The sequence below is a fragment of the Hemitrygon akajei genome, chromosome 15 (genome assembly GCF_048418815.1).
Source record: "Hemitrygon akajei chromosome 15, sHemAka1.3, whole genome shotgun sequence".
NCBI classification, from domain to species: Eukaryota; Metazoa; Chordata; class Chondrichthyes; order Myliobatiformes; family Dasyatidae; genus Hemitrygon; species Hemitrygon akajei.
Window position 1 is genome coordinate 510,965 of NC_133138.1, and position 121,896 is coordinate 632,860.

The 121,896-nt window shown below is 43.6% G+C and overlaps 1 protein-coding gene across 1 annotated transcript; it reads right to left on the reverse strand.

Annotated features, from left to right (window-relative positions):
* Positions 1 to 59,871: 59,871 nt before the first annotated feature.
* On the reverse strand, positions 59,872 to 120,262 carry LOC140739093 (15-hydroxyprostaglandin dehydrogenase [NAD(+)]-like). The gene is made up of 7 exons (XM_073067039.1): positions 119,938 to 120,262; positions 109,408 to 109,531; positions 97,520 to 97,626; positions 93,331 to 93,427; positions 65,472 to 65,548; positions 61,298 to 61,437; positions 59,872 to 60,085 (listed from the first exon to the last, which is right to left on the reverse strand). The coding sequence occupies exons 1-7, from the start codon at positions 120,028 to 120,030 to the stop codon at positions 59,944 to 59,946; spliced, it is 780 nt and encodes a 259-aa protein (XP_072923140.1). The 5' UTR covers positions 120,031 to 120,262; the 3' UTR covers positions 59,872 to 59,943.
* Positions 120,263 to 121,896: the final 1,634 nt, after the last annotated feature.

The window sequence follows — 121,896 nt, forward strand, 5'->3', positions numbered from 1 at the left end:
GCATATAGATGAGGGTAGTGCAGTGGATGTGATCTACATGGATTTTAGTAAGGCATTTGACAAGGTACCACATGGTAGGCTTATTCAAAAAGTCAGAAGGCATGGGATCCAGGGAAGTTTGGCCAGGTGGCTTCAGAATTGGCTTGCCTGCAGAAGGTAGAGGGTCGTGGTGGAGGGAGTACATTCAGATTGGAGGGTTGTGACTAGTAGTGTCCTACAAGGATCTGTTCTGGGATCTCTACTTTTCGTGATTTTTATTAACGACCTGGATGTGGTGGTAGAAGGGTGGGTTGGCAAGTTTGCAGATGACATAAAGGTTGGTGGTGTTGTAGATAGTGTAGAGGATTGTCGAAGATTGCAGAGAGACATTGATAGGATGCTGTAGAACTAGGCTGAGAAGTGGCAGATGGAGTTCAACCTGGAGAAGTGTGAGGTGGTACACTTTGGAAGGACAAACTCCAAGGCAGAGTAGAAAGTAAATGGCAGGATACTTGGTAGTGTGGAGGAGCAGAAGGATCTGGGTGTACATGTCCACAGATCCCTGAAAGTTGCCTCACAGGTAGATAGGGTAGTCAAGAAAGCTTATGGGGTGTTAGCTTACATAAGTTGAGGGATCGAGTTTAAGAGACACAATGTAATGATGCAGCTCTATAAAACTCTAGTTAGGCCACACTTGGAGTACTGTGTCCAGTTCTGGTCTCCTCACTATAGGAAGGATGTGGAAGCATTGGAAAGGGTACAGCGGAGATTTACCAGGATGCTGCCTGGTTTAGAGAGTATGGATTATGATTAAGGGAGCTAGGGCTTTACTCTTTGGAGAGAAGGAGGATGAGAGGAGACATGATAGAGGTGTACAAGATATTAAGAGGAATAGACAGAATGGACAGCCAGCACCTCTTCTCCAGGGCACCACTGCGCAGTACAAGAGGATATGGCTTCAAAGTAAGGGGTGGGAAGTTCAAGGGGGATATTAGAGGAAGGTTTGGGGGGTTATATGGAAGGCAGTGTTTGAGGGTCGGTACAACATTGTGGGCCGAAGGGCCTGTAATGTGCTGTACTATTCTATGTTCTATGTTCTATGAATCTGCTCTGCCATTTCATCACCAGTCTTCTGCCTTCTCCCTGATCAATCAAGAATCTATCAACCTCTGCTTTAAATATACATAAAGACACGGCCTCCACAGTCTACACTTTCCATCATCTGCAAACCTGCTAACCCATCCTTTGACTTCTTCATCCAAATTATGTATAAAAATCACAAAGAGAGCCCAGAACATATCCTTGTGGAACGCCAATGGTTACCTACATCCAGGCAGAATATGCTTCATCTGCTACTACTCTCTGGCTTCTGTGGGTCTGCACCAGACTTCTCTGGATCCCATACAACTTGACTTTCTGAATGAGCATACCATGGGGAACTATATCCATATATACCATATCAGGCTCAAGAAGTACGACTTGCCTGTCACAAAGCCATGCTGACTATCCTTAATCAGACTATGCTTCTCCAAACACTCATAAATTCTGTCTTTCAGAATCATCTCCAACAGTTTGCCTATCAGTGACATTAGACTCACTGGTCCATAATTCCTAGGATTATCCCTCTAATCTTCCTTGAACAAAGGAATAACATTTTCCACTCTCCAGTCCTCTAGTATCAGGAACCAATCCTCTCCTGAAACATATTTAAGGGACTGAAAGAGCTTTAACAAGGAACAGTGAGCTTGGACTATGAGGGTGAGTCACTGGGATGCATATTTTGGGCCGGTGGTGGGTCGCTAGGACACATGGTTGGTTGTAACTTTGTTTGCTTTCATTACCATCAGAGACTACATTAATCGTGACTTACAGCAAAGGTTTGCAGGCTTCAATCACGTAAATAGTTTGTTTTTGGCTTTTTAATGAGTGATTGTTGCTTGCCCTCGCTATGAATTAACTTTTTATTGTATAATGAGAAGAATCTGAGGGTTTGTTTGGGAACCCAGTTCTCACTAGTCCCACTCTCACCATGCCTCATTTACATTGAATGACACTTTTGTTTAGCTACAGAGGTCTCGTTCATTTTAAAGCCTGTTCTCTGAAAACTTATTAAAATCTGAGTTCCATAGTGATTTTACAGAAAGCTGCATATTACTTTTGGTAAGTTGCTTACTAAATCACCCTTTATGGATTATACTGACGCGTATCAGCCCTCCCTGCAGTAACATGGTCAGAAACTTACCTTAGATTTTGACTTCAAGGATCTACTTCTTCCTGAGAGAATGTCAGGGGGTGGATAGAATTGGAAGCTGGAATGGAACACAGAGGCTTGTATCCATTTGGTTTTTATTTGGAGAAAATTTCTGTTCTTCCAACACTGAATGTTGGCTATATGGTCTGATGGTTTGGATATAGATGTTTAGGCAATTGGGGTTTATCAGCCGTGGTTGTCAGCTCATCTAGGAGAAAGGAAGCTCTGATCTCAAACCTCTGCTGCTATGTGGGTATACACACACATGGGGAAGGCTTTTGGAGTAAATCCCAAGGAAAAACCTGGAGCTGGAGTCCCTAAGGCAGTCCTGTGTTGAGTTCAGCATTGACTGGTAACTCCTGTGATTCTGTTAGTGCCAATCTGTATTGGTCTCTGACAGTCCTTTGGATTAATCAACTGTATGGAGAGGGGAGCCTGCTGCATAGACAGCAGCTTGCTCTCCATATCATACTGCTCTGGCCAGAGTACTGGCTTGCATAGTGACTAAGTAGCTAGCTAGGATGCAACATCCATGTTCAACCCCTACCAACAGAAACCTCACCGTTGTGGTTCACATGGGTGCCAGTATGGTAGCAAAACCTGAAGGGCTGTCAGGCAAGAACTGGCTCACTGAAAATCAGGATAATATTTGCCATTCAATACACAAAGGATGCTTCAGGTACTCTGAAACACTCCGAAGCAGTACATGGAGAGCTGTGTAAGCCCACTGATTTAGAACTCTAACTGCCACTGGTTAAAGGTTTAAATTACTACTGACATCAATAAAACTGAAACATTTGCAGCTTTAGTATTCTTAGACAGACAACAACTTCTTACAAACACACCCAACATTTCGCACAGTCAAAGAACATGACAGATATCAAAAGTTCCTTCAGATATATAACGTGTGAAACAGAGGCAAGAGTGGATATCGGACTGCTGGAAACAATGCTGGAGAAGTAGTAATGGGGGACAAGAAAACAGCAAACGGAATAAATATTTAGCATTGGCCTTCAAAATGGAAGGCACTAGCTGTATGGTGGAACTTCCAGAGTGTCAGAGGTCAGAAGTGTGTGAAGTTGCCATTACTAGGGAGAAGGGTCTTGGGTAACTGAAAGGTCTGCAGGCAGATAGGTCACCTTCGACCAGATAAAGTACACCCCAGGGTTCTGAAACAGATGGTTGAAGAGATTGTGAAGGCATTGATAATGATCTTTCAAGTGTTATGTGCTATCCAATGTGCACTGTGTGCAGTTAATCAACCCAATCCTTTGAGCATGGGAAAGTATCAGACATTACCCATTGTTGCAGCAAGCTCCTGCCAGCAGCTTGCAGTCCGAAACTTCCACTCTCTCCCTCCTCCTCTCCGAAAGTCCCAGCGGTCTGTCACAGTTCATTATACTGATGTTATAGTCCTGCCTCATCCAGGCATTTTAAATTGACACCCACAGTAAACAAAACCATGGCAATGTAACACCTCCCCCAAAAAAGGGAAAATATTGATCTGTAAGAGCAAAATTTTAACTACAAACTACAATAGATCCCGGATGAGCCCTCAATTTATGTTACGTACCAGCAGCAATAGATCACAAATGTTTTAGTGTTAAAACCACTAAATTTATTAGTATCTACTCAAAAATATAGAAAATTAAATGAAATAAACAGAAGTTAACAGTGGTATGTGTGTGGCTCCTAAACCATCAAGCTTAAGAACTGTTCTTAAGGTCTTAAGATGGCAAACTACAAACAGAAAGGTGCAGTAATCCATGGAATAAGTGAGGGGAGGGACTGGTAATTCCACGGTAAAATGTAGAGAGGAGGTGACCATGAAGAATTCCACAGGTTCTACGCTGGGAAAATGAAGATCAATCGCCGAAGATCTTATCCATCGAGTCGTCCTGAAATTCACGTAAAAATATCACAAGGTGACAGTCACAGAATATACCCTAGCACAAGTGGTTACCACATAACATACCCAAAACCAGGAAAGGGTTAACAAAAGTGGTCGCCACAGGATGCTCCAACAACATCCATGTATGGATCATACGAAGTGACAGTCACACATCCAATGTGCACTGTGTGTCATTAATCTACCCAATCCTTTGGGCATGGGTAAGTATCAGACTTTACCCATTGTTGCAGCAAGCTCCTGCCAGCAGCTTGTGGTCCAAAACTTCCACTCTGTCTCTCTCTCTCCTTCTCTCTGAAAATCCCAGTGAATGGCAGACAAACTGAATAAGTATTTTGCATCACCCTTCGTTATGGAAGACACTAGCTGTATGGAGGAAGTTCCAGAGTGTCAGAGGTCAGAATTGTGTGAAGTTGCCATTACTAAGGAAAAGAGTCTTGGGTAACTGAAAGGTCTGAAGGTAGATAAGTCATCTGTACCAGATAAAATACACTCCAGGGTTCTGAAAGAGATGATTTAAGAGATTGTGCACTCATTGGTAATGAATTTTCAAGAATCACTAAAATCTGAATTGGTTCTGGAAGGCTGGAAAATTAAAAATGAAAGGAGAGAGGCAGAATAAAGGAAATCATAAGCCAGTTAATTTGACCTCAGTGGTTGGGAAGATGCTGGAGTAAATTGTTAAGAATGTGTTTTGGTGGTACTTGGAAGCGCATGATAAAATAGGTTGTAGTCAGCATGATTTCCTCAAGGAAAACTCATGCCTGACAAATCTATTGAAATTCTATGATTAAATAACAAGCTGGATAGACAAAGGAGAAGGCTTTTGTAAAGGTGCCAGACATGAGGCATCTTAACAAGTTAAGAGCCCATGGTATTCCAGGAAAGATTGTAGCATGGATAAAGCAGTAGCTGATTGGCAAGAGGCAAAGAGTGGGAATAAAGGAAAGCTTTACTGGTATGGCTGCCGGTGACTAGTGGTATTCCACAGGGATCTGTATTGGGACTACTTTTTTTTTAACATGATATGTCAGTGACTTGGATGACAGGATTGATGTCTTTGTTGCAAAGTTTGTGGATAATATGAAGGTAGGTGGAGGTGCAAACAGTTTTGAGGAAGTAGAGAGGCTACAGAAGGACAGACAGATTAAGAGAAGGGGCAAAGAAGTGGCAGATGGAATGCAGTGTCGGGATGTGTATGGTCATGTATTTCAGTAGAATAAATAAAATGCTAGATTATTTTCAAAAATTTGATGCACAAAGGGACTTGGGAATCTTTCTGCAAGATTCCCTAAAGGTTAATTTGCAGATTGAGTCTGTGATGAGGAAGTCAAATGCAATGCTAGCATTCATTTCAAGAGGACTAGAATATAAAAGCAAGGATGTAATGTTGAAACTTTGTAAAACACTGAATACGCCTCTCTTGAAGAATTATGAGTGGTTTTGGGCCCCTTAGCTTAGAAAGGATGTGCTGAAATTGGAGAATCTTCAAAGGAGGGTCACAAAAATGATCCCAGGATTAAATATTTTGTCATATCAAGAATGTTTGACTAGAATTCACTAGAATTCAGAAGATTGAGGAATGACCTAATTGAAACCTATTGAATGTTGAAAGGACTCAATAGTGTGGATATGGAGAGGATGGTACCTGAAGTGGGAGAGTCTAGGACTAGAGGAAACAGCCTCAAAGGGGTGTCCTCTTCGAATGTAGATGAGAAGGAATTTCTTTAGCCAGAGAATGGTGAATATGTGGAATTTATTGCCACAGATGGCTGTGGAGGCCAAGTCTTTACATATATTTAAGGCAGTGGTTGATAGATTCTTGATTGGTTAGGGCATAAAGGAAAACGGGGAGAAGGCTGGAAACAGGGGCAGTGAGGAAAAATGGATCAGCCATGATGAAATGGCAGAGCAGACTTGATGGGTCAAATGGCCAAATTCTGCTCCTACGCCTTATGGTCTTATGGTCTGATATCATTGCAGAGTCAGACCCTTAATCAGCACTTGAATTATTTTTAATTCTGTTTGCAGTTACTGAGCATTCATATTTCTACAAATAAAAAGATATTTGTTTCTAAGTCCTTAGAGTCCTAACACTGATAGAACTCCAACCGCATTTCATGTGCAGGCAGTCAAACACTCAGAATGTCAGATTTTGATAAAAGAATTTTGAGGGAGCGGGTGATGAGTGGTGATGGAGAGGAAGAGGAAGATGGTGTCACAGTCCTGACTGTTAATTCCCCATTTTCTCTGAATTTCCTTTGATGGCGACACACCTGGTTTTCATCAAGACCTGCAATATAAGAACCTCAGCTTTGCACCCACTAGTTGGCAGATCATTGGTTTTGCCAGTGTGGTAATTAATATTTCCCGGCCACTTAGGATCGTGTGTTCTAAATTTTGCTTCAGTACCGATAGTTACCTGTGCAACTCTGTCTTTCCGTGTCAAGGTAAGTTCTGACTACCTCCCGCTTTCCTGCACTCCCTCTTGTTTGCTGTTCAACACTCAAGTCCACATCTGCATCCTAACTTAATCTCTGTGCCTATGTCCTGTGTTTGGGTTTGCCTCGTTTGTTGCAACAGAACGATCTGGCCACTATGGACCCAGCGGACATGAATACACTTCAACAAGCCCTCGCCAGCCAGTGTTCCTTACTAGGACAGCACGGCCAACTCCCCCGGAGGTCATGGAGAACTCCGTTCCCTGTCTGCTTACGTCACGCAGATTGGTGACCAGGTGGACTGGGTATCCACTCATTTTACTCAACTCACTCCTGGAACCCTGTCTAACCAGCCCAGACAGCCTTAAACGGCAACCCCCTATGTGTCAGCAACACCCCCGCCAAGAGAGCCTCACGTACCTGAACTGGAGCATTATGCTGGGGATTTGGGGAAGTGCTGGGCCTTCCTTCTTCAGTGTTCCTTGGTGCTCGAACAACAGTCGCCCACATGTTCCATGGATAAGTCACAGATTGCTTATATCATGGGGTTGTTGTGGGGAAATGCCTTAGTGTGGGCCACAGCTGTTTGGCATAACCAACTGGATATCTGTTCTTATTTTGCCACCTTTATCGCGGAAATGAGAAATATCTTTGACCACCCCGTCCGTGGTAAAGACACCGCCAAGCATCTACTCACTTTCTGCCAGGGCTCACACAGTGTTGCCGAATATTCCATGGAATTCCGGAGGTTAGCGGCAGACTCGGGATGGAACGATGAGGCAATCCAAGGGGTAATCTATTGCATCCAGTACTCCTGGTGCGGCCTCCTCTACATTGGCAAGACCCAACGCAGATTGGGGGACAGCTTCATCGAGCACCTTCGCTCCGTCTGCCACAACAGATAGGATCTCCCGGTTGCCACCCACTTCAACTCTGCTTCACATTCCCATTCGGATATGTCCATACATGGCCTCCTCTACTGCCACGATGAGGCCAAACTCAGGTTGAAGGAGCAACACCTCATATACCATCTGGGTAGCCTCCAGCCCCTTGGTATGAACATCAAATTCTCCAACTGGTAATTCCCTCCTTCTCTCTTCCACCATCCCACTTTCACTCTGCCTCCTCTTTTAGCTGTCTATCACCTCTCTCATGATTTTGCCTTCTTCTACTACCCATAGTGCTTTCCCTTTTCATTCCTTCTTTACCTCTCCAGCCTATCCCCTCCCTGCTTCCCCTCCCCCACCCCTTTGATCTTTCCTCTGATTGGTTTTTCACCTGGCACCTTCCACCCTTCTCCCACCTTCTTTATAGGGCCCCTGCCCCCTCCTTCTTCAGTCCTGATGAAGGGTCTCAGCCCAGAACATTGACTGCTCATTTCAACGGATGCTGCCCGACCTGCTGAGTTGATCCAGCTTGTTTGTACGTCTTGATTTGACCACAGCATCTGCAGTGTACTTTGGATTTGGAGAGGATGTTTCTTATGGTGGGAGAGACTAATACCAGAGGACACAGTCTCAGAATAGAGGGCGTCCTTTTAAAATGGAGATGAGGAGGAATTTCTTTAGCCGGAGAGTGGTGAATCTGTGGAATTCTATTCATGAGCAGCTGTGGAGGTCAAGTCTTTATTTATAAAGGAAGAGATTGATAGATTCTTGAATGGTCAGTACATGAAAGGATATGGGAAAAAGACAGGAAGGAAAATTGGATCAGCCTTAATGAAATGGGGGAGCAGACTCAATGGGCTAAATAGCCTATTGCCTAATGAAACAATGGAGGTTACTTCAGTCAATATATTTAAGGCAAGGTTGGGTAAATTTTTGTATAGTAGGAGAATTAATGGTTATGGGGAAAAGGCAAGTAGGAGGAGATGAGTCCATGGCCAAATCAGCCATAATCTTATTGAATGGTGGAGCAGGCTCGATGGGCCAGATGGCTGACTCCTGCTCCTACTTCTTATGTTCTTATATCTTATGGTCTTCTGTTCTAAGATAGCACTGTGGTCAGCATGGACAAGGAGGGAATGTGGGATCAGTGGAGGTGGTACCATGGTCATCATGGACAAGGAGGGTGATGAAGGCTCATTTCTGTGTTGAACATTTCTGTAATTCTGTGAGATGGACAAAACAATGGCAAATGGAACTTAACATTGACAAATGTGAGGTAGTCCATTTTGAGAAGTCATAGAGTGTGAAGCAAAGTCTTTGGCCCATTGTGTCTGTGCTGATCATCACATCTATTGATATGAATTCCACCGATCTGCATTTATCCCATATCCCTTTGTGTCCTGCTCATTTAGTACCTGCCCAACTGCACTGTTCCTTTCTATATCCTCTGGCAGTTCATTCTCAGATATTAACTACTTTGAAAATTTCACCCCTTGGATCCGCTTTAAACTTCCTTCCTCTTTACCATATAACCATATAACAATTACAGCACGGAAACAGGCCATCTCGGCCCTTCTAGTCTGCGCCAAATGCTTACTCTCACCTAGTCCCACTGACCCACACTCAGCCCATAACCCTCCATTCCATTCCTGTCCATATACCTATCCAATTTTACTTTAAATGACAATACCAAACCTGTCTCTACCACTTCTATTGGAAGCTCATTCCACACAGCTACCACTCTCTGAGTAAAGAAATTCCCCCTCGTGTTACCCTTAAACTTTTGCCCCCTAACTCTCAACTCATGTCCTCTTGTTTGAATCTCCCCTACTCTCAATGGAAAAAGCCTATCCACATCAACTCTATCTATCCTCTTCATAATTTTAAATACCTCTATCAAGTCCCCCCTCAACCTTCTACACTCCAAAGAATAAAGACCTAACTTGTTCAATCTTTCCCTGTAACTTAGGTGCTGAAACCCAGGTAACATTCTAGTAAATCTTCTCTGTACTCTCTCTATTTTGTTGACACCTTTCCTATAATTCGGTGACCAGAACTGTATACAATACTCCAAATTTGGCCTTACCAATGCCTTGTACAATTTTAACATTACATCCCAACTCCTATACTCAATGCTCTGATTTATAAAGGCCAGCATACCAAAAGCTTTCTTCACCACTCTATCCACATGAGATTCCACCTTCAGGGAACTATGCACCATTATTCCTAGATTACTCTGTTCTACTGCATTCTTCAATGCCCTACCATTTACCATGTATGTCCTATTTGGATTATTCCTACCAAAATGCAGCACCTCACACTCATCAGCATTAAACTCCATCTGCCATCGCTCAGCCCACTCTTCTAACTGGCCTAAATCTCTCTGCAAACTTTGAAACCTATTTCATTATCCACAACACCACCTACCTTTGTATCATCTGCATACTTACTAATCCAATTTACCACCCCATCATCCAGATCATTAATGTATATGACAAACAACATTGGACCCAGTACAGATCCCTGAGGCAAACCACTAGTCACCGGCCTCCAACCTGACAAACAGTTATCCACCACTACTCTCTGGCATCTCCCATCCAGCCACCGTTGAATCCATTTTACTACTTCAATATTAATACCTAACGATTGAACCTTCCTAACTAACCTTCCATGCGGAACCTTGTCAAAGGCCTTACTGAAGTCCATATAGACAACATCCACTGCTTTACCCTTGTCAACTTTCTTCGTAACCTCTTCAAAAAATTCAATAAGATTTGTCAAACATGACCTCCCACACACAAATCTATGTTGACTGTTCCTAATCAGACCCTGTCTATCCAGATAATTATATATACCATCTCTAAGAATAATTTCCATTAATTTACCCTCCACTGACATCAAACTGACAGACCTATAATTGCTAGGTTTACTCTTAGAACCCTTTTTAAACAATGGAACCACATGAGCAATACGCCAATCCTCTGGCACCATCCCCATTTCTAATGACATTTGAAATATTTCTGTCAGAGCCCTTGCTATTTCTACACTAACTTCCCTCAAGGTCCTAGGGAAAATCCTGTCAGGACCTGGAGATTTATCCACTTTTATATTCCTTTATAGCACCAGTACTTCTTCCTCTTTAATCGTCATAGTTTCTATAACTTCCCTACTTGTTTCCCTTACCTTACACAATTCAATATCCTTCTCCTTAAACCTATGTCCTGTAGTTTAGATACTCCAACCATGGGTACAGATACTTTCCACTCTATTTATGCCTCTCAGAATTTTGTATACCTCTATTATGTCACCTCTCAGCTTTCCTCACTACAGGGAAAACAGATTCACCCTATCCAATCTCTCCCAATAATTCTAGCCCTCCAATTCCAGGCAACATTATCATGAAACTCTTTCACACCTTCACACAGGGGCAAGTCTTTAAGAAATAAGCACACACTGCTAGAGCTCTCCAATGAATATTGATGAATAGAGGGCTGAGGGAATGAATGTTCTAGCATAAGCAGGGAAGATGGAGGTAGGTGGGGATGGATTGAAAGAGCATGAATTTAGGATAGGATTGGGTGGTTAGGAGTTCAAGAGGGGTATCAGGCTTCTCAGTGGTCATTGTCAGTAGAATTGTGCTCTTAGCAAATGACAACTGGATGCCAGGTCCTGTTCTCATGATAGGCAAAAATACAGAAACTGTTACCATATATAAACAATAGATTGAAAGATAGAGAGGAAAAGGCGAGACAGACAGAGAGCATTGAGTCACTAACTGATGGCTGCAGTTCTCGCAACAGCAGCTTTGACCCTGGTTCATTTGTTGCATTGTATGTCCCACCCCATAATGAGCCTGCTTAGAATCTGTTCAATATTAAATTTCTCTACAGCAACAAATAAGAAGGAAGACAAACTGAATTTTTGCAGGATTTGCACAATGTCCAGTGCAAAATTCCTCTGGAACTGTGTGTTTTATTTGTTTTTCATTCATAAATCCATGCAATTTATCCAACAGAATGACTAATGATTCCTATATAAACACAACCCAGGAAGCCAGATTGATTCTAGCAAGGAGAATTTCCCTCTAACTAACATTTATTGGAGCCCTGGTCTCCTAGCGCAAACAACCTTAAATTATGGATTTAAAAGGAGTGCTTCATGCTGCTGTAGATTGGCCACATCTTCAGCCAATTAACATTCCTTTAAGGGTTTACAGCCACCGCAGGCTCAGCTTCAACAACACCTCATAAAAAACGCAGACATCAATTCAGGCAAACCATTACTGTCATTATAATCGCATTAAAGCAACATGTCTAGCAGATATTGTGCTGCTCTAAGACAAAACAGATGAAATGTGCACATATCCTCCAGTCCCTCTACACCTCCCCTCACTCTAAATACATTGCCTTGCTGCAGTACTTTCTCACCAAACTGACTGTTATCTCTGATGTTCTGCTGCAGAAATTTAGAATACCAGTACCTGGCTTTCCAACACTCTCCAAACTCTTATCTCCAAGCTGGGGCCCTGATCACCATTGAAAAAGAAGGGAAGCCTGTTGAAACAGATTTAATAATGTGTGTGGGTCATAGGTCAAGGCCTAATAGCTAACATCTTTACTTTGTCAGTGCCTCTGAACTATTTGCAGAAAGGAAAATGATTGGAAATGTTGGAGCAGGCAAACTCAGCTTTGCTGCATAAGCAAGTCCCAATGGCAGATGGACATCAGAAATCCTGATAATACTGTCATAGAGCACTACAGCACAGATACACGCCCCTCGGCCCATCTAGTCTGGGCTGATCCAATTTTTGCCTAATTCCATCTACCTGGACCCAGATAATAGCCCTACATACCCTTAACATTCATACAGCTATCTAAACTTCCCTTAAATGTTGCAATTGAACCTTAATCCACTGGCAGCTTGCTGTACATTCTCACCACCCACTGAGTGAGGAAGTTCCCCATCAGGTTCCCCTTGAATATTTCATCTTTCACCCCAAACCTAGTCTCACCAAACATGAAGGAGAAATGCCTGCAATACAAATAAAATGCTGGAGAAACTCAGCAGGCCAGGCAGCATCTATGGAAAAGAGTACAGTCAACATTTCCGGCTGAGACCCTTCAGCATGCCTGTTTGTATTTACCCCTGATAATTTTGTAAACCTCTATCAAATCTCACCTCACTCTCCTACACTGCAGGAAATAAAATCTTAACTTATTCAATATTTCCCTACAACTTTATTCTAAAAGCAGTCTAAACACAGAGAGTATTTTATGCTGATAAATTTCTGGTTCAGTGTTACCCTGTTTCAACACAGAGCCCTTTCCTCACCAAACGGGATATCTATCATGCTCTGCAATAACAACAAATAAAGTCAGGTGTTGCAACACCACATCTATGCCAACCATCAAAAAAGTCCTGTTTACCTGTATTACCATTACACTGTACTGACCCTGTTTACCTGTATTATCATTGCACTGTACTGACCCCGATTGCCTGTATTACTTACACTATACTAATCCTGTTTACCTGTATTACCATTACACTGTACTGACCCCGATTGCCTGTATTATCATTGCACTGTACTGACCCCGATTGCCTGTATTACTTACACTATACTAATCCTGTTTACCTGTATTACCATTACACTGTACAAAACCTGTTTAGCTGTACTACCATTATCCTGTACTGAACCGGTTTACCTATATTTCCATTGCTGGGGCAATGTAGGAGCAGGTCGAATCGCAAGTCGAGTTTCCCGTACCTGGGGGTGGAGACTTCAAAGATAGGGTTCTATCATTTCTGAGGAGTGAGGGGAAGGAATGGTCAGATTTGGAATGTCTAATTAGTCCCCGTCCCCCAGTGACGAGTGAGAGTTCTGAGCTAGTATCAGCCCTTACCTCTCTCGTGAATAACTGGCCCCATGCACAGGCAGAGGGTCCTAGTCATTTGATGCTAAGAATATTCTCTGGTATATCACCCATCCCCGAGGGGGAAGAGGAGTATAAGACTTGAGTGGAGTAGACCTCTCAGTTGTTAGATGAGTGGCAGTGGTCTGATAATGTAAAGTAGTGGTCACCAACCTTTTTAAGCCCAAGATCCCCTACCTCCGCCTTAATGACAGGCAAGATCGACTTACTAAATCGTTTAGAGAAAATACAGCTCAGATTGTACTTCCAACTTGAGGCCTTTTATTTGGGCTAATTATATTTGAATTATATAAAATGCTTTTGTCAAACTTTCAAATTAATTCAACCAAGAAAACGCTGTAACTAGCATATCAAACAGGCCATAGCTGTCTTTCTTTAAGAATATTACAATACTTCATACCTTTAATTCTAAGTTTCATTATTTAATTTTATTTCAACACGAAAAATAAATGAATAAAAATTGACTGATGCACTCAGTGTGATGACTGGGGCTGAATACTTCCTGCTAGTTCCCTGAAATTTGGCTCATAACTACAGACAGCCAGTCTGAGACAGTCTATGAAGTGTCTGTCAGTAAGACAGCTCCTGTACTTAGATTTAATAATTTTCATCTGTGAAAATGCAATTTCACCCGAAGTAGGCACTGACTTTTAGTGCACATGTGGTGAGATGAGGAAACTTCTCCCTGCTGATAAGCCCCCAAAAGTCACCGTCCCTTGATCTTGCTTTAAGCTTGATGTCATTTTGCAAATCAATTATTTCCATTTCAATATCACTTGGCACACCAAATACTTGCTGGACTTTGGTTGCTATCTGTTCTATATGGATTGGTAGAAATGGGTTTGAAATAAATGCAGCAATATCTTTCATGATGTTTAACTCACCAAAATGCCCATTGAACTCTATTGCCAGTTTGACTAGGTAAGCACAGTACTGCTCAGGGCGAAAAGCATTTTTTTCCTTGATGGCTTGTAACAATTTCTCCAAGTTAGGAAAGTGTGTCAGCCTCCCGTTCTTTAAATTTGAAATCCAAACACTGAGCTTGGCTTTTAACGCATTTACTGTGCTTATCATGTGGGGCAGGTGTTGGTCTTTTCTCATGAGCTCCTTGTTAAGTGCATTTAATTTAGCCGTTAGGTCTGTCAGAAACCCTAAATCCAGTAGCCATGCATCATCTCATGCTCCTCGTTTCTTGTTGACAGTAAAGTCTTTATCTCAGGCAGCAAGTCAACAAATCATTGCAGCACTTTGCCACAACTCAACCACCGAACATCAGCATGAAGAATTATGTCTCCGTAAGCAGCATCGAGCTCATCCAATAATGCCTTGAGTAAGTGGTGCTGAAGCGCTTTTGCTCGAATCAAGTTTATCAGTTTGACCACCAGTGTCATTACATGAGAAAAGTCCACAAAACTTCCCAGCCAAGGCCTGCTGATGAATCACACAGTGATAATGCAGGAAGTCGGGAAAATCAGGGTCATTACGGCACAGTGCTATAAAACCAATGTGCACACTGTGCATTGCTGGGGCCCCATCAGCAGTAATTGCCACAGTAAATGAATGGGGATGTAATTTTAGAACCATAGAACCATAGAACATTACAGCACAGAAACAGGCCTTTTGGCCCTTCTTGGCTGTGCTGAACCATTTTTCTGCCTAGTCCCACTGACCTACACCTGGGCTATATCCCTCCAAACCCCTCTCATCCATATACCTGTCCAAGTTTTCCAAAGTGAGCCCGCATTCACCACTTCATCTGGCAGCTCATTCCACACTCCCACCACTCTCTGCGTGAAGAAGCCCCCCCCCCCATGTTCCCTTTAAACTTTTCTCCCTTCACCCTTAACCCATGACCTCTGGTTTTTTTCTCCCCTAGCCTCAGTGGAAAAAGCCTGCTTGCATTCACTCTATCTATACCCATCATAATTTTATACACTTATATCAAATCACCCCTCATTCTCCTACACTCCAGGGAATAAAGTCCTAACCTATTCAACCTTTCTCTGTAACTCAGTTTCTCAAGTCCCGGCAACATCCTTGTAAACCTTCTCTGCACTCTTTCAACCTTATTATTATCCTTCCTGTAATTCGGTGACCAAAACTGCACACAATACTCCAAATTCGGTCTCACCAATGTCTTAATACAACCTCACTATTACATTCCAACTGTTACACTCAATACTTTGATTTATAACGGCCAATGTACCAAAAGCTTTCTTTACAACCCTATCTACTTGTGAAGACACTTTTACGGAATTATGTACCTGTACTCCCAGTTCCCTCTGTTCTACTGCACTCCTCAGTGTCCTACCATTTACCTTGTATGTTCTACCTTGGTTTGACCTTCTGAAGTGCAATACCTCACACTTGTCCGCATTAAACTCCATCTGCCATTTTTCTGCCCATTCCTCCAACTGGTCCAAATCCCTCTGCAAGCTTTGAAAGCCTTCCACACTGTCCACTACACCTCCAATCTTTGTATCATCAGCAAATTTGCTGATCTAATTTGTCACATTATCATCCAGATCATTGATATAGATGACAAATAACAATGGACCCAGCACTGATCCCTCTGGCACACCACTAGTCGCAGGCTTCCACTCAGAGTAGCAATCCTCCACTACCACTCTCTGGGGCTTCTTCCATTGAGCCCATGTCTAATCCAATTTACTACCTCTTCATGTATACCTAGTGACTGAATCTTCCTAACTAACCTCCCATGTGGGACCTTGTTAAAATCCTTACTAAAGTCCATGTACACAACATCCACTGCCTTCCCTTCATCCACTTTCCTGGTAACTTCCTCGAAAAACTCTAATAGATTGGTTAAACATGACCTACCACGCACAAAGCCATGCTGACTTTTTCGAATAAGTCCCTGTCTATCCAAATACTTGTAGATCCTATCTCTTAGTATTCCTTCCATTAATTTACCTACTACCGATGTCAAACTTACTGGTCTATAATTTCCCAGCTTACTTTTTGAGCCTTTTTTAAACAACGGAACTACATGAGCTATCCTCCAATCCTCTGGCACCTGACCTGTGGATATCAACATGTTAAATGTTTCTGCCAGGGCCCCTGCAATTTCAACACTAGTCTCCTTCAAGGTCCGAGGGAATACCCTGTCAGGTCCTGGGGATTTATCTACTCTGATTTGCCTCAAGACAGCAAGCACCTCCTCCTCTTTAATCTGTATAAGTTCCATGACCTCACTACTTGTTTGCCTTGTTTCCATAGACTCCATTCCAGTTTCCTTAGTAAATACAGATGCAAAAAACCCATTTAATATCTCTCTCATTTCTTTTGGCTCCATACATAGCTGACCACTCTGATCTTCAAGAGGACCAATTTTATCCCTTACTATCTTTTTGCTCTGAACATACCTGTAGAATTTTCATGGACATATTTTTTAAACTCATTGTAAATATCCTCACCTCTCATTCTCTCCTTTAAGTGCAAAAGATTGATTTTGTTGTAAAATCCTGGAAAGCCATTCTGACAAATACAACAAGCTGAACTGTTTGCATTACATCCAGGGATTCATCAAACCGTAGTGAAAAATATTCACAGAGACAAGTCCTTTAACACTTATCGATCCACGTCCTCTGACAGTGACTGCACCCTCCTTGTCACTGTTGCAGGTCCAAGTGACATATTATGCATTGCGGTTTTGATGTCGTTTTTGTTTTTAAAGTCATTAAAAACAGTCTCTGCGGTAATGGCCATTGCTTCCTTGAATAAATCGCCATTTGTAAAAGGCTTCTTGTGTTTAGCCAGAAGGTGACTTACACGAAATGATGCTTCAGTAGCAGCCTTATTCTGAGCAGCATGTTTTGTGAAAAATGATTGCTGGGCCTTCAACCTCTATTTCAGCTCCTCAACTTTCCTGCCACAGATTGCACTGTTTGAGGGGGTAGGTGTCCTTAAATTTCTGATGGTTGGTGTTGTGATGCCACTCCAGATTCCCTCTTTTAGTCAGTGCTAGAAATTCTTCTTCCCATTCTGGATGGAATTTATGCGTTTTTGCCTTCTTTCGTGGAGCCTCCGCCATGCTAGCTAGCTACCTTGCAGGATATCACCAGTGAGTGCTGTATATTGATGTTTGCAACAGTCTGTACTCTTACCTAATCTAATTGGTCACTTTGATGCAGCACAAGCTACGCTGAAAAAAAATACAACAGTCACATGATGTCAGCACACATGACACTGGGCAGTGGAAAAAGCGAAATACAATAACCAGGGAAAACAACTAAGAGTGGGTTAAAAACAACTCACATATGTGTTCTGGGGTAAAATTTGCTTTTGCATCAAAAGGTTTATCAGACATAATTTATTTGTAGTAACTTCTACTTTGAAAAAGGACCACTCGACAACTTCATGCCCAAAGGAACAATTTATCTGGGACGGCAAAACCAATATTTAACATACAGAGGTTTTCACTGAACTGCAGTGCGTGGCAGAGGGGCTATACACACATGCGCACTGGGCAGAAAGAACGGAAGTAAAACCCCACAACCCAGGAAACAACCTCTCTTTACAAACAGCTTTCCGTAGGAGTATTGCTATATTACCATTATCCTAATTAGTATTACATATTTTTATAATGCTCACATTACAACAGTATTTGTGCATTTAGTTTTCATTTTTTTCGGGACTACTGGGAAAGGCTCAAAGATCGAACAGTTGTCGACCACTAATGTAAAGTGACGGAGATTGGTTGAGAGTTTGAGGAGGTGGGCCACTGAGAGCCATGAAGTCCTGGTACTCCCTAGCCAACGCTGCCAATTACATGGGAGCACTGGAAAATGTATTTGGCACAGCAGGAAGCCCAATGGAGCTGACACAAGTGGTCCATGTGAGCTCGATTCCAATGTTTAAGAGAAGTTTGGATAGATACATGGATAGTAGGGATATGAGAGGCTATGGCCCCAGTGCAGATCGATGGGAGGCAGCAGTTTAAATGGTTTTGACATGGACTAGATGGACCAAAGGGCCTGTTTCTGTGCTGTCCTTCTCTATGATTCTCTATGACTTGTCTTCCACTGCCATCTGTGAAAATTATTTCCACAGATTCACTTCCCTCGGACTAAAGAAATTCCTGCTCATCTTTTTTTTCTATATGGTTGTCCCTCTATTCTGAGGCTGTGCCCTCTGGTCCTAGGCTCCCCCATCATTGGAGACATCCTCTCCACAACCTCCTATAGGTCCCCTCCAATGTCAGCACATCCTTTCTTAGATAATGTCACTCCACTCTTTAAGAAAGGAGAGAGGTAATTGAAAGGAAATTATAGGCCAATTACTCTGATCTCAGTTGTTGGGAAGATATTGAAGTCAATTGTTAAGGATGTGGTTAAGAAAGCACATGATACAATAGGTTACAGTCAGCATAGTTTCCTCAAGGGAAAATTTTGCCTGACAAATCTGTTGGAATTCTTTGAAGAAATAATAAGCAGGATTGACAAAGGAGACTTGGTGGATGTTGTATACTTGTATTTTCAGAAGGCCTTTCACAAGGTGCCACATATGAGGCTGCTTACCAAGCTACAAGCCCAGGGAATTATAGCAAAGATACTAGCATGAATAGAACTGGCTGATTGGCAGAAGACAAAGAGTGGGAGTAGAGGGAGCCTTTTCTGGTTGGTTACTGGTAACTAGTGGTATTCCATATGGATCTGCTTTTGGGACTGCTTCTTTTTATACTATATGTCAATGACTAGGATGATGGAACTGACGGCTTTGTTGCAAAGTTCGCAGACGATATGAAGCTAGGTGGAGGGACAGGGAGTGCTTAGGAAGTAGATAAGCTACAGAAAGACAGATTAGGAGAATGGGCAAATAAGTGGCAAATGGAATAGTGTCGGGAAGAATATAGTCATGCAATTTGGTCGAAGAAATAAAAGTGTAGACTATTTCCTAAATGGAGAGAAAATTGAAAAATGTGATGTGCAAAAGGACTTGGGAGTCCTCTTGTAGAATTCTCTAAAGGTTAATTTGCAGGTTGAGTTGGTGGTGAGGAAGGCAAATGCAATGTTAGCATTCATTTCAATAGGACTAGTATATAAAAGCAAAGATGTAATGTTGAGGCTTTATAAAGATCTAATGAGGAGTCACTTGGAGTTTTGAGATGGAAAATGATGTGGCGACGAGGAAGTCCACCCCTCCTACAAATGACCAGGTGCTGTGTCTCACCGTGGCTGATGTGAGAAGAACCCTGTGCAGGGTCAACTCACGGAAAGGCTGCTGGACCAGACAACGTTCCTGGTAGAGTGCTCAGAGGATGTGCAGACCAGCTAGCAGATGTTCTCACTGACATCTTCAACATCTCCCTGAGCAGCACTACCGTTCCAAAGTGCTTCAAGGCCGCCACCATCGTCCCCATGCCGAAGAGGTCTTCAGTGTCCTGCCTAAATAACTACAGTACTGTTGCATTCACCTCCGTCATCATGAACTGTTTCGAAAGGCTCGTCATGAGCATATCAAGACCCTGCTGACCCCCTCACTGGATCCCCTGCAGTTTGCGTACCGTCCCAACCGCTCAACAGACGACGCCATTGCCATCTTTTGCCATGCGAAGAAACCACAACCAAAGGAGTTGAATGACTTCAGACCTGTTGCCTTGACGTTGCACATGATGAAGACCATGGAGCGGCTGATAATACAGAATCTGAGGCCACAAACCAGGCACGCCCAGGATCCTCTTCAGTTTGCGTATAAGGAGAAGGTGGGAGTGGAGGATGCTATCACGTATTTGCTGCACAAATCACTCTCTCACCTAGATGGGGTCAGTTGTGCTGTGAGGATTACATTCCTTGACTTCTCTAGTGCCTTTAACACCATCCAGCCCAAGATCTTAAGGCACAAACTAACGGAGATGGGAGTAGACTCTCACATGGTGGATTGGATAGTGGACTACTTGACAGATAGACCTCAGTATGTGCGGTTGGGAGACTGTAGGTCTGACACGGTGGTCAGCAGCACAGGAGCGCCGCAGGGAACCGTACTCTCTCCGGTCCTGTTCACCCTGTACACATCAGACTTCCAATATAACTCGAAGTCCTGCCATGTGCAGAAGTTCGCTGATGACACGGCCATAGTGGGGTGTGTCAGGAATGGACAGGAGGAAGAGTATAGGAAACTGATACAGGACTTTGTGATATGGTGCAACTCAAACTACCTGCGTCTCAATATCACCAAGACCAAGGAGATGGTGGTGGACTTTAGGAGATCTAGGCCTCATATGGAGCCAGTGATCATTAATGGAGAATGTGTGGAGCAGGTTAAGACCTACAAGTATCTGGGAGTACAGTTAGACGAGAAGCTAGACTGGACTGCCAACACAGATGCCTTGTGCAGGAAGGCACAGAGTCGACTGTACTTCCTTAGAAGGTTGGCGTCATTCAATGTCTGTAGTGAGATGCTGAAGATGTTCTATAGGTCAGTTGTGGAAAGCGCCCTCTTCTTTGTGGTGGCGTGTTGGGGAGGAAGCATTAAGAAGAGGGATGCCTCACGTCTTAAGCTGGTAAGGAAGGCGGGCTCTGTCGTGGGCAAAGTACTGGAGAGTTTAACATCGGTAGCTGAGCGAAGGGTGCTGAGTAGGCTACGGTCAATTATGGAAAACTCTGAACATCCTCTACATAGCACCATCCAGAGACAGAGAAGCAGTTTCAGCGACAGGTTGCTATCGATGCAATGCTCCTCAGACAGGATGAAGAGGTCAATACTCCCCAATGCCATTAGGCTTTACAATTCTACCGCCAGGACTTGCAAGGGAAAAGACTGGTACATGCCGAGAATTTCCAGACGTTCTCCCTGGGTGAAGCTCAGTTGCCAGCCCCACACCTGGACTCCATCATGCTGTCAGACAACGAATTCACCAGAATCCTGGCGGACTTTCCATCGATTCTGGCACTGCAGTTCACGGCAGCCATGCTCAGACATGGGGTTCAGCACCACATCCCGACCCAGGGACCACCCCTCCACGCCCGCGCATGAAGGCTCCACCTGGCGAAGGAGGAGTTCAAGAGGATGGAGGAATTGGGGATCGTATGGAGGTCTGACAGCCCATGGGCCTCCCCCCGCACATGCTGCCCAAAGCAGCCGGGGGTTGGAGACCATGCGGCGACTACCGCAGACTGAACGAGGCTACCACTCCAGACCGCTCCCCCGTGCCGCACATACAGGACTTTGCAGCAAACCTGCATGGGGCAAGAATCTTTTCCAAAGTAGACCTCGTCCGGGGATACCACCAAATCCCAGTGCACCCTGAAGACATCCCCAAAACAGCTCTCATCACTCCGTTTGGCCTGTTTGAATTACCCCGAATGCCATTCCACCTGAAGAATGCTGCCCAGACGTTCCAGCGGCTAATGGATGCGGTGGGACGTGACCTGGACTTTGCGTTCATCTATTTGGACGACATCCTCATAACCAGCAGTAGTCGTCAGGAGCATCTGTCCCACCTCCGCCAGCTCTACTCCCACCTGAGTCATTTCTGCCTCACGATCAACCCGGCCAAATGCCAATTCAGTCTCAACACCATTGACTTCCTGGGCCACAGGATTACCAAAGACCGGGCAACACCTCTGCCCGCCAAGGTAGACGCGATCCACCACTTTGCCCGGCCCAACATGGTCAAAGGCCTGCAGGAGTTTATTGGTATGGTGAACTCCTACCACCGTTTCCTCCCCTCAGCAGCCCGTATCATGTGCCCTTTGTACACCCTGATGTTGGGTAAAGGCAAGGACATTACTTGGGACGAAGAGGCAGCGGCCGCTTTCGTTAAAGCCAAGGAAGCCTTGGCAGATGCCGCGATGCTGGTGCACCCCAGAAAGAACGTTCCAACTGCACTCACGGTGGATGCATCTGACACAGCAGATGGTGGGGTGCTGGAGCAACTTATCGAGGGGTGCTGGCAACCCCTGGCGTTCTTCAGCAAGCACCTACGACCACCCGAACTCAAGTACAGTGCCTTCGACCGGGAGCTGTTGGCACTGTATCTGGCAATCCGGCATTTCAGGTACTTCTTAGAAGGCAGGCCGTTCACCACATTCATGGACCACAAACCGTTGACCTTCGCGTTCCCGAAGGTGTCCGATCCCTGGTCGGCTCGCCAGCAGCGACATCTGTCCTACATCTCCGAGTACACGATGGACATCCAGCATGTCTCAGAAAAGGACAACGTCGTGGCGGACGCACTCTCCAGACCAGCTGTCCAGGCCCTGTCCCTGGGGCATGGCGGAGGCACAGCAGGCAGACGACGAGATGCCCAGCTACAGGACCGCAGTCTCGGGTTTGCAGCTTCAAGACTTCCTTGTAGGCCCAGGTGAGAGGACCCTCCTGTGCGACGTGGCTACCGGTTAACCTTGCCCCATCGTCCCGGCAGCCTGGCGGCAGCGAATTTTCAACTCCATACACAGTTTGGTGCACCCATCTATCAGGACAACTGTCCGGCTGGTCTCCAGCAAGTTTGCGTGGCACGGACTTCGCAAGCAGGTCAGTGAATGGGCCAGAACGTGCGCGCAGTGCCAAACAGCCAAGGTGCAGCGGCACACTAAAGCCCCGCCGCAGCAGTTCAAACCCACCTGCTGGAGGTTCGACCACACTCATGTGGATATCGTGGGCCCCCTACCAGTGTCACGAGGAGCGCGGTACCTCCTAACAGTGGTAGACCGGTTCACGAGGTGGCCAGAGGCGGTCCCACTCACCGACACATCTGCCAATTCCTGCGCCCAAACACTGATTGCAACCTGGGTAGCACGCTTCGGGGTACCGGCCCACATTACCTCCGACAGGGGCGCCTAGTTCACCTCCAGCCTGTGGTCAGCTGTGGCCAGCCTGTTGGGAACGCAGCTACACCACACAACTGCCTACCACCCACAGTCAAACGGACTAGTGGAACGCTTCCACCGTCACTTGAAGTCGGCTCTCATGGCCCGCCTGAGAGGACCTAACTGGGTGGACGAGCTTCCCTGGGTCCTGCTTGGAATCCGCACAATGCCCAAAGAGGATCTGCACACCTCGTCGGCCGAGTTGGTGTATGGCACATCCCTGGTCATCCCAGGTGAGTTCATACCAGCCCCAAGGGGGCAAGAGGAAGAACCTGCAGCAGTCCTGGACAGACTACACGAAAGGCTCGGCAACCTGGCCCCCATGCCGACTTCACAGCACAGACGGACCCTGACCCATGTACCCAAAGACCTGCAGGACTGTAAGTTTGTGTTTGTACGAAGGGGCGCACACCGGGCACTGCTACAGTGGCCGTACGAGGGGCCTTTCAAGGTGATCAATAACAACGGGTCCACGTACGTTCTGGACATTGGGGGGAAAGAGGAGGTTTTCACGGTGGACTGACTCAAACCAGCCCATGTGGACTTGGCGCAGCCGGTCGAGGTTCAGGCACCGTGGCGCAGAGGCAGACCGCCCAGACAGAGACTGATCCAGATTGTGGACATTGGGGGATGTATTGCCGGTTCCGGTGTGGGGGGGAGGGGGGGGGGTTATGTGGCGACCCACTTTCTGTGCAGGAGAAACCAGCTCACAAATAGCCCACACGCGGGGAGAGACTTTGGTAATGCACCTCTGGTGTCATTTCCGCCCGGAGAGGGCGGGAACTAGGGATTAAAAGCCAGCACCGCGAAGTTTGAATGAACTAGTCTCAAAACGACTTACCGACTGCGTGTTGTTGTTTCTAGCTCTGTATGTAGTGCATCGCTACACCTTATCCATTAGTCCCTCCTCACTGATCTTGCAAGTGGAACAAGTGCTACACCTGCCCCTACACCTCCTCCCTCACTACTATTCAGGGCCCCAAACAGTCTTTCCAGATAAGGTGACACTTCTCCTATGAATCTGTTGGGATCACAAACTGTGTTCGGTGCTGCAGGTGTGGTCTCTTGTATATTAGTGAGAGCTGACGTAGATTGGGAGACGCCAAGCATCTGTGCTCCATCAGCCAAAACAAGCGGGATCTCCCAGTGGCCACCCATTTTAATTCCACTTCCCATTCCCAATCCGGTATGTCCCTCCATGGCTTCCTCCACTGTCGGGATAAGGTAAACTTAGGTTGGAGGAACAACATCTCATATTCCCTTTGGGTAGTCTCCAACTGATGGAATGAACATCAGTTTCTCAAACTTCCAGTAATGCCTCCTTCCCCCACTTCACCATTTCCCCTTGTCCCTCTCTCATGTCATCTCCTTGTCAGCCCATTTCCTCCCTCTGGTGCTCCTCCCTTTTTTCTTTCTTCCATGGCCTTCTGTCTCTTTCACCAATCAACTTCCTAGCTCTCTGCTTCATCCCTCCCCCTCCAAGTTTCACCTATCGCCTGGCATTTCTCTCTCCCCTCCCCCCACCTTTTAAATCTACTCCTCAGCTTTTTTTTCTCCAGTCCTGCTGAAGGATTTCAGCCCAAAATGTTGACTGTACTTTTTTCCATAGATGCTGTCTTGCCTGCTGAGTTCCTCCAGTATTTTGTGTGTGTTGTTCTGATTTCCAGCATCTGCAGATTTTCTCTTGTCAGCTATTGTTCTGTCCATATCTACAACTGATTTACATCCCTCAGAATCCTTTTACCAATACGAATAGACAATGAACCCATGCACACTACCTCACTTTTTTTTCTTCTTTTAGCTCACTTTTTGCACAACTTATTTAATTTATAAATGTATTTCTTATTATTTATAGTTTATTTATGATTATGTATTGCAATGTACTGCTGCCACAAAACAACAAATTTCATGACATATACCAGTGATATTGAACCTGATTCTGATTCTGAGTTCTAATCTGTGAATTTATTAACCCACCATCCATATCAAACAACAGAGGTCAGTGTAATGGATTGGTGTGTATTTGCTGCCATCAGCTGGTGAAGTGGTTATTTCCCACTGAGTCTCAGACGTCTATTCTGTAGCTTCAAGCACAGTCAGGACACATCCTGACACAAATTAAACTATAGGGTTCTGATAGAATAAGCTACCTTGCATCCACATCATAGAAACTGGACACTTGGACCAATTAATACCATCACCAGAGCAGCCTACCTCCCCTCCCCTCAAAGAGTTACTGTGTCTGTCTCAACCACAGTGCTCACTTGTACCAACCCCATTCACTAGCATTTGTGCCCTAGCTTTCAATGCTTTAGCATTTCATAGAACATAGAACACTACTGCATGGTATAGGCACTTTGGCTCACAATGTTGTCTTGCTTGAGACACAAGAGATTCTGCAGATGCTGGAGGAAAATGTGCAGTCCAGACTTAGTCCAGATGAAGGGTGTCAATCAGAAACATTGACTGATCACTTCCCTCAGTAGAAGATGCCTGATTGCTGAGGTCCTTCAGCACTGTATGGGTGTTCCTTTATATTCTTGCTTGACCCTTTCTTGTAACCTCTTACATTGGACACCTCTGTAAAGGGAAAACTTTCATACTATCCACCATATCCATGCCCTTGATAAATGTTGTTCCCCTCAGCCTCCTCTGGTCCAAGGAAATCTATTAAGTCACTCTATCATAGCCAACATCTGGGAATCTTATCTGCACCATGTCCATTACAATTCCATCCTTCCTACATGTAACAGCCAGAAATGTACACAATACTCCAGCTGCAGCCTAACCAATGCTTCACAATACCATCTTATGCTCCAGGTAATGAAAGGAAGCTTCCCTTATGCCTTCTTCAGCATCTTAACCACCTGCCACCTCCACATCAAGGCTCTCCCTATAGTTGAGTATTCATTGTGTATATCCTTGCCATATTCTTACTCCTAAAACCCATCAGCTCATCCTAGATAACATCCAGGCAAATCTTCTCTGCATCCCCTCCTGTTCAATCTCATCCTTTCTCTAGGGTGGTGGTTAAAACTGACTACAGTACTCCAGCAGTGGTCTGACCAATGCTTTATAAACATACACCATAAATCCTTAGATCCTATATCCCAGACAGTGAAGACAGCCACCCCCCTATGCCATCTTCAGCTTATAATCTACTTGTACTGCTACTTCCAGGAAACTGTAGAGTTGTACAGTTTGCTCCCTCTGTTGGCTCTCTTGTCTAGAAACGATGGACATGGAAGAGTACATCAAGGAGGCATTGGCATTGGGGTTTATCTATCTGTCAACCTCATCAGCAGGGGTAGGCAGGCTTCTTTTCTGTGAGCAAGAAGGATGGCAAGCTCCATCCCTGCATTGATTATTGGCACCTCAACAATATCACCATGAAGAAACGCTACCTGCTTCCCTTGCTTGCCTCTGCATTTGAACATCTTCAGGGGGCAATCATATTTACCAAGATAGATCTGTGCAATGCTTAGAATCTTGTTCGTATCAGAAACAGAGGCCAGTGGGAGACAGCTACCTTCACTAGCTACTATAAGTACCTTGTGTTGCCCTTTGGTCTGGCCAATACCCCACTATTTATTAGGCCTTAGCCAACGATTTGGAACAAGAAGACAGCAGGAGAGCACCTAAGGATTTCCAGTGGGAAGACATTTTGAGTTCTCGGGAGAAGAGAGAGGCCAGACTGCGCAGGCGCATGACGTCTGCCAGTTGAGCACGAACAGTTTAAAAAGAAGGCAGCCATATCCAGCGGGCAGCAGGGTAAAAGGGCTTTGGCTCCATGGGCTTCGGTGGTAGCGGGAAGAGGTGAGGCAGTTGTTGATTGCAAAAGGAGGTAGTATGTGTGTGAGGCCAGTTTTCTGTGGTCAGTGTCAGATGTGAGAGGTCCTGGAGTCTCCTGGCGTCCCAGACGGCCACATCTGCACCCAGTGCATCGAGGTGCATCTCCTAAGGGACCGTGTTAGGGAACTGCAGCTGCAGCTCAATGACCTTCGTCTGGTCAGGGAGAGTGAGGAGGTGATAGAGAGGAGTTACCGACAGGTGGTCACTCCGGGGCCACGGGGGACAGAGAAATGGGTCACAGTCAGGAGAGGGAAGGGGAAGAGTCAGGTACTAGAGAGTACCCCTGTGGGTGTAACCCTTGACAATAAGTACTCCTGTTTGAGTACTGTAGGGGAGGGGACAGCCTACCTGGGGGAAGCGACAGCGGCCGTGCCTCTGGCACAGTCTGGCCCTGTGGCTCAGAAGGGTAGGGAAAGGAAGAGGAAGACTCTATAGTCAGGGGTTCTGACAGGCGATTCTGTGGACACAGGAAAGAAACTCGGATGGTAGCTTGCCTCCCAGGTGCCAGGGTCTGGGATGTTTATGATAGCGTCCAAGATATCCTGCAGTGGGAGGGAGAACAGTCAGAGGTCATGGTACATATTGGTACTGTTACGTTCCCCAGTAACCGGGTGACTTACCAGCAAAGATAGATAGGTCCGCTGAAGCCTGGTGCTACTATTTTCAAACGTTTTATTTATAAAGGGGCACAAACGTATGGTTACTACAAAACATTCAGATCATATACATCATCAAAACTCAATCTAAAGCACAGGTGTAGTAATAATCAATCAAAAATGAGCTCTATCGTTGTCTAGGGGATACTGAGTCCAATTGGGTATAAGAGTCACTCAAAGTCTGCAGGCTTCCCCATTTCGGGAACCGCTGACATTTCATGTGTTGGATAGAGAGAGAAGGAACACTTGTCCGTCGTCTTTGCGAAGCAAATCCCTGTTGTTAGTTAAAACGGTTTGTCCTTTGGTTCCAGCCACAGACTCCCGATCCGGAATCTAACGCACGTGGCTTCCTTCACAATGGCTTCCCGCTCCGACGGGAAGCACTATCGTGTCTTCTTCGTGTGTCTCCTTGGTGCGTCTGAGGCCCCGCCTCGGCAGCCCACCTTTTATCTGGACTGGCAGGGTTGTCGATGTCCATCAGGGTCGGGGGGCGAGGCAATCTTTCCCCCATCACCCATCTCCTCTTGCCCTGAGGGTCTGCACGTAGGCCAGTTCCTTATTCCACAAAGGTGTCTCCCAAGACAATGGCTATGTCCAAGGCTTTTGTCTTGTTGAGCGACCAGCCCACATTCCAAACCGTAAGGCTCTCTCTCTCTCTCTCTCTCTTGCGATTCTCACAAAGGAGGGGGCTGAGGTCATAACAGTACCAACGACATAGGTAGGAGAAGGGAAGAGGTCCTGAAAGAAGACTACAGGGAGTTAGGAAGGAAGTTGAAAAGCAGGACCTCAAAGGCAGTAATCTCGGGATTACTGCCTGTGCCATGCGACAGTGAGAATAAGAATAGAATGAGGTGGAGGATAAATGCGTGACTGAGGGATTGAAGCAGGGGGCAGGGATTCAAATTTCTGGATCATTGAGACCACTTTTAGGGTGGGGGTGACCTGTACAAAAAGGACGGGTTGCACTTGAATCCCAGGGGGACCAATATTCTGGCGGGCAGGTTTAATAGAGCTGTTGGAGAGGGTTTAAACTAGTTTGGCAGGGGGGTGGGAATCAGAATGTGAGTGCAGGGATTAAGGTAGAAGGACAAGGGCATGATGCTAAGAGTTCTGAGTTGATGAGGAAGGACAGGCAGGGGACAGAACATAATTATAGCCAGTTAAAGGGGTTGAAATGTGTCTATTTCAATGCTAGGAGTATTAGGAACAAGGAGGATGAACTTAGAACATGGATTAGCACATAGAACTATGATGTGGCCGTTACTGAAACTTGGTTGGAGGAAGGGCAGGATTGGATGATGCAGGTCCCGGGGTTCAGGTATTTTAAAAGGAATAGGATGGGAGGTAGAAAAGGGTGGGGAGTGGCATTGCTAGTCAGGGATAGTATCATTGCTATAGAAAGGGAGGATGCTGCAGAAGGAGTGTCCACGGAGTCAGTCTGGGTGGAAATCAGAAATAGGAAGGATCAATCACTGTGCTGGGAGTAGTCTATAGGCCCCCAAATAGCCCTCAGGACACCGAGGAGCAGATAAGCAGGCAGATTTTAGAATGCAGCAGGAAATACAGGGTAGTAGTTATGGGTGATTTCAACTTCCCTCATATTGACTGGCACCTCCTGAGTGCAAGGGGGATAGATGGGGCTGAATTTGTCAGGTGTGTTCAAGAAGGATTTCTGACACAGTATGTGGACCGGCCGACGAGAGGAGAGGCTATACTGGATCTAGTTCTGGGTAATGAACCTGGTCAGGTGACAGACCACTTGGTGGGGGAGCATTTTGGTGAGAGTGACCACAACTCCTTTAGCTTCAGCATAGCTATGGAAAGGGATAAAATCAGACAAAATAGTCAAGTGCTTAACTGGGGAAGGGCTAACTTTGAAGGGATGAGGCAGGAACTAGCGAGAGTAAATTGGAAACAGATGTTCAAAGGGGAAAGCACAGAAGTAATGTGGGAGAAGTTTAGGGACCACTTGTGCTGGGTTCAGGATAGGTTTGTCCCACTGAGGCAAGGAAAAAATGGTAGGAAAAGGGAACTGTGGCTGATGAAACATGTGAGGCAACTTGTCAAGAGGAAAAAGGAAGCATATGTTAGATATAAGAAGCAGGAAGTAGGAGGGGCTTATGAGAAATATAGGGTAGCCAGGAAGGAGCTAAAGAAAGGACTTAGGAGGGCTCGAAGGGGGCATGAGAAGGCCTTGGCATGTAGGATTAAGGAGAACCCCAAGGCGTTCTATGTGTATGTGAAGAATAGGAGGATGACAAGAACGAAGGTGGGACCGCTAAAGGATAAAGAGGGCAACATGTGCCTGGAGGCAGAGGAGGTTGGGGAGGTCCTAAATGAATAATTTGCTTCAGTATTCACAAGTGAAAAGGATCTTGATCAGGATGAGGTTGAAGTAGAGCCGGCCTATGTACTGGACAATGTGAAGATTAAGGAAGAAGAAGTGCTGGATCTTCTTAAAAACATTAAGACTGATAAATCCCCAGGGCCGGATATGACACACCCCAGGTTGTTGTGGGAATTGAGAGAAGAGATCACAGGAGCATTCACCATGATCTTTGAATCCTCTTTGGCTGCAGGGGAAGTGCTGAAGAACTGGAGAATGGCAAATGTAGATCCCTTGTTTAAAAAAGGTAATAGGGAGAAACCTGGGAACTATAGACCGGTGAGTCTTACGTCAGTGTTATGCAAACTACTGGAAAGGATTCTTAAGGATAGGATCTATGAGCATTTGGAGAAGTACAGTCTACTCATGGATAGTCAACATGGCTTTGTGAAGGGAAGATCGTGCCTTATGAGCCTGATTAGTTTTCTGAAGAGTTATCAAAAGAAATTGATGAGAGTAGGGCAGTGGATGTGGTCTACATGGACCTTAGCAAAGCATTTGACAAGGTCCCTCATGAGAGACTCATCCAGTAAGTCATGAGGCATGGGATAAGTGGAACCTTGGCTGTTTGGATAAAAAATTGGCTTAAAGGAAGAAAGCAGAGGGTAGTTGTGGAAGGAAAGTATTCTGCCTGGAGGTCGGTGACTAGTGGAGTGCCGCAGGGATCTGTCCTGGGACCCCTGCTATTTGTGATTTTTATAAATAACCTGGATGAAGAGGTGGAAGGATGGGTGAGTAAGTTTGCGGATGACACGAAGATTGGAGGAATTATAGATGGAGCTATAGGTGGTCGAAGTTTACAAGAGGATATAGACAGGCTGCAGAGTTGGGCAGAAAAATGGCAGGTGGAGTTCAATCCGGATAAGTATGAGGTGATGCATTTTGGAAGGACAAACCAGAAGACTGAGTACGAGATTAATGGTCAGTTACTTAAGAGTGTGGATGAAGAAAGGGACCTTGGGGTTCAAATCCATACATCCCTCAAGGTTGCTGCACAGGTTGATAGGATAGTTAAGAAGGCCTATGGGTTGCTAGGCTTCATTAACAGGGGAATTGAGTTCAAGAGTAGAGAGGTCATGTTGCAACTCTACAAATCTCTGGTGAGACCGCACTTAGAGTATTGTGTTCAGTTCTGGTCACCTCATTATAGGAAGGATGTGGAAGCTATGGAGAGGGTGCAGAGGAGATTTACCAGGATGTTGCCTGGATTAGAGAACAAGTCATACGAAGCAAGGTTAGCAGAGCTGGGACTTTTCTCTTTGGAGTGTAGAAGAATGAGAGGGGACTTGATAGAGGTCTACAAGATTATGAGAGGCATAGATAGGGTGGATAGTCAGTACCTGTTTCCCAGGGCACCAATAACAAACACCAGAGGGCATATGTACAAAATTAAGGGAGGGAAGTTTAGGGGAGACATCAGGGGTAAGTTTTTTACACAGAGGGTTGTGAGTGCCTGGAATGACTTGCCAGGGATGGTGGTGGAGGCTAAAACAGGGGCATTTAAGAGCCCCTTGGACAGGCACATGAATGAAAGAAAAATGGAGGGTTATGGGTAGTGTGGGTTTAGTACTTTTTTTAAGGATTATATGGGTCAGCACAACATGGAGGGCTGAAGGGCCTGTACTGTGCTGTAGTGTTCTATGGTTCTATGATGTTTCAGGAATGCATTGAATCAATTTATCTTTTTGTATTTGGACGACATTCTCATCTACTCCCAGTCTCACCTGGAACTTGTTTAGAATGTCTTGAGGGTTCTTGAACAACTCCTCGAAAATAACCTGAATGCCAAACCACAGAAGTGTGAGTTCCATAAAGACTAGGTGGTGTTTTTGGGCAAAGATACTTTCTCCGTCCAGTATTCAAATGGATCTGAGTAAAGTTCAAGCGGCCCAAAACATCTACGGTGAAACAGTTGTAGTGCTTTATGGGGTTTGCAAACTTTTATTGCTACTTTATCCAAACTTACAGCTCTATTGCGGACCCCATAAATGCACTCACCAAGAAGACCTCTGCAGGATTCCATTGGACAAACAAAGCAGATCATATATTCTTGGAGTTAAAGCAACACTTTACCACTGCTTCAATGCTGCAACACCCAGACCCATCCCAGACCTTCAATGTCAAGATGAATGCACTAGATGTTGGCATTGGAACTGTACTCTCTCAACGATCTTCTGCAGATAGCTTGTTAACCTTGTGCCTTTCCCTTCACTTGACTCTGGCTGAGAGTAACTATGATGTTGAGAGCTAAGAACTTCAGGCTGTCAAGGAAGACCTGGAAGAATGGTTATACTGGCTGGAGTGGAGGAGTATCCTTTTTGCTTGGACAGATCACAAGAACCTCTCCTACATTCAGGACGCTAGGAGTCTCAACTACCGTTAAGCCCAGTGTACTCTGTTCTTCAGCTGGTTTAATTTCATCCTTAACTATCGTCCCGGCAGCAAGAATAACAGGGCCTACACTCTGTCCTGGCAGTTCAACGGATCAGAACTGTCTATTATCACCAGCACGAGATGTGAAATTTGTTAACTTAGCAGCAGCAGTTCAATGCAATACATAATATAGAAGGGAGGAGACCACCTCTGTCTGTAGCTGGAGTAGCAGTAATTTTGTGCTGCTCTTAGTTTTCTCTCTCTCCCCCTAGTTTAAATTTTGAATTTAAAATTTTTACTTGCTGATTCTTGAAGGGGAGTAATATGTCTATGTCTACGAGCAGTGGGAAGAATCTGTCTGAACCTAGTGACAAAGGTAATGGAAAAGGAAAGATGCTGAAGAAAAGATCTGATGAAATGCCATCATAGGCTGAAGATATCGTTCAGACACTGAATTCAATTCAAGATCAGAATAGGTCAATTAAAGCCCAACTGGAAAAGAATAATAATGAAATGAAGTCATTTCTGGGAAAACTTAAAGACGTGGAAACTCAAGTTATTACACATGAAGAGGAACTGAAGTTACTTGGCAAGAAAACAGAGAGTGTTTAGATTCAAGGAGTCTGAGCTCTGTTTTTATGAAGATTATCCGAAAGAAGTAATGGAACAAAGTTCAAGATTTGCTTTGGTAATGAAACAAGCATATGATAAGAAACTGTTTCCCTCTTTGCATTACCCGACAAGAGTTAAAGTTTTTCCTCCTAATTCTCCTCCTCGCACATTCTTTGATCCAAAAGTCGCACTGGACTTTGTTCAGACTATACCTGCCGCCGCTACCGAATGAACTATCTAAAGAGTTGTTTGATTATCTGTATTATTCACATTTCGAAAAGAAGATATATGAAGGTTATTTGGATATTTCATTGAGAGATTAATAAAAGATGATAAGAAGATGTGTTCATTATTGCATATTATTGGATTTTTTTTGGAAAGAAGATTTATGGTTCAAGTTTGACTGTTTAAGTGGCTATTTAGATATTTGATTGAGAAAAGAGGATAAAGGGATTTGTTCCTTTCATCTAATATTTGGTTTGATTTTTTTTGTTGTTTCTTAATTAACTAATTGGTAGTTTTCTCCTATTAATGGGGTTTCTTTTTATATATATATATCTGGGAGGGTTTAATTACTTATATTATTAATTAATATTTTTGTAAATTTAGTTCGGTTAACTATACTATTAGCCTTTTTTTCTCTGTTTTATTATAGTGTCTTATAACTGAATTTAAAGTTTTTTTTAGAGATTTAAGGTTAAACTTAAGATGGCGCTGGTTTTTCTCTCTAAGAGATTATATTGTTTTGGTTCTTTTTCGTTTAATAGATGATGGAATGTAAATACTTTCCTTTGCTGAGACTTTACTGTCTTTCTTGCAAGGTCATTTTATTTTTTTGTGCTGGCTGGGGGGAGGGAGAGAGGAGACCAATAGAGCAGTCCTTGGCTTTGTGTTCTATCTTAGTTCGCTTGCCTTTTTCTCGGGCTTTTGGGAGGGTGGGTGGGAGTTTTTTTCCCATTGGGTGGTTCCGGAGCATGCGTGTTTTCTATGTGGTTGTATTCTTCATCAACGCCATTTTTGATCATCCCATATTGGTATGTGTTCTGCGCATGTGTAAAGTAAATTAGAATAAAATTATAGTATGGCATTTAAACGGATTAATGTAATAAGTTGGAATGTACGTGATTAGAATCATCCTATCAAATGAAAAAAGACTTTTAAAATTATTAAAACAACAACACACACAAAATGCTGGTGGAACACAGCAGGCCAGGCAGCATCTATAGGGAGAAGCGCTGTCGATGTTTCGGGCCGAGACCCTTCGTCAGGACTAACCGAAAGGAAAGATGGTAAGAGATTTTAAAATTATTAATTGATTCCAACCTGATATAATTTTTGCTCAGGAGACGCATATCAGGGCGGGAGATCAAAATAGGTTTTTTAGATAGTGGAATGGTTGCAGTTCCACTTTACTTCTCAGAGTAAAACTAAAGGCATGTCTATCTTTATTAAATCCAATATATTTATTCAAGAGGATATTAAATCAAAATCTAATGGTAGATTTCTAATTGTTAAAGGAGTGATGTGTAATAGAAAAGTTGTTTTGGCTAATTTGTTTGGTCCTAATTTAGATGATCCTTTTTTAGAAAAGGTATTTGCTTTATTGCCTGATTTAAATGAATATATGTTGATAATGGGTGGGGATTTTAACTGTTGTTTAAATCCTATGATTGACAAGAGCTCAACTAATCAGCGACCTCCAAATTGTTCTGCGTCACTTATTAATTCCTTTTTGATCAATTTTGGGTTGATCGAATTATGGAGGCATTTGCACCCGGATAACAGAGAATATTCCTTTTTTTCGCATGTCTATGAAAAATATTCGAGGATTGATTATATTATAATTGATCCCCGCTTTTTGCCTAGTGTTAAAAACTGTGAATATGATGCTATTGTTATATCTGATCATGCACCTTTGAGTTTGTCCTTTGAATTTGATGATGTCATTCTTGCCCATCCACCATGGCGCATGTCTCAGACTTTATTGCAAAACTCTGATTTTGTCAGTTTTATTGAAAACCAAATGAAAGAATTTTTTCTTTTTAATGATATAGGGGGTACGTCCAAATTAATTATATGGGATACATTTAAAGCATTTTTACGTGGTTAGATTATTTCTTATTCAACTAAACTTAAAAAAGAGACTAAATTAGAATTAGATAAAATTTCAAAACAAATTAAAGATTTAGATAATATCTATGCGACTTCCCGTAATATTGATTTATTTAAACAAAGGGTGGAACTTCAATCACAATATAACCTTTTATTAGACCATTTTATTTGCCACGGGAATTCACTTCTGTTTTTATATTCGGTGTCTATATTCCCCACCAGCGCTACTGCTAAGGAGGCACTCTGTGAACTGTACGGGGCTATTAGCGAACTGCAGAACGCACACCCTGATGGACTGTTTATTGTCGCCCAGTGATTTTAACCACGTGAACCTTAAGTCAGTGCTCCCCAAATTCCATCAGTATGTGGACTTTGCAATGAGGGGGGGAAAACGTGTTGGACCTTGCTTATACAAACATCCCTGATGCGTACCGGGCAGAGCCCCGCCCCCCACCTCAGATACTCAGACCACATCTCTGTTATGCTAATGCTTATGCTAATGCTCTGTTATTATTATTTAATTATTTATGGGTTTTTATATTTATTTATGGTATTTTTTAATATTGCTATATTTCTACACTATTCTTGGTTTTTGCGACTGTAACGAAACCCAATTTCCCTCGGGATCAATAAGGTGTGTCTATCTGTCTGTAATCCCAGCATACAGACTACTCATCAGGCACTCCAGACCAGTTCAGAAGCAGGTGAAAACCTGGCCAGCAGGAGCCATCTCTGCTCTTCAAGACTGCTTTGAGCACACTGACTGGCACATGTTCAGGGAGGCTGCAACCGATGGCGATTCCACCAGCTTAGAGGAGTACACAGCATCAGTGACCAGCTACATCAGCAAGTGCATTGATGATGTTACTCTGTCCAAGACCATCACTATACGTGCCAACCAGAAGCCATGGATGACCGCAGAGGTGCGTGCGCTGCTGAGGTCCCATGACTCTGCCTTCAGAGCAGGTGACAAAGCAGCTTTAACAACAACGAGGGCCAAACTGTCCCGAGCCATCAAAGGGGCAAAGCGTGCACACTCCCAGCGAATCCACAGCCACTTCCAGGACAGCGACGACACGCAGCGCATGTGGAAGGGCATTCAGGACATCACCAATTGCAGGACAACATCATCTGACTGTGCAGGTGATGCCTCCCTCCCAAATGTGCTGAATAACTTCTACGCCCGGTTTGAGGTGGAAAATGACGTGACGGCGAGGAAGTCCACCCCTCCTACAAATGACCAGGTGCTGTGTCTTACCGTGGCCGATGTGAGGAGAACCCTGTGCAGGGTCAACCCACGGAAGGCTGCTGGACCAGACAACATTCCTGGTAGAGTGCTCAGAAGATGTGCAGACGAGCTAGCGGATGTTCTCACTGACATCTTCAACATCTCCCTGAGCAGCGCCACCATTCCAACGTGCTTCAAGGCCGCCACCATCGTCCCCGTGCCGAAAAAGTCTTCAGTGTCCTGCCTAAATGACTACCGTCTCATTGCACTTACATCCGTCATCATGAAGTGTTTCGAGAGGCTCGTCATGAGGCATATCAAGACCTTGCTGCCCCCCTCTCTGGACCCACTGCAGTTTGTGTATCATCCCAACCACTCAACAGATGACACCATTGCCACCATCCTCCACCTGGTCCTAACCCACCTGGACAAAAAAGACACATATGTTCGGATGCTGTTCATAGATTTCAGTTCAACATTCAACACAATCATCCCCCAGAAACTGATTGGAAAGCTGAGCCTACTGAGCCTGAACACCTCCCTCTGCAACTGGATCCTAGATTTCCTGACTGGGAGACCTCAGTGTGGTAAACCATGTATATCTGTCTGGACATGCCCCTCCGCTGACTGCTCCTGTGGCTCCTCCCACAGACCCCTGGATAAAGGCGATTATGTCACTGCTCCTCCCACAGTCCAGGGCGGTCATCCAGCATGGACATGGTCCATTTTACTGCTAATAAAAGCCTTTCAGTATTTACTCTATTTCCAGTCTTTTGGAGTTAGTGATAGTGCATCACTCAGTCAGTCTGGATCGGGAACAGCATCTCCAACACCATCACACTGAGCACGTGGGCCCCCCCAGGGTTGCGTGCTCAGTCCACTGCTGTTCACTCTGCTGACCCATGACTGTGCTGCAACACACAGCTCGAACCATATCATCAAGTTCGCCGATGACACGACTGTGGTGGGTCTCATCAGCAAGAATGACGAGTCAGCTTACAGAGAGGAGGTGCAGCGGCTAATGGACTGGTGCAGAGCCAACAACCTTAATGTGAACAAAACAAAAGAGATGGTTGTTGACTTCAGGAGGGCATGGAGCGACCTCTCCCCACTGAACATCGACGGCTCCTCGGTAGAAATCGTAAAGAGCACCAAATTTCTTGGGGTTCACCTGGTGGAGAATCTCACCTGGTCCCTCAACACCAGCTCCATAGCAAAGAAAGCCCAGCAGTGTCTCTACTTTCTGCGAAGGCTGAGGAAAGTCCATCTCCCACCTCCCATCCTCATCACATTCTACAGGGGCTGTATTGAGAACATCCTGAGAAGCTGCTTCACTGCCTGGTTCGGAAACTGCACCATCTCAGATCGCAAGACCCTACAGCAGATAGTGAGGTCAGCTGAGAAGCTCATCGGAGTCTTTCTTCCCACCATCATGGCCATTTACACTACATGCTGCATCCGCAAAGGAAACAGCATTATGAAGGACCCCATTCACCCCTCAGACAATCTCTTCTCCCTCCTGCCGTCTGGAAAAGGCTCCGAAGCATTTGGGCTCTCATAACCAGACTATGGTCTGTCACGACACTGACACGAACAGTTTCTTCCCCCAAGCTATCAGACTCCTCAATACCCAGAGCCTGGACTGACACCTTGCCCTATTGTCCTGTTTATTATTTATTGTAATGCCTGCACTGTTTTGTGCACTTTAAACAGTCCTGTGTAGGTCTGTAGTCTTGTGTAGTTTTTTTTCTCTGTTGTTTTTACATAGTTCAGTGTAGTTTTTGTACTGTTTCATGTAGCACCATGGTCCTGAAAAACATTGTTTTGTTTTTACTGTGTACTGTACCAGCAGTTATGGTCAAAATGACAATAAAAAGTGACTTGACTTGACTTGACTTTATCCAATTGAAGGCTATTTGCTTAAGTTAAAGAACCAATTTTATATGTTTGGAGATAAAAATAACAAACTTCTTGCATCTCAATTAAAAACGGCTGGAGCCAAAAGGCAAATTTTGAAAATCCGTAGAAAGGATGATACCCTGGCTCGGGAATATGAAGAAATTATTAAGATTTTTCAAGATTTTTATACTGAACTTTATAAATCTCAATGTCCAGTAGATTCTTCTGAAATGAATGCTTTTTTTTTTACAAAAGATTGCTTTTCCTAAAATTTCTACTGAGGATCAAAAAACTCTTGATGCCCAAATTACTGAATCCGAAATTCATAAAGCTATTTTCTCAATGCAATCTGGTAAGGCCCCTGGACTTGATGGTTATCCTGTAGAATTTTATAAAAAAATTGGAAAATTACTTTTTCTATATATGTTGGAGATGTTCAAAGATTCTTTTGTGAAAGGTGATTTACCCTCTACTTTTTATGAGGCTTCTATTTCTTTAATTCTTAAAAAGGATAAAGATCCTACTGATTGTGCCTCATACAGACCTATTTCATTATTGAATGTTGATGCTAAGTTTCTGTCAAAGATAATGGCCAATCGGTTGGAGAGTATTTTGGGTTAAATTATTTTTAAAGATCAAGCAGGCTTTATAAAGGGTCGCGATTCTTTTTCAAATGTTCGGAGACTATTTAACATTATATATTCGCCCTCTTAGAAAACTTCACAATGCGTTGTATCTTTGGATGCTGAAAATGCGTTTGATCAAGTCAAATGGAAATATTTATTTAATGTTTTAGAAAAATTTGGTTTTGGTGCTAATTTTAATAATTGGATTAAAATGATATATAAAGCTCCTATTGCTACTGTTGTCACTAACAACTGTACGTCTCCTCTTTTTCAGCTATCACGGGGGACAAGACAAGGTTGTCCATTAAGTCCTTTGTTATTTAATTTAATATTAGAACCCCTTGCTATTGCTTTTTGTGAAGCCAAAAATATTCCTGGGATTTTTGTGAATGAGACCATGCACAAGATCTCTCTTTACACTGATGATTTATTGGTTTATATATCTAAGCCTGACAAATCTATTCCTGCTTTGCTAAAATTATTTAACAAATTTGGAAATTTTTCAGGATATAAAATAAGTTTTAGTAAAAGTGAATTGCTTCCTTTAAATGAATCTGTCTCTATATATGATAATATTCCCTTTAAAGTTATGGATTCTTTTAGATATTTAGGTGTTATAATTACTAAAAAATATAAGGATCTTTTTAAAGCCAATTTTGTTCCCTTAGTGGACTTTATGAAGTATTTATTTAGTAGATGGAGTCCACTTACATTTTCACTTGTTGGTCATATTCATATAGTTAAAATGATGATTTTCCAAAATTTTTATATTTACATATTTCAGAATATTTCTGTTTTTTTGACTAAGAAGTTTTTTGATCAGATTGATTCTATTATTCTATCTTTTATTTGGAATAATAAAAGACCAAGAATTAGTAAATGTCATTTACAAAAGTTGAAAAAGGATGGAGGTCTTGCTTTGCCTAATCTAAGAATGTATTACTCGGCTGTTAATTTGCGATACATGTCCTTTTGGTTATATTGGGTTGATGGGAATGATCGGCCTATTTAGGTAGACCTGGAACTGAGAGCTGTGAAATAGTTTTATTTAACCTCGTTATTGGGAGTTGCTTTACCTATATAATTAGCTAAAGTTGCTAATTTAAACCTATATCCTGTGATTAAGCACTCTTTACAAATTTGGCTCCAGTTCCGCAATTTTTTTAATCTTAAAAAATTTAAACTTTGTAGTTTAATTTATCGTAATTACTTTTTTAAACCTTCTTTAAGTGATCCAATCTTTTTACTTTGGAAAAGTAAAGGTATTAATTCTTTTTTGGATTTATTTAAAGAAGGCAGATTGATGTCTTTTGAACAATTAGTCGATAAATATTCTCTCTCATATTCACACTTTTTACAATACCTTCAAGCTAGACATTTTTTACAAAAATATTTAAGTAATTTTCCTTACATAATGGAGGCTGACCTGTTAGATACTATTATGAGTATGAACCCTTCGATGATGGGTTCTATTGGAAGAATTTATAATTTATTATTACAATGGGATAAGTGTCTTTTATTTAAGATTAAACAGGATTGGGAAAAGGAACTCAACTTGACTTTTATGTGGGAGGATTGGACACGGATTCTGAAGCTGGTTAACTCTTCTTTGATCTGTGCTAGTCATTCACTGATTTAATTTAAAATTGTACAATCATTACCATCTGACGAAGGAGAAGCTCCCTAAAATATTTCCCAATGTTGATAGTTATTGTGATAGATGTAAAACTGAGATAGCTACATTGACACATATGTTCTGGTCATGTTCTATACTGAAACAGTTCTGGAAGTCAGTCTTTTCGACAATTTCTAAAGCACTCAGAATTAACCTACAACCTAATGTGCTTTTTTGAATAATTCCTCAAAATATCCATGGTATTTCTGTGTCTGACCAACATGTTATTGCATTTGTTACATTGATAGCTAGGAGGGCCATTTTGTTGAAGTGGAAGGATATATCAGCTCCTACTTTGTCACAATGTTTCTCTCAAGTGATGCTATGTCTTAGTTTGGAGAAAATTAGAAGTCGAACCTTTGAACCTTTATTTGATTTTGAAAAAAGATGGGGCTCATTTGCTCGCTATTATCATTTGAGCTAATTGATAGATCTTCTCCACGATCTAATTGTAAACTTTTTGATATATTTTTCTTTCTTGCTGGTGGTTTGATGTTTATTTCTAGAAGCTTTTTGTATGACGCATGGCTCCGGGGTTGTACCCCTAATGGGATTTTTCCCACTTTTTTGCTTAGTAGGGTTTTATTTTTATTCACAAAATTTTCAATCTTTAACATAATTTTTTTTCCTTGAGGCATTGTAAGTGTTGTTACTTCGATGTACTTGTGTTATTTTTGAATAATATAATAAATAGATTTGAAAAGAAAGAACATAGAAGGGAAAAAATAATAATAAAAAAATTTAAAAATATAAGGAAAGAAAGAAATCAATTACAGTATATGTATATTGAATAGATTTTTAAAATGTGCAAAAAAGAGATACTGTATATTAAAAAGTGAGTTAGTGTCCAAGGGTTCAATTTCCATTTAGGAAATGGATGGTGGAGGGGAAGAAGCTGTTCCTGAATCACTGAGTGTGTGCCTTCAGGCTTCTGTACCTCCTACCTGATGGTAACAGTGAGAAAAGGGCATGCCCTGTGTGCTAGAGGTCCTTAATAACTGACGCTGCCTTTCTGAGACACCACTTCCTGAAGATGTACCTGGGTACTTTATAGGCTAGTGTCCAAGATAGAGCTGACTAGATTTACAATCCTCTGCAGCTTCTTTTGCTCCTGTGCAGTAGCCCCCACCCGCCCCCACCCACCATACCAGACAGTGATGCAGCCTGTCAAAATGCTCTCCATGGTACATCTATAGAAGTTTTTGAGTGTATTTGTTGACATACCAAATCTCTTCAAACTCCTAATGAAGTACAGCCATTGTCTTGCCTTCTTTAAGACTACATCGATATGTTAGGAACAAGTTAGATCCTCAAAGAGCTTGACACCCAGGAACTTGAAACTGCTCACTCTCTCCACTTCTGATCCCTCCATGAGCATTGGTATGTGTTCCTTTGTCTTACCCTTCCTGAAGTCCACAATCAGTTCTTTTGTTTTTTTGTTGTTGTGTGCCAGATTGTTGCTGCGGCACCATTCCATTAGTTGGCATATCTCATTCCTGTACACCCTCTCATCACCACCTAAGATTCTACCAACAATGGTTGTATCATCAGCAAATTTATATATGTTACTTGAGCTATGTCTAGCTACACAGTCATGTGTATACAGAGAGCAGAGCAATTGGGTAAGCACACACCCGTGAGGTGTGCCACTGTTGATCATCAGCAAGGAGGGGATGTAAAAACATAGAACATAGAACATAGAATAGTACAGCACATTACAGGCTCTTTGGCGCACAATGTTGTGCCGACCCTCAGACTCTGCCTCCCATATAACCCCCCACCTTAAATTCCTCCATAAACCTGTCTAGTAGTCTCTTAAACTTCACTAGTGTATCTGCCTCCACCACTGACTCAGGCAGTGCATTCCACACACCAACCACTCTCTGAGTGAAAAACCTTCCTCTAATATCCCCCTTGAACTTCCCTCCCCTTACCTTAAAGCCATGTCCTCTTGTACTGAGCAGTGGTGCCCTGGGGAAGAGGTGCTGGCTGTCCACTCTGTCTATTCCTCTTAATATCTTGTACACCTCTATCATGTCTCCTCTCATCCTCTTTCTCTCCAAAGAGTAAAGCCCTAGCTCCCTTAATCTCTGATCATAATCCATACTCTCTTAACCAGGCAGCATCCTGGTAAATCTCCGCTGTACCCTTTCCAATGCTTCCACATCCTTCCTATAGTGAGGAGACCAGAACTGGACACAGTACTCCAAGTGTGGCCTAACTAGAGTTTTATACAGCTGCATCATTACATCGCGACTCTTAAACTCTATCCCTCGACTTATGAAAGCTAACACCCCATAAGCTTTCTTAACTACCCTATCTAACTGTGAGGCAACTTTCAGGGATCTGTGGACATGTACCCCCAGATTCCTCTGCTCCTCCACACTACCAAGTATCCTGCCATTTACTTTCTACTCTGCCTTGGAGTTTGTCCTTCCAGAGTGTACCACCTCACACTTCTCCGGGTTGAACTCCATCTGCCACTTCTCAGCCCACTTCTGCATCCTATCAATGTCTCTCTGCAATCTTCGACAATCCTCTACACTATCTACAGCACCACCAACCTTTGTGTCATCTGCAAACTTGCCAACCCACCCTTCTACCCCCACATCCAGGTCGTTAATAAAAATAACAAGAAGTAGAGGTCCCAGTACAGATCCTTGTGGGACACCACTAGTCACAACCCTCCAATCTGAATGTACTCCCTCCACCAATACCCTCTACCTTCTGCAGGCAAGCCAGTTCTGAATCCACCTGACCAAACTTCCCTGGATTCCATGCCTTCTGACTTTCTGAATAAGCCTACCATGTGGAACCTTGTCAAATGCCTTACTAAAATCCATGTAGATGACATCCACTGCACTACCCTAATCTATATGCCTGATCACCTCCTCAAACCTATCAGGCTTGTTAGACACAATCTGCCCTTCACAAAGCTGTGCTGACTGTCCCTGATCAGACCATGATTCTTTAAATGCCCATAGATCCTTTCTCTAAGAATCTTTTCCAACAGCTTTCCCACCACAGACGTAAGGCTCACTGGTCTATAATTACCTGGACTATCCCTACTACCTTTTTTGAACAAGGGGACAACATTTGCCTCCCTCCAATCTTCCGGTATCATTCCCGTGGACAACGAGGACATAAAGATCCTAGCCAGAGAAACATAGAAACAGAGAAAACCTACGGCACAATACAGGCTCTTCGGCCCACAAAGCTGTGCCCAACATGTCCTTATCTTAGAAATTACCTAAGGTTACTCATAGCCCTCTATTTTCTGAGCTCCGTGTACCTGTCCAGGAATCTCTGAAAAGACCTTATCATATATGCCTCCACCACCGTCGCCGGCAGCCCATTCCACGCCCTCACCACTCCCTGCTTAAAAAACTTAGCCCTAACTTCTCCTCTGTCCCACTTGGTGGCGCAATAATATCAGCACTGGACTCTGGAGCGAAGGTCCCCGAGTTTGAATCCAAGTCGGGTTGAGTGTCGAGCTAGCAACTCGGCCTCATAAAAACAAGAATAGCTTGCTACGAAAACACCATCATGACAGTGCCCCAATAACTCCACTGCCAAGTTAAGGACTATTCTTCTTCTTCTTCTTTGACATTTCCTCTGTACCTACTTACAAGCACCTTAAAACTATGCCCTCTCGAGCTAGCCATTTCAGCCTTGGAAAAAAACCTTTGACTATCCACATGATCAATGGCTCTCATTATCTTGTATGCCTCTATCAGGTCACCTCTCATCCTCATTCGCTCCAAGCAGAAAAGGCCGAGTTCACTCAACCCATTCTCATAAGGCATGCTCCCCAATCCAGGCAACATCCTTGTAAATCTCCTTTGCACCTTTTCTATACTTTTCACATCCTTCCTGTAGTGAGGTGACCAGAATTGAGCATAGTACTCCAAGTGGGGTCAGACCAGAGTCCTAAATAACTGCAACATTACCTCTCAGCTCTTAAACTCAATCCCACGATTGATGAAGGCCAAAGCACCGTATGGTTTCTTAACCACAGAGTCAACCTGTGCAGCAGCTTTGAGTGTCTGATGGACTTGGACCCCAAAATCCCTCTAATCCTCCACACTGCCAAGAGTCTTACCATTAATACTATATCCTGCCATCATATTTCACCTACCAAATTGAACCACCTCACACTTATCTGGGTTGATCTCCATCTGCCACTTCTCAGCCCAGTTTTGCATCCTATCAATGTCTCACTGTAACTTCTGACAGCCTTCCACACTATCCACAGCACCCACAACCTTTGTGTCATCAGCAAATTCACTAACCCATCCCTCCACTTCCTCATCCAGGTCATTTATAAAAATCACGAAGAGTAGGGATCCCAGAACAGATCCCTGAGGCACTCCACTGGTGACCAACCTCCATGCATCTACAATCACTATTTGCCTTCTGTGGGCAAGGCAGTTCTGGATCCACAAAGCAATGTCTCCTTGGATCCCATGCCTCCTTACTTTCTCAATAAACCTTGTCAAATACCTTGCTGAAATCTATATACACTACACCTACTGCTCTATACCTTCATCAATGTGTTTAGTCACATCCTCAAAAAATTCAGTTAGGCTCATAAGGCACGACCTGCCCTTCAAAAGCCATGCTTACTATTCCTAATAATGGCTCCTTCTAGCTCTGCTAATTTCATTCTTAAGCTCCTTCCTGCTAGCCTCATAATCTTCTAGATCTCTATCATTACCTAGTTTTTTGAACCTTTCATAAGCTCTTCTCTTCTATAAAATTCTAAAGGGATTGGACAGGCTAGATGCAGGAAGATTGTTTCTAATGTTGGGGAAGTCCAGAATGAGGGGTCACAGTTTAAGGATAAAGGGGAAGCTTTTTTAGGACTGAGATGAGGAAAAACTTCTTCACACAGAGAGTGGTGAATCTGTGGAATTCTCTGTCACAGGAAACAGTTGAGGCCAGTTCATTGGCTATATTTAAGAGGAAGTTAGATATGGCCCTTGTGGCTAAAGGGATCAGGGGGTATGGAGAGAAAGCAGGTACAGGGTTCTGAGTTGGATGATCAGCCATGATCATACTGAATGGCGGTGGAGGCTCAAAGGGCCGAATGGCCTACTCCTGCACCTATTTTCTATGTTTCTATGTTTCTTCTTGACTAGATTTACTACAGCCTTTGTACAACATGGTTCCTGTACCCTACCATCCTTTCCCTGTCTCAATGGAATATACCTATGCAGAACTCCACATAAATATGGTCTGAACATTTGCCACATTTCTTCTGTACATTTCCCTGAGAACATCTGTTCCCAATTTATGCTTCCAAGTTCCTGCCTGATAGCCTCATATTTCCTCTTACTCCAATTAAACGCCTTCCTAACTTGTCTGTTCCTATCTCTCTCCAATGCTATGGGAAAGGATATAGAATTGTAATCACTATCTCCAAAATGCTCTCCCACTAAGAGATCTCACCTTTGTCCAGGTTCATTTCCCAATACCAGATCAAGTACAGCCTCTTCTCTTGTAGGCTTATCTGCATATTGTGTCAAGAAACCTTCCTGAACACTCCTAACAAACTCCACTCCATCTAAACCCTTCGCACTAGAGAGATGCCAATCAATACTTGGGAAGTTAAAATCTCTCACCACGACAACGCTGTTATTGTTACATTTTTCCAGAATCTGTCTCCCTATCTGATCCTCAATGTCCCTGTTATAATTGGGTGGTCTATAAAAAACACCCAGTAGAGTTATTGACCCCTTCCTGTTCCTAATTTCCACTCACAGAGACTCCGTAGACGATCCATCCATGTCTTCCTCCTTTTCTACAGCTGTGACACTATCTCTGATCAACAGTGCCATGCAATAGACAATAGACAGTAGGTACAGGAGTAGGCCATTTGGCCCTTCTAGCCAGCGCCACCATTCACTGTGATCATGGCTGATCATACACAATCAGTACCCCGTTCCTGCCCTCTCCCCATATCCCTTGACCTCACTATCTGTAAGAGCTCTATCTAACTCTCTCTTGAATGCATCCAGAGACTTGGCCTCCACTGCCTTCTGGGGCAGAGCATTCCACATATCCACCACTCTCTGGGTGAAAAAGTTTTTCCGCATCTCTGTTCTAAATGGCCTACCCCTTATTCTTAAACTGTGGCCTCTAGTTCTGGACTCACCCATCAGCGGGAACATGCTTTCTGCCTCCAGCGTGTCCAATCCCTTAATAATCTTATATGTTTCAATCAGATCCCCTCTCATCCTTCTAAATTCCAGTGTATACAAGTCCAGTCGCTCCAATCTTTCAACATATGACAGTTCCGCCATTCCAGAAATTAACCTTGTGAACCTACGCGGCACTCCCTCAATAGCAAGAATGTCCTTCCTCAAATTTGAAGACCAAAACTGCACACAATACTCCAGGTGGGGTCTCACCAGGGCCCTGTACAGCTGCAGAAGGACCTCTTTACTCCTATACTCAATTCCTCTTGTTATAAAGGCCAGCATGCCATTAGCTTTCTTCACTGCCTGCTGTACCTGCATGCTTGCTTTCATTAACTGATGTACAAGAACACCTAGATCTCATTGTACTTCCCCTTTTCCTAACTTGACTCCATTTAGATAGTAATCTGCCTTCCTGTTCTTGCCACCAAAGTGGATAACCTCACACTTATCCACATTAAACTGCATCTGCCATACATTTGCCCACTCACCCAACCGGTCCAAGTCACCCTGCATTCTCATAACATCCTCCTGACATTTTACACTGCCACCCAGCTTTGTGTCATCAGCAAATTTGCTAATGTTACTTTTAATCCCTTCATCTAAATCATTAATGTATATTATAAACAGCTGCGGTCCCAGCACTGAACGTTGCGGTACCCCACTGGTCACAGCCTGCCATTCCGAAAGGGACCCGTTAATCGCTACTCTTTGTTTCCTGTCAGCCAGCCAATTTTCAATCCATGTCAGTACTTTGCCCCCAATACCATGTGCCCTAATTTTGCCCACTAATCTCCTATGTGGGACTTTGTCAAAAGCTTTCTGGAAGTCCAGGTACACTACATCCACTGGATCTCCCTTGTCCATTTTCATAGTTACATCCTCAAAAAAACTCCAGAAGATTAGTCAAGCATGATTTTCCCTTCATAAATCCATGCTGACTCAGACTGATCCTTCTACTGCTATCCAAATGTGTTGTAATTTCCTCTTTTATAATTGACTCCAGCATCTTTCTCACCACTGATGTCAGGCTAACCAGTCTATAATTCCCTGTTTTCTCTCTCCCTCCTTTCTTGAAAAGTGGGACAACATTAGCCACCCTCCAATCAGCAGGAACTGTTCCTGAATCTATAGAACATTGGAAAATGATTACCAATGCGTCCATGATTTCTAGAGCCACCTCTTTAAGTACCCTGGGATGCAGACCATCAGGTCCCGGGGACTTATCAGCCTTCAGACCCAACAGTCTATCCAACAGCGTTTCTTGCCTAATATAAATTTCCTTCAGTTCATCCTTTACCCTAGTTCCTTTGGCCACAATTACATCTGGGAGATTGTTTGTGTCTTCCCTAGTGAAGACAGATCCAAAGTACCTGTTCAACTCGTCTGCCATTTCCTTGTTCCCATAATAAATTCACCCGTTTCTGTCTTCAATGGCCCAATTTTGGTCTTAACTATTTTTTTGCTATTCACATACTTAAAGAAGCTTTTACTATCCTCCTTTAGATTCTTGGCTAGTGTACCTTCGTACCTCATTTTTTCTTGGCGTATTGCCTTTTTTGTTATCTTCTGTTGCTCTTTAAAAGCTTCCCAGACCTCCAGTTTCCCGCTCATCTTTGCTATGTTATACTTCTCTTTTATTTTTATACTACCCTTTACTTCCCTCGTCAGCCAAGGCCACCCCTTACTCCCCTTAGGATCTTTCTTCCTCTGGAATGAACTGATCCTGCACCTTCTGCATTATTCCCAGAAATACCTGCTATTGTTGTTCCACTGTCTTCCCTGCTAGGGTATTGTTCCATTGAACTTTGGCCAGCTCCTCCCTCATAGCTCCATAGTTCCCTTTGTTCAACTGTAATACTGACACATCCGATTTTCCCTTCTCCTTCTCAAATTGTAGGTTAAAACATATCATATTATGGTCACTACCTCCTAATGGTTCCTTTACCTCGAGGTCCCTGATCAAATCCGGTTCATTGCACAACACTAAATCTAGAATTGCCTTCTCCCTGGTAGGCTCCAGTACAAGCTGTTCTAAGAATCCATCTTGGAGGCACTCCACAAACTCCCTTTCTTGGGGTCCAGTACCATTCTGATTCTCCCAGTCTACCTGCATGTTGAAATCCCCCATGACAACTGTATCATTATCTTTGCGACATGCCAATTTTAACTCTTCATTCAACTTACACCCTACATCCAGGCTGCTTTTTGGGGGCCTGTAGATAACTCCCATTAGGGTCTTTCTACCCTTAGAATTTCTCAGTTCTATCCATACTGACTCTACATCCCCTGATTCTATGTCCCCCCCTTGCAAGGGACTGAATATCATTCCTCACCAACAGAGCCACTCCACCCCATCTTCCAGTCAGTCTGTCCTTTCGATAAGATGTATATCCTTGAATATTCATTTCCCAGGCCCTGTCCGCTTGAAGCCTTGTCTCTGTTATTCCCACAACATCGTACTTGCCAATTTCCAACTGAGTCTCAAGCTCATCTACTTTATTCCTTATACTTCGTGCATTCATATATAATACTTTTAATTCGTTACTCCCCTCTCCTTTCATATCAATTCCTATTTCATTTGGCCATACTGTATAATCTCTTCTTGAGCTTTCTACTCCATTGATTCTGTTGTCCTTTTTAACTTTTCTTATTTTCACTTTCCCTTTAACTCCATCCTTACATTTCCAGTTCATCCCCTCCCCCCCACTACTTAGTTTAAACACATCCGTGTTGCAGTGGCAAACCTGTCTGCCAGAATGCTGGTCCCCCGTCTATTAAGGTGCAACCCGTTCCTTTTGTACAATTCATCCCTACCCCAAAACAGATCCCAGTGGTCCAAGAATGTAAATCCTTGCTTCCTGCACCAGTTCCTCAGCCACACATTCAGATCCATTATCTCCCTGTTCCTGCCCTCTCCAGCACGAGGAACTGGAAGCAAACCAGAGATAACCACCCTGGAAGTCCTGCTTTTCAGCCTTCTTCCGAGTTCTCTGAAGTCCTGCTGCAGAATGTCCTTCCTCTTCTTCCCGATGTCATTTGTGCCGACATGCACTACCACTTCCAGCTGTTCACCTTTACCCTTGAGGATTCCCTGCAATCGGTCCATGATGTCCTGGATCCTAGCACCAGGGAGGCAACACACCATCCTTAAATCTCGCCTGTTGCCACAGAAACCCCTTTCCGTACCTCTTACTATGGAGTCCCCTACTACCACGGCTCTTCCTGATGTCTGACTCCTCGGCTCTGCTTCTGCACCAATTTTTGGCTCGCAGACCTGTCCGCCTCTCAGACTGGTAGTATCTTCTGTCCTGACAGCTTCCAAGAGGGTGAACCTGTTTACGAGAGGTACATCCCCTGGGGTCTCCTGTACTTCAAGCATCCTTTCCTTCCTCATCGTCGCCCCCTTTCTCTCTTCCGGTATCCTCGTGTAACGACCTCACTGTAGGTCCTGTCCAGAAAACTCTCGTTTTCGCGGATAAACCTGAGGTCATCCAGTTCTTTCTTCAGTGCTGCAACATGCTCCTTCAGAAGCTGAATCTGGACACAATTTCCACAGCTGTAGCAGCCGGGGACACCATCAGTGTCCCTGACCTCCCACATCATGCACTTAGCACACTGAATCAGCTTAGTGGTCATGTCTTCACCCTCTCCAATTGTGCCTGGTGTAGTCTCTTCCCTCAGCCTCCTTGCCGAAGACTCTCGAGCCAAAGACTGCCCCCACCTCTTTTGCCTCCCTCCCTCTCCTTTCTGAAACATCTAAAGCCTGGCACTCGAAGTAACCATCTCTGCCCCTACCCATCCAAGTCTCTGTAATGGCTACAACATCATAGCTCCAAGTACTGATCCACGCTCTAAGCTCATCTGCCTTGTTCATAATACACCTTTCATTAAAAAAGACACATCTCAAATCATCAGTCTGAGTGCATCCCTTCTCTATCCTCCCTCTTGCACTGTCTACAAGCTTTCTCTATTTGTGAGCCGACTGCCTCTTCCTCCGTCTCTTCAGTTTGGCTCCTACCCCCAGCAATCCTAGTTTAAACTCTCCCCAACAGCCCTAGCCAAACTCCCTGCCAGGATATTTGTCCCCCTGGAATTCAAGTGCATCCCGTCCTTTTTGTCCAGGTCACTCCTGCCCCAATGATCCAGAAATCTGAATCCCTGCCCCCTGCTCCAATCCTTCAGCCACGCATTTATCCTCCACCTCATTCTATTCCTATACTCACTGTCATATGGCATAGGCAGTAATCCCGAGATGACTACCTTTGTGGTCCTGCTTCTCAACTTCCTACCTAACTCCCTGCCACCTGCTTTCAGGACCTCTTCCCTTTTCCTGCCTATGTTGTTGGTACCAATATGTACCACGACCTCTGGCTGTTCTCCTTCCCACTTCAGGATATTGTGGACACAATCAGAAACATCCCGGACCTTGGCATCTGAGAGGCAAACTACCATCCGTGCTTCTTTCCTGCATCCACAGAATCTCCTGTCTGACCCCCTAACTATAGAGTCCCCTGTCACTGCTGCCATCCTCTTCCTTTCCCTACCCTTCTGAGCCACAGGACCAGACTCTGTGCCAGAGGCATGGCCACTGTTGCTTCCCCCAGGTAGGCCGTCCCCCCAACAGTACTCAAGCAGGAGTACTTATTGTCAAGGGGTACAGCCACAGGGGTACTCTCTAGCATCTGACTCCTGCCCTTCCCTCTCCTGACTGTTACTCATTTATCTGTCTCCTGAGGCCCTGGTGTGACTACCTGCCTATAGCTCCTATCTATCACTTCCTCGCTCTCCCTGACCAGACAAAGGTCATAAAGCTGCATCTCCAGTTTCCTAAAGCAGTCCCAAAGGAGCTGTAGCTCGATGCACCTGGTGCAGATGCAGCCGTCTGGGAGGCTGGGAGTCTCCCGGATTTCCCACATCTGACACCAAGCACAGAACACCGGCCTCACACACATACTTCCTGTCTGTATTCTACACAGGCAACCTACCTTGCCTCAACCCATTATTGCCGAAGCCCCATTGAGCCAAAGCCTTCCTATTCTGTTTCCTTCTACTCTGTAACCCTCTCTATAAAGCTATCTCCTTGTAAACTCTTCTTGCTGTTCTTCCTGGCTGACATCCATGCGCTTGCGCATTCGTACCCTGATCAAACCGCTGAAGAAATAACCGGCTCCTTTTAAACTCTCCTCACTGATCTACCTGGCTGACATCCACGCGCTTACACAGTCGTACCCCGATCCGCACAGATTGTGGTCTGCTGGTTAGGAAGGCGAGGATCCAATTGCAGAGGGATGTACAGAGACCCAGGTTCTGCAACTTCTCAATCAGGATTATGGGAATGATGGTATTAAATGCTGATCTTTAGTCGATGAACAGCATCTTGACATAGATGTTTGCGTTGTAGGTGGTCTAAAGCCGTGTGGAGAGCCATTGAGATTGCGACTGCTGTTGACCTATTCTGGCGATAGGCAGCTTACAATGGGTCCAGGTCCTTGCTGAGGTAGGAGTTCAATCTACTCATTACCAACCTCTCAAAGCATTTCATCACAGTCGATGTGAGTTGCTACCAGGCGATAGTCATTAAGGTAGCTCACATTCTTCTTAGGCACTGGCATAATTGTTGCCTTTTTGAAGCAAGTGGGAACTTCTGCCTATAGCAGTGAGAGATTGAAAATATCCTTGAATACTCCTGCTAGTTGGTTGGCACAGGTTTTCAGAGCCTTACCAGGTACTCCATCTGGACCTACCGCCTTGCGAGGGTTCACTCTCTTTAAAGACAGTCTAACATTGGTCTCTGAGACAGAGATCACAGGTTCATCAGGTGCAGCAGGGATCTTCACAGCTGTAGTTGTGTTCTCCCTTTCAAAGTGGGCATAGAAGATGTTGAGTTCAGCTGGTAGTGAATCATCACGGCCATTCATGCTGTTGGGTTTCGCTTTGTGGGAAGTGATGTCTTGCAGACCCTGCCAGAGTTGCCATGCATCCGATGTCACCTCCAACCTCATTCAAAATTGTCTCTTCACCCTTGAAACAGCCTCCACAAATCATACCTGGTTTTCTGGTACAGCCTGGGTTGCCAGATCTGAGTGCCACAGATCTAGCCTTCAGCAGGCGACGTACCTCCTGGTTCATCCACACCTGAGAACAAAGCCAATCCAAAACCCATTCTTACTTACTCATGCATTGCTGCTCCAGTAATCTGGGGAATAGAGGCAGAGGTGAGAGCTGCCCAACAGTTAGATTCAGGCCCAGGTGGGGAACCTGCCAATCAGCTGTTTGTCCCTGCTACAGTGCGCTCCAAAGTGTGTGAATGGGGTCACTCCTCCCGTCTGGTTAGTCATCCGGGTATTCAATGGATCCAGGAGTTTATTACGGGGCAATTTTGATGTACGTCTATGTCCCAAGATGTCTATGATTTCATTTCTACCTGTGCTCAGAACATGACATCATGCAAGTGCTTGCTGACTATGCCCAACTACCCCTGGCCTCACCTTTCAGTGGATTTCATCACTGATGGAAACACTACCTAAGCTCCCATTGGCTCATGAGACTGCCACCCCCATGGTTCAACATGTGTTCAGGTTGCATGGCTTCCCTCAGGATATAGCATCTGTTCAAGGACCAGAGTTCACGTCCATTTTTTGGAGGGCTTTCTGTTCTCTTATGGGAGCCACTGCCAGCCTCTCATCTGGTTTCAGCCCCTAATATAACAGCCAAACTAAGAGAGTGAATCAGGATTTGGAGACAATCCTGCACTGCCTGGCCTCTTCCAACCCCACATCCTGGAGCTCCTAGTTGGGTTGGGCAGAAATTGCTCACAACAACCTCCAGTTATCCTCCACTGGCATTTCCCCCTTTGAATGTCTGAAGGGATTCCAGTCACTGCTCTTCCTTAATCAGGAGATTGATATGGGAGATCCTGCTACTGAACAAGCACAGATGGAGATGTGTTAGGGCTTCTCTGCTACACACACAGAAATAGCATGTCTAGCAGGCTCATGCGCTACACCAGCATGTGAGGCCTCTCAAGTCAGGAGGGTGGGTCTGGCTGGCATTGAGGAATCTTCCCCTGAAGGCTGTGAGCCACAAGTTGGCCCCATACTATGTGGGACCATTTGTAGTGAAAAAAAGCTATCAACAGGGTCTTGTACAGATTGCGCTACCATCATCAATGAAGATCCACCCAGTGTTCCATGTTTCCCAACTCAAGCCAGTTACAACCTCTACCCTGGTTCCAGTCACTTGGTGGATGGTTTCCTGGTTTATACTGTGCAGTGCATCCTGGCATCTCGCTAGGTGCAGGGCAAGAAATATTACTTCATTGATTGGGAGGGGTATGGTCCTGAGGAATGTTCTTGGATTTTGATTGATGACTTCCTAGACAAATCACTCATCTGGGACTTCCAGCAGGCACAAGCCTGTGGCGCATCGGGATTGTGCCTAAGGATGGGGACCTTGACACAACAATGGACTCTACTGCAGTATCAACATAGTGACTGAAAAAGACCTCTTTCCAACACCACAATCTACACAGTGACTCAAAATGCCCCTTTTCCAACACCACGAACCACATGACTCATAAAGCTTCTTTTCCAACATCAAGATCCATATAATGACTCAGAAAATCTCTACTACGCAGACTTGTAAATTCTATCCATTCTTAATGTTTTACACTGAGGTCATTCCAGTTAATAGGCTTGATGTCATTGTAAAGACCTTAAGACATAGGAGTAGAATTAGGCCATCTAGCCCATCTGGTCTAGTGGTCTAGTGAGATGGAGGAACTGAGGGATGTTAGTAGGGAAGTGGTGTTAGGTAAATTGAAGGGATTAAAGGCAGATAAATACCCAGGACCTGATGGTCTGCATCCCAGAGTGCTTAAGGAAGTAGCTCAAGAAATAGTGGATGCATTAGTGATAATTTTTCAAAACTCCTTAGATTCTGGATTAGTTCCTGAGGATTGGAGGATTGCTAATGTAACTCCACTTTTTGAAAAAGGAGGGAGAGAGAAACCGGGGAATTATAGACCAGTTAGCCTGACATCGGTGGTGGGGAAAATGCCAGAGTTGGTTATCAAAGATGTGATAACAGCACATTTGGAAAGTGGTGAAATCATTGGACAAAGTCAGCATGGATTTGTGAAAGGAAAATCATGTCTGACGAATCTTATAGAATTTTTTGAAGATGTAACTAGTAGAGTGGATAGGGGAGAACCAGTGGATGTGGTATATTTAGATTTTCAAAAGGCTTTTGACAAGGTCCCACACAGGAGAATAGTGTGCAAACTTAAAGCACGTGGTATTGGGGGTATGGTATTGATGTGGATAGCGAATTGGTTGGCAGACAGGAAGCAAAGAGTGGGAATAAATGGGACCTTTTCAGAATGGCAGGCAGTGACTAGTGGGGTACTGCAAGGCTCAGTGATGGGACCCCAGTTGTTTACAATATATATTAATGATTTAGATGAGGGAATTAAATGCAGCATCTCCAAGTTTGCGGATGACACGAAGCTGGGCGGTGGTGTTAGCTGTGAGGAGGATGCTAAGAGGATGCAGGGTGACTTGGATAGGTTAGGTGAGTGGGCAAATTCATGGCAGATGCAATTTAATGTGGATAAATGTGAGGTTATCCACTTTGGTTGCAAGAACAGGAAAATAGATTATTATCTGAATGGTGGCCGATTAGGAAAAGGTGAGGTTGCAACGAGACCTGGGTGTCATTGTACACCAGTCATTGAAAGTGAGCATGCAGGTACAGCAGGCGGTGAAAAAGGCAAGTGGTATGTTGGCATTCATAGCAAGTGGATTCGAGTACAGGAGCAGGGAGGTTCTACTGCAGTTGTACAAGGCCTTGGTGAGACCACATCTGGAGTATTGTGTGCAGTTTTGGTCCCCTAATCTGAGGAAAGACATTCTTGCCATAGAGGGAGTACAAAGAAAGTTCACCAGATTGATTCCTGGGATGGCAGGACTTTCATATGAAGAAAGACTAGATCGACTAGGCTTATACTCGCTGGAATTTAGAAGATTGAGGGGCGATCTTATTGAAACGTATAAAATTCTAAAGGGATTGGACAGGCTAGATGCAGGAAGATTGTTTCCGATGTTAGGGAAGTCCAGAACGAGGGGTCACAGTTTAAGGGTAAATTGGAAGCCTTTTAGGACCGAGATGAGGAAAAACTTCTTCACGCAGAGAGTGGTGTATCTGTGGAATTCTCTGCCACAGGAAACAGTTGAGGCCAGTTCATTGGCTATATTTAAGAGGGAGTTAGATATGGCCCTTGTGGCTAAAGGGATCGGGGGTATGGAGAGAAAGCAGATACAGGGTTCTGAGTTGGATGATCAGCCATTATCATACTGAATGGCGGTGGAGGCTCGAAGGGCCAAATGGCCTACTCCTGCACCTATTTTCTATGTTTCTATTGAGTCTGCTCTGCCACTCAATCATCGCTGATCCTTTTTTTCTCCTCCTCAACCCCAGTTCCCGGCCTTCTCCCCATGACCTTTGATGCCATGTTCAATCAAGAACCTATCAATCTCTGCCTTAAATACACCCAACAACCTGGCCTCCACAGCTGCACATGGCAACAAATTCCACAAATTCACCACCCTCGTACTAAAGAAATTTCTCAGCATCTCTGTTTTGAAAGGACACCTATCCTGAGGCTGTGCTCTCTTGTCCTAGACTCTCCCACCATGGGAAGCATCCTTTCTACATCTAGTCTGTCTAGGCCTTTCAATATTCAACAGTTTCAATGAGATCCCCCCTCATCCTTCTGAATTCCAGCGAGTACAAACCCAGAGCCATCAGACATTTTTCATATGATAACCCTTTCATTCCTGGAATCCTCCTTGTGAACCTCTTCTGGACCCTCTCCAATGTGAACACATCTTTTCTAAGATCAGAGCCCCAAAACTGTCCACAATACTCAAGGTGTGGCCTCACCAGTGCCTTATAAAGCCTCAGCATCACATAGAAAGATAGAAACATAGAAAAACTACAGCACAATACAGGCCCTTTGGCCCTCAAAGCTGTGCAGAACATATCCTTACCTTAGAACTAACTAGGCTTACCCATAGCCCTCTATTTTTCGAAGCTCCATGTATTTTATCTCCAGAAGCCTCTTAAAAGGCCTTATCCTTTTCGCCTCCACCACCACTGCCGGCAGACCATTCCATGCACTCACCACTCTCTGCGTAAAAAACTTATTCCTGCCATCTCCTCTGTACCTACTTCCAAGCACCTCAAAACTATGCCCTCTCATGCTAGCCATTTCAGCCCTGGGAAAAATCCTTTGACTATCCACAAGATCAAAGCCTCTCATTATCTTGTACACCTCTATCAGGTCACCTCTCATCCTCCGTCACTCCCAGGAGAAAAGGCCGAGTTCACTCAACCTATTCTCATAAGGCATGTTGCCCAATCTAGGCAACGTCCTTGTAAATCTCCTCTGCACCTTTTCTATTGTTTCCACATCCTTTCTGTAGTGAGGCGACCAGAATTGAGCACAGTACTCCTAGTGGTGTCTGACCAGGGTTCAATATAGATGCAACATTACCTCTCGGCTCTTAAACTCAATCCCACGATTGATGAAGGTCAATGCTCCGTATTCCTTCTTAACCACAGAGTCAACCTGCATAGCAGCTTTGAGTGTCCAATGGACTCACTCTCCAAGATCCCTCTGATCCTCCACACTGCCAAGAGTCTTGCCATTAATGCTATATTCTGCCATCATATTTGACCTACCAAAATGAACCACCTTATACTTATCTGGGTTGAACTCCATCTGCCATTTCTCAGCCTCGTTTTGCATCCTATCAATGTCCTGCTGTAACGTCTGACAGCCCTCCACACTCTCCAGAACATTCCTAACCTTTGTGTCATCAGCAAACTTACTAACCCATCCCTCCTCTTTCTCATCCAGGTCATTTATGAAAATCACAAAGAGTAGGGGGTCCCAGAACAGATCCCTGAGACACACCACTGCTCACTGGCCTCTATGCAGAATATGACCCATCAACACTCTTTGCCTTCTGTGGGCAAGCCAGTTCTGGGTTCACAAAGCAATATCCCCCTGGATCCCATGCCTCCTTACTTCTCAATAAGCCTTGCATGGGGTAACTTTTATCAAATGCTTTGCTAAAATCCATATGCACTACATCTATCGCTCTGCCCTCATCAACGTGTTTAGTCACATCCTCAAAAAATTCAATCAGGCTTGTAAGGCACGACCTGCCTTTGACAAAGCCATGTTGACTATTCCTAATCATATTATGCCCCTCCAAATGTTCATAAATCCTGCTCTCAGGATCTTCTCCATCAACTTAACAACCACTGAAGTAAGACTCACTGGTCTATAATTTCCTGGGCTATCTCTACTCCCTTTCTTGAATAAGGGAACAACTTCCGCAACCCTCCAATCTTCCAGAACCTCTCCTGTCCTCGTTGATGATACAAAGATCATTGCCAGAGGTTCAGCAATCACCTACCTCACTTCCTACAGTAGCTTGGGTTTCATCTCGTCTGGTCCCGGTGACTTATCCAACTTGATGCTTTTGAAAAGCTCCAGCACATCCTTTTCCTTAATATCTACATGCTCAAACTTTTCAGTCCACTGCAAGTCATCCTTACAATCACCAAGATCCTTTTTCACAGTGAATACTGAAGCAAAGTATTCATTAAATACCTCTGTTATCTCCTCGGGTTTCATACACAATTTTCCACTATCACACTTGATTGGTCCTATTTTCTCAAATCTTATCCTCTTGCTCTTCACATACTTGTAGAATGCCTTGGGAGTTTCCTTAATCCTGTCCACCAACGCCTTCTCATGGCCCCTTCTGGCTCTCCTAATTTCACTCTTAAGCTCCTTCCTGCTAGCCTTATAATCTTTTACATCTCTATCATTACCTAGTTTTTTGAACCTTTTGTAAGCTCTTCTTTTCTTTTGACTAGATTTACAATAGCCTTTGTACACCACGGTTTCTATACCCTGTCTCATCCTTGCTCTTGTATCCTAGACTTCTTGAAATGAATGCTAACATGGCATTTGCCTTCCTCACCACCTGCAAGTTAACCTTTAGGGTGTCCTGCACAAGGACTTCCAAGTCCTTTTGCATCTCAGATTTTTGGATTTTCTCCCTGTTTAAAGGCATGATCAGTAAATTCATAGATGATGTGAAGAATGGTGGACTTGTTGATGGTATGGAAGGTAGTGTAGTATGCAAATATCAATGCGCTGATCAAATGGACTGAAAATGGCAGATAAAGTTTAATTCAGACAAATGTGGGGTGATGATATTTGGGCGCATTAAGGGGGCTACACCATCGTGAGAAGTGATGAATAGAGGGACCTTGGAGTATGGCCATTGATCCTTCAAGGTGGCAGTGCAACTAGATATGGTAGTTAGGAAGGAATATGAAAAATTGGTTCCACTAGTCAGGACATTGAATATTAATCTTTGTTTAGCTCTCATTTGGAATACTGCTTGCACTTCCAGCCACCACAAAATAGGAAGGAAGTTTGATATTAAAGAGAATGCAAGGAAGATACACCAGGATGCTGCCTAGGATGTAGAAGTTCAGTTACAAGGAGAAATTGCAGAAGTGGAGGAGGTTGAGAGAGCACGGATTGAGTAATAAAAAATTAAGAAGGCTACCGACAGTGTGTAAAATGGGAATATTGTGGATAAGAGCTGATTAGTTGCTACATGTGGCAGAGAGAATGCCGTTTCCATTCTGTAATGTATGACTCATATACTACATTTTTTTTCTTTTCGTTTTGACTCACATCTCTTAAGTTTGGTGTATCTGTTGCTTTAACACCCTTACCAAGTCATCACCCCTACTGTGTTTCTAAAATATACCTAGAGTCCTCAAATGAAGACAATGATTATATTTTGAGACTGTGTGTTAGTTAGGCAAGGATGATTATCATAGTGCTGCCGTCATTTGTTCCTCGCCCCCGCTCACTCATTAACACATGTACTCTCTGTGTATTAAGAATAAAACAGACACTTATGCAATAGGTTTATAAGTTTATTTGTGAGTTCTGAACTATCCTGAGCCTTGGCTCTCTGCTGGAGATCTTTGGATCTTTAAGTAGGTTTCTGAGTGTCATTAGGCAGAGTTGGTGGCTTCTCGTACTCAGTCTTGCCATTGGGCATAATTTTCATCACCACTCCATTCCTCGTCTGATCCAGGACCAGTTCCAAGAATGCCTCTGCAACCTCAGAGGGCCTAGACAAAAATAGAGGATAGTTAAGCCTTCAGTTAGAATGTCCCATGTCATCTCTGCAGGGTAAGGCAGTTCCAAGCCCCGAGTTTCAGGGTTGGTGATGACTTTGATCTGACACTTAACCTGGGAATGTCCCAGATCCAAACTTTAGAACCAAGGGTTAACTCCAGAGAGGACAGAACTTATTTTGTCACCAGAGAAGAAGGAAGGCAAAATAATATAGTAGAAGTTCAACTCTTAAAATCAAGTTTATTACTGCATGTACAAGTCCATATGTGCACAGGTGCAATGAAAATCCTGGAGCAGCAACACAAGCATGTAGCATTAGAGGGACAACATTCACAAGAAAACATAAATTAAACAAAACTTATACAAAAATGTACTATGAAATACACAATAAGAACAAAAGGCAGGTCCATTGTAGTGCAAAGTGGTCATAGTTTTGTTATAGCGATATACATAGTAACTAGATTTGTGCAAGTTAGTTCAAGAGCTGAACGGTTACAGGGAATTTGCTGTTCCTGACACTGGTAGTGAGGAACTTTAGTCTTTAGGCAGATGAAATTTAAGGCAGACAAGTGTGAGGTGTTGCATTTAGGGAGGATGGCCCATGACTTACACGATGATTGGTAGGGCTCTGAAGTGTGTGGTAGAACATAGGGACTTGGGAATGCAGATCCATAATACCTTGAAAGTGGTATCACAGGTAGATAGGGTCATAAAAAGAGCTTTTGAAATTTTGACCTTCATAAATCAAGGCACTGAGTACAGGAGTTGAGATTTTATGTTGAAGTGTCCTAAGATGATGGTGAGGCCAAATGTGTGGTATTGTGTGTACTACTGGTCACCTACCTACATTGATCAGTAGTCAAAGGTTATGGGGGGAAGGCAGGAGAACAGTGTTGAGAGGAAGTTATAAATTAGCCAAGATCAAATGTTGGAGCACACTCAAGAGACCAAATGACTTATGGTGGTTAGAGTGTTCAATGACAAGTTGTACCTCTTTAACCTTCTAAGTCACTGGAACACATTTGTTTGATTGCATCTATGTGCTGTGGCCCATGGCAGGTTAAAGCCCAGGAATTTAAAGCTCTAACCCTATCCACTACTGGCCCCTGATGTAGAAGGTGCACATTCAACCAAATGTCCAGCGTGACCCTGTGACCTCACCACATGAATACCCAATGAAATGATGAGACACTTTCCATACTCACTTCAGAACTGGCCCACATGATTGAATCATGGCATTAAGTAGCTTCTGTCCATCTCCATGCCGAGGTCTCAAAAGCGGAGTGTCAACAAAATATGGACACAGTGCATTCACTCGAATTCCTTGCTTCTTCATGGAGCTCATCTGAAACCAGAGATAGTGTGTTAGCACATGTCTTCCACTGCCAAAAAGAAGGTCACTTATATCTACTCATCCTATCTTTGGGATGTGGAGGAAACTGGAGCACTTGGGGGAAACCCATGGCTGATAGAGGGAATCTGCAAACTCCAAGAAGACACGACCTGATGTCAAGGTTGGAGTAGTGTGGCACCAATGCTCCTACATGATGTCATCCTTGCTCTGCCAATCACTTACAAGGACATTCTGGGATACAGTATAACTTATGTTACTATAGAAAGTGAGGGAAGAGATTGCTGCACATTGGCAATGATCTTTACATCATCACTGTCCACAATAGTGACCGAATCATTGGAGGTTGTTCTAAAAAGGGCATTATAGACCACTGAGTCTTATTCCAGTGGTGGGAAAATTATTGGAGAAGATTCTTAAAGACAGGATTTATGAGCATTTAGTGAAGCATTGTCTGATTAGGGATAGCCAACTGGCTTTGTGAGGGGTAGTTCATTCCTCATGTGCCTGATTGCATTCTTTGAGGATGTGACAAGGCACATTGATGAAGGTAAAGCAGGGATGTGGTGTATACTGAATGGATTTAAGCAAGGCATTTGATAATGTTCCCCATGGTAAGCTCATATAGGCAGTCAGGGGGCATGGGGTTCAGGGAAACCTGGCTGTGTGGATACAAAATTGGTTTGCCCATAGAAGCTAGGGGGTGACAGCAGATGCAGATTATTCTCACAAAATGCTGGTGGTCTGGGAAATTGGTTGAAAATTGGTCTCACAAAATTGGTTAGGTCTGGAATCCAAACCAATTCCCCTCTACCACCATTCTCCTCTGTCTAGCGGAATTAGTTCTTACTCTGAATAATTTCTCCTTTGGCTCCTCCCACTTCCTCCAAACCAAAGGTGTAGCCATGGGCACCCGCATGGGTCCCAGTTATGCCTGCCTTTTTGTTGGCTTTGTGGAACAGTCCATGTTCCAAGCCTATACGGGTATCCATCCCCCTCTTTTCCTTCGCTACATCGACGACTGCATTGGCACTGCCTCCTGCACGCATGCTGAGCTCGTTGACTTCATTAACTTTGCCTCCAACTTTCACCTTGCCCTCAAATTTACCTGGTCCATTTCTGACACCTCCCTCCCCTTTCCTGATCTTTCTGTCTCCATCTCTGGAGACGGCTTATCTATTGATATCTACTATAAGCCTACAGACTCTCACAGCTACCTGGACTATTCCTCTTCCCACCCTGTCTCTTGCAAAAATGCTATCCCCTTCTCACAATTCCTCTGTCTCCGCCACATCTGCTCTCAGGATGAGGCTTTTCATTCCAAGACAAAGGAGATGTCTTCCTTTTTTAAACAAAGGGGCTTCCCTTCTTCCACCATCAACTCTGCTCTCAAACGCATCACTCCCATTTCACGCACATCTGCCCTCACCCCATCCGCCCACCACCCCACTCGGGATAGGGTTCCCCTTGTCCTCACCTACCACCCCACCAGCCTCCGGGTCCAACGTATAATTCTCCGTAACTTCTGCCACCTCCAACGGGATCCCACTACCAAGCACATCTTTCCCTCCCCCCCCCCCCCTTTCTGCTTTCCTCAGGGATCGCTCCCAACACGACTCCCTTGTCCATTCATCCCCCACATCCCTTCCCACCGATCTCCCTCCTGGCACTTATCCTTGCAAGCGGAACAAGTGCTACACCTGCCCTTACACTTCCTTCCTCACCACCATTCAGGGCCCCAGACAGTCCTTCCAGGTGAGGCAACACTTCACCTGTGAGTCGGCTGGTGTGGTATACTGCGTCCGGTGCTCCTGGTGTGTCCTTTTATATATTGGTGAGACCCAACGCAGACTGGAAGACCGTTTCACTGAACACCTACGCTCTGTCTGCCAGAGAAAGCCGGATCTCCCAGTGGCCACACATTTTAATTCCACATCCCATTCCCATTCTGATATGTCTATCCATGGCCTCCTCTACTGTCAAGATGAATCCAAACTCAGGTTGGAGGAACAACACCTTATGTACTGGCTGGGTAGCCTCCAACCTGATGGCATGAACATTGACTTCTCTAACTTCTGTTAATGCCCCTCCTCCCCTTCTTACCCCATCCCTGATATATTTAGCTTTTTTCCTCCCTCCTTTTTTTTCTCTTTTTCTGCCCATCACTCTGTCTGCTCTCCATCTCCCTCTGGTGCTCCCCTCCCCCTTCCTTTCTCTCTAGGCCTCCCGTCCCATGATCCTTTCCTTTCTCTAGCTCTGTATCCCTTTTGCCAATCACCTTTCTGGCTCTCAGCTTCACCCCACCCCCTCCGGTCTTCTCCTATCATTTCGCATTTTCCCTTCCCACTCCTACTTTCAAATCTCTTACTATCTTTCCTTTCAATTAGTCCTGATGAAGGGTCTTGGCCTGAAATGTCAACAGTGCTTCTCCCTATAAACGCTGCCTGACCTGCTGCGTTCCACCAGCATTTTGTGTGTGTTGCTTGAATTTCCAGCATCTGCAGATTTCCTCATGTTTGCAGAGTATTCTGCCTGGTTGTCAGTGACCAGGATCTGTTCGGATCCCTGCTCTTTGTGATTTTTATAAGTGATTTGGATGAAGAAGTGGAACTGTGGGTTAGTAATTTTGCAGATGACACAAAGGTTGATAGAGTTGTGGATAGTGAAGAAAGGTGTGACAGGTTACAACAGGGCACTGAGAGGATGCAGAGTTAGGGTGAAAAGTGACAAAAGGAGTTCAACCTGGAGAAGTGGGGGGGTGAAAAGTGACAAAAGGAGTTCAACCTGGAGAAGTGGGGGGGTGAAAAGTGACAAAAGGAGTTCAACCTGGAAAAGTGGGGGGATGAGAAGTGGCAGATGGAGTTCAGCCTGGCAAAGTGTGAAGTGAATCACTTTGGAAGGGCAAACTTGAAGGCAGAATACAGAATTAATGGCAAGAGTCTTAGCAGTGTGGAGGCACAGAGGGGTCTTGGGGTCCACGTCCATAGATTCTACAAAGTAACCATGCAAGTTGATAGAGTTGTTAAGAAGGTGTATGGTATGCTGGCCTTCATTTGTCGGGGGTTTGAGTTCATGAGCCACAATAGTGTCTTTTAAGAGCCTCTTAAATAGGTACATGGAGCTTAGGAAAATAAAGGGCTATGCACTAGGGAAATTCTAGGCAGTCTCTAGAGTAGGTTACATGGTCAGCACAACATTGTGGGCCAAAGGGCCTGTAATGTGCTGTAGATTTCTATGTTCTATAGTGTTGGTGTGTGACCAAGTGGTTAAGGCGTTGGTCTAGTGATCTGAAGATCGCTAGTTTGAGCCTCAGCTAAGGCAGCGTGTTGTGTCCTTGAGCCAGGCACTTAACCACACATTGTTCTGCAACGACACCAGTGCCAAGCCATATTGACCCTTGCCCTTCCCTTGGACCACATAGATGGCGTGGAGAGGGGAGGCTTGCAGCATGGGCAACTGCCGGTCTCCAATACAAACCCTGCCCAGGCCTGTGCCCTGGAAACTTTCTAAAGCGCAAATTCATGGTCTCTCGAGAGAGAGGGTAGACTCTTGAGACTACTGGATGCCTAATATGTTCTATATGTTCACAAGGTAAAGTTGTAGTCCTATAAAATTGATTAGACCACACTTGAGTTATTGTGTTCAGTTCTGATTGCCTCATTATAGGAAGGATGTAAAAGATTTAGAGAGAGTGCAGAGGAGATTTATCAGGATACTGTCTGGAATAGACAGTATGCCTAAAGAGGTCTCAATGATCACCACTGCCATCTACCACTGTGTAAAAAACTTCCCTGTAACATTTCACCTAAACATTCCTCCATTCACCTTAAATGGATGTCTTCTGATATTGGCCATTGCCAGCCTGGGAAAAAGGTGCTGGCTGTCCACTCTACCTCTCATAATCTTCTGGCCCTCTGTCAAGTGGTTTCTCATCTTCCATTGCACTGGATGGATTGAAGGGCTGAGACTCTATGATAACTGAGCTGTACCAAAGCTAAGGAGAGTTCCACACACAGAGTAATACTTACAGAGAGGGCTTTTGTGAATCCCACCACACCGCACTTGCTGGCTGTGTATACTGGTGCCATCTCCATAGAATAAAATGCTGTTTAGCATGGGACAGAGAGAGATTCAGTCACAACATGGTCAATAAAATTGCCAAAATCCAGTGTTCCACTACAGAGGACCAGGTGAACATCATCCATCAGGAAGTGCCCAACAAGTGGCATTGTGTGCTGAGCATCAATTTTTGCAGTGACACTTTGCACCAATTCTGGCTCTGACTCTGGCATTGGACACAACAATGGCATCGACATGGTGCATGGCACCTGCTATCATCATCTTTGGACATACCTACCGACACTAATACTGGGCACAAGAAGGGCAAAAGAGACTGCAGATACTAGGATCTGGAACAAGAGCACAACACTGGAAGAACACAGAGGGTCAAGTTGACCCCAGGACCCTGCATCAGGACTGAGAGGGGGCAGGAGGGGAACTAATATCATAGCACAAAGGGTTGCTACTGCTGCATGGGAAGAAGTGGGGTAAACTAGAGTTGCAGGGGAATGGGAACCAGACTGCCAGAATAGATAGTGGAGAGGTTTTTGAGACAGAGGTTATTAAGACATCAGACAAAGTCAGGAAACAAAAGATCATAAAACCATTAGATATAGGAGCATAAATAGGCCATTTGGCCCATCGAGCCTATTCCACCATTTCATCATGGCTGATCTAATTTTCCTCTCAGCCCCAATCTCTCATCTTCTCCCCATATCCCTTCATGCTCTGGCCTATCAAGAATCTATCAACCTCTTCACTAAATATGCATAAAGGCTTAGCCTCCACAACTGCTTGTGGCAAAGAATTCCACAGATTCTCCACTCTCTGGCTAAAGAAATTTCTCATCTCTATTCTAAAAGGACACACCTCTATTCGAAGTCTGTGTCCTCTGCTCTTAGACTCTCCCACTATAGGGAACATCCTCTGCAAATTCACTCTATCAAGGCCTTTCAACATTCAATAGGTTTCAATGAGGACACTCCTCATTCTCTAAATTCCAATGCCCAGAGCCATCTAACGCTCTTCATATAACAAGCCATTCAATCTTGGAATCATTTCGTGAACCTCCTTTGAACCCTCTCGAATTTCAACATAGACCTTTCAAGATAAGGAGCACAAAACTGCTCACAATACTCCATGTGAGGCCTCACCAGTGCTTTACAACGTCTCAACATTACATCCTTGTTTTTATATTCTCGTCCTCTTGAAATGAATGGTAACATTGCATTTGCCTTCCTAACGACAGACCCAACCTGCAAACTAACCTTTAGGGAATCCTGCACAAGGTCTCCCAAGTTCTCTTGCACCTCAGTTTTTTTTTGTATTTTCTCTCCATTTAGAAAATAGTCAATCCTTTCATTTCTTCTACCAAAGTGCATGACCATAAATATCCCGACACTATCTTCCATCTGCCATTTATTTGCAAATTCTCCAAGTCTGTCTAAGTCCTTCTATAGCCTCTCTACTTCTTTAAAACTACCTGCTCCAGGACTTCCGGTAAGATGGCGATTGTTTAGCTGCTCCGAACTTTTGTTCCGTTACTGTCGCTATCTTTGCACTAAATGTCTCCATTTTTTAAACCTTAGTTAGGAATTATTTCGGTATCTCTTACTTGCCTGTGAATATATCTAACTTACAATGTCTAGCAAGAGTTCTAAATCCGGGAGAAAAGAAGCTATGACCCCGTCGGACAAGACTCTGGTTGCGCTGGGAAAGCTCCGAGACGAAATCTTAAAGGAATTTAAAATCGCTTTCAAACAGTTAGAAGACAAACTGGATCGGATCAACGATAAAGTGGACAAACATGCTGAACACTTATCTCGCATCGATTCGACTTCTGAAGATTTAGAAAGTCATGTTCGATACTTGGAGACTCTCTGTTCCAGCTTAGTGGAAAAATCTAACAAACTTCTTTCCAAAATGGTGGATCTCGAAAATCGCAGCAGACGCTGCAATATCAGAATTCTGGGATTGCCAGAGGCGACTGAAAAGGGATCAACCGTGAAGTTTTTCGCCGAGTTTCTCTGTGAGTTATTCGGGAAAGATTTGCTTCCGAAGTCGCCCGAGCTCGAACGGGCACACAGAGTTTACGTTCCCCCCGGAATTCTGGGCTCTCGCCTCGACCAGTAATCTTGTGTTTCCATCAATACCAGGTAAAACACAGTCTGATCGTAGAGGCGCGTCGCAGGTGGTCGCTTCCTTTCAAGGATACAACCATTCGCTTTGTGGAAGATTTCGCACTCCAGACCTTAAAGATGCGCGCTGAGTTTAAAGGCGCAATGAAAGTGCTTTTTGATCATGGTTTCAAACCTTCCCTTCGTAACCCTGCTGATCTACGAATCAAGCTTAATACTGGGAAATACAAGTGGTTCAAATCAGCGAAGGAAGCTGAAGCGTTTGTGGCAAGTCTTCCAGCTATCCAGTCATCTTCGGAATCTGATCGGACCTCCTAAAATGGTGGATAAGTACTCCTCGTAGCAAAATTACTTTTTCTGGACTCAGACTTCACTTGAATCAGTCAGACACTATTCATTGAAACTCTAAGGGCTGTTGACAATCTCTCCCGGGATTTGGTGTGTGTGCAATCTATTTTTATTCTTGTATAACTTTACCTACAGAGTTCTACGACTAACTCTAACTTGTTTTGGAGGTTCGAAGTCTTTAGTGAAGGCCTCCCTGTTTGTCGGTTCACAGTTCAACTGCTGATTTATTTTTCCTTTGTTTTAAATATTTATTTATTTTATCTTTTTCTTTTCTTCACCCCTTTTTTCTAATCTCTGAATTTTTTTCTCCCTTCTCTGTAAATGGTTGATAAATACTCGTCTTGAATTTATAATTTTCCCCTTCCTCTTCTTTTTTCTTTTTCCTTCTTACCTTTTTTTTCCATTTCCCTTACTTTATTCTTCTATAATTTTTCGCGGGTAGGTTAGTTTTGGTTTTCTTCCGATTTTCTCTGTATTAAGTTTTATATTTCTGCAGAAGGTGTTCTAATCTGTAGTTATGTTTTCTAGTGCATAAACTAGTTATTATTTGCTATAGTATTTATACGGAACTGTTGTTAATGACACAGATCTGGAAGTTGTTTTTGGGTTAATTTTTTTGGTAGAGCTAGCTACTTGTTTTGGTAGCCGTCTAGTTTTGGGTTGTGCGAGTGGGGTGGATTTTCCAGTTCCAACATTTCTTTATTGCTTAGGACATGTTTATATTTTGACCTTACGAATCTATGCTTACATCTCTGCTCCCAGACTGCTATTGTACTGCTTGACTTTTTATATGCCTGCTGCCTTTTATGCATTAGTAATTGATAATGGCTAGTGCACTTAAATTCGTGAGCTGGAATGTAAAGGGATTGAACCACCCTGTTAAAAGGAGGAAGGTATTCTCACATATTAAACAACTCAAAGCTGACATTGCTTTCCTCCAAGAAACTCATATTCGTTGTTTTGATAACTCCCGGCTTCTGTCAAAGTGGGCGGGTCAGCATTTTCATTCATCCTTTGCCGCTAAAGCTAGGGGAGTTTCCATTCTTATTAACTCAAATATTCCTTTTGAACTCCATAATAAAATATCTGATACAAATGACCGTTTTATTATTGTTTCTGGTAAACTATATAACACTAAAGCTGCACTAGCAAACCTGTATGCCCCCAACTTTGATGATGTTAACTTTTTTGAACGGTTTTTTTCCTCACTACCAGACTTAAACTCATGCTCTCTTATATTGGGTGGTGACTTCAACTGTTGGTTGGATCCTAAACTGGACCGATCGTCCTCTGTTACCAGATCACCTACTAAATCTGCCTTAGCTATTCAATCGTTTCTCTCTAATTTTGGTATCTCTGATATATGGCGTTTCCTCCATCCTACGGAGAGAGATTATTCTTTTTTCTCACATGTTCACCATACCTTCACTAGAATTGACTATTTCTTACTCGATAACCAACTTATCCCATTTGCCCACTCTTGTGACTGTCAGAGTATACTGATTTCTGACCATGCCCCAATTACCCTCTCTCTGAACTTTCCTGGTCTCCCTCAGAGGAACAAACACTGGCGGTTCGATTCAACTTTATTATCGGATGATGATTTTGTAAAATTTATTAAGGACCAGATAACCTTTTATTTTAACACTAATACATCACCTGAAGTGCCATCCCAGATTGTCTGGGATGCCATGAAAGCATATCTGAGGGGTCAAATAATCTCTTACACAGCAAATCTCAATAGAAGATCCCATGCAGATCGAGCAGACCTCATTAACCAGATTAAAGATTTGGATCAAATATATGCCCAAACTAAGAACCCTGAATTATACAAGAAGCGCGTTGAACTCCAAACTAAATTTAACCTTCTGTCCACTCAACCTGTCGAACGCCAACTTCTCGAAAGCAAGAGCCGCTTTTACATTCATGGGGATAAGTCTGGTAAATTCCTAGCCAATCAGCTGAGGCGTTCCAAAGCCAAACAACATATTACAAAGATCCGGAAGGAGAACGGAGACTTTACATTGGATCATTTAGAAATTAATGACGCATTTAAAATTTTTTATTCTCGGCTTTATTCCTCTGAATCTCTGAATGACAATATCTCTGTGGATCAATTTTTACAGAATCTGAATATCCCCTCACTTTCATCTGATTTCAAAGCCAAACTCAATGCGCCTATATCACCAGAAGAAATATCTTTTGCAATTTCTGCACTGTCCTCAGGGAAATCTCCTGGACCTGATGGGTTCCCTGTGAAATTTTATAAATCATTCTCTTCACTTCTTTCTCCTCAGTTACTTTCAGTATTATCTGACTCGTTTAATTACGGCAAATTGCCACCCTCTTTCAATGAGGCATCTATTATTCTTCTTTTAAAAAAGGGCAAAGACCCAACAGAGTGTTCCTCGTACAGGCCGATCTCTCTGCTCAATGTTGATGTAAAGATCTTAGCTAAAGTGTTGGCTCATAGATTAGAAACCGTTATTCCCTCCATTATCTCTGATGACCAAACAGGCTTTATTAAAAACCGTCTCCCTTTTTTTAACATTCGGCGTCTATTTAATATCTTATACTCAGTTCCAACTGGGACTCCTGAATGTGTTATCTCCCTTGATGCGGAGAAAGCATTTGATTGTATAGAGTGGAACTACCTTTTTGCAGTCTTAGAAAAATTTGACCTCGGCCAAAGTTTCATCTCTTGGATCCAATTGCTGTACCTGTGTCCTACTGCTTCTGTTCTAACTAATTTTCAGAAATCCCAAGTATTTAATCTCAAATGTGGCACCCGTCAGGGATGCCCCTTAAGTCCCTTTCTCTTTGATTTGGCTATAGAACCTCTGGCGATAGCATTTTGAAATTGTCCTGAATTGACTGGGATTTGGAGAGGGGGTGTTGAGCATAAAGTTTCTCTCTATGCTGATGACTTATTACTCTTTCTCTCAAATCCATCTACATCCTTACCTCTAATGTTTTCACTTCTTGACCAGTTTAGCCAGATCTCTGGCTATAAACTCAACTTACATAAGAGTGAACTTTTCCCAATTAATAAAGAAGCACAAGAACTAATATTTCGTGATCTCCCTTTTAAAGTAGTCCATAATCAATTTACTTATCTTGGAATTACAGTCACAAGGAAGTTTAAAGATCTCTTTCGTGAAAACTTTGTCAATCTTTCATATGCTATAAAACAGAGTCTGGTACAATGGTCACCTCTATCTATGTCCTTGGTAGGTCGTATTAATGTTGTTAAAATGTATGTTCTCCCCAAATTTCTATACTTATTTCAATCTATCCCAATTTTTATTCCTAAATCTTTTTTTGACTCCTTAGACTCTATTATTTTGTCATATCTGTGGCAGAATAAGCGCTCTAGAATTAATAAAATCCACCTCCAAAAATCTAAAAAAGAGGGTGGCATGGCTTTACCTAACTTTCGCTTATATTACTGGGCAGCTAATATACGTTGTGCTGCCTTCTGGTCTTTCTTCCACGGTCAACTCGAGTGCCCTAACTGGGTGGCAATGGAGTTGAGCTCCACCAAAGAATTATCTATATCTGCACTTCTTGGTTCTGCACTCCCTAGCAGTCTGCCCAGATCAATGGCTAATCCTCTGGTTAGACACACTTTGCGTATATGGGCTCAGTTCAGGAAATGCTATGGTTTCCAGGGGTTTTCCGTTTCTAGCCCTGTCGCACATAATCACCTCTTTTTACCTACTACGTACGATTCAGCATTCCATGTTTGGTACAGGAAGGGCATTAGACATTTTGAAGATCTCTTCATTGATAATCGCTTCGCTTCTTTTCAACAGCTCTCCGTTAAGTTCACTAACGCTCACTTTTTCAGATATCTCCAAATCCGACACTTTACTTCTCCTTTAATTCCTAACTTTCCTGAAATGCCTGCGAAAAATGCTATGGACCTATTTCTTTCCATTAATCCACTAGGTAAAGGTTTAATTTCAATTATCCGAGATAAACTAGCAGCCTTACGACGGGCCCCTGTGGATAAAATTAAAATGGCCTGGGAGCAGGATTTAAATATCTCCTTATCCGAGGAGAGCTGGGACTCAGTTCTCAAATCGGTTAACTCAACCTCCCTTTGTGCTCGCCATTGCCTCTTACAGTTTAAGATTGTTCATAGAGCCCATATGTCTAAATCTAAACTATCTCGATTCTACCCTGGCATTAGTCCGCTCTGTGATAAATGCAAGAGGGGCGTGGCCTCTCTCATCCATATGTACTGGTTCTGTCCTAGCTTGGAGAAATTCTGGAAAGATGTCTTCACTACATTATCGGGTATTCTGAATCAGCACCTAGAACCTAACCCCTTAATTGCTCTGTTTGGTTTTTGGGGCGAGACAGATTTATGTCTGGGTCCGACCAAATGCCGAATACTATCCTTTGCCTCTCTCCTGGCGAGACGCTTGATCCTCCTTAGATGGAGAGATGTTGCCCCGCCCACTCATGCGCAATGGCTTAACGACATTATGGCCTGCTTGGACCTCGAAAAAATTCATTATTCAGTTCTTAATTCGGATCTAAAGTTCCGTAAGGTCTGGGGACCTTTTATCGAGTACTTTCATAACCTTCCTCTTGACTAGGGTTTTTTTTTCTCTCTTCTTTTCGGTCCCTTGCTTTCAGCTCCCTTTTTTTTCTGGTAGTAGGCATTATTATCCTCTGTTGCTAAGTGTATTCAAAGTATGGGAGTTTGACTGTCTGGACTTATACTCTTTATACTGTGTGGTGGTTGGTCTGGAGTTGTTGTTTTTTTCTTGTGTTGTGGGGCTTGGGGAGGACACTAAGCTCACTTGTCTTTAATTTAGGTGCTTTTTTGTTAAATTCTCTTCCTTTGTAACATATTGTTATTGTATGCTTAATCTTGCACTGTATTAATGCTCCTCATTGGGATTTGGGGGTTTTAATTTTGTAAAATGTTTTGAAAAACTAATTTAAATTTTTTTTAAAAAAACTACCTGCTCCTCCACCTATCTTCATATCGTCTGCAAACTTTGCAAAACAACCCATCAATTCCTTCATCCAAGTCATTGACATATAATGTAAAAAAAATTGGTCCCAACACAGATCCCCATGAAACACCACTAGTCACCGGTAGCCAACCAGAAAAGGCAACATCAACTGATTCTCCTTTGTCCATCCTGCTTGTGATCTTTTGAAAGAATTCCAACACATTTGTCAGGCAAGATTTTTCCTTAAGGAAACCATGACGAGTGCTATCTGTTTTATCATGTCCCTCCAAGTACCCTGAGACCTCAGCCTTAATAATTAACTCCAACATCTTCCTGACAACTAAAGTCAGACTAACTGACCTATATAGTTTACTTTCTTCTGCTTCTCTCCCTTCTTGAAGAATGGAATGATATTTGCAATTTTCCAGTCTTCCAGAATCATTCCAGGATATAGTGATTCCTGAAAGATCATTACTAATGCCTCCATAATCTCTTCAACAACCTCTTTCAGAACTTAAGCATGCATACCATCTGGTCCAGGTGATTTATCCACCTTCAGACCTTTTAGGTTCCCAAGAGCTTTCTCTCTAGCTATGGTAACTTCAAACACATCATGATCCCTGACACCATACTGCCATTGTCTCTCATTGTGAAGACTGATGCAAAGTATTTATTCAGTTCATCTGCCATTTCCTTGTCTCCATTACTACCTCTCCAGCATCATTCTCCAGTGGTCCAATATCCATTCTAACTTCTCTTTTATACTTCATGGATCTGAAGAAACTTTTGGAATCCTCTTTAATATTATTGGCTAACCTACTTTTGTATTCCATCTTTACCTTCTTAATGACTTTAGTTGTCTTCTGAAGGTTTTTAAAAGCTTCCCAATCCTACACCTTACCACTAATGTTTGCTCTATTATATGCCCTCTCTTTGGCTTTAATGTTGGCTTGACTTCTCTTGTTAGCCAAGATTGTGTCATATTTCCTTTAGAATACTTCTTCCTCTTTGGGATGTATATATCCTGTGCCTTCCGAATTGCTTCCAGAAATTCCAGCCATTGCTGCTCTGTTGTCATCCCTGCCAGTGTTCTTTTCCAATTGATTCTGGTCAATTCCTCTCTCATGCCTCTGTAATTCCCTTCACACCACTGTAATACTGATACATCTGACTTTAGCTTCTCCCAAATTTCAGGGTGAATTTGATCATATAAAGATAATTTTCCTCTAAGGGTTCTTTTGCCTTAAGCTTTCTAATCAATTCTGGTTTATTGCACAGCACCCAACCTAGAATAGCTGATCCTCTAGTGGACTCAACCACAAGCTGCTCTAAAAAGCCATCTCACAGGTGCTCTAGAAATCCCCCTTCTGTAAACCAGCAACAAACTGCCTTTCCCAATCTACCTGCATATTGAAGCCCCCCATGGCTATTGTAACATTGCACTTTTGGCCTGCATTTTCTACCTCTTATTTAAAACTATAGGCCACATCCTTTGACGGTTTATATGGAACTCTCATCAGGGTCTTTTTACCCTTGCAGTTCGTAGAACTGCAGTTCCTTAGCTCTATCCCCAATGATTCAACATCTTCTGACCCTATGCCACCTCCTTCTAATGACTTGATTTCTTTTTTGAAGAAAATGTTGAGCATGGAGTGACTAATGTTTTGAGCTCCATATATTTCAATACAAGAAGTATCGTCAGATAGGAAAATGAGCCAGGGTATGGACCAACAGATGGAATTGTAGCTATATGTGAGACTCAGTTGCAGAAGGGGCAGGACTGGCAGCTCAAAATTCCAGGGTTCCTTTGTTTTAGACACAACAGAGTGGGAGGGGTGGCATTACTGGTTGGGGAGTTCACTCAGGTTTCCTGATTGACTTTTTATACTGTATATCAATGATTTAAATGTTGGAATAGGTGGCTTAGTTGCCAAATTTGCAATAATACGAAAATTAGTGGAGGGGCAGGTAGCTTTGAAGAAACAGGTAGGCTGCAGAAAGACTTAAGCAGTTTAGGAGAATGGGCAAGAAAGTGACAAATGAAATACAATGTTGGAAAATGTGTGGTCATTGATTTTGGTAGTAGAAATAGATGCACAGACTATTTTCTAAACAGAGAGAAAATCCAAGAATCTGAGATGCAAAGGGACTTGGGAGTCCTTGTGCAGAACACCCTAAAGTTACCTTGCAGGTTGAGTCGGTGGTGAGGAAGGCAAATGCCATGTTAGCATTCATTTCAAGAGGTCTAGAATACAAGAGCAGGGATCTGATGGTGAGGCTTTATAAGACACTGGTGAAGTCTAACCTTGAGTATTGTAAACAGTTTTGGATCATCTTAGAAAAGATGTGCTGGCATCGGAGAGGGTCCAGGGGAGGTTCACAAGGATGATTCCAGGAATGAAAGGAATATCATACGAGGAACGTTTGATGGCTCTGGGTCTGTATTTGCTGCAATTAGGAAGGATGAGGGGGGATCTCATTGAAACTTTTCAAATGTTGTAAGGCCTAGAAAGAGTAGATGTGGAAAAGATGTTTTCCATGGTGGGGAGTCTAGGATGGAGAGCACAGCCTCAGAATAGAGAGGCATCCATTTAAAAACAGAGATGCAGAGAGATTTCTTCAGTCAGAAGGTGGTGAATTTGTGGAATTTGTTGCCATGTGCAGCTGTGGAGGCCAGGTCGTTGGATGTATTTATGGCAGAGCTCGATAGGTTCTTGATTGGACATGGCCTCAAAGGTTACGGGGAGAAAGCTGGCAAGTGGGGCTGAGGAGGGGAAATAAGGATCAGCCATGATTGATTGGTGGAGCAGACACAATGAGCCAAATGGCCTAATTCTGCTCCTATGTCTTATGGTCTTATGAGATTTGTTAGTTAGGGGAATAGAAAGGTGTTTCTGTGGATGAGAACAAGACTACTGGAAGGTATGTTGCCTCCTGGGTGCTAGGGTGTAGGACATCTCAGAATAAGTTCTCAGCATTCTTAAGTGGGAGGTTGAACAGCCAGAGGTTGTGATCTCTTTAGAAACCAATGAGTGACAAAGCTCTGCATGGGGAGTCCAGGGAGTTAGATGCTAACTTAAAGGGCAGGACTTCCAGGATTGTGATCTCAGGATTGTTACCTGTGCCACATGATAGTGAAGCCAGAAATAGGAAGATTATTGTTACGACACATACCCAACTGCACCAGCTTACGGTGTTTACATGCTCTAACTGTTCAGAATATGGATAGTTGGGAGGGCTCAGGATCATGAGCAACCTTTGCCCTCATCAAATGGTCACTCCACTCACCCTAAGATGCCTGGCCTCTGAAAGACCAGATGAGTGGAGTGACCATTTGATGAGGGCAAAGGTTGCTCATATACTTTACCGCATTTAATGCATGGGATGTCCTCCTTTGAATACCAATTTGGGTATTGTCCACCATTATTCTCTGAGCAGGAGACTGAAGTTGGAGTTCCTGCATCTGAAGGTCTCTCCCAACGCTGCAAGGAGAAATAGACTAGGGCAAGGGAGATTTTTTTTTAGCCTCTACTTGGAAGGCTGAAATAATGGTTTACTGCAAGAGAAGACCTCTTGCAGGTAGAATCTAGGAAATTGCTGCCCAATTTCATTGGACCCTTCAAGGTTCACAAAAAAGTAAGCCTTGCAGCTTTCAAAGACCCTTAAGATCAACTTTCTATAGTTCCAAGTTGAAATCCATGAGAAATCCTTTAGCCTCACCACCATCAATCCCACAGACACCCAGATTTGTTGATGGGGAACAGGGGTTCACTGTAAAAAGAATTCTGGATTCATGAACTGTTCGGGGTGTTCAGCAGTTCCTCATGGACTGAGAGGGATTTGGACCTGAGGAATGGTGCTGGGTTCCTGAAAGGTACATCTTAGATTGGGGTCTCATCCATGGCTACCATCAACATCTCTCTAACCAGCCAGGGCCATTAGAGGTTGGCTGAAGGGGAGGGGGTCCTGTTACAACGCACTCAATCTCGCCAGCTTCCAGTGTTTAGACGCTCTAACTCTCCCGAATATGGATAGCTGGCACAGCACTTCTAAGGATTCAGGACCATCCCGCTAATTGGCAATCATGCTTTGGGTGCCAAGAATTGAGTATTTAAAGAGCACCTGATCTGAGTTTCAGCGCTCAGTTGGAAGCCTGACCAGACATAGTTTCTAGTGTTTTGTTTCTGCTCAGTTCCTGTTCCAGCTTTATACTTTGTCCCAAATCCAGCCTCAGATACTCCAGCACTCAGGTCCAAACCATCCTTGTCATGGTCTCTTATCACATATACAGTTTAACACATGGCGAAGGAGTTGGTGTAGGAAGGAGGGCGTAAGATTTTTGGATTATTGGGCTCTCTTCCAGGGAAGGTGGGACCTGTACAGAAGAGACGGTTTGCACCTGAACTGGAAGTGGACTAAATCATCCCAGTGGGGAGGTTTGCTAGTACTGCACAGTGGAGCTTAAACTAGAAATGCAAATCGGAACTAGAGTGCTGGAACAGTTAGTGGAGAGGGTGTGGCGATAGATGTTAGTAAGACCTCAGAGAAAGTCAGGAATCAAAAGTTTGAGCATGGTGCGATAGTGTCCTGAGCTGCATATATTTCAATGCAAGAAGTATCATATGAAAGGTGGATGAGCTCAGGGCATGGAGCAACTGCTGGAATTATGATATTATAGCCATTAGTGAGACAGTTGCAGGAGGGGCAGGACTGGCAGCTCAATATTCGGGACTTCCGTTGTTTTAGACATGACAGAGCGGGGAGATTAAAGGAGGAACGGTGGAGTAACTTGTCGGGGAAAATGTCACAGCATTGCTCCCTCAGGACAGACTGGAGAATTTGTCTAGTGAGGTGTTATAGGTGGAATTGAGTATTAAGAAAGGTATGATCACGTCAATGGGGCATATTACCGACCACCCAACAGTCCAAGGGATTTAGAGGAACAAATTTGTAGAGAATTTTCAAATTTTTGCAAGACACATAATTTTTTTTATAATAGGTGATTTTAACTTTCCACATATTGAGTGGATTCCCATATCGTACAAAGTACTAAACGGGATAGAGTTTGTCAAATGTGTTCAGGAAAGTTTCCTTCAACAGGACATACAAGTCCCAATGAGAGAACATGTGACATTTGATCTGCTATTTGGGAATGATACAGGGCAGGCGACAAAAGTTTGTGTAGGGAAATAATTTGCTTCTAATGATCACAATGCCATTAGTTTCAAGTCAATATGCAAAAAAATAGGTCTGATCTGCGAGTTGAGTTCTAAATTGGAGAAAGGCCAATTTTCATGGTATTAGAAATGATCTGGCAAATGTGGACTGGGACAGGCTGTTTTCTGCAAAAGTGTACTTAGTAAGTGGGAAGCTTTCAAAAGAGAATTTCTGAGAGCATGTGTCTGTCAGAATAAAAAGTAAAGGTAAGCCATAAGACCTTAAGACCCAGAAGCAGAATTAGGCCATCTGGCCCATCGAGTCTGCTCCATCATTCAATCATTGCTGATCCTTTTTTTATCTCCTCCTTAACCCTAGTTCCCAGCCTTCTCTCCATAACCTTTGATGCCATGTTCAATCAAGAACCTATCAATCTCTGCCTTAAGTACACCCAATGACATGGCCGCCACAGCTGCATGTGGCAACAAATTCCACAAATTCACCACCCTTTGGCTAAAGAAATTTCTCAGTATCTCTGTTTTGAAAAGAAGCCCCTCTATTCTGAGATTGTGCCCTCTTGTCCTGGACTCTTCCACCATGGGAAACATCCTGTCCACATCTACTCTCTCTAGGCCTTTCAACATTCGAAAGGTTTCATTAAGATCCCCCCTCATCCTTCTGAATTCCAGCGAGTATAGACCCAGAACCATCAAAGATTCCTTGTATGATAATCCTTTCATTCCTTGGAATCATCCTTGTGAACCTCCTCTGGACTCTCTCCAATTCCAGCATATCTTTTCTAAGATGAGGGGCCCAAACTGTTCACAATATCAAAGGTGGGCCCTCACCAGTGCCTTATAAAGCCTCAGCATCAGATCCTTGCTCTTGTATTCTAGACTTCTTGAAATGAATGCTAACATGGCATTTGCCTTCCTGACCACTGACTCATCCTGCAAGTTAACCTTCAGGATGTTCTGCACAAGGACTCCCAACTCCTTCTGAATCTTTATAAATCAGAGCATTGAATATAGGAGTTAGGATGTAATGTTAAAATTGTACATGGCATTGGTGAGGCCAAATTTGGAGTATTGTGTACAGTTCTGGTCACCGAATTATAGGAAAGATGTCAACAAAATAGAGAGAGTATAGAGGAGATTTACTAGAATGTTACCTGGGTTTCAGCACCTAAGTTACAGAGAAAGGTTGAACAAGTTAAGTCTTTATTCTTTGGAGTGTAGAAGGTTGAGGGGGGACTTGATAGAGGTATTTAAAATAATGAGGGGGTAGATAGAGTTGACGTGGATAGGCTTTTTCCATTGAGAGTAGGGGAGATTCAAACAAGAGGACATGAGTTGAGAGTTAAGGGGCAAAAGTTTAGGGGTAACATGAGGGGGAATTTCTTTACTCAGAGAGTAGTAGCTGTGTGGAATGAGCTTCCAGTAGAAGTGGTAGAGGCAGGTTCAATTTTGTCATTTAAAAAAAAAATTGGATAGGTATATGGACAGGAAAGGAATGGAGGGTTATGGACTGAGTGCAGGTAGGTGGAACTAGGTGAGAGTAAGCGTTCGGCATGGACTAGAAGGGTTGAGATGGCCTGTTTCTATGCTGTAATTGTTATATGGATATATGGTTATAGTTCATCAGCCATTTCCTTGACCCCGTTATTATTTCTCCTGCCTCATTTTCTAGTGGTCCTACATCCACTCTCATTTCTCATTTATTTTTAACATACATGAAAAACTTTTACTATCCACTTTGATATTATTTGCTAGCTTGCTATGATATTTCATCTTTTCCCTTCTAATGATTGTTTTACTTGCTCTCTGCAGGTTTTTAAAAATTTCCCAGTCTTCTATCTTCCCACTAATTTTTGCTTTGTTGTATGCCCTTTCTTTTGCTGTTACAATAATTTTGACTTCCCTCGTCAGCCATGGTTGTACTATTTTACCACTTGAGTATTTCTTCATTTTTGGAATGCCTGCACCTTCCTCATTTCTTCCAGAAATGCACACTATTGCTGCTCTGCTGACATCCCTGCCAGCAGCTCCTTCCAATTTACTTTGGCCAACTCCTCTCTCATGCCATTGTAATTTCCTTTTACTCCACTGAAATACTGCTACATCAGACTTTACTTTCTCCCTATCAAATTTCAAGTTGAACTCATTCATATTGTGATTACTAGTTCCTAAGGGTTCTTTTGCCTAGTCATCTCTGGTCCATTATATAACACCCAATCCAGTATAGCTGATCTCCTAGTAGGCTCAATGACAAACTACTCTAAAAAGTCATGTCTCAGGCATTCAACAAACTCACTCTCTTGAGATCCATTACCAACCTGATTTTCCCAATCAACTTACATGTTAAAATCTCCCATGACTACCATAGTATTGCCCTTTTTTTCTCACCTTTTCTATTACCTGTTGTAATCTGTGGTCCACCTCCCAGCCACTGTATATAACTGCCAACAACGTCCTTTTAACCTTGCAGTTTCTTAACTCAACCCACAAGGATTCAACATCTTCCAATCCTATGTCACATCTTTCTACTGATTTGATGCCATTCTTTACCAGTAGAGTCACACCTCCTCCTCTGTCTACCTTCCTATCCCTCCAGTATAATGTGTAACCTTGGACATTCAGCTCCCAATTACAACCATCCTTCAGCCACAATTCAGTGATAGCCACAACATCATACCTGGCAATCTGTAATAGTGCAACAAAGTCATCCACCTTATTTCTTATACTACGCACATATAGATACATCACCTTGAGTACCATATATTTGCTATTCTTCCTGATTCTGCATCCCTAATGTTTTGATACTCAGCCTGTTGACTGCAACTAAGTTCTATCACATGCCTGGTTTTCCTGACAGCTTGACTGCATGCTATCTTTACCATCCATCCTATCTTAAGTCCCTTCACTCTGGTTCCTACCCCCCTGCCAAGTTAGGTTAAAGTGTATGGAATCTTGGTCTTCAAGAGATATTGAGGGTCTGGTTAAGACAAAAAAGGTGCATAGCAGGTATAGGAAGGTAGGAACAAATGAGGGGTTTATGGAATATAAAAAATCCAACAGAACCTTTAAGTAAGAAATGAGAAGGGTTAAAAGAAGGCATGAAGTTGCCAGATGTTATGGAGAATGCTAAGGTATTCTACAGATATATTAAGAGCACAAGAATTGCAAGGGACAAAATTCGTCCTCTGGAAGATCAGAATGATAATCCATGTATGGAGCCGAAACAGAAGGGGGAGATCTTAAATAAGTTTTTGCACTTGTGTTTACTCAGGAGATGGACACAGAGTATATAAAAGTGAGGCCAAAGGTAAAGAGCTTTGACCAGTGGCCAATGCGGACATTGGAAGATTTGAGAGGAGGGGACCAACTAGGTCCACTGCCCAAGGATAAAAGGCAGTAGCAGGTCAGTACAGTGAAAAGGAGCTTTGACCAAAGGTCAATCCAGACATTGGAGGCTTTGAGAGGAGGAGACTTCAATCAGGCACACTGCCAGAGGATAAAAGTCAGCAGCAGGTCAGTACAACAAAAAAGTTTTGACCGGCAACCAAGCGGCATTTGAGATTGATTAGCAAGAGCAAATTAAAGGAAGGAGGGGGCAGTGGCCATCATCGCAGCAGTCGTCGTCTGAGTGGACATAGTCATAGTGATGTCCTTGAGGCTTTAGCTCTTTGAAGCTTCAGAGAAAAGAAGCTTCAGTCAGAGAAATCAAAGGAAAGAAAAGTTCATGTTTTTTCATTGTCTTCTTTATATCTGCCCAGCTAAAATAGAAGGGATGACAGGCAGGACAGTTGAACGTAAGAACATAAGAATAGAAGCAGGAGTAGGCCATCTGGCCCATCGAGCCTGCTCCACCATTCAATAAGATCATGGCTGATCTGGCCATGGACTCATCTCCACCTACCTGCCTTTTCCCCATAACCCTTAATTCTCCTACTTTGCAAAAATCGATCCAGCCTTGTCTTAAATATATTCACTGAGGTAGCCTCTGCTACTTCATTGGGCAGAGAATTCCACAGATTCACCACTCTCTGGGAAAAGCACTTCCTCCTCATTTCCATTCTAAATCTACTCCCCCGAACCTTGAGGCTTTGTCCCCTATGAATGCTCCTCTTGTGGGATATGGGAAGGCAAGGAGACCTCCAGCGTCCCTAATGACTACAGCTGTGAGAAGTGCATCCAGCTGTAGCTTCTAACAAATCATGTTAAGGAGTTGGAGCTGGACCTAGATGAACTCCAGATCATTCAGGAGGCTGGAGGGGTGATAGATAGGACATATAAAGAGGTACAGGGGGTAGGACACTGGGTGACAGTCAGGAAGGGGAAAGGATTTAAGGAGCCAGTGCAGAGTACCCCTGTGGCCGTCCCCCTCAACAACAGATATACCACTTTGAATAATGTTGGGGAGAGGGGATGGCCCAACTGAGGAGAGTCATAGCAGCTGAATCTCTGGCACTTAGTTTGCCTCAGTGACTCAGAAGGGAAGTGGGCAGAAGAGGCGTGCTATGGTGATAGGAGATTCATAGTTAGGGGGATGGAAGAAAGCTCTGTGGGTGAGAAAAAGATTCCCAAATGGTTTTTGATTGCCAGATGCCAGGGTCTGGAAGGTCTCTGATCGAGTTCTGCACATTCTAAAGAGGGAGCATGAACAGCCAGAGGTCGTGGTCCATGTAGGTACCAATGACATGGGTAGAACAGATGATGAGGTTCTGCATAGTGAGTTCAGGGAGTTAGGTGCTAAGTCAAAGGGCAGGACCTCCAGGGTTGTGATCTCAGGATTGCTACCCATGCCACATGCTAGTGAGGCCAGAACTAGGAAGATTGTACAGTTTAAAACATGAATAATGAGTTGGTGTATGAGAGAGGGCATAATATTTTTGGATCATGAGGATCTCTTCCAGGGAAGGTGGGACCTGTACACAAGGGATGGTTTGCACCTGAACTGGAGAGGGACTAATATCCTAGCAGGAAGGTTTGTTAATGCTGCATGGTGGGGTTTAAACAAAAGTTGCAAGGGGATGGGAACCAAAGGGCTGGAACAGCTAGTGGAGAGGTTGTGGAGGCATATGTTAGTTAGACCTCAGACAGAGTCAGGAATGAAAAGGTTGAGCATGCTGTGACTAGTGTCCTGAGCTGCATATATTTCAATGCAAGAAGCATCGTAGGAAAGGCAGATAGTAGTGCTGAAGATAATGCAGCAGCTGGATTACAACAGAGGTAATGGGCAGTGAGGAGATGCTATTGATAGAGCAAAATTGCAGACAATATCAAGAAAGGTGAACACAGGGCTGAAGGAGTTGTATCTGAATGCACACAGTATATGGAATAGGTAAATAAACTTGCAGCACTGTTGCAGATTGGCAGGTATGATGTTGTGGGCATCACAGAATCATGGCTGAAAGAAGATTACAGCTGGGAGCTTAATGTCCAAAGATACACATTATAGAGGACAGAGGGAACAGTGTTGTTCTGTTGGTAAAAAATGAAATCAAATTATTAGAAAGAGATTACACAGGGTCGGAAAGTGTTGAATCATTGTGGATAGAGCTAAGGAACTGCAAAGGTAAAAAAAACCCTGATGGGAGTTGTTTACAGACCCCCAAACAGTAGTAAGGATGAGGCCTACAAATTACAAATGGAGATAGAAGATGCATACCAAAAGGGCAATGTCACAATAGTCATGGAAGTCTTCAATATCCAGGTAGACTGGGAAAATCATGTTGATGCTGGATTCCAGGAAGGGGTATTTCTAGAGTGCCTATGAGATGGCTTTTTAAGAGCAGCTTGCAGTTGAGCCCACTGGAGGATCAGTTATTCTCGATTGGGTTTTATGTGAAGAACTGGAATTGATTAGAGAGCTTAAGGTAAAAGGACCCTTAGGGGAAAAGATCATTATATGATTGAATTCACCCTGAAATTTGAGAAGGAGAAGCTGTGCCTAAGAATAATAATGTGGGTTGCCTTAATGACTATCGCCCAGTAGAACTCACATCGACAGTGATAAAATGCTTTGAGAGGTTGGTCATGACTAGACTGAACTCTTGCCTCAGCAAACATCTGGACCCATTGCAATTTGCCTATCGCCACAATAGGTCAACAGCAGACACAATCTCAATAGCTCTCCACCTAGACAACGCTAACAGCTACGTCAGGATGCTGTTCATCATCTATAGCTCGGCATTTAATACCATCATTCCCACAATCCTGATTGAGAAGTTGCAGAACCTGGGCCCCTGTACCTCCTTCTGCAATTGGATCCTTGACTCCTAACCAGAAGACTACAATCTGTGAGGATTGCTGATAACATCTCCTCCTCGCTGACGATCAATACTAGCGCACCCTAGGGGTTTGTGCTCTGCTCTACTCTCTATTTGCACTTGAATGTGTGGCTAGGCATTGTTCAAATACCATCTATAAATTTGCTGATGATACAATCACTGTTGGTGGAATCTCAGGTGGTGACGAGAGAGCATACAGGAGTGAGATATGTCAACTAGTGGAATGGTGCCACAGCAAAAACCTGGCACTCAATGTCAGTAAGACGAAAGAGCTGATTGTGGACTTCAGGAAGGGTAAGATGAAGGAACACATACCAATCCTCATAGAGGGATCAGAAGTGGAGAGAGTAAGCAGTTTCAAGTTCCTGGGTATCAAGATCTCTGAGGATCTAAACTGGTCCCAACATACCGATGTAGTTATAAAGAAGGCCAGACAGTGGCTATACTTCATTAGGAGTTTGAAGAGATTTGCTATGTCAACAAATACACTCAAAAACGTCTGTAGATGTACGGTGGAGAGCGTTCTGACAGATTGCATCACAGTCTGGTATGAGGCGGGGGGAGGGGCGTGCAACTGCACATGACCAACTGAAGCTGCAGAGCGTTATAAATTTAGTCGGCTCCATCTTGGACACTAGCCTACAAAGTACCCAGGACATCTTCAAGGAGCAGTGTCTCAAAATGGCAGTGTCCATTATTAAGGACCCCCAGCACCCAGGGCATGCCCTTTTCTCACTGTTGCCATCAGGTAGAAGGTACAGAAGCCTAAGGCACACACTCGGCGATTCAGGAACAGCTTCTTCCCCTCTGCCATCCAATTCCTAAATGGACATTGAACCCTTGAACACTACCTCCATTTTTTAATATATATTATTTGTTTCTTGCATGATTTTAATATATTCAATACACGCAAACTGCTATTTATTTATTTATTTATTTATTTATTTATTTATTTATTTATTTATTTATTTATTTATTTATTTATTTATTTATTTATTTATTTTTCTTCTATGTTATGTATTGCATTGAACTGCAGCTGCTAAGTTAACAAACCCGATTCTGATTCTGAGCCTACTTGGAGAAAGGCTATGTTAGATTGGCTGTTGTGTGATAACCCAGATCTTATTAGGAAGCTTAACATAATGGAACCCTTAGGAGGCAGTGATCATAATATGATTGAATTCATACTGCAGTTTGAGAAGGAGAAGCACAAGTCACATGTATCAGTATCACAACAGAATAAAGGGAATTACAGAAGAATGAGTGAGGAGCTTGCCCAGGTGTATTGGATGAAGATATTGGCAGGGATGTTGACAGAGCAAAGATGGCTGAAGTTTCTGGGAATAGTTCACAAGGCGCAGGATAGTTATGTCCCACAGAAGAAATTGTTCACAAATGGCAGGGGTAGGCAACCGTGGCTGACAAGGGAAGTTAAGACTGCATAAAAGCCAAGGAAAGGGCATATAATGTAACAAAAGTGAGTGAGGAGTTGCGTAATTGGGAAGCTTTTAAAATCCAACAAAAGGCAATTAAAAAAGCTATAAGAAGGGAAAAGATGAAATATGCAGGCAAACAAGCCAATAATATAAAGGATACCAAAAAATTTTTCAAATATATAATTAGTAAAAGGGAGGTGAGAGTTGATAGTGGACCTCAGGAAAATGATGCTGGTAAGGTAGTTTCCGACACCTCCCTCCCCTTTCTTGAACTTTCTGTCTCCATCTCTGGAGATGGCTTATCTAGTGAAGTTTACTACTTATTAGACTTTCTTTCAGTTAGTCCTGACGAAGGGTCTTGGCCTGAAATGTCAACTGTGCTTCTTTGTATAGATGCTGCCTGGCCTGCTGCATTCCACCAGCGTTTTGTGTGTGTTGCTGGTGAGGTAATGGGGGACAAAAAAATGACAGATGAACTTAATGGGTACTTTGCATCTGTCTTCACTGTAGAAGACACCAGCAGAGTGCCAGAGGTCGGTGAGTGCCAGGAAGCAGGAGTGAGTGGAACACTATTCAAGAGGAATAGTGTATAAGAGTAAGGAGGTGTTGATGAGACTCTATGGGGCACTGGTGAGACCCCATTTGGAATACTGTGTGCAGTTTTGGGCCCCCTATCTTAGAAAGGATGTGCTGATGTTGGAGAGAGTTCAGAGAAGATTCACTGGAATGCAGGGACTAACATATGAGGAGCGTTTGTCGGCTCTTGGATTGTATTCATTAGAGTATAGAAGAATGAGAGGGGATCTCATAGAAACATTTCGAATGTTGAAAGGGTTGGACAGAGTAAATGTGGAAAGTCTGTTTCCCTTGGTGGGTGAGTCCAGGACAAGAGGTTACAGTCTTAGAATTAGAGGGTACCCATTTAAAACAGAGATGAGGAAAAAAATTTTTTAGCCAGAGGGTCGTGGATTTATGGAATTCGTTGCCACATTCAGCTGTGGAGGCCCAATCACTGAGGATGTTTAAGGAGGAGATTGATAGGTATCTAATTAGTCAGGGTATCAAGGGATATGGGGAAAAAGCCGGAAATTGGAACTAGATGGGAGAATAGTTTAGCTTATGGTGGAGTGGCGGAGCAGACTCGATGGGCCGAATGGCCTACTTCTGCTCCTTTGTCTTGTGGTCTTGTGAGTGCCATTGCTATGACAAAGGAAAAAGTGCTAGGCAGACTCAAAGGTTTTAAGGTAGATAAGTCACCTAGGCCAGATGGACTACATCCCAGAATTTTGAAGAGGTTGCTGAGGAGATAATAGGTGCATTGGTTATGATCTTTCAAGAATCACTTGATTCTGGCATGATCCCAGAGGAATGGAAATTGCAAATGTCGCTCCACTCTTTAAGAAGAGAGGAAGGAAAACGAAAGGAAATTATAGGCCAGTAAGCCTAACTTCAGTGGTTGGGAAAATTGTTGGAGTCTATTATTAAGGATGAGGTTTCAGGGTACTTGAAGACTAATGATAATCAGCATGGTTTCTATAAAGGGAAATCTTGCCTGACAAATCTGTTAAGAGTTCTTCAAGTAAGTAACAAGCAGGGTGGACAAAGGAGGGGCAGTGGACATCATTTACTTGGATTTTCAGAAGGTGTTTGATAAGGTGCCACACATGAGGCTGCTTAACAAGATAAGATCCTATGGCATTACATGAAAAATACTGGCATGGATAGCAGATGGGACAGGCAGCAGGAAGTGAGTGGGAATAAAGGGGGCCTTTTCTGGTTGGCTGCCAGTGACGAGTGGTGTTCTTCAGGGGTCAGTATTGGGACCGTTGCTTTTCACATTATTTGTCAGTGATTTGGATAATCTGGAATTTGGAATTTGGAATTGATGGTTTTGTGGTTAAGTTTGCAGATGATATGAAGATAGGTGGAGGGGTAGGTAGTGCTGAGAAGCAAAGTGATTGTAGCAAGACTTAGACAAATTGGAAAAATGGGTAAAAAAGTGTCAGATGCAATACAGTGTTGGGAAAATGTATGATAATGCATTTTGGTAAAAGGAACAATAGTGCCGAATATTATCTAAATGGGAAGAAGATTCAAACATCAGTGGTGCAGAGAGACTTCAGAGTCCCCGTACAAGACTCCCAGAAGGGTAATTTACAGGTTAAGTCTTTGGTAAAGAAAACAAATGTAAAGCTGGCATTTATTTCAAGGGGAATAGAATATAAAAGCAAGGGGATAGTGCTGAGCCTTTATAAGACACTAGTCAGGCTGTATTTGGAGTATTGTTAACAGTTTGGGCCCAATATCTCAGAAAGGATGTGTTGGCATTGGAGCGAATCTAGATGAGGTTCATGAGGATGATTCCAGGAATGAAAGTGTTAACATTATGAGGAGTGTTTGGCAGCTTTGGGCCTGTACTCACTGGAATCTAGAAGAATGCAGGAGAATCTCATTGAAACTTAATGAGTTTCAAATGTTGAAAGGGCTAGATAGGGTGGATGTGGAATGGATATTTCCTGTGGTGGGGGTATCCAGAACTAGAAAGCACAGCTTCAAAACTGAGGGATGACAATCTAAAATAAAGGTAAGGGAGATTGTTTCTAGTCAGAGAATAGTACATGCTTCGAATACTCTGCAACAGACTGCAGTGAAGGCCAAGTCTGTGGATATATTTAAGGCAGAAGTTAATCATTTCCTGATCAGTCAGGACACCGAAGTATATGGTGAGAAGGCAGGTGTATGGGGTTGAGTTGGATCCAGGATCAACCATGATGGAATGGCAGAGCAGACTCGATGGGCTGAATGGCCTAATTCTGCTCCTAAGTCTTATGATCTTATGGTCAGCAAACTTGTGTATGGTGTTGGAGCCGTACTTAGCCACATAGTCATAAGTGTAAAGTGAGTAGAGCAGGGGATAAGTACTCATCCCTGTGGTGCTTTTATGCTGATGGAGATTGTGGAGGGGATATTTTTGCCAATCCGGACTGACTAGGTCTACAAGTGAGGAAATACAATTGCGCAAGAGGGTATTGAGACCCAGGTTTTGGGGTTTACTGATTAGTTTTGAGGGGTTTGTGGTGTTAAATGTTGAGCAGTAATCGATAACGAGCATCCTGATATATGCACCTTTGTTGTCCAGATGTTCCAGGGTTGTGTGAAGAGCCAACGAGGTAGCATCTGCTGTAGACTTGTTGCTTCATGAGTGAATTGGAGATCCAAGCCACCATTCAGATAGAAGATGATATACTTCAGCACCAGCTTCTCAAAACACTTCATCACTGTGGATGTAAGTGCCACTGGCGATAGTCGTTTAGACAGGTTACCATGCTCTTCTTGGGCACTGGTACGATTGAAGCCTGCTTGAAGCAGATGGGTACCATACACCTGGAAGTGAAGCTCTATTATCCCCTATATTGCAAAATTTAGCTTTGAAGGAGACTATGGCATTCAAACCCTGCCACAACTGTCCAGCATCTTTCATTGATTCCAGTCAAGTCTGGAATCTCCACTTTGCCCAAGAGATGGTTTTCCAGAGATCATAACCTGCATCTCTTGTAGCATTCTTGACCTCCAGACTTGAATGCCTCTGATCTTCAAATTTTCAAAGGGAAGAAGGACACTACCATGGCTGACAAGTGAAGTCAGAGCCAAAGTAAAAGTAAAGCCTAATTTGGGGTATTGTGTACAGTTCTGGTCACCTAACTATAGGAAGGTTATCAGTAAGATTGAAAAAGTGCAGAGAAGATTTACTAGGATGTTGCCGGGTCTTCAGGAGTTGAGTTATAGGGAAAGATTGAACAGGTTAGGACTTTATTCCTTGGAGCATAGAAGAATGAAGGGGGATTTGATAGAGGTTTACAAAATTATGAGGGGTATAAACAGAGCAAATGTGAGTAGACTCTTTTCACTTAAATTAGGAGAGATAAATACAAGAGGACATGGCTTTAGCATGAAAGGGGAAAGGTTTAGGGGGAACTTCTTCACTCAGAGAGTGGTGGGAGTGTGGAAATAGCTGTCATCTAAAGTGGTAAATGTGGGCTCACTCTTAAGTTTTAAGAATAAATTGGATAGGTACATGGATGGGAGAGGTCTGGAGGGTTATGGACTGGGTGCAGGTCAATGGAACTAGCGGAATAAAGTTTCGGCACAGACTAGAAGGGCCGAATGGCCTGTTTTCTGTGCTGTAGTGTTCTATGGTTCTATGGTTCAAAAGAGAGGGCATACAAGGAAGCCAGAGCTAGTGGGAAGATAGAGGATTGGGGAGCTTTTAAAAACTTGCAGAAGGAAACCAAGAAGGTCATTCAGAAGGAAAAGATAATATAAAAGAAGATACTAAAAGCTTTTTCTAAGTATATAAAGGGTAAAAGAGAGTTGAGGGTAAATATAGGACCAATAGAAAATGACGCTGGAGGTATTGTAATGACAGATGCAAAGATGGCAGAGGAACTGAATGCGTATTTTGCATCAGTCTTCACAGTGGAAGACATTTGCAGTATACCGAACATTCAAGAGTATCAGGGAAGTGAAGTTTGTGCAGTGAAAATTACGACTGAGAAGGTGCTCAGGGAGCTTAATGGTCTGAGAGTGGATAATTCTCCCGGACCTGATGGAATGCACCCTCGGGTTCTGAAGGAAGTAGCTAGAAAGATTGCGGAGGCATTAATGATGATCTTTCAAGAATTGACAGATTCTGGCATTGTACCGGATGACTGGAAAATTGCAAATGTTACTCTGCTATTTAAGAAGGGTGGGAGACAGCAGAAATGAAACTATAGACCTGTTAGTCTGACATCAGTGGTTGGGAAGTTGTTGGAATCGATTGTTAGGGATAAGATTATGGAGTACCTGGAGGCACATGACAAGATAGGCCAAAACCAGCATGGTTTCCTGGAAGGAAAATCCTGACTGACAAACTTAATGCAATTCTTTGAGGAAATTACAAGCAAGGTAGACAAAGGAGATGCAGTAAACATGGTATACTTGGATTTTCAGGCCTTTGACAAAATGCCACACATGAAGCTGCTTAGCAAGATAAGGGCCCATGGAATTACAGGGAAGTTACTAGCATAGGTGGAGCATTGGCTGGTCATCAGAAAACAGAGACTGGGAATAAAGGGATCCTATTCTGGCTGGCTGCCGGTTACCAGTGGAGTTCCACAGGGGTCGGTGTTGGGACTGCTGCTTTTCATGAGGTACATTATGTCAGTGATTTAGACTACAGTATTAATGGATTTGTGGCTAAATTTGCCGATGATACAAAGATAGCTGGAGGAGCGGGTAGTGTTGAGGAAACAGAGGGTCTGCAGAGAGACTTAGATAGTTTAGGGGAATGGGCAAAGAAGTGGCAAATGAAATACAATGTTGCAAAGTGTATGGTGGAAGAAATAATCGGGCAGACTATTATTTAGATTGGGAGAGAATTCAAAATGCAGATATGGAAAGGGACTTGGAAGTCCTTGTGCATGATACCCTAAAGGTTAACCTCCAGGTTGAGTTGGTTGTGAAGAAGGCAAATGCAATGTTGGCATTAATTTCTAAAGGTATAGAATATAAGAGCAGGGATGTGATGTTGAAGCTCTATAAAGCACTCATGAGACCACACTTGGAGTTTTCTGTGTAGTTTTGGCCTCCTTATTTCTGAATGTTAAAAGGCCTGAACAGATTAGATATGGCAAAGTTACTTCCCATGGTAGGGGATTCTAGGACAAGAGGACACGACTTCAGGATGGAAGGATGTCTCTTGGAACTAAGACGCGGAAAAATTACTTTAGTCAGAGAGTCGTATATCTGTGGAATTTGTTGCCACGAGCGGCTGTGGAGGCCAAGTCTTTGGGTGTATTTAAGGCAGAGATAGATAGATTCTTGATCAGGCAGGGCATCAAAGGGTATGGGGAGAAGGCAGGGGAGTGGGGAATGACTGGAAGAATTGGACCTGTCCATGATTGAATGGCAGAGTAGACTCAATAGGCTGAATGGCCTACTTCTGTTCCTATATCTTATGGTCTTATGACCTGGCTCTCAGCAGGTGCCAGATTTCAATGTTCATCCAGGGCTTCTGATTGGGGAAAACCCTGATTGATTTTAGAAACATAGAAAACCTACAGTGCTATACAGGCCCTTTGGCCCACAATGCTGTGCCGAACATGTACTTACTTTAGAAATTACCTAGGGTTACCCATAGCCCTCTATTTTTCTAAATTCTGTGTACCTGTCCAGGAGTCTCTTCAAAGACCCTATTGTTTCCACTTCCACCACCGCCGTCAGCAGCCCATTCCACTCACTCATCATTCTCTGCGTAAAAAACTTACCCCTGACATCCCCTCTGTACCTACTTCCAAGCACCTTGAAACTGTGTCCTCTCATTTCAGCCCTGGGAAAAAGCCTCTGGCTATTCACACGATCAATGCCTCTCATTATTTGTGGGGACATACTTATCTACGGCTGCTTTAATAAGGTCTGCAGTGATCCTGATGTTGTCATTCAGGTCTTCAAATGAGTTCTTGAACACTGCTCAGTCCACTGACTCAGAACAATCCTGTAATTGTTTTTCAGCCTCCTGTGACCACCTCTTGATTGCTGGAGCCTTGTTCTTTAGGCTCTGTCTCTATGCAGTAGTAGGAGCGGCACTTGGTACCAGAGCTAGCAATGGTCATAACTAGGCATCGATAAGTGGGCAGCGATGCCTGACATCAACACGGGCACTGTACATTCCTCTGGTTCCAATGCCACAAATACTCTGTTCTCACCGGCTGCAGTTGTCAATAACATATTGCACAGCCAAGCAAAGCCAGAGCAGACTTACAGGGGAAGACCTCAAATGGAAGTGTGCACTCCATTTGCCGTTATTTGAGAAATACAACTTATTCCATTAAGTAAACACAAGAGATTCTGCAGATGTTAAACATTTTGAGCAACACACATAAAATGCTGGAGAAATTCAGCAGGTCAGACAGCATCTATGGAAGGGAATAAACAGTCAACAACTCAGACTGAGACCCTTCATCAGGACTGGAAAGGAAGGGGACAGAAGCTAAAGTAAGAAGCTGGGGGGAGGGGTAGTGTACAAGATGGCAGGTGATAGGTGAGATCAGGTGAGGGGTGGGTAAATGTGGAAGGGTGGGTGAAATAAGAAGCTGGGAAGTGGCAGGTGGAAGAGGGTTGAAGAAGAAGGAATCTGATGGGAGAGGACAATGGATCTTGGAGGAAAGAGAACAAAGATGCAACCAGAGGGAGGAGCTGGGCAGGTGAAGAGAAGAGAAAGGGTAAGAGGGGAACCAGAATGGGGAATGGAAAAATAGAGGAGACGGGTAAGAAATGAACAAAAGTCAGAGAAATCAATGTTGACATCATCAGGTCAGAGGCTACCCAGATGGAATATGAAGCGTTGCTCCATGCATTGTTAAGTTTAGTGTTTCTAACCCACTAACCACATGGAGAAGAGTTTATAACAACATGCACTGATAAACCAATCTTGCTACATTTACCTGCTAAAGAGGCCACATTAATGATCACTCCTCCTGAACCTCCATTTTCCATGCCCATGTGCTGCAGAGCCAGCTGACTTGCTCTGATCAGGCCAACCTGACATATAAGCACAGAAATTAGTGTGGCATAAGGCCAGAAAATGCTGGTGATATTCATAATAATTACAGGCTAATTGAGATAGCGTATACACAATTAGTGGTTGGATCCTCAGGAGTATTGAGGAACTGAAGAGCTTGATGTGCAGATCCCAGCATCCTCAGGGGTGGCAGAACATGTAAATAAGGTAACAAGGAAGGCAGTTGGAGCAGAAAGTCAAAGAGCAGAGAAATTATTCTATAATTTTAGTTAGGCAGTATCTAGAATATTCACAAACACTGCAAGAAATGTAATTGCACTGGAAAGGATGCAAAGGAGATTCACCAGGATGTTGCCTGGGATACAAAGTTCAGTAGGAGGGAGGGAGTTGATGGGCTTGGTTTTTTTTTGTTTTGCCACAAAGGAGACTAAGCAAGAATCTTTTTCAGCCAGAGTGTAGTTAGAATTTGGAACACACTCTCCAAGGGGCTGCTAGATGCAGATACTTACATAACATTGAAAAAGTTGGATGAGAACTTGAATCACTGAGGTACAGAAGACTACCGACCAAGTACTAGTAAGACATAGGAGCAGAATTAAGCCATTCAGCTCATCAAGTCCACTCCATTAACTCATCGTGGCTGATCCAGGATCCCATTAAACCCCATACACCTGCCTTCTCACCATATCCCTTGTTGCCCCAACCAATTGGGAATTTATCAACTTCTGCTTTGAACATACCTTGGATTTGGGCTCCACCACAGTCTGTGGCAGAGCATTCCACAGATTCACCACTCTTTGGCTAAGAAATTTCCTCCTTACTTCTGCTCTAAAAGGTTGCCCTGAATTTTGAGGCTGTGCCCTCTAGTTCTGAATACCCCCACCAGAGGAAACATCCTCTCCACATCCCCCTTATCTGGTCCTTTCAACATTTGGTAGGTTTCAATAAGATCCCCACACATTCTTCTAAATTCCAGTGAGTACAGGCCCAAAGCTGCCAAATGCCCCTCGTATGTTAACCCCTTGATTCCTGGAATCATCCTTGTGATCCTCCTCTGGACTCTCTCCAATGACAACACATCCTTTCTGAGATAAGGGGTCTAAAACTGTTGACAATACTCCAAGTGTGGCCTGACTGGTGTCTTATAAAGCTTCAACATTATCTCCTTGTTTTTATATTCTATTCCCCTTGAAATAAATACCACCATTGCATTTGCCTTCTTTATCAAAGACTCAACCTGTGAATTAACCTTCTGAAACAAGAGAAAATCTGCAGATGCTGGAAATCTGAGCAACACACACAAAATGCTGGAGGAACTCAGCAGGCCAGGCAGCATCTATGGAAAAAAATTCATTCGACCTTTCAGGCCAAAACCCTTCAGCAGGACTGGAGAAAAAAAGTTGAGGAGTAAATGTAAAGGTTGGGGGGGAGGGGAGAGAGAAACACCAGGTGATTGGTGAAACCTGGAGGGGGAGGGATGAAGTAAAGATCTGTGAAGTTGATTGGTGAAAGAGACAAAAGGACATGGAAGAAAGAAAAAAGGGGGCAGGGTAGGAGCACCAGAGGCAGGTGAAAGGTGGGCAAGGAGATAAGGTGAGGGAAGGATAAGGGATGGGAAATAGTGAAGGGGGGTGGGGTTGGGGGACATTAATGGACGTTTGACAAAATCGATGCTCATGTCATCAAGTTGGAGGCTACCCAAATGGAATATAAGGTATTGTTCCTCCAACCTAAGTGTGACCTTGTCATGACAGTGGCCATAGATGGACATATCGGAATGGGAATGAGAAGTGGAATTAGAATCCTCCCATCACCCTTCAAGGGATAGGGTTCCTCTTGTCCTCACCTACCACACCACCAGCCTCCATGTCCCGCACATAATTCTCCAAGACTTTCGCCACCTCCAATGAGATCCCACCACCAAGTATATCTTTCTGCTTTCCACAGGGATCACTCCCTACGTGACTCCCTTGTCCATTTGTCCCTCCCCACTGATCTCCCTCTTGGCACTTACCCTTGCAAGCAGAACAAGTGCTACACATGCCCCTACACCTCCTCCCTCACTACTATTCAGGGCCCTAAACAGTTCTTCCAGGTGAGGCGACATTTCACTTGTGAGTTTGTTGGAGTCATTTACTGTGTTTGGTGCTCCCGGTGTGGCCTTCTGCATATCAGTGAGACCCGACATAGATTGGGAGACCACTTCACTGAGCATCTACACTTCATCTGCCAGAACAAGCAGGATCTCCCAGTGGCTATCCATTTTAATTCCACTTCCCTTTCCAATATGTCCATCCATGGCCTCCTCCACTGTCATAATGAGGCCACACTTCAGTTGGAGGAAAAACATCTTATATTCCGTTTGGGAAGCTTCCAACCTGATGGTAAGAAGAACAAGTTCTCAAACTTCTGGTAATGCCTCCCACCTGCCATCCTTTACTACTTCCCATCCCCCCCCCCCAATCCCTCCCTCACCTTGTATCCTTGCCCACCCTTTTGGTGCTCCTCATCCCTTTTTCTTTCTTCCATAGCCTTCTGTCTCTTTCACCAATCAACTTCCCTGCTCTTTACCTCATCTTCCCCCCTCCAGGTTTCTCTTTCCCTTTCCCCGCCCCCACCTTTCAAATCTACTCCTCAGCTTTATTCTCCAGTTTTCGTCTGAAACGTCAACTGTACTTTTTTCCACAGATCCTGTCTGTCCTGCTGAGTTACTCCAGCATTTTGTGTGAATTAACGTTCTGAGTCTTGCATGAGAATTCCTAAGTCCTTTTGCACCTCTGATGTTTGAATTTTCTCCCTATTTAGATAATAGTCTGCACTATTGTTCCTTTTACCAAAGTGTATTATTATACATTTCTCAACAGTGCATTCCATCTGCCACTTTTTAACCCATTCTTCCAATTTGTTTGTCATGCTGCAATCACATTGCTTCTTCAACACTAGCTACCCCACCACCTATCTTCGTATCATCCACAGACTTTGCCACAAAGCCAACAATTCCACTATTTGAATCATTGACAAACAATATGAAAAGCAGTGGTCCCAATACTGAACCCTGAGGAACATCACTAGTCACAGCCAACCAGAAAAGGCCCCCTTTATTCCCACTCGTGGCATCCTGCTGTCACACACTCCTATCCATGCCAGTATATTTCCTGTAACATCATAGGATTTTATCTTGTTAAGCAGCCTCATGTGTGGCATCTTATCAAATGCCTCCTGAAAATCCAAGTAAGTGACATTTACTGCCTCACTTTTGCCCGCCCTGCTTGCTACTTCCTCAAAGAACTCTAACAGATTTGTCAGGCAATATTTTCATTCACAGAAACCCTGCCGACTTTGACTTATTTTATCATTAGTCTCCAAGTACCCTGAAACCTCATCCTTAATAATCAACTCCATCACTTTCCCAACCACTGAGGTAAGGCTAACTGGCCAATAATCTCCTCTCTTTTGTCTTCCTCCCTTCTTAAAGAGTAGCATGACAATTGCAATTTTCCAGTTGTCTGGAACCATGCCAGAATTAAGTGATGCTTCAAAGATCATGACTAATGCATCCGTTATCTCTTCAGTAACCTTTCTCAGGATTCTGGGATGTAGTCCATCTGGTCCAGGTGTCTAATCTACCTTAAGACCTTTCCGTTTGCCTTGTACTTTTCCCTTTATAATTTCAATGACACTCATGAACCTTTGACACACTACTAGTGTTTTCCACAATGAAGACAGATGCAAAGCACTCAGTAATTTCATCAGCCATTTCTTTGTGCCCCATTACTACCTCACCAGCATCATTTTCCAGTAGCCCAATATCAACTCTCACCTTTTTATTGTTTATGTAACTGAAAAACTTTTAGTACTTGGTAGATGGCATGGACAAGAAGGATCAAAGGGCCTGCTCCTAAGTCCTATGATTCTAACTACTAAAAAAAACTCTTCCCTCTATGTCCTCTTCACTTATCTCCATTTGACATATCCATAGTCAGAAAGTTTCCATGTTTGGAGAGTCATGTAATGGTGGATAAGCAGCTTCACATTAAAGCAGATAGCTGTAAGAACATTGGGGATGGGACAGGAAGTATAACTGCAATCTGATAGACCAGCTGTGTACTTACCAGGTTAATGTTGATACAGTTTTCCCATTTCTCTTCATCTAGGATGCCAGCATTGTTACAAACAATGTCCAACTTCTTGAATGTTTCCAAAGTTTTAATAAAAGTTTCTACAACAGATCAAGAAATAAATGATTTCTAAAGTCATAGTGTCTCAGGAACTGAAATGAACTCACTGTTCAAAGACTCCTGTGTTTGTGCTGACTATGATGTCAATTGGAACTAATCAGCCTTAATGTAGTCTGTATCTCCCTACCCTCTGCCTGACATGTGCCGGTCTAAGTGCCTCATAAATATTGTGTTTGTATCTCCTACTACCACATCCCTTAGCAGCACGTTACAGGCACCCATCACTCTGCGTAAAAGACTTGTTTTGCTAATCTCTTTTAAATATGCCCCCTCTCACCTTAAACCCATCCCCTCTGGTATTTGATATATCTACCCTAGGGAAATATTCTGATGAGTACTCTCTTTACACAGTGTTAGAGCAGATAGTGAGGTGGAGGAGGATAAAGGTCATGCGAGAACTGCAAGTATGGTGCATGCAGTAAAGCCAGATCTAACATATAAAGAGGCTTTGAGGAAAGAGAAGCAGAATAAAGGGTGTAAAGGTAGTAAGGTAGAAGGGCTAAAATGCATGTACTTCAATGCAAGAAGCATCAAAGGTGATGAACTGAGAGCTTAGATACATAGAAGGAATTATGATATAGTGGCCACTACAGGGACTTGGCTGGCACCAGGGCAGGAATGGATTCTCATAATTCCTGGATTTCAGTGTTTTAAAAGGGATAGAGAGGGGAGGGGAAAAGGGGAGGAGAGGTGGCATTACTGGTCAAGGATACTATTACAGCTACAGAAAGGGTGGGTAATGTAGCAGGATCCTCTTTTGAGTCATTATGGGTGGAAGTCAAGAACAGGAAGGGAGCAGTTACTCTACTGGGGGTATTCTATAGGCCACCTGGTAGCAGCAGAGATACAGAGGGGCAGATTGGGAGACAGATTTTGGAAAGGTGCAAAAATAACAGGGTTGTAATCATGGGTGACTTTAACTTCCCTAATATTGATTGGCACCTGATTAATTCCGATGGTTTAGATGGGGCAGAGTTTGTTAAGTGTGTCCAGGATGGATTCCCGTCACAGTATGTTGACAGACCGACTAGGGGGAATGCCATACTAGATCTAGTATTAGGTAACGAACCGGGTCAAGTCACAGATCTCTCAATGGGTGAGCATCTGGGGGACAGTGACCACCACTCCCTGGCCTTTAGCATTATCATGGAAAAGAATAGAATCAGAGAGGACAGGAAAAATTTTAATTGGGGAAGGGCAAATTATGAGGCTATAAGGCTAGAACTTGCGGGTGTGAATTGAGATGATGTTTTTGCAGGGAAATGTACTATGGACATGTGGTCGATGTTTAAGGATCTCTTGCAGGATGTTAGGGATAAATTTGTCCCGGTGAGGAAGATAAAGAATGGTAGGGTGAAGGAACCATGGGTGACAAGTGAGGTGGAAAATCTAGTCAGGTGGACAAAGGCAGCATACATGAGGTTTAGGAAGCAAGGATCAGATGGGGCTATTGAGGAATATGGGGTAACAAGAAAGTAGCTTAAGAAGGTGCTGAGGAGAGCAAGAAGGGGGCATGAGCAAGCTTTGGCAAATAGGATAAAGGAAAACCCCAAGACATTCTTCAATTACGTGAAGAACAAAAGGATGACAGGAGTGAAGGAAGGACTGATTAGAGATAAAGGTGGGAAGATGTGCCTGGAGGCTGTGGAAGTGAGCGAGGTCCTTAGTGAATACTTCTCTTCGGTATTCACCAATGAGAGGGAACTTGATGATGGTGAGGACAATATGAGTGAGGTTGAAGTTCTGGAGCATGTTGATATTAAGGGAGAGGAGGAGTTGGTGTTGTTAAAATACGTTTGTACATTAGGATGGATAAGACCCCGGGGCCTGACGGATTATTCCCCAGGCTGCTCTACGAGGCGAGGGAAGAGATTGCTGAGCCTCTGGCTAGGATCTTTATGTCCTCATTGTCCACTGGAATGTTACTGGTGGATTGGAGGGAGGCGAATGTTGTCCCCTTGTTCAGAAAAGGTAGTAGGGATAGTCTGGGTAATTATAGACCAGTGAGCCTTACGTCTATGATGGGAAAGCTGTTGGAAAAAATTCTTTGAGATAGGAGCTATGGGCATTTAGAGAATCATGGTCTGATCAGGGAGAAGAGGGGAGTGGTAGTGATAAGGGTCTCAATAGTCAATGGAACAGACAGGAGATTCTATGGACAGAAACAGGACGCTCAGACAGACAGAAAGACATACATACTTTATTGATCCCGAGGGAAATTGGGTTTCGTTACCCAATTGGTTACAGTTGCACCAACCAAGAATAGTGTAGAAATATAGCAATATAAAACCATAAATAATTAAATAATAATAAGTTAATCATGCCAAGTGGAAATAAGTCCAGAACCAGCCTATTGGCTCAGGGTGTCTGACACTCCGAGGGAGGAGTTGTAAAGTTTGATGGCCTCGGGTAGGAATGACTTCCTATGACGCTCAGTGTTACATCTCGGTGTAATGAGTCTCTGGCTGAATGTACTCCTGTGCCTAACCAGTACATTATGGATTGGATGGGAGACATTATCCAAGATAGATATAGATAGGATCTATGAGCATTCAGAGAATCATAGTCTGATCAGGGACAATCAGCTTGGCTTTGTGAAGAGCAGATCATGTCTAACAAGCCTGATAGAGTTCTTTGAGGAACTGACCAGGCATATAGAGGAAGATAGTGCAGTGGATGTGATCTACATGGTTTTTAGTAAGGCATTTGATAAGGTTCCACACAGTAGGCTTATTCAGAAAGTCAGAAGGCATGGGATCCAGGGAGGTTTGGTCATGTGGATTCAGAATTGGCTTGCCTGCAGAAAGCAGAGGGTCATGGTGGAAGGAGTACATTTGGATTGGAGGGTTGTGACTAGTGGTGTCCCACAAGGATCAGTTCTGTGACCCCTACTTTTTGTGATTTTTATTAACGACCTGGATGTGAGGGTAGAAGGATGGGTTGGCAAGTTTGCAGACGACACAAAGGTTGGTGGTGTTACAGATAGTGTAGAGGATGTGGAAGACTGCAGAGAGACATTGATAGGATGCAGAAGTGGGCTGAGAAGTGGCAGATGGAGTTCAACCTGGAGAAGTGTGAGGTGGTACACTTTGGAAGGACAAACTCCAAGGCAGAGTAGAAAGTAAATGGCAGGATACTTGGTAGTGTGGAGGAGCAGAGGGATCTGGGGGTGCATGTCCACAGATCCCTGAAAGTTGCCTCACAGGTAGATAGGGTCGTTAAGAAAGCTTATAGGGTGTTAGCTTTCATAAGTCGAGGGATAGAGTTTAAGAGTTGCGCGTAATGATGCAGCTCTATAAAACTCTGGTTAGGCCACACTTGGAGTATTGTGTCCAGTTCTGGTCGCCTCACTATAGGAAGGATGTCGAAGCATTGGAAAGGGTACAGTTGAGATTTACCAGGATGCTGCCTGGTTTAGAGAGTATGGATTATGATCAGAGATTAAGGGAGCTAGGGCTTTGTAGGGCTCTCCTTCTTTGTAGAGAAGGAGGATGAGAGGAGATTTGATAGAGGTGTACAAGATATTAAAATGAATAGACAGAGTGGATAGCCAGCACCTCTTCCCCAGGGCGTCACTGCTCAGTACAAGAGGACATGGCTTTAAGGTAAGGGGTAGGAAGTTCAAGGGGAATAATTAGAGGAAGGCTTTTTATCCAGAGAGTGGTTGGTGTGTGGAATGCACTGCCTGAGTCAGTGGTGGAGGCAGATACACTAGTGAAATTTAAGAGACTACTAGACAGGTATATGCAGGAATTTAAGGTGGGGGGATATATGGGAGGCAGGGTTTAAGGGTTGGCACAACATTGTGGGCCAAAGGGCCTGTACTGTGCTGTACTACTCTATATTCTATGTTACCTCTCATTATTTAAGATGCTTCTATCAGATCTCCCTTCAGCCTCCACCACTCCAGAGAAATCTACCCAAGTTAGTTTAGCCTTTCCTTTTAGCTATGTTACGAAGGATGAAGAACTCTGATGGGCAGAAGGGTACAGAGTTGCCCATATGTCCCCCTCCCAGGAGAATCACAAACTGTTACTGTTACCACGCTGCTCATGAGAGAGAAAGAGAGATCAAGAGGAAAACAAGTTGGAACATCTGCTGCTGATAAGAGGGAGGAGAGGAGCCATTGATTTACTGTTATGTCTTTTGGAGAGGGCTGTTTACTTGGTACCATTCTGTTCATTAAAATTCCTCAGTGGACAGCCGGAGTGGGCTGGTTTGATGGGCTAAGCCATTCAAAACTGATTGACACCTGAGACCCCGTGAGTAGGGATAAAAGTGAGGTCTGGGGAGACACCCCTCAGACACACCAGGAGACACACTAGTGAGCACTGCTAAAGTGTTGAAACCCACGAGAAGGTGTGGGGGCATCGGAGACCGAACGAAGGATCGGTCAATTTTAACTCACAGTGTTTATAGCGAGGCCGGTGGGGGCTTGTGTGTGTGTGTCCACCCTTGCCTGGGTGACGAGTCCACCATAGAAGAATGGTCTAGCTAAAGGACAGAGGGGTCATACCTGAATGGCCACAACAACACATCGATGGATCAAGAACGTAAAGGAAGGTTTGACTGACTGTCACTGTTTGCTCTCTCTCTCTCTCTCTCTCTCTCTCTCTCTCTCTCTCTCTCTCTCTCTCTCTCTCTCTCTCTCTCTCTCTCTCTCTCTCTCTCTCTCTCTCTCCCTCCCTCCCTCCCTCCAACGGTTACAACAAAAGAACCAACAACTACCTCAGCCTACATGAACTGAACTGAACTTTATACTTTCCCATGATAATTCATTATCCCCTAGACAATGATAGAGCTTGTTTATTATTTATTATTATTATACCCACACTTTTAGGTTTAGTATTGCTAATGTGTATTATCTGTATATTTGCATTGTTGATATTGATTTGTATATTTTACTAATAAACACTGTTTTGAAAATAGTACCAGACTCCAACGGATACTTCTATCTTTGCTGGTAAGACACCCAGTTACGGGGTACGTAACAGCTACTACTCTAATCTAAGGCAACATTTTGATAAGCACCTTCTGCACACTCTCCAAAGCCTCCACATATTTTCTAATACAGTGACCAGAACTCCACACAACACTGTAGATGCGACCCAACCAGTGTTTTATACAGCTGCAACCAACATGATTTCCCAACATTTATATTCAACACCCCAACAATGAACACAGGTATGCCATATACCACCCTATTTATTTGTGTTGACACTTTCAGGGAGATATGAACTTGCACCCCAAGATCCTTCTGAATATTAATGTTTCTAAAGGCCTTATGAACATAGGAACATAGAAAACCTACAGCATAATACAGGCCCTTTGGCCCACAAAGCTGTGCCGAACATGTCCTTAACTTAGAAATTGCCTAGAGTTATTCATTGCTCTCTGTTTTTCTGACCTCCACGTACCTGTCCAGGAGTCTCTTAAAAGACCCTATTATATCTGCCTCCACCACCATTGCTGGCAGCCCATTCTATGCACTCACCACTCTCTGTGTAAAAAAACTTTCCCCTGACATCTCCTCTGTACCTACTACCATGCACCTTAAAATTGTGCCCTCTCATACTAGCCATTTCAGCCCTGGGAAAAAGCCTCTGACTATCCACACGATCAATGCCTCTCATCATCCTATGCACCTCTATCAGGTCACCTCTCATCCTCTGTCGCTCCAAGGAGAAAAGACCAAGTTCACTCAACCTTTTCTCATAAGACATGCTCCCCAATCCAGGTAACATCCTTGTAAATCTCCTCTGCACCCTTTCTATGGTTTTCACATTCTTCCTATAGTGAGGCAACCAGAACTGAGCACAGTACTCCAAGTGGGGTCTGACCAGGGTCCTATATAGCTGCAATATTACCTCTCGGCTCCTAAACTCAATCCCACGATTAATGAAGGCCAATACACCGTATGCCTTCTTAACCACACAGTCAACCTGTGCAGCAGCATTGAGTGTCCTATGGACTCAGACCCCAAGATCCCTCTGATCCTCCACACTGTCAAGAGTCTTACCATTAATATGATATCCTGTCATCATATTTGACCTACCAAAATGAACCATCTCACATCTATGTGGGTTGAACTCCATCAGCCACTTCTCAGCCCAGTTTTGCATCCTATCAATGTCCCACTGTAACTTCTCACAGCCCTCCACACTATCCACAACACCCCAACCTTTGTGTCATCAGCAAATTTACTAACCCATCCCTCCACTTCCTCATCCAGGTCATTTATAAAAATCATGAAGAGTAGGGGTCGGAGAACAGATCCCTGAGGCACACCACTGGTGACTGACTTCCAAGCAGAATAGAACCCATCTTCAACCACTCTTTACCTTCTGTGTGTATGCCAGTTCTGGATCCACAATGCAATGTCCCCTTGGATCCCATGCCTCCTTACTTTCTCAATAAGCCTTGCACGGAGTACCTTGTCAAATGCCTTGCTGAAATCCATATACACTACATCTACGGCTCTACCTTCATCAATGTGTTTAGTCACATCCTCAAAAAATTCAATCAGGCTCCTTCTGGCCTTTCACAAAGCCATGCTGACTATTCCTAATCATATTATGCCTCTCCAAATGTTCATAAATCCTGCCTCTCTGGATCTTCTCCATCAACTTATCAACCACTGAAGTAAGACTCACTGGTCTATAATTTCCTGGGGTATCTCTACTCCCTGTCTTGAATAATGGAACAACATCCACAACCTACCAATCTTCCAGAACCCCTCCGATTGATGACGCAAAGATCATTGCCAGAGACTCAGCAATCTCCTCCCTTGCCTCCCACAGTAGCCTGGGGTACATCTCGTCCTGTCCCGGTGACTTATACAACTTGATGCTTTTCAAAAGCTCCAGCACATCCTCTTTCTTAATATCTACATGCACAACCTTTTCAGTCCACTGTATGTCATCCCTACAATCGCCAAGATCCTTTTCCGTAGTGAATACTGAAACAAAGTATTCATTAAGTACCTCTGCTATCTCCTCCAGTTCCATAAACACTTTTCCATTTGCCTTGCATTTACTGTACTCATCTCAACCTCAACCATAGAGTTGTAGAGTCATACAGCATGTCATAGGATCATACAGCCCAACTAATCCATGTTAACCACAGCATCCTCCCTGCTAGACCCAGCTGCAGGTCAGCCATAGATCAGCCATGATGAAGTGGCAGAGCAGATTTGATGGGCCAAATGGCTTAATTCTACTCCTATCTCTTATGGTCTTATAGGCATTGTCTACTTGTCTACAAGGTCCCCCATGACAGCTTGGTCCAGAAGGTTAATTCACATGAGATCCAGGGTGAGAGTGGGAGTCATGGGGTGATGAAGGGCTGCTTTTCATATTCAGGGCCCATAACCAGTGGTGTGCCACAAGGATCAGTGCTGGATCCAATGTGAAGATCGAGGGGGTGCAGGAGATTAAGGAGGATGCAAGCTCATCCTCTCCATGTACGTATAGTTCCAAATAGCTTTTAAATGCTATACTTGTGCCTGATTTGACCACTTCCTCTGGCAGCTCTTTCCAGGCACTGACTGCCCTCTGTGTAAAGAAGTTACCTCTCCAGTCTCTTTTAAATCTCTCTCTTCTTATCTTGTAGTCATCCTCTCCCTATACCTCAGGCCCTCTAGACCTGATAGCATCCTCATTAATCAATCCTGCACTCTCTCAACCTTCACAATGGAACCAGCGCCAATCCCGGGGGTACACCACTCTTATGGGCCTCAAATATGAAAAGCAGCATATCATCACCCCATGACTCCACCCATCCTCACCTTTGATCTCATGTGAATTAACCTTCTGGACCAAGCTGCCATGGGGGACCTTGTAGTCAAGTAGACTATGTTCTTAAGACCACAAGAGATAGAAGCAGAGTTAGGCAATTTGGCCCATCGAAGCTGCTCCACCATTTCATCATGGCTTATCTATTTTTCCTCTCAACCCCATTCTCCCTGTTATTTTTAATGCCCTGACTAATCAAGAACCTATCTACCTCTGCCTTGAATACACCCAGTCATCTGGCCTCCACAGCTGCCTATGGCAAAGAATGTTAACCACTCTTCCCTCATCAATCTTCTAGACCGCATCCGCAGCTCCCTAAAATCTGTCTTCAGGACCTCCTCACCTTGTCTACCTATGTCATTGATGCCAATGTGCACCAAGATTTCTGGCTGCTCACTTTCACCCTTCAGAAAGCCTTGGGCCTGATCTGAGACATCCCCGATCCTGGCACCAGGGAAGCATCAGAACCGCATCTTTGTTCCTCTGACTAAGGAATCTCCTATCAACAGTGCAGTCCTATTCACCTCTTTGCTCTTCTGAGCCACACCAGACTCAGTGCCAGACATCTAGTCACAGCAGCTACGTTTGGTAGGTTGCCTCCCTCAATAGTATCTAAACTTGTATAATTATTGAGGAGAATGGCAACAGGTGTACTATACACTGGCTGTGCATTCCCCTTCCCTTTCCTGACAGTCACCCAGTTATCTGTCTTCTGCAACCTAGGGGTGACTACTTCCCTGTAGCTCCTGTCTATCACCACCTCATTCTCCCATATGAGTCGAAGGTGATCGAGTGCAGCTCCAGTTCCTTAATACATTCTCTCAGGAGCTGCAGTTCGGTGTACCTAGTGAGGAGGTGTTTATCTGAGAGACTGGAGGTCTCCCAGACTTCCCAACTCCCACACAGAGTACAAAATATGGTCTCTAGAGCCATTCTCACTAATCTATATGCCTTAACAGATGAGGAATGAACAAATAAGAACAGACAGAGGGTAACTGACAAGACAATGCACATCACGCAAGCCCCATGTGCAAAACCACTCAAAACACTGGCACACTCACAAGAATGCCTGCTCTGCTCGCACTTGGCTTATTCTTATTGGCCCTTTCTAATGAATCCCTTTGCCAATTGCCTTGACGTCTCATGTATATAAACTTATGGAACGTATGATAAATGAGAGGTTAGTGTACTTTCTGGAAAGTAGAGGTATGGTGGCTATGTATCAAAGCGGGTTCTGGAAAGGAAGGAAAACTATGGATCCAGTGGTGTGTCTAGAGGACGAAATAAGAAAAGCACAAGTAAATAAAGAGACAGTGGTTGCAGTTTTTTTGATGTTGAGAAAACTTATGATATGTTATGGAAGGAGGGGCTCCTAATTAAGCTGCATTTAATGGGAATCGGGGGGGGGGCAATGTTCAATTGGGTTAAGGACTTTTTAAATGGGAGAACTATTCAGGTGAAGATAGGATCAGAGCTATCAAGCCAGTATGTTGTAGAAAATGGGACGCCTCGGGAGTGTAGTGAGTCCAACTTTATTCTCCATTTTAATAAATGATGTATTCTTAAATATACCAATGGAAGTGGGGAGGTCATTGTTTGCAGATGATGGGGCTTTGTGGAAAAGAGGGAGAAATATTGAACATATAGTTATGAAAATGCAAGATGGAATTAATCAAGTTGAAGAGTGGGGGACAAAGTGGGGTGTTAAATTTTCAGTGGAGAAGACAAAAACCATGTTCTTTACAAGGAAAAAGCTCAGGGGACTTAATCTGACTCTGTATGGAAGTAACCTGGAGAGAGTTGAAAATTTTCGGTTTTTGGGAGTGCACTTTGACTTGAGATTAACGTGGAGAGGACATGTTAGATATGTAGTTGCTAAGTGTAAAAACGTGATAAATGTCATGAGGTGTCTTGCTGGTTTGGAATGGGGTGCTGATTTTGCATCACTGAAGCATATTTATGTAGCATTAATAAGATCAAGATTAGATTATGGAAGTATTGCATATGGGTCAGCAGCAAAATCTGTGTTAGCAGAACTGGATATCGTGCAAGCTCGGGCTCTTAGGGTGCACTTGGGAGCAGTTAGAACATCCCCATTGTGTGCACTCCAAGTTAAAGCAAATGAAATGCCATTGGGGCTGCGACGTAAACATCTGGAGGCCAATTACTGGATTAATTTAAAGGGGCATGGTCAAAAAGGGTGTTGGAGACATGCTGGGAGAAGGAAAGGACACAAAAAGAAAGTCTGGGCTGGACAGGAGAGCAAACAGCAAAATATATGGGTGTACATGATAAAGAGTTTTGTCCCAGTGTGGTGTGGCCTGTCAGACCTTTCTGGGTATTAGAAAATCCCTCTGTAGATTTGGAATTGCTTAAGATTAAATGCAGTAATAAAACAGCTGATATACTCAGTGAATATCATAGGTATAGGGAATGTAAATATAAAAACGTACAGATTTTTACAGATGGATCAAAGGATCCAGAAATGGGTGCAACAGGGTCTGCAATTGTTGTGCCAAGTTATCAAGTGGAAATTAGCAAGAGAACACCAGATTGCTTGAGTGTTTATGCAGTTGAAATGTTTGCCATATTGTTAGCACCAGAATGGAGTGAGCATGTTGATTGTAATAATATTGTGATCTGTAGCGATTCTGTATCAGCCCCTGCAAGCATTAAGGCGGGTACAGCTAGAGGACACCAGGATCTGCTTTATGAAATCCTGTTTGCAAATTCAAGACTGGCTAGACAAGGCAAAAATATCGCATTCATGTGGGTTCCAGCACATTCGGGTATTATGGGAAATGAGACAGCAGATAAGCTGGTAAAAGCAGCAGTCAAAAAAGGATCTGTAGAGGTCAATATTAAACTATCAAAATCAGTAGAGAAGAGCATAGTGTGGAGAAGGATAAATCAACAGTGGCAGCAGCATTGGGATAGAGCAAAAAAAGGAAGACATTTACATTCAATTCAGAACAGAGTAGATATGGGAAGGAGTAGGGGAGTAAAGCGGAAGGAGCAAGTAATTATAAATAGACTGAGAATTGGGCACAGCAACCTTAATGGTACTCTGGCCATCATAAATAAACATCCGACAGGTTTTTGTGATCTATGTTAGGAGACTGAAACAATAGAGCATATCTTTATTTCATGCAGGAAATTTGCACAGGAAAGACAACAAATGCTACAACAATTACGCAAAATAGGACTGGTAGAGAACAGAGTTAAAGGTTTATTGCAATGTGGGGAGAGTAATCAGGAGGAAATGGTTGTTTAGATTTTTAAGGGCAACGGGACTGGAAAGACGACTTTAGGTAGTCAAGTGAATGGACAATGAGGGACAATAAATCCTAAAGATGGCAGTAATGCAACAGTGTGGATGCCAACTGCCATAAAAACTCAAGGAAGAAGAAGAAGAAGAAGAAGAACAAGAAGAATCCTTCTTGCTGATTGGTTGCTCCTCTCATTGGCCCTTTCTAATGAACCCCTCTTGTTGATTTGTTGCTCCTCAACTCAGAAATACTGTTGCGAAACTCTGCCTTCAAAATTTTGATTGCTGCTCTGATTAAAAACAAGCTCTTTTCACACACCCCTGGGTGGATTGACCAACGCAGAGAAAACTGGCTCAAAGTGCTGCTTTTTAACTCTTAACTGCGGACCTGACTAAAAGGTAGCTCATTTTATGCACTACTGTAAAATGTAAGATAGCTTATATACATAGATATATTGCATGTCCATAAAGTCATGCTAAAACATACTGTCTATTTAAAAAAACTTTTGCACTGGTACATGGATAAGAAAGCTTTAGAGGTTTCTAAAGCTTTATAAACCTTTAAAGCTTTATAATAGCTTGAATGGGCATCTTGACTGATATGGGCCAGTTGAGTTGAAGGGCCTGTATGAGTCTGTGAAATCCTAAACCCCAATAGCATGAGGAGAAACGAGATTGTGGTGTAGATACTGGATCTGTACCTTGCATCTGGCTCTCGGATGTTACGTCAGAGTGAAGGAAAAGAATGTTCTCAGCTCCATAGACCTGTCCAAAGGCAGCAGATGTGGCCTCTCCCTCTGATCGATTGTAATCAACCATACTCACCTAAACATCAAGCACAATTCAATCCAAGTAACTCCTGTTATCAGATGATAATAAAAACAAATACTGGCAGTGTCAATACATTTGTCAGTGACATGCAAGAGAAAACACCAGAGGCCGCCACCACACCATAACACCACCATCACTGCCTCCCCTGTCCACCAGATCCCTCACCTCTCCTTCCGCACCCTTCATCGTCCCCTCTATCACCTCACCCTTTCTCCCCTGCCCATCACCTCCTCTGCTCAGCCTATCACCCAACTTCTCTCCCATGGCTTTTCTCTCTAAACTCCTTCCATTCACAGACTTCGCTCACCATAGATTCATATGAGCCACACAGCAGGGATCCAAGCCCTTCAGACCAACCAGTTCATTCTGTCCATGTTGGTCTCAATTTCCTGAACTTGGTCAATATCTCTCTAAGACTTGCTCTCCATGTACCTATCCAAGTGTTTCTTATATTATAATAAAGTCATAGAGCACTAAAGCACAGAAAAAGACTCTTTGGCCCATCTTGTTTTCTGTCTAACTTCATCTACATGCACCCAGACCATAACCTTCCATGCTCTTCCCATCCATGTACCTATCCAAATTTCTCTTAAATGTTGACATTGAACCCACACCCACCACTTCTGCTGGCAGCTCGTTCCACACTTGTACCACCCTATGCATGAAGTTCCCCCTCAGTTTCCCCTTAAATATTTTACCTTTCATCCTTATTGAGATTCAGCACAGAATAGGCCCTTCCGGTCTCCGAGCTGTGCACTCAACAACTCCTGATTTCACCCTAGTCTAATCATGAGAAAATTTACAATGACCAGTTAACCTACTAACTGGTATGTCTTTAGACTGTGGGAAGAAACCAGAGGACTTGGAGAAAACCCATGCATTCCACGAGAAGGACATACAAACTCCTTACAGATGACATCAGAACTGAACTCCAAACTTTGGGCCTCATCTCAGAGGACTTCATAGGAGAATGAGGGGTGTCCTCATTGAAACCTATCGAATGATGAAAGCCCATGCTTGAGTGGACATGGAGAGAATGTTTCCTATGGTGGAGGGATCTAAGACCAGAGGACACAGCCTCAGAATAGAAAAACGTCCTTTTAGAATGGAACCGAGGAGGATCTTCATTAGCCAAAGAGTGGTGAATCTGTGGATTTCATTGCCATAGGCGGCCAAGTCATAGTGTATATTTAAGGCAGAGGTTGATAGATTCTTGATTGGTCAGGGCATGAAGAGATATGGGGAGAAGGCAGGAGACTGGAGCTGAGAGGGAAAATGGATCAGTCTTGATGAAATGGCAGAGCAGACTCGATGGGCCAAATGGCCTAATTCTGCTCCGATACCCCCTGTTGTACTGCAGTCCTCAGTGCCTGACCATTCCCTGTGTAAGTACTACCCTGGTTTGTCCTCCTAAAGTACAATGCCAACACTTGTCTGCATTAAATTCTATCTGCCATTTTCAATCCAATTTTTCAGCTGGTACAGATCCCACTACAAGCTTTGATAGCCTTCCTCGCTGTCCACTATACCCCTAATCTTGGTTTTATCTGCAAATTTGTTGATCCAGTTTATCATATTATCAGTGATATAGATGACAAACAACAATGGACCCAGCACCGATCCTTGCAGCACTCCACTAGTCACAGGCCGCCAGACAGGGAGGCAACCATCTGCTACCACCCTCTGTCTTCTCCTGATAAACCACTGCTGGATCCAATTGGCTACTTCATCCTGAATGCGAAATGACAATCTTATGAACTAGCCTTCCTTGTGGGACTTTGCCAAAGGCCTTGCTAAAGTCCATGTACACAACGTCCACATCTTTTCCTCCAAAAGAACATAAGAAATAGGAGCAGGAGTCAGCCACCTGGCCAACTGAGCCTTCTCCACCATTCAAAAAGTTCATGGCTGATCTGGCTATGGAGTCATCTCCACCTACCTGCCTTTTCCCCATAACCCTTAATTCCCCTACTTTGCAAAAATCTATCCAACCTTGTCTTAAATATATTTATTGAGGTAGCCGCCACTGCCTTATTGGGCAGAGAATTCCACAGATTCACCACCCTCTTGAAAAGCAGTTTCTCCTCATCTCCATTCTAATTCTACTCCCCCAAATCTTGAGGCTATGTCCACTAGTTCTAGTCTTATCTTTCCCTTTCATAATTTTATATGTTTCTATAAGGCCAGTGATGTTGTGGGGGTGGAACTGGACTCTCTGACGGCGGTGTCTGAAAAGAGGATGCTGTCCAAGTTGCATGCCATCTTGGACAATGTATCCCATCCACTCCATAATGTACTGGTTAGGCACAGGATACATTCAGCCAGAGACTCATTCCACCGAGATGCAACACTGACCATCATAGGAAGTCATTCCTGCCTGTGGCCATCAAATCTTACAACTCCTCCCTCAGAGTGTCAGACACTCTGAGCCAATAGGCTGGTCCTGGACTTATTTCCACTTGGCATAATTTATTTATTATCATTTAATTATTTCTGGTTTGATTTTGCTATATTTCTACTCTATTCTTGGTTGGCGCAACTGTAACGAAACCCAATTTCCCTTGGGATCAATAAATTATGTCTGTCTGTCTGTCTGTCTAAGATCTCCTCTCATTGATGAAGGTAGAGCAGTGGATCTAGTGTATATGGATTTCAGTAAGGCATTTGATAAGGATCCCCATGCTAGGGTCATTCAGAAAGTAATGAGCCATGGGATGCAAGGAGACCTAGCTTTGTGAGTCCAGAATTGACTTGCCCACAGAAGGCAAAGGGTGGTTGTAGGTGGTTTGTATTCTGCATGGACACAATGACAAATGGTGTTCCACAGTGATCTGTTCTGGGACCCCTCCTCTTTCTGATTTTTATAAATGACCTGGATGAGGAAGTAGACGGGTGGGTTAGTAAGTCTGCGGATGACACAAAAATTGGGGCAGTTGTGGATAGTCTGGAGGGTTGGCAGAGGTTAGAGCGCAACATTGATAGGATGCAGAACTGGGCTGAGAAATGGCAGATGAAGTTCAACCCAGATAAGTGAGAAGCGATTCATTTCAGTTGGTCAAATTTGAAGACAGAATATGATATTAATGGTAAGTCTCTTGGCAGTGTGGAGGATCAGCGAGATCTTGGGGTCCATGTCCATACGACACTCAAAGCTGTTGCACAGGTTGATGGTGCTGTTAAGAAGGCATACGTTGTGTTGGCATTCATCAACCGTGGGATTGAGTTCAAGAGCCGTGAATCAGACCCCACTTGGAATACTGTGTTCATTTCTGGTCACCTCATTACAGGAAGGATATGGAAACTATAGAAAGAGTTCAGAGGAGTTCTTCAAGGATGTTGCTTGGATTGGAGAACATGACTTGCTTGTTGTTTGTTGCCACTCCGAGCAAAGATATGAATGGACTGTCGTTGTGTGGTTTTGTCTCCTCGTTGTCCACATCCTTTTCAGCTGAGTGGGTCTGGCCGTTCACCGCTGCTCTGAGTTGGGTATTCTGTCTCTTCATTGTCCAAGTCTGTGTTCCAGTCCAGTCAAGTCCGAGTTTTAATTCCAGTCAAGTCCGAGTTCCAAGTCCAGTCAAGTCCTAGACCCAAATCAAATCAAGATCTAAGTCCCGAGTCCAAGTCAAATCCAGGATTCACCAGTTTGTTATTCAGCGTTTACATCCATGTTGACATCTTGTCCTCATTCCTGGCCTTCCTAGTAATTCTCAATAAACACAGTTCAGTTTATACTATCTCAGTGTCTGTGTCTTGTACTTGGGTCTGCTCCCTTGTAATACAAAATTTTGAAAGGGATAGATAAGATAGAATAGGAAAGTTGTTTCCATTGGTAGGTAAGACTAAACTAGGGAACATTGCCTCAAGGTTCAGATTCAGAGGAGAAGATTTGGATGATCTTATTGAATGGCAGGGCAGACACGATGGGCCGGATGGCCTACTCCTGCTCCTATTTCTTATGATCTTATGTTCTTATGAGACTAGAACTGCATGCAGTACTCCAAATGCGGTCTTACCAGTACCTTGTACTCTTAAATTCAATCCCTCTAGCAATGAAAACCAACATTCCATTTGGCTTCTTGATAGCCTGCTGCACCTGCAAACCAACCTTCTGTGATTCATGCACAAGCACTCCCAAGTTCCTCTGCACAGCAGCATGCTGCAATTTTTTACCATTTAGATAATAATCTACTCTTTTACTTTTCCTTCCAAAGTGGATGACTTCACATTTACCAACATTGCCCTCCATCTGTCAAACCCTTGCCCACTCACTTAACCTATCTATATCTCTCTGCAGACTCTTCGTATCATACATCACCCTGAACTCTCTGCACTCTTATCTTATAGATAAGTCTTTTATGTGGCACCTTACCAAACGGCTTCTTGAAATCCAAGTAAATAACACCCATCTGTTCCCCTCTATCCACTGCACTTATCATATCCTCAAAGAACTCCAGTAAGTTTGTCAAACAGGACCTGCCTTTGCTGAATCCATGCTGCGTCTGCCTGATAGATCCATTTCTTTCCAGATGCCTCGCTATTTCTTTAATGATAGCTTCAAGCATTTCCCAACTACAGATGTTAAACTAACTGGCCTATATTTACCTGCCTTTTGCCTACATCCTTTTTTGACCAGTGGTGTGACATTTGCCACCTTCCAGTCCACTGGGACCTGTATAGAGAATTTTGGTAAATTATCACCAAAGCCTCTACCACAACCTCTGCCATTCGTTTCACAATGTGTTCCATCAGGATGCATTCCATCAAGACCAAGGGACGTAACTATCTTCAGGCCCACAGGTTTGCTCAGCGTTACCTCTTTAGTGATAGACATTGTATCAAGGTCCTCACCTCCCATCGCATCCATAACATCTCTCTTTGGCATGTCAGACATGTCCTCCACTGTGAAAACCGACACAAAGTAGTCATTCAAAGCCTCGGCCATTTCCTCACTTCCCTATATTAATTCCTCCTTCTCGTCCTCCAAGGGACCTATATTTACTTTATTCACCCTTTTCTGCTTCATGTAATTATAAAAACTTTTACTCCATTTTTATATTTTGTGCTGGTTTATTTTTATAATCTTATCTTCTCTTTTATTATTCCTTGCTTAGTAGTTCTTTGTTACTTTTTAAAGTTTTCCCAATCTTCCAGTTTCCCACTACTCTTGGTGTCTTTGTATGCACAAGGTTTTAGTTTGATGCCTTCTTTTATTTCCTTAGTTATCCAAGGCTGGCTCTCCCCACCCCGCACTCTTACTGTCCTTGTTTTTAACGGGAGTATACTTCTGTTGAGCACCATGAAAAATCTCTTTGAAAGTTTTCCACTGTTCCTCAACTGTCCCACCATATAGCCTGTGTTCTCAGTCTACACTAGCTAAATCCTCCCTCATCCCATTGTAGTCTCCATTGTTTAGGCATAATACTCTGGTTTTAGATTGAACTACTGCACCCTCCATTTGTACGAGAAATTCAATCATACGGTGATCACTCTTTTCAAGAGGATCCCTTACTACAAGATCACTAATTTTACCTGTCTCATTTCACAGGACCAGATCTAAGATAGCATGTTCCCTTGTAGGTTCAGTTACATGCTGTTCAAGAAAGCCATCATGAATGCATTCTATGAGTTCTTAAGACTGCCTCAACCAACTTGATTCACCCTATCTATGTGCAAGTTAAAGTTCCCCACAATAACTGCTGTTCCATTCTTACATGCTTCAGGTATTACTGTTTATTGCCTGTGACACCGTAATGTTATTATTCGGTGGCCGATAGACAACTCCCAATAGTGTTTTTTTTTCCTTTTACCTTTCCTAATCTCTACCCAGATGGATTTAACATTCTGCTCCTTAGATCTTATATCATCTTTCACTATTGCCCTGATCTCATCCTTAATTAAGAGCGCTAGCCCACCTCACTACTTTCCTGCCTATCCTTCCGTATTACCTGATTTCCTTGGATATTTAATTTCCAATCCTCTCCCCCCGCAACCACATTTCTGTAATGACTGCTAAATCATACCCTTTTGTACTGATTTTCTTTTTTATCTTTTGCTTTTTCTTTATCTTTATCCACATTTTTCTCTTTTACTTTATCTATACTTCTCTGAACTGTTGACCCCACCCCCCTAATATTTAGTTTAAAGCCTTATTATGCGATTCACTAGGATTCAGGTGGAGCCCGTTCCAATGGTACAGCTCCCTCCTTCTCCAATACTGGCAGCAATTTCCCATGAATTCAGACCCACTCTCCCACACCAATCCTTGAGCCAGGCATTTAACTCTCTAACCTTCTTGACCCTATGCCAGATCTGTCTATTCCCCTGACTATACTATCCCCAATTCCACTACATTTCTCTTTTCTGCTTCCTCTTTATTGGCTTCCAGAACAATGGTGCCACAGTTATGTTGCTCATCCTTCCTACAGACCTCACTCTCATTCACACAGGGAGCAGGAACCTCAGTGCTGGAGGAGCCTCAGCCCTTGAACTTGTCCAACAGGTCTGTCTCTTGTAACCACTACCCGCCTCACTCGCAGTCACACCCTCTTGTCCCTGGCCACAGACCAAATTTAAGGCATCTAGTCTAATGGGTGTGACTACCTCCTGAAACAGAGAATCCAGATAACTCTCCCCCTTCCTGATGTGCCTCAGTGTTTGAAGCTTAGATTCCAGGTCATCAAATTTGAGCCTGACTTTCTTGTGCAGCCAATACTTGCTGCAGATGTGGTCACCAGGAACCACAATGGAGTCCACCAGCTCCCACATCATGCAGCTACAGCACATCACCTGATCCTGCATCTTCCCTACTTTATTTAATTAGCTGTAATTCAGTGACCTTTATATTCAACCACTACACAATTCTTATCTGCTACTTAACTGTGCCGCTCCGCCAAGCTCTCAAGTTCCCACTCCTACATTAGTCCATTCACACAATGGTCACCTTACTTTGACCCTGCTTTACTTTTATTTGCTCCTGCTAATGAATTACGAATCGATTGGTCCACACTAATGCGCTGAGCCCTGCAAAATGCTCGTTTTTGTAAATTCTGCTCCCTGACCTGTGCTAAGTTCGTGTTCTCTCTCTCTCTCTCTCTCTCTCTCTCTCTCTCTCCTCTCCCTCTCCCTCTCCCTCTCCCTCTCTCCCCCTCTCTCCCCCTCTCTCCCACCACTAATGCTTATTGCTTGGTGCACTGCCGCTTGGTTGGTCAATCTTCTTGGTCTTCTAGAGTGCATCACAACCTGGTATGGAAGTTGTCCTGTCCAAGAACGGAAGAAGCTTCAGAAGATCGTGAACATAGCCCAGCACATCACACAACCCAATCTTCCATCCTTGGACTCACTTTACACCACACGCTGTCGGACCAGTGCTGCCAGGATAATCAAAGACAAGACCCACCCAGCCAACTCACTTTTTGTCCCACTTCCCTCTGGGAGAAGGTTCAGGAGCATGAAGATTCATACGGCCAGATTTGGAAACAGCTTCTTTCCAACTGTGATAAGACTACTGAACAGATCCTGACCCGGATCTGGGCCGTACCTTCCAAAAATCTGGACCTGACTTGCACTACCTTACTTTTCCTTTTCTATTTTCTAATTATGATTTATAATTTAAATTTTTTTATTATATTTACTTCGATTTGTACTTCAGGGAGCGCAAAGCGCAGAAACAAATATCACTGTGATGATTGTACGCTCTGGTATCAATTGTTTGGTGACAATAAAGTAAAGTAACCTCCTCAAAAAAAACTCTAAAATTGCTTAGAAAAGACTTACTATGCACATGGCCATGTTAACTATTCTTAATCAGTGCCCCTCCATCCAAATATTTACACATCCTGTTACCTGGAATACCTTTCAATAATTTACCCAGGACTGATACCAAGCTCATTGAACTATTCAGTAAGTTCTCAGCTTACTTTTCGAAACTTTCCTGAACAAGGAATGTTAGCTATCCTCCAGTCATCTGGCTAAGGATGGTTTAAATAACTCTGCCAGGGTTCCTGCAATAGTTGCTCAAGAGATAACAGAAACAAGTGTTTTACCAATGAACAGGTAATTCTAGCATTACATTATCTCTACTCGCCTCTCCCATCAGACAGAAGATACTAAAAGCCTGAAAGCACTTATCACCAGGCTCAAAGACTGATTCTATCCCATTGTTATAAGACTACTGAATGTCTCCCTAGAACAACACACCCTCACCATCAACCTCATTCTGACCTTGCAGCTTATTGTTTGCCTACACTGCAATTTCTCTACACAGAAGTGTGGAAATAGGAATCAAAACCAAGCTCTATCGAAGTCTAGGGGTAAATGAATAGTCTTATGATGATGCAGAGTTCAGTTCAGTTCAGTTTAGTTTAAGTCGAGGTAGTTGCTTTTGTACCGTTGGAGAGAGAGAGAGAGAGAGAGCGAGAGGTGAGCAGTTGCAGCAGGCAAACCTTCTGTTGTCTTCTTGTCCTGTTGTGGTCACCGACTGTGACCCCTCCGTACCAGGCCAGACCATTCTTCAGTGGTGAGCCTGTCACCCAGGTGAGGGTGGACGCACACATAAGCACTCAGCGGTCTACCTTCACACACTGTGAGCCTCTGATCGATTCTCTGAACACCCACCTGCACGTGGGTGCACAATGCTCCTCCAGTGTCCCATGGTGTGTCTGCCTGTGTCTCAGCAGACTTGCCTTTTATCTCCCCTGAGGGGGTAGAAGAAGCCATAATACTAAATCATTCTCTCTCTCTCTCTCTCTCTCTCTCATTATCAGCATCTGCAGCAGGAGGCCTCCCCCCTCTTCTTCTCTCTCTCACGTTAGCAGCATAGCTCACGGGGGGTCAACTCAGGACCCCATCTCCACCTGGTTTGCTCATCACACATCACATTATATAAATGATTTGGATAAAAATACACAGGGCTTCATAAGAGTGACACAAAAGTAGGAGGTTTGGTTGATAGCAAAGAAGCTTATCATAGATTACAACGGGATCTGATCAGTTAGGCCATAAGACATGGGAGCAGAATTAGGCCATTCAGTCCATCCAGTCTACTCTGCCATTCCATCATGGCTGATCCCGGATCCTACTCAACCCCATACACCTGCCTTCTCACCATATCCTTTGATGCCCTGACGGATAAGGAAATTATCAACTTCCACCTTGAATATACCCACAGACTTGGCATCGACTGCAGTCTGTGGCAGAGTATTTCACAGATTCATTACTCTCCAGCTAAAAAAATTCCTCCTTACCTTTGTTCTAAAAGGTTACCCCCTCAATTTTGAGGCTGTGCACTCTAGTTCTGGATACCCCCACCAGAGCAAACATGCTCTCCATGTCCAGCCTATCTAATCCTTTTAACATTCGGTAGCTTTCAAGGAGATCCCACTGCCTTCTTTGATATTCCAGTGAGGTCAGGCCCAAAGCTGCCAAACACTCCTCATATGCTCCTCATGAATCTCCTCTGGACTCTCTCCAATATCCTTTCTGAGACATGGGGTCCAAAACTGTTGATAATACTCCAAGGGTGTCCTGGCTAATGTCTTATAAAGGCTCAGCATTATCTCATTGCTTTTATATTATATTCCCCTTGAAAGAAATACCAATATTGCATTTGCCTTCTTTACTACAGACTCGACCTGTTAATTAAGCTTCTGGGAGTCTTGCATGAGGACTCCTAATTCCCTCTGCACCCCTGTTAGAGTGGGCTGAGGAGTAGTAAATGGATTTCAAATGGTTGTGTGGGCGATACATTTTTTAAAGTCAAACCAACATAAGCCATATACTAAACACAAGAGATTTGGCATATACTGTAAAATTCAGCAGGTCAGGGAATATCCATGGAAAGCAGCTAATAAAATAAGAAGGTAGTGAATATATGGAATGAGCTGCCAGAGGAAGTGATTGAGGCAGATACAATGGTATCTGCAAGGTTTAGCAAAGTCTTTGACAAATTCCCTCATGGGTGAAAGGTCCAAAAGTGTTCTACCCAGACTCTTCACTCTACCACAAACTCCTCAATTCCCAGGCCCCGACTCCTCAGCCTCTTCCCTGCAGACTCCTTGTCCATGTCTCCCCAGTCTACTTGCACCCCCTCGTCCACCGCAGCAGACTAATTGACCCTTTCCCCAAGCTCCAGACTTGTCTGTAGGCTCTTCATTTCCTCTCACCAGACCCATCACCCTCACTCCTCACATCCATGCAGTCACGCCCAACTCAGGTCCAATCAGTTTCTTAATGAACTTGCTTCACGTTCGGACCCAAGGTGTTTCTGAAACCATTTGTTCTGTCAAACAGCATCACACTGAGCTTTTCATTGTATCTTGGTACATACAAGAATAACAAAGCAATTCCAATGCACATACACACTCCCCACTCTCAGTGCAGGGCTATGGAAAACAAGACATTACCTTTACTCTGTTCTTCAATAATATCTCAGCAATTGCTTTCCCGATGCCTTGAGCTGCACCTGTCACCAATGCAACTTTTCCGTTCAGTGCCATCTGAACAATAAAAGCCAAGGTTTGTTGCCTGAGAGTTGAAAATGATCACAACAAGCAGTAAAAAAGGAAGGAACTGCCAAAATGACAAAATACCAAGTGCGAGAAATAGAAAGATAGGAGAGTGCAATTACTTCCTCTTTCAGTAAGAAACCAATAAGACCTTCGTCAAGATCACATGAACTATAAGGTTTCATGCCAAGCCACAACTAGTGATCTTATCAATGTTATTCTGACCTTTGTGTCTTTACGGATGATGTGCTTGTGCAATGATTTACCGGATCTGGCTGCAGGGAGGAAGATAGGACAGGAAACAGAGAAAGATTTTGTATGAGGAGTGGAAGTAATAGAATAGACAGTGGAAGGAGGGTGGAGAGGCTAACTGAAAGGATTGTATGAAATAGAAGAAGGACTCTGGGGGTGAGAAAAGGGAAGAGAATCAGGAGGAAGTAAGATAGTTTTGGAGAATGGGGGGACAGGAATGATGGATTTGAGTTAATCAATCTGATGGCCTGGTGGAAGAATCAGAATCAGAATCAGGTTTATTATCACTGGCATGTGAAGTGAAATTTGTTTACTTAGTAGCAGCAGTTCAATGCAATACACTATCTAGATGAGACAAAAAATAATAAATAAAATAAAAATAATAATAATAAATAAACAAGTAAATCAATTACAACATATGTATATTGAACAGATTTAAAAAGCATGCAAAAAAACAGAAATACTGTAGCGATGTGCTACACGCAGCGCTGAAATAACGACACGCAGTCGGTAAATCGTTTTGAGACTAGTTTATTCAAACCGCGGCACTGGCATTTAATCCCTAGCGCCGGCCCTCTCCAGGCGGAAATGACGTCAGAGGTGCATTACCAAAGTCTCCCCCCCGCGCGCTGGCTATTTGTGAGCTGGTTCGCCTGCGCAGAAAGTGGGTTGCCACAATACTGTACATCGAAAAAAAAGCGAGGTAGTGTCCAAAGCTTCAAAGTCCATTTAGGAATCGGATGGCAGAGGGGAAGAAGCTGTTCCTGAATCGCTGAGTGTGCGCCTTCAGGCTTCTGTACCTCCTCCCTGATGGTAACAGTGATAAAAGAGCATGCCCTGGGTGCTGGAGGACCTTGATAATGGATACTGCCTTTCTGAGACACCATTCCTTGAAGATGCCCTGAGTACTTTGTAGGCTAGTACCCAAGATGGAGCTGATTAGATTTACAACCCTCTGCAGCTTCTTCTGCTCCTGTACCAGACAGTGATGCAGCCTGTCAGAATGCTCTCCACAGTATAACTATAGAAGTTTTTGAGTGTATTTGTTAACATGCCAAATCTCTTCAAACTCCTAAGAAGTATAGCTGCTGTCTTGCCTTCTTAATAACCACATCGATATGTTGGGACCAGGTTAGATCCTCAGGGATCCTGATACCCAGGAACTTGAATCTGCTCACTCTCTCCACATCTGATCCCTCTATGAGGATTGGTATGTGTTCCTTCATCTTACCCTTCCTGAAGTCCACAATCAGCTCTTTCGTCTTACTGACGTTGAGTGCCAGGTTGTTGCTGCAGCACCACTCCACTAGATGGCATATCTCACTCCTGTACGCTCTCTCGTTACCACCTGAGATCCTACCAACAATGGTTGTATCATCAGCAAATTTATAGATGGTATTTGAACAATGCCTAGCCACACAGTTATCTGTATACAGAGAGTAGAGCAGTGGGCTAAGCACACATCCCTGGGGTGCACCAGTGCTGATCGTCAATGAGAAGGATATGTTATTACCAATCCGCACAGATTGTGGTCTTCTGGTTAGGAAGTCAATGATCCAATTGCAGATGGAGGTACAGAGGCCCATGTTTTGCAACTTCTCAATC

What these genes read in the sequence shown, in the direction of transcription:
- LOC140739093 (XM_073067039.1), bottom strand. Translation starts at nt 120,030, where the DNA reads ATGGCACTGAACGGAAAAGTTGCATTGGTGACAGGTGCAGCTCAAGGC. An exon ending in ACTGTATCAACATTAACCTG is followed by an intron (nt 93,428 to 97,519) that starts GTAAGTACACAG and finishes CTTATATGTCAG; the next exon opens with GTTGGCCTGATCAGAGCAAG. An exon ending in GATTCACAAAAGCCCTCTCT is followed by an intron (nt 61,438 to 65,471) that starts GTAAGTATTACT and finishes CTCTGGTTTCAG; the next exon opens with ATGAGCTCCATGAAGAAGCA.